The sequence below is a fragment of the Myotis myotis genome, unplaced genomic scaffold, assembly GCF_014108235.1.
Source record: "Myotis myotis isolate mMyoMyo1 unplaced genomic scaffold, mMyoMyo1.p scaffold_m19_p_5, whole genome shotgun sequence".
Taxonomy (NCBI): Eukaryota; Metazoa; Chordata; class Mammalia; order Chiroptera; family Vespertilionidae; genus Myotis; species Myotis myotis.
Genome location: NW_023416357.1, coordinates 74,786,799 through 74,930,977, shown reverse-complemented (window position 1 = coordinate 74,930,977; position 144,179 = coordinate 74,786,799). Strand labels below are relative to the sequence as shown.

At 38.5% G+C, this 144,179-nt stretch overlaps 1 protein-coding gene and 2 pseudogenes across 17 annotated transcripts; 1 reads left to right on the top strand and 2 right to left on the bottom strand.

The window, feature by feature from the left end:
- Positions 1-8,891: 8,891 nt before the first annotated feature.
- On the bottom strand, positions 8,892-10,271 carry LOC118656526 (annotated as a pseudogene).
- A 13,231-nt stretch (positions 10,272-23,502) lies between these two features.
- CSNK1G3 (casein kinase 1 gamma 3) lies at positions 23,503-140,648 on the bottom strand. Of its 17 annotated transcripts, none has more exons than XM_036308118.1 (14): positions 140,218-140,648; positions 99,947-100,372; positions 85,926-85,966; positions 82,853-82,922; positions 65,325-65,473; positions 63,527-63,761; positions 53,799-53,884; positions 53,592-53,676; positions 51,719-51,867; positions 50,187-50,282; positions 46,487-46,582; positions 37,774-37,880; positions 37,246-37,269; positions 23,503-26,106 (listed from the first exon to the last, which is right to left on the bottom strand). In XM_036308118.1, exons 2-14 carry the CDS (start codon positions 100,122-100,124, stop codon positions 26,052-26,054), a joined length of 1,371 nt encoding a protein of 456 aa, XP_036164011.1. In that variant the 5' UTR covers positions 100,125-100,372; positions 140,218-140,648; the 3' UTR covers positions 23,503-26,051. The 17 variants fall into 17 exon arrangements, 14 of the variants coding, with proteins under 14 accessions (XP_036164011.1, XP_036164012.1, XP_036164010.1 ...); XM_036308119.1 differs by lacking the exon at positions 140,218-140,648 and adding an exon at positions 104,636-105,526; XM_036308117.1 differs by lacking the exon at positions 140,218-140,648 and adding an exon at positions 100,891-100,933.
- Positions 77,186-77,523, top strand: LOC118655787 (annotated as a pseudogene).
- Positions 140,649-144,179: the final 3,531 nt, after the last annotated feature.

Sequence of the window (144,179 nt, the reverse complement as noted above, 5' to 3'; positions counted from 1 at the left end):
ATCACAGTAAGTGGGATACACCAAGACAAAACAAATGACTCTTCATTTGAATGGCCAATTGGGTTTCATGCAGAAGTTGTGGAACCCTCACTAAACTTTACTTTATACCACAGTGTCAGGTATTGCCAAGTGACATAAGGAAACATATAGACATGCCATCTGTTCCAGAGAGCTGCTGCAGATGGAACAGGGTGGCAAAGGAATTATCAGCAGCAAAGAGAAGCCAGGAAAATCACTATAGAAGGAAGGAAGGAAGGAAGGAAGGAAGGAAGGAAGGAAGGAAGGAAGGAAGGAAGGAAGGAAGGAAGGAAGGAAGGGAAGGAGGGAGGGAGGGTAGAGAGGGAGGAGAATGCTTGCACACACACACACACACACACACACACACATTCACAAACATATTTGTGACTTCAACCCAGAGTTGATTTATGTGTCTATTAGTAGAATATTAGTGAGAATAAGTTCAAAAGCCATGGTCTAAAATGCAAACTCCCTGCTGCACTCTACTTAACCCTCCTCTAGATGATCATCATCAAACAGCTAATATGGGTGTGTATTATCCTATCTAATAAAAGAGAAACATGGTAATTAGCCGTATGTCCGCTACCCTTCCCATTGGCTAATCAGGGCGATATGCAAATTAACTGCCAGCCAAGATGGTGGCCGGCAGCCAGGCAGCTTGAAGCAAACATGAGGCTTGCTTGCATCAGTGATGGAGGACTCCAACGTTCCCCGCCTGCCGCTGCCGGCCTCTGAGCTTGCAGTTTGAAACATTATTACAAATATAGAACCTAAACAAAGCCCCAGAAACCTGCTTTCAGCCAGCCGGGATCTCAGAGCTGGAGTTGAAACAGTGTTTCGATTATAGAACCCAAACAAACCAGATACCTGCTTTCAGCAGCCGAGGCCTAAGAGCTGGAGCCAAGCCTCAGAGCTAAAGCTGGCCCAGAATTAAAAAAAAAGAAAAGAAAAGAAAAAAAGGAGCGGTTGGGAGCTTCAGTCACCCGCCAGCCTGAAAACAGCCCTCAGCCCCTCACCCAGACTGGCCAGGCACCCCAGTGGGGACCCCCACCCTGAAGGGGGTGTGACCTGATGCAAACAGCCATTATCTCCTCACCCAGGCTGGCCAGGCACCCAAGCGGGACCCCCACCCTGATCCAGGACACCCTCAGGGCAAACCAGCCAGTCCCCACCCATGCACCAGGCCTCTATTCTATATAGTAAAAGGGTAATATGCCTCCCAGCACCGGGATCAGCGGAGCCTCGAGGCCTCCTGGCACTGGGATCAGCGTGACAGGGGGCAGCACCCAAACCCCCTGATCGCCCTGCGGCTCTGTGTGTGACAGGGGGCGAGGCCACAACCTCACTATCCGCCCTGCTCTGTTTGTGACAGGGGAATGCGCCCCAACCCCCTGATTGCCCTGCGGCTCTGTGTATGACAGGGTGCGGCACCCCAACCCCCTGATCAGCCCTGCTCTGTGTGTGACAGGGTGCGGCACCCCAACCCCCTGATCGGCCCTGCTCTGTGGATGATAGATGGTGGCGCCCCAACACCCCCCCCCCCCACGGGCCCTGCTCTGTGTGTGACGAGGTAGAGCCATAACCTCCCCATCAGCCCTGCCCTGAGTGTGACAGGGTGCAGCGCCCCAACCCCCTGATCCGCCCTGCTCTGTATGTGACAGGAGGCGGTGCCCCAACTCCCCTATAAGCCCTACTCTGTGACAGGGGGGAGCTCCTCAAACCCCTGATCAACCCTGCTCTATGCGTGACAGGGTATGGAGCCCCAACCCCCCTGATGGGCCCTGCTCTGTGAGTGACAGGAGGCAGTGCCCCAACCCCCTGATTGGCCCTGTGCATGACAGGGGGTGGCGCCCCAACCTCCCCATCGACCCTGCCTTGAGTGTGACAGGGGGCGGTGCCCCAACCCCCCAATCGGCCCTACCCTGAGTGTGACTGAGGGTGGCATCTCAACATCCCGATCCGCCCTGCTCTGTGCATGACAGGGGGCGGCGCCCCAACTCCCCCATCGGCCCTGCTCTGAGCCCGACCAGGGGCTGCACCTAGGGATTGGGCCTGCCCTCTGCCACCCAGGAGCAGGCCTAAGCCAGCAGGTCGTTATCTCCCGAGGGGTCCCAGGCTGTGAGAGGGCACAAGTGGGGCTGAGGGACACCCCCTCCCCCCCGAGTGCACTAATTTTTGTGCACCGGGCCTCTAGTCTATATATATAAAAGCCTAAGTGACTAAACGACCAAACAACCGGTTGACCAGTTGCTATGATGTGCACTGACCACATGGGGGAGATGCTCAATGCAAGAGCTGCCTACTGGTGGTTAGTGTGCTCCCACAGCGGGAGCACCACTCAGCTGACCAACAGGCGCCAGATGTAGGACTCACAGCTGGCAAGCACTGCTGCAGTGAGAGCCTCTTCTAATCAGGTCTGACTAGACACGAGTCTGCAGCAGGCGCAGTAGGGCTGGGATGAACAGGAATGGCAGACAGGAGCAGCAGGCAGCATTGGACTGCCAGTTTCAGCCCAATCTCCACAGGCCACGCCAGGGACCCCACCAGTGCACGACCAACCTCCCACAGCCAGCCAACCTCCACAGCCAACCTCCCATGGGCGACCAACCTCCCGCAGTCCTTCCCCGCGGCCAGCCAGCCCCAATCAGCCCCAATCACCAGCCATTCAAAGGACCCCACCTATGCACAAATTCATGCATTAGGCCTCTAGTAGCTGAAAAATAATCAGGGGAAAAAAATCAGCTGAGGTATATAAAGAAGATAGTTCCAAAAACCTAAAGAAAAGAATAGGGCGAGTAGAGGGAAGATTTAAAAAAAAAAATTCACAAGTCTACAATATAAATCAGACCAAAAAAATAAAATAAAATACTATTTAAATAAAAGGAATTTTAAAAATTACAACCCTTGAAAACAAGAGTTCAGACAAGACATAGTAAGACACAAGGAAAAAAATCAAAAAATAAACATAATAAAAAATGATGTATCAGAGTTAAAGGATAGAAGAGAAAAATGAAACTATTATATAAATGAAGGTTACATTAGAGCCATCAATGGGGGGAAGGGAGGAGGGGAAGCAAGCCATTTCTGAAAAGAAAGAAAAAAAAAACAGAAGTATAGAAGAACAAAGATTTTTAAAGTAGTTGAAAGAAAATTACTGTTATGAAGCCAAAGGACATCCAACATTTGTATAATTGACATTGCTAAATAAGAAATATAACAATATTCAAAGATGGAATAAAAGAAATTTTCCCTGAAATAAAGGAAGAATCACATGTACAGATAAAATGAGTACAATGCAGAGCAGGAAAAAGTTGTTATAGAATGATCAGCATATAACCTGAGAAACTCACTGGAGATTAATGATAGAGTACTCAGTGTGGGACAAGAAAGAATCAATTCCCCTACAACAAAGAATAAAATTTGGCTGACCTCAGACTTTTATAAAAAGCACTGTAGAAAGCAATAAAGCAATATCTACCAAGTCTTCAGGGAAGAAAAATATAAACCAAGGATGTTCAATCTGAACAAGTTATCATCTTATCTAATAAAAGAGAAACATGCAAATTGACCATACCTCTGCTACACTCACAAGCCACACAAACCAGCCAATCAGAGTGACTATATACAAATTAATCAAACCAAGATGGCGGCCGGCAGCCATGGAGCTGGAGCAAGCAGGAGGCTTGGTTGCCCCGGCGATGGAGGAAGCCAAGCTTCCCACCTGCCCTGGCTTGCTGTGGCCTCCACTCAAGGCAACAAAGTTTCAATTATAGAAGATAAATAAATCCCAGATGCCTGCTTCCAGCCAGCCTCCACTGGGAGCTTGAGTAGCTGGGGGCTGTGGCCAGCCTGCAAACAGCCATCAGCCACTCACCCAGGCTGGCCAGGCACCCCAGTGGGGACCCCCACCCAGAAGGGGCTGTGACCAGCCTGAAAACAGCCATCAGGCCCTCATCCTGGCTGGCCTGGCACCCCAGCAGGACGCCCCACCCTGAAGGGGGTGTGGCCAGCCTGAAAACGGCCCTCAGCCCCTCACCAGGCTGGCCAGGCACTCCAGCGGGGTTCCCCACCATGATCCAGGACACCCTTCAGGGCAAACCAGCCGGCCCCCACCTGTGCACCAGGCCTCTATCCTATATAGTAAAATGGTAATATGAAAACTGACCCTAACAGCAGAAAGACTGGGAATGACTGGTCACTATGACACACACTGACCACCAGGGGGCAGACTTTCAATGCAGGAGCTGGCCTCTGGTGGTCAGGTTGCTCTCACATGGGAGGAGCTCTGCTCAGCCACAAGCCAGGCTGATGGCTGCCAGTACAGCGGTGGTGGTGGGAGCCTCTCCTGCATCCTCAGAAGTGCTAAGGACGTCCGACTGCAGTTTAGGCCTGCTTCCCGCTGGCAGGTGGACATCCCCCGAGGACTGCCGGGCTGCCAGAGGGATGTCTGATTGCCATCTTAGGCCCAATCCCCTGGGGAGCAGGCCTAAGCCAGCAGGTGGTCATCCCCTGAGGGGTCCCAGACTGCAAGAGGGCACAGGCCGGGCTGAGGGATTCCCCCCCCCCCAGTGCACAAATTTTTGTGCACAGGTCCTCTAGTTGCAAGTATAAAAGTAATTGATGGATAATATAAAACTTGCTACATAATATGAAACACTAGAGACCTGGTGCACGAAATACATGCACTCAGTGGGGGGGGGTCCCTCATCCTGGCTTGCACCCTCTTGCTGTCCAAGAGCCCTTGGGGGGATGGCTGACATCCTTAGTGCTGCTAAGGAGGCGAGAGACTCTCCCACCACCGCCTCTGCACTCGCCAGCTATGAACCCAGCTTCTGGCTGAGTGTGAGCCTCCTGTGGGAACACACTGACCACCAGGGGGAAGCTTCTGCATCAAGCATCTGCCCCCTAGTGGTCAGTGCACATCATAGCAACCAGTCATTCCACTGTTCCATTGATTTGCATATTAGTCTTATATTATACTAGGGGCCCAGTGCACAAATTTGTGCACCTTAAAAGGAACTGTGGGCTTCCAGGCTGTGGTGGGCACAGGAGCGGGTCTCGGCCCATGCTCTGCACCTCTGCCTGGCCCCTCCTGCCACAGCCCAGTCCCCTGTCTGCTGGCAGCCCGCTCTTGCCACCGCCGCCACAGCTTCCACACACTGATGGTGCCGGCCCTGTCGTGCAGAGCAATTGGGGCCGGTGCTGGGCCCCGGTAGCGGGTGTGAGCAGCGGCTCCAGCGCCAGCAGCGGCTCCAGCGCCAGCAGCGGCTCCAGCGCCAGCAGCGGGTGCAAGCGGGCCATCACCGGCAGCGGGTACAAGAGGCAGCTGCCGGCACTGATTGTCCCTTAGGAGCAGGGGGAGGTGGAAAAACCCTGAGGGGCAATCGAGGCCAGCAGCTGCCACTCACACCCACTGACAGTGCCAAGCAATCGGGGCCTGTGCCAGGCGCCAGCAGTGGATGTGAGTGGGATTGGCACTGGCAGCAGGTGTAAGCACCCAGTGGGACCACGGTGCATGGGAGCAAAGAATTTTCAGTAACCACCAGAGGCTCACCCTGATGACAGCAACCATCGCCCTGCCTTGGCCTGGTGCCTCCACTCACCTGCTCCACCATCCCACCATGGCAGATGCCTACCATGTTCCATGCTCTGCCACCTCCAGCCAACGTCCACCATGTTCCGCACGCACCCCCTGGTGGTCAGTGCACATCATAGCGACCAGTTGTTCGGTTGTTCCACCACTCGGTCTATTTGCATATTAGGGTTTTATATAGATAGATAGGATAGTTCCTTTGAGCTCTTCTTTGAAACAACTATTGTGGTAGGATATCCCATACACTTAGAGATGAATGGAAAAATCACTGTAAAGACACTGCTCAATTGTGGCATTATAAGTAGAACAGTGCACAAATGTTGTAGATCACAGCAATTTAGAAATAATAATATAATCTGCCTCTGGTGATGAGAGGAAGTAGGATAAAAAAAAAGTATTTCTCTCTACTGCTCTTTTTTTTTTTTTTTTTTTTTTTACAGAGAGGAAAGGAGAGAGATAGAGAGTTAGAAACATCGATCAGCTGTCTCCTGCACACCTCCTACTGGGGATGTGCCTGCAATCAAGGTACATGCCCTTGACCAGAATCGAACCTAGGACCCTTCAGCCTGCAGGCCGATGCTCTATCCACTGAGCCAAACCGGTTAGGGCTCTCTACCTCTCTTAGAAAAAAAGTCAAATAGACATTGAGCATTAAAGTGATAATTCATTAAATCATGATTTAAATATATAAATACATGGAAAAATATAAACATCTCAGGCCACATAGCAAATAAAAATGACTAAAAACTAAAAGCATATTATAAAAAATGGCAATTTTAAAATTAAAAAATGCTTGTTAAAACACTAAATGCAAATGAGCAAAAAATAGTCCCTATATTTTTACATTTAATCTCCTCAAATTAGATCAAAAAGAGAAAATCATCTGTTTTATAAGTATGATTCCAAAAGGCTTACAGAAAAAAGATAAGCCAGTAAACAAACAGACCTGAAACTGCTGATCGAGGAAGAGCCGGAAACTCAACAAATGTCCCTGTGGAGATGGGAGACTGCTCTGTTCTTTCCTCATCCGCGGTGAGGGTGATGAAGCCCAAGTCTGCCTGTAGGAGGTACACTTTCTAAAACAGGAAACCAAAATTCAACAAATAGTTATAATAAATCATAGCCCAATTTCAACACCTCTCACTGCCTCATTCACCATTTATTCAACAGCACCAGAAATTTTTTAAAATAAATTTTCATGGTGTTTCTATTAATAAGTCATTTGAAACTGAGAATGAGCCTATTCTGAATTTTTTTGAAGATTACTTCTTTCAATAGCAGTGCTTCAGGGCTGCTTTTGGAAAAACATTACTTCCCTCTTTTTCATTTTTTAGAAGCTATCTTTCACATGACTGGCTCAAGGGTAAAGAGAGGAAAGGGGAGTTCACCTAAGAAATGATGGCAACCCATTGAGTTTGATATGCTTCCTTTCACGTTTGCATAACTTCTATAATATGCTTCAATGCTTCTTCAAAAGTGATTTGATGACCCCCAAAAGCTGTACTATAGTCCTCTAGGAAAAAGTACTCCATTTTATTCCAAGAGGCTTAGAAGAACTGTGAGACTCCTGGAAACTATGAGCTGTTCCTAACATTAAGAGAATCAAAAGACAATCAGAGACAACATTTTCCACTAACTTGGGTGTGACAGGTCTTCCTATTGAGGAGGTGATGACTAGAGGGGACAATCTAGGTCCTAACTTAGAGTGAAAACAGGAAGCCACCATGAAACAGGCCGGGAAACTTTTCACAGAGATGGCAAGTTCAAGAGAGACCCTGAATGTCACAAAACTGGACAAAGAAAAAAAACCTTGGCAGAATATGCCAATATGGCCCTGACTGGTTTGGCTCAGTGGATAGAGCGTCAGCCTGCGGACTGAAGGGTCCCAGGTTCAATTCCTGTCAAGGGCATGTACCCTGGTTGTGGGCACATCCCCAGTGGGGGGTGTGCAGGAGGCAGCTGATCAATGTTTCTCTCTCATCGATGTTTCTAATTCTCTCTCCCTTCCTCTCTGTAAAAAATCAATAAAATATGTTTAAAAAAAAAAAAAAGAATATGCCAATATGCACAGTGCTCAAAGAGAGGAACAAGTGATCTTGGTCGATTTACCTAAATAAATAGGTAAGTATTAAAGTTACCTAAATAAATAGGTGAGTATTAAAGTTATAGATACTTAATCATGAGTTCTGAAAATTACCATTTGAAAATAAATTCACTTTTAACCTTTCCACTAAAGTAGGTCCACCAGATTTGGGGGGAGTGCTTGAGCCAATAAAATAAGGATAAATCACCAAGAAAAGCTGTTATTTTAAGTCTCTCTAATAAAGTGGTTACACGATATTCACACCATTATGAGTTGATTGATCATATCTAAAAGAACTTTCAAAATGCGTATGTTGGCTGTTCCCATGGGTGAGATTAGCTGAGAACACTAGCTCCCTTTTTCCTCTAGAACAACTGACACGAATGGTGTATGTGGAGGAGGAGGTGGCTACTGAAAGGGTAGGACAGAGATGTCCCAGCACAAAAAGCTGAACACTGCATTTACAATACACTTTTCCTTATGGTCTAGATGTGAACGGGGCCAACAATTCAACCTTTATTGAACACTTAGTATATAAAGGCACTCTAATTAATCCTGTGAGGAGTAGGAATTATTATTTCCCCTATCTTCACCTTGGGAAATGGGTACAGAGAGCCTTAGTATCTTGTCCAATGTCACCAAGTGAAGGTAGCCATGATTCATATTCAAGTAATTTGGTGCTACAGTCTGTGCATTTAATTTTTATATCCACACCTTTGAATGTGAATTAAATTGCTTGAATATGTTTAATCTGAAAAATTCCTAGTAACTTTAACACATTTTTATGTGTTCACTTAGGTAATCTAATAGGTTCATCATAAAACTGAACATACATCCGCTACCTACTTACCTTTAAGCAAATTAAGGTTTTTATCTAGACAACTACTACTGAAGAATACCTATTTGATCATTTGATTTCTTCTTTAAAAAAAAATTGGAAATGTTTTCAGTTAACTAATTGAGGAAAACCAAACCAGCGATTATTCTGGGTCCTTTGAAGATGTTTTACTTCACATAAAGCTGCTCTGAAGGAAAACTTTTCAATAAATAGAAAAGTTTACTATATTTTGATGCATTCACATTATTTCATTTTTAAATACATTTAAATTCTAGGTATGCTTCTTCCTTCTGTTGATTTGTTAGCACTGACATATCAATTTCAAATAGTTAGAGAGAACCGACCAGGTCTCCGTTGGTTCACTCTTCCTTTGGAGCACAGCCTCCTGGTGTTTGGGTCTCTGACACATGACCATCAACTTCACACACTTTTCTCTTCTTTGTAATTAAGTGCAAGCCCAGCAGAGTGACATCTCCCCAATATGTGTGTGTGTGTGTGTATATATATAAATATATATAACCAAATTTCTCATGCTTCTCATTATATCTAGTTACTGTGACAAGCAAGTTCTGTTTTCTTTCAGTATTAGACTTTCTGATAAATAACTTTTCCTAGTAATTCCTGCTCTGGATGCACTAAATATAATGTCCGTCAGGGCAATCTGAGAAGGTGTGTAGCAAAGGTAAGCATCCGTCAACCGCAACTCTATTAAGAAAGTCATCAGCTGTTTTCCTCCAACTCTCTGGATTCCCCAAAATGCGATAGCAGGTCTTTAAATCGACGAGAAAGCCCTCAAAAGATCAATAAGGATTGTGAGCAAAAAGGAGGAAATTAAGTTGCTGCGTACAAATCAGTTCATATTCCCAAACCTGTCCAAGAGGACTCTCCCAAAGGTTTCCAACAGTTTGTGGACTGGGTACATGGCATTCATCTACTTTGCAGGCCACAAATGTTTTATTTTCCAGGGGTGATGTTCCATTACTGAGTTAGTCAGATAAACACGCTTGGAATGCATGCAAGCTGGGCCCTCAACAAACCTTGGCATCGCTGGCTTAAACACTGAACAAAGTTCCAATCATCTTTCCTCAGGGAACCTGCAGAGGGTCCTTCTTCATGAGGCTCAAGAAAGACTGGATTGCCCTCCCGTGGTCGGCAAAACGCAGCTTGTGAGCCACATGCGGCAGTTTGGCCCCTTGAATGTGGCTCTTCCACAAAATACCACGTGCAGGCGCGCACATACAGTGCAACTGAAACTTTGTGGCCCATGTGCAGAAGTCGGTATTTTGTGGAAGAGCTGGTATTTTGTGAAAAAGCCACACTCAAGGGGCCAAAGAGCCTCATGTGGCTCACGAGCTGCGGTTTGCCGAGCCACAGTTTGCCGACCACTGCCCTACCCGGTTTGGCTCAATGGACAGAGCATCGGCCTGCAGACTCAAGGGTCCCGGGTTCGATTCCAGTCAAGGGCATGTACCTTGGTTGCGGGCACATACCCAGTGGGGAGTGTGCAGGAGGCAGCTGATCGATGTTTCTCTCTCATCAAAGTTTCTAACTCTCTAAACCTCTCCCTTCCTCTCTGTAAGAAATCAATAAAATATATTAAAAAGAAAGACTGGATCATTTGGAAGAAGCTTCCTGTGCCCCACTGCTCTGCAACTGAATTTGCCGTTGGCCGGAGGTGGTGCCAGCTGATACTCACTGGCCAAAGCCCAGGGCCGCTTCTGGCTATTGTTGTGGTACATTCTTAAGTCCAAGACAAGGAAGCCTGGAGAAAAATACCTCAAAAGCCACAACACCGAGGTGTAAAGCAGCCAAGGTAGGGCAGCTGCGGGCATCAGGTTGGCCTAAATGGATTGAGTGGAATCAGCTGGTCGCTCACCACCTCAGCATTCCCATAGGACTCTGAATTGTAACTGGTCTGCCGGCTTGTTCCCCAGGTCCACCCTCTCTAAACAGCCCGGAAGGCAGTAACTATGCTTCATTTATCTCTACATCTCTAGAAGTGTGGCTGGCATATAGTTTGGGTTCAATAAATATTTATTAATGTAAGGATTAAGTAAATACAAAATTCCGCAAAGGGTGAGAGTTACTTGATGGCTGGTCCACCAGCCCAGATGTGATTTTAGAAATCTTCTGGTCCTGGTACAGGTTCTCATGGCCCCAGCCAGTCTTCTCACTGAGCAACAAAAGCCTAGATAATATACCTCAAAATTCAAGAATGAGGCAGGAGAGTAAAAAAAGAAAAAAAATAAGTCTCTGATTCTTATCACCACCAGTTGTTTTTAGCTAATACTGTGGTTTAAAATTATATAAATTTGTCCTAAACTATCCCATAAAATCCTTGGTGTTTATCTAAGGGAAAATATAACCATTTCTAGATAAAGTACGTATGCTATTTTTTTTTTTTTACAACCTACCTTGTTGATAATGTTTCTAGTCATTAATTTCAGATTCAGGAAGAGGGAATTCAGTCATTTTTCATAGTCCTGCAGAAGTCAGGCACACTTCTGCCAAATCAAGCACAAGATGATGCTACAAGACCCGCTCAGCAGAAACACATCACATCAGCCGCAGTACGGTACTATTAAAACAAAATGGGAATCCGTTTCCATCCCAATAGTTTACCTAAAAGTCTCTCTTCGGCAGGTTTGACCTTCACATTATGAATTTCATTTCGCTGTAAGCACTTAATTTGTATTACTGCTTAACATGCACTCTTCATAGAAATCTTCCCTAACAATTTCTAACTGCATTTATTCAAGCTGAGCATTCACTTAACTACTTGCCTAAAATGCAGTACAGTTACCAGAGAAATATTTCCTGTTATTTCAGAACTGTGAAAGTCAGACCAGTTTTATGCAAAGGGAAATGAAATGTTTTGTGTCTTTAGGCTGCGTAGTATAATTTCTATAATTTTCTTGCTGTTTATGTTGGGGCCTTCGACTCTTCCTCATTTTGCTGCGTTCCCCATTGTTCTCTCCTGCCTTCTCTCTCATGCCTTTTTAACTGAGCAAGGTGATTGCTAATGCTCTACCACCTATAGGAATTATACATCATGCACAGCATTGAAAATTTAAGGTAAAAACAGCCTTTGTTACTAGAAAGCAAGAATTATATTCATGAAGTAGTTCTACAAAACTGTTTAGTCAAGTAGTTAATACCTTGGATAAAATGATTTTTCATTCTCTATACTATTTTGAAGAGTCAGTTGGTCTCACAGAGATTGCCTACTGTTAGGTTCCTATTAAAGTTGCGCACAGTGGTGACATAAGCCCATCCTTGGTGTAAGTGGCTCTTTTCCAATGAAGCCTTATAGCATAGTGGCTAAATGCATGGGCTCTGAAGTCAGAAAGACCTGGACCTAAAACTTAGCTCCTACCAGTTATTTGCTGTGTGAACCAAGGCAGGTTGTATAACCTCCTTTGTTCTATATTCAACAAACTTAGTGCATATTGTCCTATTATTATTATTCCTTGCTTATGGAACTGCAGCAACATGAGCCTAGATACAATTGCAGAAATTGCAGATCTTTTCTTCACTGAAAACGCAGTGTGATGGAAATCACCCCCATGAAATGGCTGAGAGTGGGAGGGGAAGTTCTACAAGAACAGGCAGTGTGTTAAGAATTTGTGCCACACAGGGTCAGCAAAATGAACTGCAAAAAGAACAAAGTGAACTTAGAAGGGGTTGGGACAAGTGAGCCCAATCTTATGGGTGAGGCACAGCAACAGATAAAATCATGGCTGCATTCAAAGACAGCCATTAAGTGGCCTTAAAACCATCCATTGGTATTTTTCAACCACCACTGCATTGGTTCATTGTTATGTTGAAGATCAGTGGGCAAGAAGGAGGTGAAGTTGTAGTTAATTCCTCAAAAATGTTATACAAGTCCCAGCTTATGACCTTCCTGTATATCACCTTATTAATGATGGATGTGTATGTGTTTCCTACATGAGAATGTTCTCTAATATGTGTTTTGCAAGTATAGTGGGTTGAATGGTGGCCCCCAAAATATGCAGGGTGTCCCCAAAAATGTATATACATCTGAATAATGATTAACTCCAACAGGTTAAATCTGAAAAGAAAGAAACATCAATTGAGCTATCAGCTATCAAAGTATGTATTTTTTGAGACACCCTATATATCCACCCAGAACCTATGAATGTGACCTTATTTGAATAAAGGGTATTTCCAGATATAATTAAGGCTCTCAAGATGACATCATCCTGATTAAGCTGAACATGAGCCTAGATACAATTGCAGAATTGGTACCAGGTAGGTCCTAAATCCAGTGGCAGTGTCCTTGTTACAGACAGAAGACAGAGGCAGAGTGGAGACCACATGAGGACAGGGCACAATGACAGGGGCCAGATATGTAGTCAGATTTGAAGCCCGGCTCTAGTACTAGAAGGGAACTAAAGCATTCATTCATTCATTATTTTATGAAGGGCCAGGATTTGATGGGTATGGTCCCATAACATAAGGAAGGTGGGTAGTAGGAAGGCATTTCTGTGATTTGTCACCTAACTACCTTGGGGTTACCCTTGATCTGACAGCACTGCTAATTCCAGGTCTTTACCAACCAATGGACCGGGACTGTTCACATCTTCCCTTGTCCAGGATGGTCTCAGAAACCAAGGAAGTTCAGTCATTCAGAAAAAAAACACCAATGGCCATCTCTGTGAAAATCAGTGTCTGGGGCAACATGGCAATACTTCTTCCCCCTTCAGCTTTTCCCCCCTGTAGGCAGCCCCTGCCGCTCATGCTTCCCTGGCACTATTCCATCGCCTTCAAAATGTGATAGAGATAAATTCAGATTCCAGTGTTTCTGACTTAAGTGTAATCATATCATTGACTCAGTATCTCCAGACTAAAAGGTGACTGACAGTGAGGGAGCAATGCTTAGTCTGAAGGAATGGCCTTCTCACACAATCATCACGCAACAGTCTAGCTCTATGGCAGGGCTTAGAATACCTTATTTGAAACCAACACAAAACTATGAGGTGAAGAGAAATCAGAGATAGGAAATATGAATGTATTTGTGTATGCAGCCACAATGATGAACCACACTTTAAGAAGTTTGCCAAGGACAGTGAGTACTAGATCTCACTGACGGAGAAAGCTGAGCGCAGCCACAGGATGATGCAGATCTCCAGCCTGACAGACAAGTGAACAGATGAGCAGTGAAGTCAACAACTCCTTACTTGCAAAGTCTAGATTCCTGGCAGAGCACTTGAGGGTCCTCATACCTATTTTACAATCTACTATGGCAAAGGTGATAGAGCTAAGTAGTGAAAAACTGACAAGTTGAAAGAAAAATTACCCTTTGGGGTGAGAGAGGAGAGGTGGAGGACAGTAACCTGTTATTAACATCAGAAGTAAATTCTGTGACATAGAAATTTTCAATGTGACCCAGAAAGTTCTATAAGACTAGAGACTTGGTGCTTGAAATTCATGCACTCGGGGGGAGGGAGGGGTCCCTCAGCCTGACCTGCACCCTCTCGCAGTTCGGGAGTCCTCAGGGGAGGTCCGAATGACAGCAGTTGGACATCCTTAGTGCTGCCGTGGAGGGGGGAGAGGCTCCCAATACCGCCACTGGACTCACCAGCCATGAGTCTGGCTCAGGGCTTCTGGCTGAGCGGAGCTCCCCCTGTGGGAGCGTACTGACCACCGGGGGCAGCACCTGTGTTGAGCATCTACCCCCTGGTGGTCAGTGCGCATCATAGCAACCAGTCACCTGCTGTTCAGTTGATTTGCATATTAGCCTTTTATTATCTACATATATAAAAGCCTAAGCAACCATTATGACTGGTCTGTCAAATGACCAATTGACCAGTCACTATGATGTACACTGACCACCAAGGGGCAGACATTCAACTCAGGAGCTGCCCCTTGGTGGTCAGTGCACTCCCACAGCCAATCTCCTACAGCCAGCCAACCTCCCACAGTCCCTCCCCAGGCTGGCCGGCCCAAATGACCACGATAGAGACAGGGCTAGACAGCCCTGATTAGCCCAATTGCCGGTCAGGCCAAGGGACCCCATCTGTGCACGAATTTGTGCACCGGGCCTCTAGTATAGGATAATAGCAGACTCCAACCCACAAATGAGGTTTTTCTTTAATTTGTAATACCTGCAGACATTTAATTAATCCAGTTCAGTCTTACAGCCCTTCCACTATACTTTATCTTCAAAAAATAACTGTCCCACTAAAAGATGGTGCCCAAGCCTGTTCTATTCACAAATTCTGTTTTCATGCAGTCTATTCTATTCTTTAAAGCATCCAATGTATTGACTTTGACTTAGGGCAGTGATTCTCAACCTTGGCTGCACATTAGAATCACCTGGGAATCTTTTTAAAATCCTGATTTCTGGGCCTCATCCTCCAGAAATTCTGTTTCTTTGTTATGGGGTGGGGCCACAACATTAGTAACAAAGAAACAGAATTTCCAGAGGATGAGGCCCAGAAATCAGGATTTTAAAAAGATTCCCAGGTGATTCTAATGTACAGTCAAGGTTGAGAACCACTGCCTTAGGGTTTTATTTTTCTCTCCATTTCTTTTTGAGCTCCACCAGTTCACTATTTATCTCGTTCAGCTGTTTCATCATTTGCCCTTTGTGCTTTCTTTGTCTCTTCTCAATGCTCTAATTTCAAAGCTTTCCCTCCCCTTTTTTCAAAAGCCTTAGTTCTACAATGAGTAACAACTAGAAATGAACCAGCATGAAATATGTAAAGAGATACTCCAAGAAAAATAAAACCACCAAAATATATAAAGGAATACTTTAAGAAAAAAGTTTAAAGGACATCCAAATACTACACCAGAGAAACCATGCCACAAAGCAAATAAAGACAGATGAAGGTCATAGAGAGATTTTATATAAAATTAATAAGATAAAATAAGCAGAAAAAAATAAAGTGATTTCAATGTATGAAACGTTAGAAGCAAGTCATGATTAGGGAGTACCACAATGATAAAACTGAGCAAAATAAAATGAAAACGAGAATTCTTCACAAATAATAGATAAAAAATGAAACAATTTGACAAACACACAAGAGTTCTAAAATAGCTATAACTGATGCTGCTGAAAAAGGAAACCCTGAAATACAAGATTCAAAAGGTACATTTTGTACCTCCAAGACTGATATAAAACAATCAACCCCAAGGTTTCAAAGATGGACTTCAAAATACTATGAACATCCAGACAAAAACAAACAAAACAAACAAAAAAACACAAGAAATCTCAAGTCACTGATGGGGGCAGTGTGCATAAAGAACTAAGTTCACTTCCCATGAGAACTTTATTTGCCAACAGATAGTGAAGTGGGTCTAGCAGGTCCAGGAGACAAAAGGGTGATGCAGAGATTTTATTTCCAGCCAAGCTATTTTATAAAAATAAAGGCAAATAACATATTCTCAACATGAGGGGACTCAAGAATAATTGAAAAAATAATAGTTAAATGGCTGGTGAAGTAAATTGATTTCACTCGGATATAAAAACTCTCATAAATATGTTGAAAAACAATCTAATTAATAAATATTGACAGGAAGAATTAAGGAAAGATTATGGTATCAGAAATGTAAACACATTGATTTTTCTAATTTTGTAAGCAGATATTGTTTAAGTTAATAAACAAAACAAGAGATCATCTTATTTTATAATATAAAGGGAAAATCTTAAAAGATATACAAATAATAACACAATCAGGTAAATTAAAATAATATGCATGTTCTGTTATTACATAAGAATACTCTTTACTGATTTTAATTCTCCATAAATCAATCCATAGATGGAGTCCAGAAAAATGTTTTTGTACACTAAAAAACATGAATTTTAAAAATTAGGTAAAGAAGTAAATAGACAAAAATAGGTGAGTAGCCTAATCTTATATTAAAAGATATTACAAAGCTATGGTAATTAAAAAGCTGAATAGATTAGCTGACTGGACAGAAGTAACTATATAGAGGATTTAATACATATGGGATTTATATGTGGAATATGCACATCGAGTTTAGTATAAGATATATACTATTGGGACAGTGAAGAGAAAATTCCCCAACAAAGAGTGCTGGGGAAAACCATCAGTCAACTGGAAATGGATCAAGCTAAACTTCTACCTCACTATTATCAAAATAAATTCCAAGTAAATAAAAAGTTTTTAAAAGTTGTAAATACATGTACTCTTTGACTCAGCAATTCCAATTTTAGGAATATACCCAATTGATATATTTCCTAATAAGTAATACTTGTGTCAATATTGAATAATTTCTACATCCATTTTTAAACAAAAAAGCAAGGTACAAAACAGTATGTGCAGTATGTTTGTAACGTCTATGTGTATTTGTGTATAACACATACATATAATACACATATATATACACACAAAGTTTACTCATCATAAAACATTTCTAGACAGGATTTGCAGGAAATTTAACAAAGGTTGCCTCTGAGGAGGAGGTCTGGTCAACTGCATACCTGGCATCAGAAGGAGACTTTCCTCTTGCCTTGTACAACCACCTGCACTATTTGGATTTCTATCATTGGCATAAATTATTCCTTGGATTAATGAAAAGGTACTTAAAAGCTCCAGTTAGCAGAGGTAACAACAACTGGGTGCTGGGCTGCACTTCCTGGGACTCTGGGACCCCAATAATGATGGACTTACTGCACAGGCAACAGGCGATGTCAATGAAGCTTCTAAAATACTTGATTAATTAAAAGCATGAACTCAAAAGATACATGGAGTTATAGAGATACTAGAGGCCTGGTACATGGAAAGTCATACACTGGGGGGGGGGGGGGGGGGGGGGGCGGGGAGGCAGTCCCTCAACCCGGCCTGCCCCCTCTCACAGTCCGGGAGCCCTCGGGGGTGGGAGGTGATACGGCAATCAGGGGAAGGTAACACCCCCATCACATCTCTGCTGCTGCCACTGCTGGCAGTGCAAGCCTCAGCCAGCCCTGGTCACCTGAGCCTCGGGCAGCCCTGGGTGGCTGGGGGGCTAAGGGGACTGGGGGACTCTGGAAGCAGGTGTGCAGAGCAGCCACGCCTACCTGGGGGCAGGCCCAGCCTTGCCGCATGCCTGCCACCCTGGTGGGGCTGAGGGGACTGGGCACCATCGTCTTGTGGCTGTGGGTGCTGCCATCTTTGAGGGTGTGGCAGTAAATGAGCATATTCCCTCCTTATTGGCTGTGGGCACCGCCATCTTTGCAATGGTGTGAGGGTCAATTAGCATATTCCCTTTTTATTAGATAGGATTACACTGCTGTAATATATTTATGCAAAAAGTGAGTTCTAGAGTCACAGGCCTAATACCTTAATACCAGGATGTGAAGATAGAAGAATTATACTCATTATATATATTCTAAAACACACACACACACACACACACAAAATATGGTTTAGGAAATTATGGACTTTACTTCAGCATCAAATATAGTCTCTTTTCCTTGAGGGCAGATGCTTTGATTTCAACGCACAATTAGAATAAACTGTGAAAACTATCTGGTGATGTCTGAGGCTCCCAAATACAAGGATCACAGTGAAAATCATTTCACCAAGTTTAAGTGAGAGCCAGACTCATTTGCTTTACTTCTAACTCCCCTATGTGCTGTGGTAAACATTTATCTATGGTAAGTAGTATTCTTTTTAATACTGTCACAGTTGAATATGAAAATTTTATTTTCCTCATCAATTTACAGATACTTCATGGAACTAGATCTCAGTTACAGGACAGAGCCTGGTCATATTCTTGGTGATGATTCCTTGTTTCAGCACTCCAAGAGTGACTGGAAGCCATAATTGCACATGAACTTTAGTTAAGCCAGAAAGAAATTAAGGCTTACAGTGTAGTTCACATGAAAATGACATGCCCACTCACTCATGCCTTTTTGTTCTGAAAACATTTTGCAGCTGAAGGGCACATTTTTAAGACATATGATGATAGCATATTCAACTTGGTGAGAGATAATTAAATAGGAGTTTGGGGCATCACTGTAATTTAGTTGTAGTTTAGCCATCAGGAAGGCTCTTGAAAACCTCACAAGTTAAAGACCTGTCATTTTCTAACTGGACTACAGGTTTCCTTTTCTATCCTTATAAAATAGAAGAGTCACTAGTTTCAGAAACATATTTAGTGTAGAGATTCTAGGGGTTAGAGGCTATAAAAATCTACAGAAATTTTAAAGCATTTCACTAAATAGTACTAGGTCTGCTATTGATGTTATTTAAAATGTTTACAATATATATATATTTTAGTTACAGATATAATACAGAATATAGGTTCATTAAATTATAAGAGGAACATATTAGAGTCTAATTTAGCATCTGCTTTTTATTAGCCCAGCTCAACCTTATTATTAATACAAAAATCTTATTTCCTGTTTAACAGCCTTATGTCAATCAATGCTTTTCTTCCTCCCATATCCTGACAAAATAACTTGTCTCAGTTCTCACAAGTTAAGGAGTTAAGAACCAAATAAGTTTGTCTGATCCCCCCATTCATGCTCTCTCCAAGATCATCATGCATTGCTTCAGCATCGAAGTTTAAGTGAGAGCCAGACTCATTCACTTTACTTCTAACTCCCCTATGTGCTGTGATACATTTTCTTTTACCATTGTCACAATTCTTGATGCTATTTCAAAACAGCCCTTCCATTTATAAAAGGAAGAAAGGTTATCTATGGTAAGTAGTGTTCATTCGGTACAAAATAATAATAATAATTTACCTCAAACATCCAAATCTTTCCAATGTCCAGAACAAAGTTTGGCAAACTATGGTCTGCAAGCAAATCTAGCTCACTTCCTATTTTTATTTGACTTACAAGCTAAGAATGATATTTATATTTATAAAATGTTTTTAAAAAAACTTAAGTATTTCATGATACATAAAAATGATATGAAATTCAAATTCCAGTGTCCATAAATAAAATTTCATTGGGACACGGCCATGCCCATTCATTTACATACTATCTCTGGCTGCTTTCATGCTACAAGGGCAGCGTGGAAGAGCTGTGACAGAGACCATCTGCAGTACACTCATCTTCACACTGCTGTGCAACATACTACAAGGCTCAGTGATGCAGGCATAATTCAACAGCATTTCAAGTGGCACACATATTGCCATACATTTTATTATTCTATTACTGATGCATACTGACCTTGTAAAAACAAGAAAAGTGATTTTTGAGTGTTGCGCTTATAAGGCACAGTGGCCTATGGGTTATTTTGTTATACAATTGTATGGCAAAGTATCGTGTTTACTAGGCAACCACACGTTAGCTGTGCTAGTACAGTTTTGACACTGCCACACTCAACACTCATCGCAATATCTCCAACACACAGGAAAGCACCCTGGAACAATTAGAAAACTTAACACGGAATATCTCATTGGAGTAGAATTTATTCACACACAAACAGGGTGCAACCAACTACTTGCCAACTGGCTCGTTTGTTAGACAAGCAAAGACAGCTATTTATTGATGGAGAGTTGACGTTAATTGTGTGTCCAGAGAAAATAAATTTGTTTAAGCCTACTAGCTTTTTTAACAAGGGCAGTTACTTGAAGACACCAATAGTCAACTAAATAGCAAGGCAAATGACTTCAAGTAGTTTCCCTTGCCTTTTGATGAGTCAGTAAATGCAGATATAAACAACAAAACAAACGGAGCCACTTTAAAGTAGAGCAGGAGCTGCCATGCCAGAGGAACTGCTTCGCAGTCCTTTGCCTTAAATCTTTGGAATGTTAAAACAGGGCAAAATAACTTTTGGACTAAGTAAGCTTGCGTCCCAAAAACTGTTTGCAAAGGTAACAAGAAAGAGGTTATTAGGACTACTGGACTAATTACCATTGAACTTAAATTTAAAAACATTGTTTAGAATTATCAGTAGGTTGCCTGCACCAATAGAAATGCCTTCCTTCTGTTGATATACTGTTTCCCTTCCCTTTCTCATAAATACCCATTTTTGCTTTCGTCTCCTAATCAGAACATTATTTGGGCTTCTGCATGAATTAATGATACCTGAATAGCTATTCTTATTGATCTCAATAAAAATGTGTTGCTTCTTACTTTTTAGAAGGCCTTTTATTTTTAGGTTAACATTGCCAATACTGCCCTGTTATTTTACTAGAGAAGTCAATGCTGAGTTTGAAGGGACTCATGAGTTACCTCTGTGAATAGTCTTCATGCAACACTACAAAGAAGAGTGCTTTTAAAGAACTTGAGAAAACACCAATTCAGTGCAAACTGAAGTGGAATCTGCTACGATGTGAGGGTGGTAAAAATGTGTGTGAGCAGGAAAAGGTTTACTGGGAAAATTTACAAAACTTCTGAAAATGTAAGATGATTAAAGTCAATATTTATATTTTATATCATTCAACAGCAGCTATTTTGTGTAAAATGCTTAAATCTGTCATGTTATTGAACTGGTAAATTTCATTTACTCTTTTAGGCTTACCCATCATCACTTCCATTAAGCTTTATCAGAAATAGAAACTAAATGTGCTGACTTGTCCAACTACACAGCAGTTTGATGGCAGCAAGACTAAAATTTTTCTGAATGAGGGATCACACACACCTTTTATTAACAAAAAGGTGAATAGAATAGCTTTGGAAATTAGCTTCTGCTACAGATTTGATGTTTCTTAATAAATTCAACTTAAAATTGTAAGGCAAAACAACACTTATATGTGAAACTTATTCTGCACTGGTCAATATGGTGACAACTAATGCTTTTTTACCTACTTCCCATGCCGGCAAGTTAAAATGAGCAGCAAGATCTCCATTTTCCACATGAATTTGCAGTGGATATATTTTCCAAACACAACTACATTTTTAGTTGTATTTTTGGATTTCAATTCAAGTGCAAAAGAAATTTCCTTATTTCAAAATCTAATCGTACAATGGTGGAGCATGTAACTATCCTTTAATAGGAAGTGATTAATCTGCAATGGGATGATTTGCCAAAAGGCAAATACCTAATAGAATTCTCTAACTACCTTCCAAATTATGAATATGCTCAATTAAAATCATACCCTAAGGATTGCTAACAGTATTTAGTAGTATCCATCTATCTGAAGACATTTTCAAGGATATGTAAAATTACATCACAGACCAGCAAAACAGACACATTTGCAATTGATTTTGAAACCCAATTAAGTGAAATATTATCCCCTCAAAAATAATTCAATTCTTATCAGTAGATTGCATTACAAAAAACTTGTATTCAAGGATTAATATATATTTTAAATTTTGTCCATTCAAAATTAATGGAAATTTGTTTTCTTTCTCATTACACAAGTATATAAAAGCCTCAATTTTGCCTTTGGCCCAGTCTAAACTTTACCAAAAAAAGTTTGCCAACTCCAAGTCTAGAGCACTGTGATAGTGTTTTTCTATTTAAGTAAAATCACAGTATGATAAACATCCCTATAATCACTCTAACAAAACCTTTTTCATATCCCAGAAATATTACCTGGTAATTTTTCTATATATAGTCCTTTCTTTGGTTATGATCCATGTAGTCTTAGAAGTACATTTCCTAAGAAAATAACATGTGGCCCTGTATTAGAGCTGGGCAGAGAAAAAACTAGTTATCCTGAACATCAGCAAAGCTTTATCATTCAATTTATTTCTACTCTAGAAAAGTTAGCTTTAATTTAACTCTACTAATCCAATCCTACCATAAAATCCTTAAAAACTAAACAAGAGCAAAAATACATCAAATAAGGTACTTATGACCTCCATTTTTACCTGATTCCAAAATATTTTTCAAATGTACTGATTATAAGTGTACGGATTATATAATATATTCAGATTAATAAAAGCCTCAATAATAAGGTTTGCTAATTCAAAACAATTAGGTATGGCTCTATGCTATATTTTTTTTTTCTCATGATAGCAGATATCTATTGATTTTGCCTGTGCAGTATCCATTCACTCACTTTCTGATAATACTGTTCTCATTTCCTTTTGGGTAACACTCCTTCTAAGCATTTCTCAGTCCAATGTGTCCTCTGAAAGTGGGAGAACAGCTTTCCTTTGGCCATAGTAACTGGCTCGGGGATGGGCATGTGCACCAATGAAGGAATAAATGTTAGTCTTAGGATTTTGTTGGAACTGATGAGAGAAACTGCCCCATATTTTAGCTACAGGGGTCTGAAGCTGCTGGGGGGGCTACTTTACATCACACATGAAAAATCCCCCTGACAATGAAAACAGTAAAACTGAGATGAACAGATTCCTGACTACACGGGGATTAAGCATGTCTGAAGCCAATTCTACCACTTGACTGTTCAGCTAACTGTGCTATTGCATCAGCCACGTCAGGTTTTTATCACTTGCAATCCAAAGGGTGCTCACTAATGCAACTATGCAATCATTCAGATTTAACCCCCATCTTAAGTCAGATTCTCCTACACAGGGCCTTTTATCTCCAGATCTTCTCATTGTTCCTGAACGCTGGTGCTCAGTGTTGCTTTGCCTTGTCTTGACCTGTAGCATCTTTCAGTAAATAGAGCACCATTAAACCCACTTTGTGAAACTCCTTAAAGCACACAGAACACTGATAAGCTGTTAGATATATGCCCCCCACCCATGATGGCAAAGTTTTTCACCTAAAGTTGGAGTAATAATTTCACTTATGTGGACATAATAGAACTTCATTCTTAAAAAGGAATAAAATGATTCAGTTTATTTTCCTTGGTTTACTAGTGGCATTCACTTTAATTGATGGCTCCATTAAGTAGTTCATAGAAGTGTAAAAAAATTGTTTAAACTTTCATTAAAGAAAGCTTAGATACTTCCTGGTATGTGCTCCCTTGCAGGGGGTTCAAACAAAGCAAAACCAAACCAAAAGCATATTCCTATAGCTCTGTTTCTCCTATATACTAAACTCAGTGAGCTGTATTTTAAAAATTTCTATTTCAAATTAGTGAGTGGCATCATCTTACCCATGATGAGAGGAAAGGGTTAAGAGCAAGTTTAAAAAAACTACCTTTATTTTTTATTTCGTTTTCAGTTACATACTTTTAAACAGGGATGTGTTTCATTATTCAGACATTCAGGCAATGTTGACTCATTAGTGTTGACAGAAAAGAAGCATAAAAATGCAAAACGTTATTGGCTTAACCTGAACATACCTGCATTACCTATTACTGACCAGTCTGTGTTGCCAAAAGATTTATTCCTTGGCATTAAAATGGAGCAATTAAAAATATTGCTAAAAAGCAAATGTGTACACACTGGTCTTTGCAGCAAATAAGGGTATTTATACTTTAAAATATTTTAAGTCCATAATTGGATTAATATACACACCTTCTTATGTATAAGGAGTTCAGATCATATAAACACTGTACAGTCCAAAAACCCTACTAAGAATAAAACTAAATAGGCTTATGATAAGAAATACAGATATCGCATGTATTTACAAATATCAGAGACACACATATTTGGTCAAATACTGTAAAGAAAGAAGTGGTTTCACATTATAATGGCCAAAACATCCATCTACCTTGCTCAAAGCAAACAACAATAACAACTTAATATGTGACTCCTGCAGTTTAAGACAACATGACAGTATACAAATAGATAGGATGGAAACTGATGACCAAATTATACAGCAAATATTTCCTAGGCTGAGTGTAGGTCTTTAAAATCAACAACTTAAAAAGATCTTCATAGGATTCAGAGCAACAATAAACAACATCCAGATTTGCAGTATTCGTATGGGTGCCTAATTCATCAAAAACAATGCATTGAACTTTTGGCTAATGAGAAAAATAAATTACAAAGTACAATTAAATCCCTGTAAATGCAATAATGAAGTCAAAAATGTAGATTTATTTACTTTAATTACACATTTTAAATGTTACCTTGAGACAATAAAAATAAATAAGCGTGCCTGGAGGCTCGAACTTAAAGACGAAGAAGGGGCTGCAAGGAAGGAGGAAGTAACAATTTGATAAACAAAAAATGAGTATGAGATTTGAACAACGTAATTCTTCCTAGCCAGTCTTTTTGTTTTAACTCTTCTTGAAAATCCTGGCTGGAAAGATGTGACAAAAGAATACCTGCCTTTATGGCTTAAAACAAAGCATACTTGAAAAATGGAATGGGTTTCCTTTTTTACAGAACCGTAACTTTTGTTCATATGCAGGCACTTTAACAGACTATGGAGGCAAAGCACCTGACCCATCCTCTCCAAACTAGTTTTCAATCATCAAAATTAGATTAAAACGTCGGAAAACTCCAGAGAGCCAGCAAAGTGGAATACAAGAGACTAATGTGCACAGAGGGCAATAAAGTGACCCAGTTTTTATTGCTGGGGATCTTTTTTATCAAAAAGCAAATAATTAACAAACAGACACCATCGAGTGGCACATCCAAAGTTTTCTGCTCAAGGAAGAATGTAATCATTCAGCAGTGGGTTTCAATGGGATCCCCTTTGACTTCAATCTTATACATTGCAATAAGATTCACATTTATTTCTTCTCCTTAGTGTATTTTTTTTAAAAAAAAAACTCCCACATTTCTCATTTCTCAAAGTATTCATCTCTTGCTGTCTAACACACATTATCTGGAAGCATAAAGTTACATTATACAAATGTTGCATTTTTTTTAAATAAGTGCTTTTGCCACTTCAGCAACACTGTACTTCACATAGTGGTGCCACGAAAGCTGAGCTTAACCCTGGCCGGGTAGCTCAGCTGGTTAGAGCATTGTCACGATATGCCAAGGTTGCAGGTTCGATCCCCGGTCAGGGCACAAACAAGAATCAACCAATGAATGCACAAATAAGTGGAACAAGTCAATGTTTCTTTCTCTCTCTCTCTCAAAGCAATAAATAATTTTAAAAATTTTAAAAAAGCAGAACTCATAATTACCACATTACTTGTTATTCATTTTACCACTACCATCTGCCAAACACATAGAGCTTTTTCCTCAGTACCTCTGGGCAGTGACTGTACCATGATTTCAGAGAGAATTTTAGTATGACTCACAAATAGCAGTACCATCAGTAACACTGGTATCAATGCAGATGTCACACCAAAAATGAACTTCTCAAGAATTACCTTCTTCAAATATTTGGGCAACTCTGTTTCCTTTGTTGTGTTACCACTGGGGAGAAAATTCCTGTTTGATTATGCTCTTACAGGAGTTATAAAAGACCAGATCAGGTATATTAACTGGTTGACATTTAAGATACTGTACTGCTTTCCGTGGCAGGAGGAGAGCTTCTGAAAATGTTCTCTAGGACTATTTTGACCAGTCCTACCTCATTGGTCCATTCCATTCACTGATGGGCAAAGCACTCATGTTTTGACAAAACGTTAAAGCTTCCATAATAGTTAAATTAGAAAAAAAAATGTGAATGTAAGACAACCACACAATGAAGTATGAAAGTATGACATTTTTGTTTCTAAGAGTGAGTCCTTGAAAACATATGTGGTCACTACAGAGATGATTTTCATCACAAGACAGAAGATGAACACGCAAGTAACTCCCCATGATCTGCCTGTCTCCAGAGTCACTTGTGGCGCTGTATGGTTTTCCTTTTTCTTCGTTTGAAAAAACAGCAGCACCTGCAGATGGAAGGAAACACTTTTTAATTATAAAAGTGCTAAAATGTCACAAAGTAAGGCTGACTCTAATCATATTACTTTAAATGGTCATAAAAAGCAATAGGCTAGTGCAAGATGAACAGTGAACATGCCAGTGAAGCATAGATATTAGTGAACTATAGCAGAATTATTGCTGTTGTTTTATCAACGTGTCTTTTAGAAAGAGCAAGACAATTCTAAGCAACAGTAAAAGGAGTCACTAAACTGAAAAGGCTTTGTACAAAGCTAAGGGGATCTGAATCCTAACTGCCCCACCGTATTATTATTTGGGATACTCGTTAATCTCTGGCTATGGCATGCTTTTATAAAATTCATCTTGTGGATTCTCTCCCATTCTTCCATTTATACATGCTTGTTGAAACCATTGTTAGAAAAGCAATAATGATCCTCATATTGGGGATTTTGTTTTCACTAAGAATTCGTTTCAATTGCAAAAAAGAAAAAGAAAAATCTAAAATACACTCTTCAGCAAACATTTCCCATCACACAAACTGGAAGAGAGAAAACATACAAAACAGAGTAAGAATGTCACTGGCACTTTTTAATTCTTTAAGGGTTAAAGGTCAAGTGTATCGTGTTATTTTAATTAAGGTAAGACTTATAGTTAACATTTAAAATAGCACAATCAATGTGATTCAGTTCTGTATTTGAAAACTGATTGTTTTGCAGTCTATGAAGGAAATATTGTACTGTTTTTTATTCCTAGGCAAAAAAATCTAGAGATGATCCCTGAGAGAACTACCTTTTCTGAGGGTAAATTTTCCTAGTCATGAGAAGATAAAACACATGCAACCCATGTAGGGCAACACTAGGCTGGTAGAAACTGAAGGTCCATGAGAATGAGAATCACTGGTCAGCAATCAATAAAACAATATATATATACATGAATATATGTATACATATATATATATACAGTGTCTCCAAAAATGTATACACAATCTTTGAGTAATTATAAAAACAGTGTTTTTATTAAAATACATTTCATTTTCAAAATTGAGCTAACAGCTGGCAAAGTGTGTACACACACACACACACACACACACACACTCATATCCCCCAAAAGTCTGGCATTTCTTTCAAATAAAGGTCTAGTTTTCCTCTCCCACACTTAAAAGAAATTCAACCTATCCAATCTATGGGAATATAAAGATGACAGGCACTACATAAAAAAGGGCTCCTTTTGTTTCCCCACTGAAGGTATATGTGTGTGTGTAAATCACATTTTGTAATAAAAGTAAGACACTGGTATATATACATGGTGATTCCATCAGCAAAATGCTGCCAATTCAAAGCTACATTATGGTGACTTTACAGAGATATTCCTGTAATTCTTACCAGCCCACCTTCCTAAAGAGATATTAACTCAATATTTTCAAGCAACACATAACAGAGACCATGTAGCTTTATCTATTCTACCTGGCAAAAGATTATGAAAGATGAAATAATTGCTAGATATTTTTCATATTTTTTGGTGAAATAAATGTAAATAGAAATCTACCCTATCCAGTTAAATTATACAATATCTCTACCCACATCATAAAAATTAATTTCAGAAGAGCGGGCATGGGAGGTCATGGTTTGCTTCCTGGTCAGGTCACATGGCCCAGTTGTGGGCTTGATCCCCAGTAGGCAGTGTGCAGGAGACAGCCAATTAATGATTCGCATTACTGATGTTTCTATCTCTCTCCCCCTCTCCCTTCCTCTCTGAAATCAATTAAAAAATCCTATCTAATAAAAGAGAAACATGGTAATTAGCGTACGTCCGCTACCCTTCCCATTGGCTAATCAGCGAGATATGCAAATTAACTGCCAGCCAAGATGGCGGCCAGCAGCCAGGCAGCTTGAAGCTAACATGAGACTCGCTTGCTTCAGTGACGAAGGACTCCAACGTTCCCCGCCTGCCTTGCGGGCCTCTGAGCTTGCAGTTTTAGAAACATTGTTACAAATATAGAAGCTAAACAAAACCCCAGAAACCTGCTTTCAGCCCTCTGGGATCTCAGAGCTGGAGTCGATACAGTGTTTCTATTATAGAACCCAAACAAACCAGATACCTGCTTTCAGCAGCAGAGGCCTCAGAGCTGGAGCCAGAACTAAAGCTGGCCCAGAATAAAAAAAAAAAAAAAAAAGAAAAGAAAACAAGGAGCAGTTGGGAGCTTCAGTCACCTGCCAGCCTGAAAATAGCCCTCAGCCCCTCACCCAGACTGGCCAGGCACCCCAGTGGGGACCCCCACCCTGAAGGGTGTGTGACCAGCTGCAAACAGCCATCATCCCCTCACCCAGGCTGGCCAGGCACCCCAGTGGGGACCCCTACCCTGATCCAGGACACCCTTCAGGGCAAACCAGCCGGCCCTCACCCGTGCACCAGGCCTCTATCCTATATAGTAAAAGGGTAATATGCCTCCCAGCACCAGGATCAGCAGAGCCGCGAGGCCTCCCAGCACCGGGATCAGCGGAACTGAGAGGCCTCCCGGCACCGGGATCAGTGTGACAGGGGGCAGCGCTCAAACCTCCTGATCACCCTGCGGCTGTGTGTGTGACAGGGGGCGGGGCCACAACCTCCCTATCCGCCCTGCTCTGTTTGTGACAGGGGAAGGCGCCCCAACCCCCTGATCAGCCCAGCTCTGTGCCTGATAGGGGGGAGCTCCCCAACCTCCTGATCGCCCTGCAGCTCTGTGTGTGACAGGGTGCGGCGCCCCAACCCCTCCCCCGCCACAGGCCCTGCTCTGTGGGTGATAGAGGGCGGCGCCCCAACACCCCCCCCCCCTCCACGGGCCCTGCTCTGTGTGTGATGGGGTAGAGCCATAACCTCCCCATCGGCCCTGCCCTGAGTGTGACAGTGGCGGCACCCCAACCCCCTGATCGGCCCTGCTCTGTGGGTGACAGAGGGCGGCGCCCCAACCCCCTGATCTGCCCTGCTCTGTGCGTGACAGGGGGGAGCTCCCCAACCCCCTGATGGGCCCTGCTCTGTGCATGACAGGGTACGGAGCCCCAACCCCCCTGATGGGCCCTGCTCTGTGTGTGACAGGGGGCAGCGCCCCAACCCCTTGATTGGCCCTGCTCTGTGCGTGACAGGTTACGGAGCCCCAACCCCCCCGATGGGCCCTGCTCTGTGCGTGACAGGGGGCAGCGCCCCAACCCCCTGATTGGCCCTGCTCTGTGCGTGACAGGGGGTGGTGCCGCAACCTCCCCATCGACCCTGCCTTGAGTGTGACAGGGGGCGGTGCCCCAACCCCCCAATCGGCCCTACCCTGAGCGTGACTGAGGGTGGCATCGCAACCTCCCAATCTGCCCTGCTCTGTGCAGAACAGGGGGCGGCGCCCCAACTCCCCAATCGGCCCTGCTCTGAGCCTGACCAGGGGCTGCACCTAGGGATTGGGCCTGCCCTCTGCCACCCAGGAGCAGGCCTAAGCCAGCAGGTCGTTATCTCCCCAGGGGTCCCAGACTGCGAGAGGGCACAGGCCGGGCTGAGGGACGCCCCCTCCCCACCGAGTGCACGAATTTTTGTGCACCAGGCCTCTAGTATATTATAAAAAGTGTTTAAAAAATTAATTTCAGACCCTTTATTGTGATTTATGCCATGATTATGAAATCACTATGGGGCACAATCACACAATTGCATTTTTTAAGTATACTCAAACAGCACATAATGACTAGACCATAAAATGTGAATAATTCAAAATTGTATGTATCACCTGGTAAAGATTCAACTAGAAATATGTGCAGTCAATAATCTTTATGATTTTTACTTTTATTGAAGTGAAATAAATTACCCAATCAAGGGCCTTAAAAAGAGCTACCACCATAAAAAAAGAATATGGGTACATCAGATTTTTCATGGACTTAGAAAAATAAGTCAAATTTATTTGTAACTGTTAGCTACCTAATACCTTTTCAAATTGGTTATATAAATTTTCAAAAATAAAAAGCAGAACAAAAAATCATTCAAGTCAAATTACTCTCTATAAAATAAAAATCATTATTCCAAAAAGAACCTTTCAATTAAAAACTTAAGAGTCAGAACATGTCCATACTTTAAAAAACAAAATATTAAAAAATTGAGAGTTAGAAGAAACAAACTAAATATTTAGGATATTAAAGAATATGGTCATATTTCAATGGAAATTTATTCATTGTTTAATATAAAGTCTACTAATAATGTTCACTGTTTCTAAATACTGTCACTGGCTACTGAAATTCAAAAATACATTCTTTTAAAAAATTTCCACTAAAAGGTGTCTTAAGCCTTTTGGAATGGGGAACTTAATGTAATACATGTTTTAATGAATAAGTCCAAGTCATAGATTTTCATGCTTGTATTAGCAATTCACCTTGCTTGCTTTATTTTTCCAGTACCATTAATCACCTTTCAGTTCTGAGAGTTGAGTTCTTCCTACCTCTTAGGTATCCTTTCCTTCAACTGTGTAAGAATTATTGATCAAAAAAAAAATACCCAAATTTATTTCAGATTAAATAAGATTTTCAAATGAATTGTAATTTTACAAAAACTTTAAATTCAAAAGCAATCTAAAGATGACATCTATTTTTCAGGAAGAAATCCCATTAAATAGAGTACTGTAAATCCTTGAAATAGATTTGCAAAAATAAAGCTGGAATGCCATTAAACTTACTACCACCAGAGGGCAGCATTGCTTTATATAATATGAATACATTCCAAATAGAAACAAAACAGAAGAAATTGCTATTTAACTTGTGGCTGATTTCTTAAAGTCATTACCAAAACAGCTGATTTATAGTCTTTGTGATTAAGAAATTAGGTATCATCTCAATTATCTCCTGTCCCTGAGCACTGAACCTAAAACACAGTGCCCATACCATCACTCTATCACATGACTGTTTTATTTTCCTGTCAGTACTTAGTACTAATAATCTACATGTATTTCATGTCTTTATTATCTGCCTCCACATCAGATAAAAGCTTCGTAAGATCTTGCTCACAGGTACATCTCACAAATGGGCACAAAACTGTTACTCATTAAATATTACTGAATAAATAAAGGATATGCCTCATAAATGCAACTCCTAGAGTAAGAATCTGGTCAATTATGGCATCTTCTAAAGCTAGAGTTTTTACCCATGGGCTGCGTACCCCAGTGAGAACTCATACAATGCAGATTTTAGTGCCTGTGGAAGTTTTTCTGGGAAAAGAATGGCTTGCACCATATTCTTAAAGGAGTCTGAATCTCAAGAAGCACTGTTCTCTAGATGCAACTGCCCAGACCCCACTCCTGCTTCTCCATTTCCAATGAGGCCTTGGCCTGGGTGCTCAGGGCTGACCACTGGAGATACTGAGTGGACACCATGCCATCAGTTTATGAGTGCAGGCAAAGGAGTAAAAAGAGACAATGTTATTTTAACACTTGGTACAGCGGAAAGGGGGGGAAAAAGCTATTGGTAATAACAACTGTAAATAATAGCAGATTCTAGGATTTAGCACATACATTAGTTCTCACAGACGATGTGAGCAAGTTATTTTTATCAATAAATTCAATTATCTGTTCTTAGAAAATTATTTACATCTTTAAAATGTTAAAATATCTTTTCTGTCCTTGCTGCTCAGTGGCTACAATTTCTTATACATTAGTTTATACCTCACTTGGAGTCTCTTCTGATCTAGACTACGGACAACACCTAGGGGAAGCTGATTAAGCTAACCAGACATTTAAATCATGTTTTGTCAATGCTTCCCTTTTTCTTGGCTCTTTCTTGATTATTCCTTATGCAATTCCAGTAAGACGATATAGTCTCACAAGTCAGATCCGTGCTTCGGACACGATAATTTGGTAGCCAATCTAAAAGCTTTGCAGTCACATCTCCACTCTTAAATCCTTTGCAGATAAATGTTAAGTCCTGCTCCTAATGAATTCAAAGGTTGTTGTTTTAAATACTGTTTGGGTAGGAAACAGGGGACTATCATGACTCAAAGTCCTAAAATATGTAGAAAACATACTGGTAAGGGCCAAGGCTTTGCTACTAACATTACACCACCACTTCCTCTTTAGTCACTGCCTTTTCCTTCATCTAGAATTGGGCTTGTTTTCTTAGATTATGTCATACATATACTTCTTTCTCACAGATATACCAGAAACTGAAGCATGTTTCTCTGTTTGTATAAGTTCTTATTGGTCCCTTCTACAGTGACTCACTGGCTCATCCTTTGGCTGAGAGACTGCTGGCAACCTACCATACAGTTAGGACTCTGGAACCTGACCTCTGCTCATCGGGCGGAGCTGAGGAGACTACAGAAAATACCTTTTATAGCATAATTCTTTGACAAAGGATTTTCCCCCTAAAATGTATACCTGATACATTTTAGTACCTGTGGATCTCTTGATTTTTAAATTATAAACTGTTTAGTTAGCCAAGAGGAGTTTAGATCAGAGAGCAAGACCATCCACAAACTATTCTAACTAGGAACCTGTACACCTATCCTCATCTTTAATTTCTTCCTCTCCATCTACATGCAATTAGTCCCTCAAGTCTGAAATGACTTTCAAAAACGTCCCATTCTCTTATGCTGGCTTAGTTTGGAACGCTGTGTTTCCATCATTGCTAAGAGCCTTTTAACTGACTTCCCAGTCTAAGTCTCCCTCTCTCCAGTATGCCATCGTAGGTTTATAGTTGTGAGTACTCAAAACAGAGTTTGTTCTTGTATTATTATTTATTAATTACTGTATTATTTTCCATACGAACAGCTGTAAGCCTACTTTTGCCCACCATGTATGGCACCCTTTCCTTTGAAATCTCAGCAGTGTCTCTACACAATCTATGGCATTAAGTCCGCACAGCTCTTAAGTTTGGTTCCAACCTATTTCCACTCTCCTCTCAGTCTCATCATCCATCAGGCTTCCTTTCCAGGCAGCCTACACTGTGCAAGGAAGGAAGGTTTTCTACAATCTTATGAATCCCAGGAAGTGACATAAGCCTCAAAACTGTTGCCAAAAATTATTTCCTAAGGTTCAATCTGATTATACCATTTCTTGGCTTAAAACACACAGCTTTCATTGCTGTGCTGAGAAAGATAATGTTCAATTTTATTTTAACCTAGCCACTAAGTCCCTTTGAGACTGGACACTTAGCCTATCCATCCCAGTTCCCATTAAAGCACTCACGCATTATATAGCCTCGTGGGTTGCTCCTTGCTCAACCTCTTCTCTCTGACAACCACCCATCAACTTTGCCAAACCATACTTATCTTTGAGAACCAGTGCAAGTATATCTTTACCGCTGAAGACTTCTACATCTTCCCAGCTAGAAGTGAGTACCCAGTCTCTGAACTCCAACAACACTGTATCCTACATAGTGCTAATCCTCTAACACCTGTACTAGACCAATGATTCTCAATGCTGGCTGTTCCTTAGAATCAGTTTAGAAGCTTTTTAAAAATACTGGTAACCAGACCCCACCACAGGGCAATTAAATCAGAAATGCTGACAGTGCAGCCTAAGTATTATCTTATTGTCAAAACTCCCCAGAAGATTGTGAAATGAAGCCAGAGTATGGAACCACCATGTAAAAGTAACTGGGATAGTCTATCTTCTCTAATAGAATGTAAAGGCCTTGATTTCTCCTCATAATCATATTACCAAACCACAGTAACTGCTAAGCAAATGTTAGAAAGGGGAAAGAAAGAGGAACAAAGGAATAGGTGATTTCATACTACTTAAAAATTTGATAACTAAACTATTGGAAGCCTTGTTTTAATTCCTGGAAGGAATGATGAGAGTGCTATTCTTTATTTCACCTGCCTTGAAAAAAAATTCTCAGCTACAGTAAAAAAGGCAAAACCTTGTTACTAATGAAGGAGTCACTTTATATTGGGGGAATAGAATACTTTCCATCATTCAGAAATCATATATTTATCCCATGAGGTACTATTCTAGGAAACTTGAGACTCTAAAATGTCCAACGTAAAATACATTCTAGTGGGATGCAATGAGAGGGATCTCTATCAATCACAGGTAAGAAGAAAGAGAGGAAGTCAGAAACAAATTCTGAAAAAGAATTTTAAGTAAGTTCCTAGCTACCTACACAATGGTGGAAGAAGCGTAAGATGCAATTTAGAAAAAAAAAATCATGCTTACATTTCTGAATCACAAACTAAAAATATGAGGAATGCAACAGTAAACTTGTAGAAATGTAAGAATAATCCTGATGAAAGGAAAGGCAAAGTTTTATGTGTTTAGTTTTCAACTAGTGAAGGGTTAGGAAAGTTCTAAAGCTTTCTGAAACCTATCCGGAAAAAAGCTTAACTGAAATGATGGATTGATATTCATTTTTAAAAATAACTGATTAAGATATAATTCACATATTATAAAATTCACCCTTTTAAAGTGTACGATTCAGTGGTTTTTATAGTACAGCAATAATCACCACTATCTAACTTCAAAACATTTTCATCACCCTAAAGGAAACCACACTGCCTATTAGCAGCCACTCCTCAACTCCTCTTCCCTGCCCTAGGCAACCACTGTCTGCTTCATGTCTCTATGTATCTGCCTATTCTGGAAATTTCATCTAAAAGGAATTATATAATATGTGGTCTTTGTGTCTACTTCTTTCACTTATCATGTTTCCAATTTTAGTTTTTATACTGTTAACTAATAGTCCATTGTATGGATATACCACATTATTTATAGTCAGTTGTCCTATATAATAAAAGCCCAGAGACTGAATGGCCGAATGACCAGAACAACCGGTCAACCGGTTGCTATGATGCGCACTGACCACCAGGGGGGCAGACACTCAACACAGGAGCTGCCCCCTGGTGGTCAGTGTGCTCCCACAGTGGGCCAATCCCCAAGGCCACACCCTCCACCTGTGCACGAATCCTGTGCACGGGGCCTCTAGTTTAGTAATAATTTATTAAGGCATACTGTTTTAGACATTGGAATCTAAAGATGAAAAAATCCTTGTTTATAAGAAATTCAAGAAGTTTCAAGAAGTGGGAAATGGATAAAGAGAATAGTATATTGATGGCAGAATGGAACCAATAGAATATAGGCTTCAGAATGGAAAATGGAGCTGGGAAAGCCAGGCAGGGGCCAGACTATGAAAGGTGTGACGGGCCTTGGCGCCATGAAGTTCCAAGCACCAGACAACCTTTCCTTTAGGAATAACCTTCCCACCATTTACTTCCTTTTTCTCTCATCTTCCAACACCTACATAAAGAAACCCAAACCCATAAACATCCACACCATCTCAACTAATTCAATTACAATGTCATTCTTCAAAGCCCCTTCCATAAAGCATTCTCTGATCATCCTGTCAGTAAGTAATCTTTCTCTTTATACCTTTTCCATAGCACTTAGTCATATACTGATGTATGCTAATACAACTGCAATCTTCCTGACTGGTGTGTACTCTACTTAAGGGTAAAGGTGGTACCAGATATTTCTGAAATCCAAGCAGTGTAATTGTTGAAGGAATAAATGAAAAAATATATATAATAGCTTTGGTTGATAGCAGGTATCTAGGAAGATGTGAACACAGAAAGAGCCAGTTTCAGTGAAGAGATGTGAGTATGGAAGTAAAAATATGGGACAAGGAGGACAGAAGAAGCACAGCCTGGAAAAAGTACAGACGAGAAAGGTCACAGGCAACTGGAAGAGAAGAGATAAACCGGGGTGATAATAACTACTAAGTGCCTGCCATCTGCCAGACAAAATACCAGTGTTTTATCACATTTAACTTTCTCAATCCTATGAGGTAGGTATTATTAGCCTCATTTGACAGAAAAAGAAATAAGCCTGAAGAAGGTAACAAAGAGGCAGAAGTAGGATTCTACAACCTAATTGCAAAGGACTTGTGCATTCTAATCGGCCACACTACCACCCTACTTCTATAACTGTATTTAGGATTGCACACATGAGCAAAACTGTTGTTTTTATTTCTGACATAAAAATGCACAAGGATGTAGTTGACTAATTATATCCCGCAATCCACTAAACCAAGTCATACCATCAATAAACCCCATAGCCCAAAGTGATTAAAATTGGATACTTAATCATTTTTCTTTAAAAAGAAGTATCTACAGCCACGGCCAGTGTGGCTCAGTTGGTTGGGCGTTGTTCCCAGCACCAAACGATGCCAATTTGATTCCCAGTCAGGGCACATGCCCGGGTTGCAGATTTGTTCCCTGGGGGCGGGGGGGGGGGAGGAGGGGGCAGGGCATGCTGGAGGCAGCCAATCAATGTTGTGCTCTAACTACATTTCTCTCCCTTCCTCTCTCTAAAAATTAATAAACATTCTTTAAAAAAAAAAAGAAATATCCACATAAATTTCCTCATCTTGTGGCCGGCAAAGGAGAATTATTTTGGAAATTATGTAAGGTTCGCTTTGGATATGAATAGAACTTTCCAAAATTTATTAATCTAAGAAGCAACTTTCTTTATTCACTCCAAGGCTGACTCAAAAATTGTCCTGAAACTGAGAGGGGCATTTTAACACAGCATAACAACTAAAGGCAAAGGTCAGCAACAGTTAAATTCAACATGACCTCAACTGATAAAAACATTACCTTTTATAATATCTGAAATTAGTAGAAAATATTTATATGAGGATTTTTCGTAACACTCTATCAACTATAGTTTATCATGAAATTTATCAATGCATACCATATGTTACCAATAGCAATATTATTAGTTAGTAAGTGAAATACTGTTTTAGTAATAGCATTGTGGTTGGGGTAGGGGGTTTACTATTTGTATTTAATAATCACAAACAGGAAAAAAGAAAGCGTATCTCAAAAGCCTGTCTTTCTATCTAAAATAGCAAATGAAGCCTCTGTGTTGTAAAACAAATACACAAGCACAAGCAGGGTTGGTATATCTACTCAATTAAAAAGTGCACCCAAATCTATGTTACTTGAAGCAAAAGTTGCAGCAGGCAAAAGAGCTCCTCAAACAATGGTTTCTTGCTTTTCAGAGCTAATGTAAATGATATCAAATACTTTTGAACAACTTTTACAAATTATAATGTCTATGTTGAAAGGTATGTTTTTAAAAAACAAACATGGTGCTAAAAATCTTTGAAATTACAGACAACGGAGCTATTTCTGCCTGCCTACACTTGGGAACTCACCACATGTTCAACACTTTCTGGCAGCTATACACACACATAAAAAAAAAAAATACAAGGAAAAAAGAGAGAGAAAGATCATCAGAAACAGCCCACATTGAAATTATCACATTGTTTTTCATGCTTAATTTTTTCCCCAAGCAGCATTATAATTTAAACTCACAAAAAAATAAATTAAAACTAATATCAATGCATGCAGCATACTATAAAATTTTAAAATTTTTATTCTTATGCTTAAATAAAAATGAGAATCTATAATATAGCAATAATTTTCATGCATCAGCACTCGTAAAAATATGCTATTGATTATAAATAAGAATTTGAGCATAGTTCTTAAATAACTATTTTGTATTATTAAAATACTTACTGAAATAGTACAATTCTAAAGTGATTAAAATAAACATATCACTTATTTTATAGGCACCTATTCCTTGAAAAAATATTCCTGAAATAATTGTACATGACTATCAATGTCAGACATGCATAGTTTTAGAACAAAAAGTTACTTAAACAAGCAAAACAAACACATACTTGGTTTCATCCATCACTTCTACTTCCGTAGGGGCTGTGATGGGTGCATTTGAACGTCCTGCAGTAGGGTCATCTGTGTTTAACTCTCCATTTGTAGAACTTACAACCTGCAAAAACAAACAAAACAAAATTATATATGCGCAAAGTAATAGGTTATACAATGATAAATATAATTATGCTTAAAATACTCAAATTAGAAAGTTAATATGAGGAACATAAAACAATATGTAGTTGTTCATAACTGAACACAGTAATAGGCCTAGTATTTTTTAAAGGTCAAGGTTTTCCAATATTTGCCTTTCAACTTCTTTTTTATCTTGAAATTTCTGTCTTCTGTCTCCTTCCTTCTGAATCCTACATTTATCTCTTCCTTCTTGTATGCTCACTCTTTGGTACCTTGCTTCATCATGAATTATTTCCCTTGCAAACTTCAATATTGCTTCTTTCAATAACTCCTTCATTTCAATGTAATCATGCAGGAAACATTATGATTCCTCTCTTTAACTGAAAGGCGTATCTAATTCATCAGAAAGTCTTATTGTATCCTCCCCAGAAACACATTCAAAATCTATTCAGTTCTCCCCCCTTTATTACTAAGACTTCAGTCCAAGCCACAATATCTCTTGTGTGAATAAGGGCAGAAACCTATTAGCCAGTCTTCTGCTTTTACTTCTATCCCCTCCCCCATTAATGTATTTTCCACACAAAAGCCAAAATGTACCTTTTAAGATGTAAATTAGGTCATGTACAATTACCTGCTTAATATTCTTTAAGCACCTGACATCCCACTTCATTTAGAATAAAGATCCATATTCTTTACATCAATTTACATAGCCCTATAATAAAAGATATGAACCATGCCTACCTCTGATAGCATACCACTTTCCCCTTTGCTCAATAGCCTCCATCTAATATTGTCAAGCTTATTCCTACTTTAAGGCCTGGGCATTATCTGTTCTCACTGCCTAAATTCCCTCCCTGGTTACTGGCTATCTTATCTTTTAGATCCTCAGATAATGGCTCTAAAACAGGTCTTTCTATCATACAATCTAAAACTTCCATGCAGACACTCTCTTACATATTATATTCTATTTTTAACTCTCTGTATAACATTTATACATGTTGATGTTTTTCTGATTGATTTTGTTTCTTGACAACCACATCCACCTCCATAAAAATTAAACTCTGTAACAGCAAGAAACCAGTGTTACTTCCTATTATATCTCTTTAATCTACCTGGCATAGAGGAGGCACTCAATAAATATTTGTTGAAATAAATGCAAATCCTAAAATAAGATAAAAACTGTAACAAAACTCCCAAATTTACTTGGTCCTACAAATTCACCATACTGTACTACTTTTTGCCTTCCCCCAAATTTCTTGAAAACAAGTCTTAAATTTCCATTTCCATTTTTAGAAAATTTTCCCTTTCACTCATTCCTTAACTCCTTGCAATATGGATTCCGCCCCTACACCAGAACTCTTAAGAGTTTTCTTGCACAACGATTCCTAGAAAATATATTCAGTGGTCTTTGCTCAATCCTCATTTTCCTGTACATTTTTATCACTTGGCACTAGCTAGACTTTGGAATAAGATGGGTCTAGATTCAAAACCTAGCTCTACCACTTACCAGCTACGTGACCCCTGGGGAAGATATCCTATCTTGCTAAACCTCAGTGTCCTCAACTATGAAATTAGAAACAGTAGTATCTATTTAGCAAGGCAAACTGAGGATGAAATGAAATCAGTATATAAAGTACAGTGACTGGCATGTAGTAGAGCTCAATAATTGGTGGCCATCATAAGTACTGTCAGTTTCACCTATAATGATGGTTTCAACTATCACCTCTATATGAAGGATTCCCTGAGCCTAAAAAAGCTTGCCACTTCAAATTCAGTATTTCCAAAACCAAATTTATCATAATCTCTTGAATTTGCTACTCTTCCTATGTTTCCATCTTCCCAAACCTCCAGGCTCAAAATCTAAGAATCAGCTTTGATGCTTCCCTTACCTGATCTCTTTACGAGAAAAAAAATGTGAACATATCAAAGGCCTGGGTGCCAGAGTTGCAGCTGATGACTAGACTTAAAGTACTTTTTACAGAACCCCATATTTCTGAAATCTAATTCAAAAGTTCTCACTCAGAGGCTACAACATGCCGGCACTGTTCTAAGAAATTGGAATAACATAGTTAACAAAACAGACAAACACCCCAGCTCTTGTGGAACTCATTTTCTAGTGTAAAGAACAGGTCCCTCTCTCCCCAACTTTAAATAACTAGAAATCAACCAATATACCTGGATTAATTCAGGAATTATGGAAGTTCAATTTCCTGTATCCTATGTGGAACATGTACTTAGAAATGAACTCTGCAGCAGCAGTCGCCAACTGGTGGTCCGTGAGGTCCAAAAGGCTGGCGACCGCTGTTTTGCAGCATTTGCATCTACAGCTGCAAACACACAAAACTTGCTTAGTCATCTTTAGAGGCAGCCCAAGGATGGAAAGCCCTATGGGAAAGTCTGCCTGTCTGCTTCTGGGCACCTGCTTCCTCCTTTCTGTCATTCTACTGAGTTCTGTGTTGATTTTTTTTCTCTTTATTTTTCCCTCCTTCTGAAAATATTTTAAAATAATTACTTGCTCTAATTCTCGAGCACAATTTGCTTCTTTATTCTTAATTTTTAGATGTCAGAGCCCCTACACTGAATTGGAAAGGAGCTAGAAAATAGAATTCTTATACTTTTTGGATTCCCTGTATCTTTAACTAGCAGAGTGCCTTGCATGCACTAGATAATCAAGACAGTTCACTAAACAATTTCCATTGCTCTTCCCCTCAACATAATACTCAACAGGTTTATTTTCTTCCTTTCGCTCATGGCCCCACCCCATAACAAAGAAACAGAATTTCTGGAGGATGAGGCCCAGAAATCAGGATTTTAAAAAGATTCCCAGGTGATTCTAATGTGAAGCCAAGGTTGAGAACCACTGCCTTAGAGGGACCCGACCTCAAATTATAAATAGCTCTTCTAACATGCCTTCCCTTACTTTACCAGTAAGCAGCATAATTGAACACTTAAAACTCAGGTGTTCTAAATTTCCAGCAAACAGCAACTACATATGTACTATCTATATATATAAAAGCGAAGTGACCGGAACAGCAGAACGACCAGAACAACAGAAGAGCTGGTCACTATGATGCACACTGCAGTGGCCAACCAGCCTGATGGGGGCCCTGATTGGCTCCCCCAACCTCCCACAGCTCCTCCACCCAGCCAACCCCACCCCTGATCGCCCCCCCACCCCACCCAGGGGCAGGGCCGGCTGGACAACTGCCCACAGCCCCTCCCCCTGGCTGGCCCTGCCCCTGATTGCCCCCCCACCCTGAGCAGGGGCGCAGCTGGCCGGCCAATTGCCTGCGGCCCCTCCCCCAGGCAAGCCCTGCCTCCAATCGGCCCCCCAACCCTGATTAGGGGCAGGACCGGCAAGCCAACCTCCTGTGTCCCCTCCCCTCACCTGTCCGGCCCAAATAGGCCCCCATCGGGGCGGGCTGGCTGGGGCCCACCTGTGCATGAATTCATGCACCAGGCCTCTAGTAATTATATAATCTGATTTGCTTCAGTTCACACAAAGTCATGCCTAACTTTAATAAACTATATTTTACTGAAATGTTTCAAATCCCATTTTACCCGACTAATCAGAACCAGACATAAAGGAAGTAACATCTTCCTTTATGTAATTTTTTAATGTAAATATTCTTGGGCTTCCCAGATACCTTAACCCCCTGAATGAAGGCCACTATCCCAGGGTCAGAACAGAATCAATGTGGTAACAAAGTCCTATAAAATAACACCAGTGACTTGTGAGTGTATCATAGCATCAAAATTGTTTTCACTTAAGAAAACTAGTGATCTTTTGGCAAATGGATTTATGAAAAAGAAACAAAGACAATATTATAAACTAGATACCCAGTGCACAAAATTCGTGCACTCAGAGTGGGGGGTCGCTCAGTCTGGCCTGCACCCTCTTGCAGTCTGGGAGCCCTTAGAGAATGTCTGACTGATGGCTTAGGCCTGCTCCTCCCGCCACTGCCACTGATGAGCCCAGCTTCTGGCTGAGTGGTGCTCCCCATGTGGGAGTGCACTGAACACCAGGGGGAAGCTCCTGCGTTGAGCGTCTGTATGCGTCATAGCAACCGATCATTCCACCGGTCGTTGTGCCATTCGGTCGATTTGCATATTAGGGTTTTATTATATCAGATATAAATTTATTATATCAGATTTATTATATCAGATAATAAAACCCTAATATGCAAATCGACCAAATGGCAAATGACCAGTCACTATGACAAGCACCGAACACCAGGGAACAGGCGCTCAACGCAAGAGCTGCCCCCAGCCCACAGACCCCAGGCCAGCCAAGGCAGGTGCCAGCAGGGGGACCCCCATCACCCTGCCGGTTGCCCCACAGATCAGCCCTGATCGCCCGCCAGACCTAGGGACCCTACCCGTGCTTGAATTTTGTGCACTGGGCCTCTAGTATAGGATAATGTATCATCATATTCCTAGAAACCTAAATAAAACAAGCAATCAAACAAATATATACAAATTATTTTTATAAGCCAAATTCAAAAATATGATTCCAGTTAAGTGACATTTCTAGAATTTTAACTCAAACTAGAACATAAGTCTCTAAAATATTAGTGTTCATCAGGCTGATTTCCTTAATGAAAGTTTGTATAAAAATGACAGAAGCTTTGAGGTTTGACATTTGAAAAAATGATTCAGGTATTTTACAGGGTTTTTTGTTCTTGTTCTCAAATTTTCTCTGATATTCCCACTCTGATAAGAAACTTAGTGCAGTTCTTATTTTAAGAGATTTTTAAAAAAAAAAAGGCAACCAGACTTCCCTTAAACTCTGATGCTACTATTAGAACATCAGAGTTTAAGGGAAGGGGGTGGGGAAACAGCCTGCAGCTAAGTGTGGGCGATAAATGATGATTCACTTAAATGGCTGTCTGCCCAATCAATCTATTTCCAAAAGAACTCATTCTCACAGACTGTGATATAATCAAAGATAACACATGGTATCTTTGTAGTCAATGAATGGAAAAGGCCAACTAATATACTTTCCAAATATAATAAATTCATACAAATTATTATAGTATCTTCCTAATTCTATTTGAGTTCTTGTAAGCATGTTATTACCAAGTGATCAGAAGATTTGATAGAGAAAACTGAAAATGTTTATTTGAAGTTTATTTAGAAAGCTCACTATTAACAATTAGCATAATAAAGAACTGAGATAAAACATCTAGTACTCCTCTGACTTTTAACTACATATGTTTTCTTACCATTTCAAGATACATTTTGCTCTTACCATCACCTGTTTTTGTTTCTGAAGATATACTGATTAAAATATCAAACTGCTTATTCATGTTATTCTTTTCTTTTCATCAACAGTGCCTGGCTGCCCAACACACTGGCACCATTATCTCAGTTTTTCCCCTAATGCTCAGAGTCACACTACCTTAAATGCAAATCAAAGGCTGTACAACTACAGAGTTCCAAACAATCAGGAAGTATATCATACCATGTAAAGGAGGTAGTGTCCTTAATATTTGTCTTCTTCCCTCTGCTTGCAATTACCTCTCAGCTTTATAGGATCAGGTTTTCAGTTAGCTTTGAGCTCAGTGGAGTTGTGCTACAGTGGAATTAGAGATTAGCAATATCTGCTGCCAGCTGTACCCTTTTCAAACCTAATTTTGGAGATCCTGATTTGCCAGGTAGAAACATATCAAAAAGGGATAACTGAGCCCTTCCTCTCCCCCAGCCTCCATATCCAACTGCATGCTATCTTCTAATTATCTTTCATGTGCTTTTATTTCTTCTCATCTCCACCACCCTTTGTTTTCCCTCAGCTACAGACTTGATAGCTGTGTCCCTGCCTTACATGTGTGTCCCTTCAATCTAGTAAAAGAAATCTTTAGAGAACACTATATAATCAAGTTAGTTCCCTAATTCTCCTATGGCTACTCAATATCCTCAGAATAAAGTCCAAATTAAATAACAAGACCTGTTAGGAGCCTTCATGACTTGTCTCCTGCCTACTTCTCAGTCTCCTTTCTCAATATACACCAGCTTCACTGAATTTTATTTAGTTCTTCAATTTCTCTCTCTCCCCCCCGGCAAGTTTTCTCCACTTATCACAATGCTTATTTATTAGCCTCCCCCACTGACTAAAAGTTCCAGGGACAGGCACTACATATCTGTCATTCCTCCTTTTATTCAAAGAATCTAGCACAGTGCCTAGCCCCTAGTAGACATTTATATGTAGATATTTGTTAAATAATGAATGGACAGAAACTGAAAGTGGCAGGTCTAATTTTTCAGCCATATTAATTACCCATGATTCTAAGGAGAGCAGAGAGGGACACATTTGATTCCTCTAGGAGCTTCTCCATAACACATACAAGCCAAGAACAGATTCATACATATTAAAGTTTTTAGATATCTGAATAGTATTCTTAGTCTCTTGAGTGGAAAAAATTATTAGATATATAGCTGTATCCCTGGTCAGTGAATTAGCATGGTCTCACTGAAGAGACAGCATTTGACAATGCTTTCTTTTGGCTGTACCTCTACATTTTGCTTCCCAGAGATGAATAAAAATACTAGTCAAGTTTCTAAATTTGTAAAAGCAATAGATTATTCTACTCTTTAGCACTGCCTAAGCCCCTGCCTCTATGCTAAATACTTTTTAAAAATAATCTAAGGCACAGAATTTGAACTCAAATCTGACTCCAGAACTTGTGCTCTGAACCACAATGAGATCAACTTGGTAAGCTATGTCTGATCCATACTACACAGGGTGTAGCAAAGGTAGGTTTACAGTTGTGAGTATGCAGTTTATTCTTGTTTTATTACTTATTAATTATTGTACTATTTTCCATAGGAACAACTGTAAACCTATTTTTACCCCACCCTTTATATGATAATTCTGGAAAGACAAGGAGCTCAAATTTAGACTCCATGATTCAGTTTCTATGAAAAGCACATCTGTAATAAAGAATATCTGAGGATCTTTCTGTAGGTCAAAATAACAAGAGGTTTAATCTTGCATGTCAACTGGAACCACCTTAGTGGTGCCACATTGAGAGCAACTCAATACATTGAGGAAGTTAATGAAAACAGTGTAAAATTTATGGTTTTACCTATATGTTACTAAAATTCCTGCAAGTAAAACTGATCACTTATTCAATATTAGAATGAAGCCAGATGTAGGCTCTACAGGCAGAACAGTTTTAAAGAGATGATGAGAAATGAGCAGAGTTCAAATATGTCTTTGAAAACATGTGAAAAAATAGAACATAAGTTACTGAAGAGATGAGCCAATATAATCAAACTCATTCACCCTCTGTGGCAGACTTCCCTGAGCATTCAGCAAGACACTTACTATAACATACAACACTTAGAGACATGCAAATGTATACAGGTACATACACAACCTAGCTTGTGTTATGCAAATTAAATATAAATTTTTCAATAACTTTTCCAATTATATGAATTGATCATTAAAAATTTTACAATTCAGGCATCCTTGCCTCTGAGTCCCTCTTTCTAAAGTTTTATAGAACTACTCAAATACTTCTATTACACGTAACTAAAAATTCCATAGATTATAAAGTCCTATAAAAATACTGATTATATAATTTAAATTACCTCTAAAATTTAATGATGAGAAAAACATGAGAACTTATACGATTTAATCAAGAACTAAATTTTAAATTCAAATCAAGAAAGAATAGTCCATCACATAAATTCAGTAGGATGTGTGTGTGTGTGTGTGTGTGTGTGTGTGTGTGTGTATTTCAAATGGAAGTATGTAGAGGAAAAAATTCAAAAAATTTTAAAAGGTTCTATATTAAAATAGATTGAAATAACATTTATGATCTCAATTACTTTCAACCAGCAGTTAGATTAGCTTAAGCCAACATTTTAAAAGAACTAAGAGACTCAGTAATCTTTCCCCATTTCTATAATACACATAAAAGACTAAAACTTGGGGGGCATGAGAGGACAGAACATAGTAGCTATCTCTAAGTTTATAGAAAAGGGAAAGGAAACACATTAAAAAAAATGAGACTGCTTTAAATTTTCATAAATATCCAGAAAATTGAGGAGAATATCTAATAAATACTTGTCCTTGAAATTATTTTCTCCATCTGATATTTTCTACAAGCACAAACAAAATATACCATTATAAAAAAAATTAGGGGCATGTTTATTTGACTAATTAATCAGCAAGTACATTCTGAATATTAGGATGAAAAAAATTAGAAATCTAGTTAACTAGATTTTGAAGGAGGTATGTCAATAAAAGGAAAAAGATAAAAAATGTTCTATTACTTAAAGCTACTTAAAAAGACTGAGCTTATTGTTGAAAACTCAAGTTTAGCACATATTTCAAGTAATGCAGTTTGTTTTTTTAACCTGTAGTATGTACTTACAAAAAAAAACAAAGGCAAAATCTCAGTATCTCTGTTGGTCTTCCTAGATCATGTTAATTTTGCTTTTTGGTTAAATACAAAGGAATAGAATTATGGAGAGTTCAGCAACAAGTTTTTCATTAGGATATGAAATCATGCCACGAGCTCCAAAAAAGGGTTAGTGGTATAAATTTGGGAAATAATCACTCATGCAAAAATCAGAAAATACCTGTACCGAGCCACCATGTCTGTCTGCTGCAAGGTGAGCTCTCAAATGGTGGGGATTTGCCTGCTGGGAGTCCCAAGCTGCCCTGTGGTCTGCCGACTGCCATTTATTTAATGCATGTGGCATGGATGGAAGAAGAAAAACCCAATATGTTAAACATCTCATCCTTATAATATGAAAAACAAACGTATAAAAGGAAATTTTAAAATACCCTTACTATTCTGAGTCACAGATGCAATGATACTGCATGTGGAGAGATTTTAATTAAATTGCTACAATTATGTCATGATCAACCATAAAAATAAAATACAACCATAGAATTTTAGAAGTGAAAAGAATTTAGATGTCACAGACTCCACCCTCTAACTTTATAAATGAAATTAACAAAGAACAGGGAGGTAAAAATGATGTGCCCAAGAAAGCACACCGAATTAAGCATGAGCGACCTAAAAAACCATTCACTATATTTTCTATAGTAGCGGTTCTCATTAGTTTTCTGATGAGGAACAACTTCTAGCAAGGTAAGAAAAAAATAGTACTTAAATAGTTGTTCCTAATATTCTAGAAAACTTTTCTCTCCTGTTTCTGATTGTGTAGATAATATGAGAAAACAGAGAAGTTCTTTGAAAAGTAAAAAGGGCTATATAGAAGACTATGAGAATATGACAATTTTTTAAAGTAATAATCCTACATAAGCTTCCTTAATCTTCTTTTATCTGGTTCAAATTAAGGAACACATTTCCCTGAAATAGACTGATAATTCTTGATGCTTTTAGATGATTTTGACAAATTTGCATGGCAATAACTTACAGACTAATAATCTACTAGCAGAATTAGAAGGGTTCGAGTCTATGTGTTCAGGAAAATGTGGACAGCACTAATAAAAAAAAAAGGGGGAGAAATAAATACAATATTTTAAGTTTCTATGACATGTTGGTTCTGCATGAGGTGCTTTATATATGTTATCTCAGTTTGAGATAAATAGTATTATCCTTATTTTACTGATGAAGACGCTGAGATGTGAAACACTTCCCTAAATCACAGAGGTAGCAAGGAGTACAGCAAGATTCAAACTCAGAGCCTACTGCTTCTCCAATAACCCTACCTAGCTCCTTAACACAATTAGGTCACGTTCTAAAGCCTTTGGTGCTCTTTACTTTCTTTTTCAAAGTCAAGAAAATCTTGCCATAGAGGGCCAAGCACTTTAGTTTATAGGGAGCTGAAGAATATCAGTGGTGAGAGAAACCCTTTGGGAGGAGAAGAGATATTAAAATTCAAGTAGACACAATGAATAAAAGTTCAGGCACTAAGTTCCCTAAATTAAATTGCACAGTTCAAAATTACATACTTTGTGGCATGAAGTATATAATCATAAAATAATGATGATAATTTTATAATATCTTTTCATTAAACCCTCCAAACTCATCAGCAGAATTTAGCAGATGTGTAGCTTAATTAAATAAATTAGATGAGATAAAAATCTGAACAGAATGGGAGAATGAAAATGATGTTAAAGTTGAGACAAATATCTAAACGTTGCCTCGGGACAAAAGGCAACATTTGGGGGTCACGGACCTCTTTAAGAAGATAGTAGAATAAACATTTACATGCACCCAACACTTTCTATAAAATATAGGATCCGCTAAACTTCAAACATTGACTCTAGGTTACAAATTGTTTACCTTGGGACATAGCAAAGGTTTTAGCCATTTAAAGAATGAATTTTTCTTCTTTTGGGATTGTGAACTATGTGTTTCTCATACAACTTAAAACTATTTACTGCTTCACAGATATCTAAGAATTTTTTTCTAGATAAACAACTTCTATTATAATGACAGTCTGCATATCCAGGTTTCAAGTTCAATATGTAAGCTATATTAAAGGATTTCCAGGAAAGAAAAAAATCACTGACTCCCTACATTTAGCTGAACAAGGACAACATGAATAACATCTGGTTCCCACCCTCAGTGAGCTAACAATCTAGCTAGTAAGACATGTCTGAAAGTCAACCTCTAAAATATTTAAATTAAAATTTAATTCAACAAAAGAAGAGCCTCACTTACTATAATACCTAACAGCTCAAGTGGAAATATTCAGAGAATATGAATTATTAATTTTCTTCCAAAGTACATTTTAGAAATTAACTGATTTATTAAATACAAACTCTGAGTCTTGACTTCTGAGCCATTTCTTTCTATACACAGCATCTACCAGAGCACTTAAGCTATCAACAAGCTGTAATTTATATTTTGAATTAATTCACATGCAAGACCCTTTATTGTCCCAATTTTTCTAAGGCTAAAACTGAACTTTTTAAATTGGCTATACTTTAAAGAATACTGTTAAATATCCCCTAAAAATAGCATTTTATTTTGTGATGATTCTTAACAAGTTGTGTTTTTTCCTTTGATTTTTCATCTCTTGTTTAACCCTCACTAGAACTCTGATGGGATGAAAGATGTAAAGGATAAACCATTATCCTTCTCTAAAAACGGTTACAATCGAAAATACTAAACACACTTTTTAACTCAGAGAAATAACAAAATTTCTTATGCTAAAGGTGGCTCCAATAAAACTTTTTACAAAAAAGAGAAAGTGAAAACATTGCTCAAAAATTTCAACAGCTCTCAATCACCTTAACTCAGAAAATCCATCTTCTATGCATTATCTTGAACCTACTCCCTGCTCCAAGCAAACTGAACTGCTTGCTGTTCCTCAAAGTCTACATTTGTAAACTTTTGCTTCATATTTTATACTGCTCACTCTCTCTAGAGTGTTTTTATTCCTTTATCTGCCTTTGAAAATGTCATTCATTCTTGAAGTTCATCTCAAAAACCACATTCTCCTAAAATCTTTATAGTTCTTACATAGTTCCTTTATATTTCCTAATGATCTTCCATGGCACTTCATTAATATACTTAATGCGATGGAACTTATTCTGCTTTATAATGTAGTTATTTGTGAATTTATTGTAATAATCATGCTAACAATAACACCAAGCATGAGAGTTGAAATTTATTGAAGGCTTACTATATGCTAGGAATTAACATGCATTATTTCTCTTTTATCGATGACAGAACTGAGGTTTTGAGAGATTAAGTAATTTACCCAGGGTTAAACCATATCCAGGTATGAATGATTCCAGAGACTGAGTGAAATCTTAGCCACTCATTACAAAATATTTCTTATAGGTTATATTGTTTTACTTACTTCTGCATTTCTGCAACATGTAAAATAGTAACTTTCAAATACTAGAAACTTAGTAAATAATTTATTACACTAGACTATAGACAGAAAGATCAACTGCTATTACAATTCATTCCAATAAGATGCCCAAATACTTCTATTCTAACAGAATGTCAAATGTTGCTCAAAATTATATTGATTTATACCACTAAATTATAAATTTATAATTAAATTAACAGTGAATATTAGGGGAAATATATATTTTTAATTCTTAGCATGTGTGTATATAATATTTTATCTGTTGAAGAAGAAACATGCATTTCATTCTTTCAATATGTATATACATGTGTATATATACACTCACACACACATGTAAATACACACACACACACACACACACACACACACACACACACAGCAGTCACCTGGACATGATAAAACACCAAATGCATTTATAAACTGTCAGAAGGTAATACAGAAGCAAACTAAGACATTTTTATCTAAAGGGGAAGCAAACCTGATTTTTGGATTGTTGCATCTTATCTCTGTGTTGATGTGCTTCTCTGTTTGATGATAGAGCAGGATCTTGCTGAACTGCCCCCACTGGAGTAGGCTACAACACAATAGCAATTAGCATCAAAATACAACCTACTTCAGAAGTTTTACTTAATATCATTCAGCTGTTTAAAAGACTCAAGGAAGAAAGTAAGGCCTTAAAAGACATCATTCTCAAAATATATTAAAGCTAACGAAGACAACAGCTACTCTTTAAAATGTTTTGAGAATATTTAAATGCTTTATCAAGTATTTATTTTTACTGGTATAACAACAAAAGATCTTCTAATGCTGTCATTTCTTTTAAATTACTTTTTCATATAAAAAAATATAGTTCTAACTGGTTTGGCTCAGAGGATAGAGCGTCAGCCTGCGGACTGAAAGGTCCCAGGTTTGATTCCGGTAAAGGGCATGTACCTTGGTTGCGGGCACATCCCCACTAGGGGGTGTGCAGGAGGCAGCTGATTGATGTTTCTCTCTCATCAATGTTTCTAACTCTCTATCACTCTCCCTTCCTCTCTGTAAAAATCAATAAAATATATATTTTAAAAAATATGAAAGTATATCTGTTCATTGTTTCTCATTTTCAAAGCTAATGTATAAACAGAATAAATTATTTTTAAGGGAATAAAAAAATTAAGGGAACAACTTTTTAAATAAACTAATAAAAATGCATACTGTCACTCAGAAGAGGCTTATAAAAAATTTTCAAGTACAATTCAAAATATAAATCTTTAATCAAAGTTTATTTAGATTTCCACCATAGATAACATGTATATTCAAATCACTTTGCATTTAAGAAAAATATACATTAAACACTTAGTAAGTCAACTGTTCAAAAATACTTGAACTTGAAAGGTCAGTGGTTCCAAATATGGATAAAAACTTGCTAACAGTGAGCCACAAATAAAGAAAATTTTGTAGAACATTCTTACTTATTAAAAAAAGATTAGTGAGAATAAATATTTGATCTTTCAGAAATCGCCTCTTCAAAGAAAGAATATAACGACATCTCTTTAAGTGCTAAGCACCAATCCTACAGTTAAAATAATTTTTTTTAAGTTATGAAAACTTAGGTACAGTTTTAAAAACTTACTCCAAGTATCAATCTATTCCAAGAGATAACTTAGAACTGCTAGAATAATTAAAGCATTTTTAAATTACAAAGATTTTAAAAGATGGCTAAAGTAAACAGAAAACAAAACTAGCTAGCTGATCATTTAAAGTAATCACTAGAATATTAGACCAAAAATAGGATATCTGACACTAAGAATTAAATCAGGGATGAAAAGTTTGAAAAATCACTCAAAAAAGCAGAGTCCAAATGTAGGGTATTTATAAAATTCAAAGGATAATATATTAGTATTTTGTTACCTAAACTATCCCTAAAAAGGAAATAAAATGAACCCTTTTTCAAACGTATTTGTTTTCAACTCTTTTCACTTGAAGGAAAAAAAACAATAAAATATTTTATTATATAGTGGAGAAACTCACCAACTGTTTACCCATCCAGTCATATTCATAATCAAACAGATATCCCTTTCGATCAAACAAGTCAGTAAAAAGCTTTCTTAGGTAGTCATAGTCTGGTTTTTCAAAAAAATCTAGCCTTCTTACATAACGAAGATATGTTGCCATTTCTTCTAGAAAGGAAATAAAAATTATTTTGAATATACTTATCTACATACTCGTTAATAAAATTATTTAAGTGTGTAAAAAGCATACAGTATTACAAAAACAAAAAATAAAATTCTATATTCAATTTAAATTTTTATAAATTTAATTACAATGACTTTTTTTTTAAAGGGAGAAAATTCCTAACCTTGTTTATAAGCAGTATTTGAACCAACTGACCTAGCAAAATAATCCTCAAAATATAACACAGAAGCTGCTTAATTCTTCTTTTAATTTCTGGTCATATAATTAACAATCATGCATTCCGTTAAAATTCTAAAATGTATTAGAGATTTGTACATTTTTAAAAGGTCATGCTCTTCAGGATGAAAAAGACATAAAAATCAATAGGCAAAATGGTAAGCAAAACCATGTTTCACCATGGAAGCACAAAAAAATCACTGTAGTAAGAGATAGTAGGTTGCACCTAGTTGCTTTTCTGATTTAATTCATTCCTGGTAGCCAATAAGAACAGGATCACGCTAAGCTCAATGGGCAGTGAAAGTGGCACCCAGAGACCTTGATCACATGGTGAAGCTCACTAGTCCACTTTCTAGCTAATTATCTGGTTAATTTACTTTGGCACCACCATTTCATTTTTCTTGCAGAAATTTATATAGGCTTCTTAACTTACAGTCAATCTGCCTACACCTAAACTGCTAGTACTAGCAACGAATATTTTTTTTAACCCTCTAGTTTTAGATTTAAAAAGAAAAACATATAAAGTTTGCTGACAATGAATAAAATAGCAAACTTGGGAAAGAGCTACCAGAGATTATACTGCTGATATTATTAGAATAATAATGTCAGCATTGTACAGGCAAAGTTGTGAATATCAAAGTGAGATTGAATTCAGCCTTCTATCTTCAAGTTTGGTTCTGTTTTCTCAATGTTATTGCACATATCTCAGCAGGTATTTGAATACATTAGCAACACATTATTCTTATTTCTTTTTTATTCTTATTTCTTAATTGATTTAGAAATCTTAAGTAAGTTTCTGTTGGTTTGAGTTGCCATAAATCTACATGAAAGCTAAACTATTTTCATAAAGCTCCTTAATATAAAATTAGCCTAAAGGTAATAAAGGTAGTAAGGTTTTACTGTACTTTGAAAAATGGACTAAATCAGAAAACATATACCTACGTTGAGTTGAACAATGAGACTCAAATGACTAACATTACACTGAAACTTTATAGTTGGTATTTCTTAGCAAATATTTTTTAATTCTTTATTGTTTAAAGTATTACATATGAATCCTTTTTCCTTCATTGACCTCCCCCTACTCGCCTTCCCCCGCCCCCCACACATGCCCTCACCGCCCCTACTGACTGTGTCCATGGGTTATGCTTATATGCATGCATACAAGTCCTTTGGTTTCTCTCTCTCCACGCTTCCCCCAACCCCCCTTCCAAATATTTTAACTTCTTAAAAGTATTTTATTTAAGAAAATATTACTTCAGCTGGTATTGGTCAGCATTACTAAAGATGGGATTTTCTTCTTCTAATACCATCCTAACAAAGCAAATATGGAAACTGACCCTGTGGTCTGTGCATCAAATGCTGACATCTTTTAAATAATATTTTTAGTTCATTTTTTTAAAACATGAAAAAAGGTATTTATACACTTAAACAATGATTAACAGTCTGGTCTTCTGTGTATGAGTATATGGTTCAATGTGGCATTATTCATTACCTGGAAAATTTTCACATAACACTTCTATGGGTGTGGCTCGTTTTGTATCTCCAATTTTCTGATACCTCTCTTTTAATGTGTCAGCCTAAAACAGGGGAAGAAAAAAATCTTGAGAAAGTGGTAATTTTAAAATTAAATACTTGGAAGACTGGATTGTAATATATTAACAATTTCTAAAATTCAATAAGGAAACATAAAAATGTTTACCTTTAAACCTTGCCAAGGAAGACTGCCTCTAAGAAAATACATGAACATATGACCTAAAGCTTCTAAGTCATCTCTTCTACTTTGTTCTGAAATATAAGAAGAACATAAATTACACTTGCCTCTTCCAGTTAAGAATGCAAGAATGAAGAACTAATTCTTCTGTTATATACCAATTAATTGCTAAAAGTTTAGTATATAAATACATAATAAAGATCTAGTGCTTTATATATGACAAGGTCTTATTTAGTTAAACAATAATGTTTTTACATTAAATTTATTATACATATTTAAAATATGCTATACTTCCTGAGAATCTATTGATGATTTTTTTCTCTCCTGAGATATCTATTCATAGAAACATAAGGCAAGGGGGGAAAGGTTTCATGGTCAAATAGAATCACTGTATACTAAAGCTCTGTCTTAAAGATTCAGAATGTAATATATGAAAGATTCTGGAAAAAGAACTAGAGTTTTTCCCTAAAAGATTAATCCTAATATTAACCTTAAACGTTACACCGTAAGAGTGTCTAACCCTGTATTTCCTAAATTTATAAGCACAAACTTCCATCCCACAAACATCATTGATTTTAAAAACAATTAGTATTCTCTGTAATGTGTTTTTTAAAAAACACTTGTGTTTGACACATTCCAACATGCATAACCCCTCCAAAAATATTCTGCTAAAAGAAACTGTCATTTTCAAATTGCTATTATTGTTTTAGTAATAAATTGTTGTATAGCACATAACCGAGTGACAATCACAGACTAAGGGAGGTATCTACAAATATTTGCTGAGTGCATTTTTTTCAATTTTTTTTATCACTGAAGTTAAATGCTTAATATAAAAAATGCTGACTAACAAAAGAAAAAAATAATAATAAAAAGATGTTCATGTGCAAGATGTTTTATAAAAATGAATGAGCAGTACTAAATGCTTTTGAAAAGGCAAGTGAGCATTAAAGCTTCAGAAAAGGTTTTAATTTTTGCTATATAATTTCATAACATTCTATAATTGTCTCCTGTAACATGTGCTACAGTTTAAAAATAAATGTTTGTGTTATTTTTTAATCAATATCTATGCTCCCACCAAATAGCAAGTCCCAGGAGGCCAGATGTCTGTCTCTTTGGCTCATTATTCTCAGATCTGGTATAATGGCTGCCACAGAGCAGGCACTCAACACAAACTATTTAAATACATAAATGAATATTTGGAAATATATACTACCAGATATATGTCCCTTTTCTATAAGTACAGGAAAATATCTAAAAGAATATGCTTTAAATCATTAGTAATCAGGGGTATGAGACTGGAGAACGAGACAAGACATTTCAATTTCTCATTTCATATACTAAAAAATGTGGTATAATAGGAAATTTTTCTTCTATTTTGTATTATAATAATGTAAGCATATGCTATTGAAAACAGCAAACTTTCAAAATAAGTAAAATAGATTTAAAGTTCTTTGCAAAGCCATTAATGAATGTGGGATGTGAGTAACATGAAAAAAATCATGCCTTTTATTAATAAAATTATATTTTATTAGGTACTGGAAGTATTAAGAATAAAAAGTCATGCCAAAAAAATTCTGAAGTCTTGCTGAGAATCGGAATCAACTCCGGAATCTTTTAAAAACCTTAAGTAAGCAGGCCTAATGCCAGAGATTGATTCATTGGGTACAACATGGAGTAGAAGAATGTACATTTTACATATATTTTTTAAATTAATTTCAGAGAGGAAGGGAGAGAGAGTTAGAAACATCAATGAGAGAAAATCATTGATCAGCTGCCTCCTGCACACCCCCCACTGCGGATCGAGCCCACAAGCCAGGCATGTGCCCTTGACCAGAACTGAGCCAGGGACCCTTCAATCCGCAGGCCGATGCTCTATCCACTGAACCAAACCAGCTAGAATGTACATTTTAAAAGTTTAGCAGATAATTCTAAAGTAGACTCGGATTTGATAAGCTCTAAAAAGGAAACTTCTTTCATTGAAGTATTTAATTATTTAACATATAATAAAATACATACATTATAGGGGTACAGTTTGATAAACTTTAACAACACACACACCTAAGTACCATCTATTAAAGGACCTTTGTGTAACTTCCAGTTTGAGGCCATTGTGAATAAAACTGTTATGAACATTCTTATACAAGTCTTTTTGTGACATATGCTTTCATTTCTCTTGGGTAAATATCTAGGAGTGGATTTCTGTGTCATATGGAAAGTATAGGTTTAACATTATAAGAAACTTCTACACTATTCTCCAAAGGGGTTGTGCCATCTTGTATTTCCACCAGCGATGTAGGAGAGTTCCAGTTGCTCCAGAGCTTGTTCAACATTCGCTAGTAGTATAGCCAATCTTTTAAATTTTAGCCATGCTAGTGGCCATGAAGTATGTGCTCACTGTGATTAAATTTGAATTTCACTAGTAACCAGTATTTTTTAACATCATTTCATGTGTTACTGGTCATTCACACATCCTTTTGTTAAGTGTCTGTTCAAATATTTAACACATTTTTTAAGTTTTATTTTTTGTCTTATTCTAAAGTTGTAAGAATTGTTTGTATATTATTGATATGTCATTTTCAGATATAAATTTTACAAATACTTTCTCCCTCATCGATGTTTCTATCTCTCTATCCCTCTCCCTTCATCTATCTAAAATAAATTTTTTAAAAACCCACAAAACAAGAGAATTTCTTGAAGAAAAATTAGGAGAAAAGTCTTTGTGATCTTAGGGTAGTCAAAGATTTCCTAATAAATTGGGCTTTTTTTCAAAGAACAGAAGTGTGCATTTTGACACTGACCTCACTCCTTCAAAAAATTAACCAAAATGGATCACATACCTAAGTGTAAAACACAAAATTATAAAATTCCTAGAAAATAACACAAGATGGCCTTGGTTTTGGCAAAGATTTTTTACATATAATAACGTAAGTATAATCCATGAAAGAAATAATAATGAGCTATACTTCATTAAAATTAATAACTTTAGCTCTGCAAAGACACCATCGAAAGAATGAAAAGATAAGCCACAGACTGGGAGAAGATATTTGCAGAAGATACATCTCATAAAGGACTGTTATCCACAATACTAAAGAACTCTTAAAATTCAAAAATAAGAAAATAACCTGATTACGACTGGGCCAAGACCTTAACAGATACCTCAAAAAAGAAGATATACAGTTGACAAATAAGTATATGAAAATCCCACATCATGTAATCAAAAAGTGCAAATTTCCATCTCTTACAATGGTGTCTACAACACTGACAACAGCTAATGCTGCCAAGAATGTGGAACAGAAACTCTCATTCATGGTTGGTGGAATTGCAAAATGGTACACCCACATTGGAAGACAGTTTGAGGGTTTCTTACAAAACTAAATATATTCTTACCATACAATCCAGCATTAAGATCCTTGGTATTTGGAGGAAACCAAGATGGCGGCATAGGTAAACACCTGAAATTGCTGCCTCACACAACCACTTCAAAAATACAACTAAAAGACAAAACAGACATCATCCAGAACCACAGGAAGGCTGGCTGAGTGGAAATTCTACAACTAGAAGGAAAGAGAAAAGCACACTGAGACTCAGAGGAGGTGCAGAAGTAAAGTGCAGAGGTATGTAGGCGCCTGCGGAAAGGGCTGGTAACTGAGGACACGGCTGTCTTTTTCAATCGGGAAGGAGTCTCAAGCTCCCAGCTGATCTGAACTCCAGTTCCAGGCAAGTCTCTGGGGACCCAGACTCCTATGGGGAGAAACTGGACTGTCTGGCATCAGTCGGAACTCGAGGTCGGCTTTCTCTCAGAGATGCTTGCAGCGATTACCACGGGACACTGAGACCCAGGGCCACTTAGGGCAGGACTGAGGATCAGCCATAGCTGTTTGCTCCGCCCTGTTGATTCCCTGAGACGCCGCCCCACCCAAGCTGTGTGCAGAGGCTTTTGCATATGAATGGCCTGGCCCTTTGCAATCTAAAATTACCTAACAAACTGCAGCTGGGTCAGAGAGACCCAGAACATCCAAAACAAGGCCCAAGGCCCCACAGCAGCTTGCACTGCTACACAGCTGGGCCTCATCTGGGCACCTCAAACCCCAAACAAAGAAGAGGAATCTGCAGATCTCTCCGTAGCTCCTGCTGGGTAGCCTCAGGAAGAAGCTACATTAGCACCTCCTTAGAGATCCAAGTGCCAGTGTACCCAGTGGTCAGAGTCGGACCATCCAGATTACAACTCCTCAGATCCATAAGGGACACACTCAGGGGGCAGAAGCAGTGAGCACCAAAGCCCCACTGAAGCAAGTCTTGCCCCAGAAGGGTGTCTCCAGCACAGAAGTTCTCCCACTGCAGACACAGCTGATTCTCACAGCCAATTGGCCTGGAGGTCAATCCCTCCCAGTGATACCTACAACAATCAAGGCTTAACTACAACAAGACTGTGCACAAAGCCCACAAAGGGGTGCACCAAGAGTGTCCTCCTCAGGTAATTGGGGAGGCTGAGCCACTGGGCCCTATAGGACACCTAGCACACAAAGCCACTCTATCAACACAGGGAAGCAGGCAAAATGTGGAGACAAAGAAACAGGTCACAAATGACAGAAATGGAGGAAAGCAAACTACTGGATATAGAGTTCAAAACCACACTTTTAAGGTTTTTCAAGAATTTTCTAGAAACCGCCAATAAATTTAGTGAAACCCTCGATAAATCTAGTGAGACCCTCGAGGATATGAAAAAGAACCAACTAGAAATAAAGCTTACACTGACTGAAATAAAGAATATTATATAGACTCCCAACAGCAGACCAGAGGAGCGCAAGAATCAAGTCAAAGATTTGAAATACGAAGAAGCAAAAAACACCCAACCGGAAAAGCAAAATGAAAAAGAATCCAAAAATACGAAGATAGTGTAACGAGCCTCTGGGACAACTTCAAGCATACCAACATCCAAATTATGGGGGTGCAAGAAGAAGAGAGAGAGCAAAATATTGAAAACCTATTTGAAGAAATAATGACAGAAAACTTCCCCTACCTGGTGAAAGAAATAGACTTACAAGTCCAGGAAGCGCAGAGAACCCCAAACAAAAGGAATCCAAAGAGGACCACACCAAGACACATCATAATTAAAATGCCAAGAACAAAAGACAGAGAGAATCTTAAAAGCAGCAAGAGAAAAACAATTGTATGGGAATACCCAAACAATTGTCAGCTGATTTCTCAATAGAAACTATGCAGGCCAGAAGGGAGTGGCAAGAAATATTCAAAGTGATGAATACCAAGAACCTACAACCAAGATTACTTTACCCAGCAAAGCTATCATTCAGAATTGAAGGTCAGATAAAGAGCTTCACAGATAAGAAAAAGCTAAAGGAGTTCATCACCACCAAACCAGGATTATATGAAATGCTGAAAGGTATCCTTTAAGAAGAGGAAGAAGAAGAAAAAGTCATGGATAGTAATGATGACCCCGATGAAGACAATCTTACAAGTTATGATATTCAGCTCAGTATTCAAGAATCCATTGAAGCCAGCAAGACAGAATTTTATCCTGAAAGGTAACAATCAACTTGACTGTCCTCAACAAAATTTCTTTATGACAATCATTTGGTTGTAAGATGAAATAAATGCTGTTTCCTAACTCTTAGAAAAAAATTTAAAAATCCTTAGTATTTACCCAAAAGAGTTGAAAACTTATGCCCACACAAAAACACACACATGGATGTTTGCTGGGAGCCGGTCCATCCTTGCTGTTTCAAAGGACCTGGCATATATGGTATACTGTTCTTAATATGTTTGCTCACCTTCTTGGCACTATGTGTTTTAACCAAGGTCTCCTCTCTGAGAAAGGTTGTTTCCCCAGGTAGGGATTTTCCCCCGAAGTTAGGGAGGGAATAAAACCTCTTAACTAAGTGCCAGGCGGGTAATTAATCACTTTAACTACGAACAATCGTGCTTAAGCTACATAATCTTTACTCCCTGGAATGAAGATAAGAAATGCCCTAACCTTTGTAATAGAGATTGATAGGATTGAATCAACTGGTATAAATACAGATGCAACAAGACAGCAAAACCCAGAACTTAGAAGACAGAACTTAGAAGACAGAACCAAGAGAGACAGAACCTAGGCACAGAACCTACACAGAACGTTCTCTAGAGACAGAAGAACTTCGCTGGAGAGAACATGGCAAAAGATCCTGGACTGAACCTGACTATAGAACATGGCAAGAGAACCTGACTAGAACCTGGTGACTGAACCTGGCTGGAGAACCTAGCGAGGGAACATGGCTACAGAACCTGGCTGGAGAACCTGGAGAACCTAGCAAGAGAACATGGACACAGACCCTGGCAGGAGATCCTAAGGAGAACCTCTCTGGAGATCCAGACCAGAACTTGGCTGGAGATCCTGGCTGGAGATCCTGGCTAGGCTGCTGATCAACTGAACACTGTCTCCGTGTCATTCCTTCTTCGCCGACTCCGTCTACGCTTTTGGGGACCCCTGGACCTGCTGGCGCTGGACCCCATCATATGGCGCCCGAACAGGGACCCCTAGGTAAGCGCCCCGCACTCGGGACGGATAGGACTCCACCATAGGAAGAGGGTGGATAGTCTTCGCCGACTCCATCCACACCTCTGGGGACCCCTGGACCCGCTGGGGTTGGACTCTGGCAGATGTTTACAGCAGCATTAGTCCTAATTGCCAAAACTTGGAAGCAATGAAGCTGTCCACCAGTAGGTGGATAAATAACCTACAGTACTTCCAGACAATAGAATATTATTCAGCACTAAAAAGAAATGAGCTATCAAGCCATGAAAAAACATGGAGTCTTAAATGCTTATTACTACGTGAACTATACCAGTCTAAAAAGGCTACATACTGTATAATTCCAACTATATGTCATCTGAAAAAGGAAAAACTATGGAAATAGTAAAAAGACCAGTGGTTACCAGGCATTGAAGGGAGAGAGGATTAGGTAGAGCATAGAGCAGTGATGGCAAAATTGTCCAAAACCACAGAATATACAACACCAAGAATAAACCCTAAAGTAAACTATAAACTCTAGGTGACAATGATGTATCAATGTATGTACTAGTATATGTACTAGTATATTATAACAATTGTTCCTTTCTGGTAGGGAATGTAGCTAATGCATGTTTGGGGACATGGGGTATAAGAAAAATCTCTGTACCTTCCACCTAATTTTGCTGTGAATTTAAAACTGCTCTAAAAAAAAAAGTCTATCTTAAAAAATACAATTTAAATTCATTTTCTCTAAACTTACTTAGATAAAGTTATACATCCTAGCACTCTCCAACTGAAGTGTCACTATATAAAATAGTAACCATACAAAAATTATGACCCTGGCCTGGCCAGTGTGGCTCAGTTTGTCAACCCATGCATCAAGAGGTCGCCCGTCCGATTCCGGGTCAGGGCACATGTCCCAGTTGCAGGTTCTATCCCCATTGGGAGCATGCAGGAGGCAGCGGACCAATACTTTTGCTCTCAGATCAATGTTTCTCTCTCTCTCTCTCTCTCTCTCTCTGTCTCTCTCTCTCCCTCCCTCCCTCCCTCCCTCCCTCCCTTAAAATTAATTTAAAAAACCATCTTTAAAAAAACTAACACTGAGCCATTGGGAAGTTGTGAGTTCATGTCTCACAATAAAATGGTGATGAATCTCTGTTGGTTGTTATAAAGCAGCCTGTTATGGAAATGGAAATTTCTCACAGACACTAAATATAGGTGTGCTGGGTTTTAATAGAAGACACAGTCTTGAAAGTTGAATATCTATCCAATCATATTTTAAATCTATTGAGAAAATGTGCTACTGAAAGGCACTCCACGCAAGCACTACCTAAACCCAACTTGTGCTTTATAATTTCAGGTGTTTGAAACTTACTTTTCTTAAAGAAGGGCAAATTTACATTTTTCAGGTATTTTCAGACATCTGTAAAGAAAAATACCATGAGCCTACTCTCAGGCCAGCTGTCAGGGAAGATGCCAAGTGCTATTTTGTTCTGAATGAGCAGAAGCAGAGACATGTAGTATAGAGCTTGTAAGTCTGAGGAGAACAGTTAAACTTGGGCTACACTAGGAGTTAGAAGTTGGATTAGATGACTTATAAGGTCCTGTACAAATTATGGTCATACATTGTAGGTACATTTGAGCAGTGGTGATGGATAACATATGTTCCTGTCTATTCTCCCTTAAGAAGATAGAATCTAAAAGCAGAAATTTAAGTTTGGCTTCCTCTGATATGAAAACCAACCACAGCTTAACAATAATCTATTGTAAATACAATAGATTAGAACTGAATGTTTTTAGAAAGTCACAAATGTAATTCAATGGGAAAGAATATATTATAAAAAGAACCTCGCCCAGCCAGTGTGGCTCAGTGGTTGAACTTGGACCCATGCACCAAGAGGTCGCTGGTTCGATTCCATGAATCCATACTGATAGAAATCAATAAATGGGGGAAGAGAAAGCTTTTGCTTACATCAGAATATCAACTAACTATATAATTGATGGAGTTAGAAAATCAACAATGGATGCTAAATCTAGTGGATAAAAATGTGATGAGGAACAACATGTATACAAAATCTCAAAGATCTACTTACAAAACATTTTTTAGTAACAAAGGGAAAATAAGAAACTGTTAAGTGGAGAAAATTAGTAGACACTACCCTAAACAAATGATCAAGACACTTGGAACCAAGTGACATCATGCACCTCTTGACATTTTGCAGTGAGAACATATCACTTCTATATTTGTGCTAAGAATGCATACCAAAATATAATCATGAAGAAATATCAGATTGACGTAAATGGAGAGCATTCTACAAAACAGTCCATACTTCACCAAAATATTAAGGTCATGAACCATAAAGAGAGGGGAAGAACTGTTCCAGATGAAAAGAAACTAAAGAAATATGACAAATAAATGATAATGTGTGGTCCTGGACTAGAAAAAAAATAAAAGCTGTAAGAAATCCTGTGAGGTTGATATTATTTTATTCTTTTTACAAATAAGGAAACCAAAGTCGTATAGCTAGTAAACAGTACTGCTAAGGTATGTCCTCTTAGCATTAAATATATTAGGCATTTGTTATTTCCTGGCTAATTGTATCAAAGTACCATATTCTCAATCAAAAATATCTGCACAAACTAAATTCAGTTAGAATTAAGTATTCTCTCATATCCTTTTAACAGAAATAATCAAATGCATCACCCTCACCAAATCAAAGTTGAACATTTCAAATTATATTAAAAAAAGATATAGTGAATGCAAGGATATCTGTCATTCATTTACTCTAGAACAACTTATTTTAAAAATGTTTTATTAAGCCTGGCCAATGTGGCTCAGTGGTTGAGCGTCAACCTATAAACCAGGAGGTCACAGTTCAATTCCTGGTTGGGGCACAAGCCCCGGTTGTAGATCAATACCCAGTATGGGGTGTGCAGGAGGCAGCCGATCAATGATTCTCTCTCATCATTGATATTTCTATCTCTTTCTCCCTCTCCTTCCTCTCTGAAATAAACAAAAACTTATTTTTAAAAATAAAATAAATAAAAATGTTTTATTAAATATAAATAAAAGTAAACTCTAGCTAGATGTGATAAATAAAAATTGTAATAAAAGCAATTGTAACCTGCAAAAACTGAACCATAGTAACAAATATTAAAACTCACACCGTTAGCATAGTTACTGAATTCAAACAAAAGGTACACATACCTTTTCCTAAATGTGTATTTATGCTCATATATCTAGCTGTTCCTGTAAGGCTTTTGTGCTCTCTGTATGGTATGTGTTTCTTTGTCTCTGGATCAATATATTCCTTCGCCAAACCAAAATCTATAATATGAATAACTTGCTGGGTTTTATTTCCTGGTCGTCCTATTAAGAAGTTCTCAGGTTTTACATCTCTGTATATCAAGTTCTTTGAATGAACATATTCCATACGAGAAATCTTGATTTTAAAAAGAGAAGGAAGATAAATTTTATTTTAAGCTTTGACTAGCATAAAAAAGCATGATAGAGGCAAGACAACTTTCATAATAAAAACATAAAAAAATCAGAACTTATTTCAACCCTTTAAAAGTAACATATCAAAAGTAACATATAGTTTCTCAAATATATATCTGATTATGATTAAAATTCTTTGCTTTTACTATTAATGTCACTTATAAATGAACATATTTGAATTTTATGAATTCCTTTCAAATCAGTAAGCCTGATTTAATCAACACTTTCAGATAATGCTATATCATAAAATCGAAAAGCTTTACCAATACTAAATCTTGAACTCAAAAATATAAAGACATATTCACAAAGTTGCAGTTTATTCTTCCTCATCAGTTAATTAATCAAGCAACTTTTACAATTATATTTTAAAAACTTAAAACGTCTAAACTGTTAAATAAAAACAATTAACATAGTACCGTTTAGTAAGTCTTTTTGTAACTTGTTTTCTTTACATTTTCCTTAGGTATGAAACGTTTTAAAAGATCTTAAAACTTTAAAATTTTCAAATATACTCTAATAATGATACAGTACATTTTTATTGTTTTACACATTCTCAAATAATGTTCAGTGTACAAACTGTCACAAAATAGAACATTACAAATAAAATAAAATTGCATCATTTAGTGGTAATCATGATTGACAATGCAATATAAAGATACTGTAAACATATTGTAAACTCAGGCCATTTTAGTTGGTCAACAAATTTTGGATCATATAATATAATATATAATGTTCTATAGCCTATACTTTTAGTTAATGATATATTATGAGCATTTTCCAGGTCATGAAACTTTCTTTTAATACACACTTTGCATTAAAAGTATGTATTATTTTAAATGTATACTTTACTAGTATACGGCTATTAACAAACTATTCAACTAATCCTGTTATTTCTGTACATTTGGGTTGTTTCCACTTTATTATAAATATTCTTGCACAAAAACCTTTAAGTACAGCTGAATACTTCCATAGAACAAATTTATAGAAGTGGAATTAATGAGTCAATTGAAAAAAACAATTTTAAGACTTCTGCAGCATACTTCTATTGACATTTATTTCAAAATTGCTTTAAAATCATCCTCTAAATTTGTTTTCCCATAGGTTCACTAAAATTTAAATAATTTAGAAAACTTCCCATTAGTTTGTTTCCTCTATTTTTCAGCCATCAGAATTTATTACCAAGATTAATAATCCATGTTTTTGAGGGTTTTCTTTTCTAAGTATTCATCTTCTAAATGAAAAGTGCTGGAAACAACTTAATTCTCAAACTGAGTATTCTGATCTTAAAGCAATAAAATATTCTTTCATAAAAATAATATACTACACTTGATTCAGTTTTTTAAGTTATATGCATCCTAAAAAGACAATAATATGAAAGCAGAAACATTTGTACTAAGTTGAATGATCTGCAAGATAATGTAGCAAAACCTGAAACTTTTAATATAAATTTGTGACTAGAGAACCACACAATTGTTCAAATGACTTCAAAGCACCCTGCTTTACTTACCAGTTGGATAGCTATCATGAGAACTGTTTTAAGAGAAAATGTTCTATCACACAAATCAAACAAATCTTCCAAACTAGGTCCCAGCAGTTCCAGCACCATAGCGTTGTATTTACCACAAGGGCCAAAATAGTAAACTTGAGGTATACCATCTGGGGGGGGTAGAAGAAGAAAGGATTTTAATAATTTCCTCATCTTCAATATCAAACTTTTCTTCCTAGAAAATTCACTTAACAATTAATTTTGCAGTTTCAAGAACTACAGCAGTAGTTTTACATTTCCCATGGATACAATAAACTTCTCCTGACCCAGCCTTCTCTTGCTAGAGTGTAGCTGGTTACACTCCTACAGCAGCTGCATGACTGAACTACATTACAAACAGAGCTTCATTGTTGGTCTCTACCATCTCATCAAAGACAGGAACTGGGCATTTTAGTCTTATATTTCCATGACCTAGAGAAATGCTTGGCACCTAGGAAAGATTTGATTTTCACTGAACAAAAGAGTCACTGTTCGCTTAAATAACACTGTGGTAGGCATAATGCTAAGATCAGCCTCCAAGAGTCCCATCCTCTGGTGTATACACCCTGCACAATCTCCTCCCTCTAAGTGTGGGCAAAATTCCCAGATTTCACTTGTGATCAGGTTATATTATATGGCAAAGGCGATACAATTAATATCCCTATCAGTGGACTTTAAATTAATCAAAAGTATTCTGGTGGGTCTGACCTTCAGATTCAAAGTACAGAAAAGCTTTCCTGTTGACCTTAAAGAAGCAAGCTACCATGTTGTGGAGAAAAATCATATGCCAGGAAATGATGGGAAGGCTCTAGGAACTGAAGGGCTTGGTCCCACAGCCATGAAAAACTGAATTCTGGGAATAGCCTGTGAGCTAGGAAGAGGACTGAGCCTCAGGTAAGATTGCAGTCTGGGTTTACATCTTGATTTCAGCCAGACAAGACCCTCAAATGAGGACCCAGCTAAGCCATGCCTGAACTCCTGACCCCTGGAAATTGGCAGATAATAAAATCTACTGTTCTATGCCACCAGTTACTGAATAATTCATTATTCAACAATACAAACTAATCAAACTCCAAATATAAAGTCTAAATGCACAGAAATCATCTCTATCTTTAGAACTAGAAGACTCCCAAGTAACAAATATAAATAGGTAACCAATTTATTTTAACACTGCATTTATCTATCCATCATGAGTAAATGAACTTCTCCATCTTAAATGTCTCAGTTTTACTGACAAGTAGTATAGGATTTTTTAGAAGGGAAAAAAACTTTTGAATAAATCCCTTTTTTTTTTTAAGTAAAGAGCTTGGGAAACAAAACTTTATTCTCTGTTTCCTCTATCATTGTGAATATTTATTGCAGGGGCATAACAGAAAACATTCAATTGGAAGCCAGGACTAGTTTCGTAGTTTATCCCAATATTAACCATTTAACCTCTCAAGGAGGCTTGCATTGGCTTATCTATAGTATTACTAGTTTGGATAAGACCAGTGTTTCTCAAATGTGAATCTGAGTGAGGTAGCAGAACATCTGAAGATAAGGAGGTAAGATAATATAATCGGGGCAGGGATGAGGGGAAGGTGACAAGTTCAAATTGCATACATGGCCTCTTCCCCAGAAAGAGAAATTCCTATACATGCCCCTGTGTATAGGTCAGCACCCCCATCTCTCTCTCTCTCTCTCTCTCTCTCTCTCTCTCTCTCTCTCTCTCTCTCTCTCTCACACACACACACACACACACACACACACACACACACACACACACAGAACTGACACTGGGAATCACTACCATAGTATATATGAACCACTCTTACCAAAGCCACTCTTATATGTGTGTCACCAACCCCTCACATGTATAAAAGTGGATGAGAGGCTCACTAAAGTTTATTCCAACTCTGAAATACTGCTTTTACAAAGCTATATACATTAACAGCCTAGAGTGGCAATTAAGACTTATCAACAGCCCTCATCTACTAAGCTTTTAAAATTATTTCTACAATGACATTTTCCCCTCTATACCATGGGAATTTTTTAATTTTAGCAATCTCTAATAACTCATTTCCACCCTTTAGTTTGTTGCTTCTGATCAGGGTGCAAGGAAACCAGATCATCAAGCTTGTCAGAACTATATTTAGAATATAAAAATAAACAGGTCTGAAGTTCTTCAATGGAAGGACTGTCAAAGGCTTTTCTACTTCCTCCTGAGTCACCATCTATATTTCTATAGTTAAAGTTGTTGCGTAATGATCACTGAATAAGGTAGCAACTTATTTTGGTTTATTCACTGACTAACTTTTTTCAAAGGTTTTCAAAAACGGAAAACCACTTAAGAATTTTGTCTTAATTCAACAAATGCTTTTTGAGCATCTGCTATATCTTTTCGGGACTCAGTTAGACATTAGAGATTATGTGTGAACAAGATGCCATGATCAAGGATGATTCAACCCAGGAAAGCAAGTTTAAGTTACTATTTAGAAATCCATCATTGTCACTCACCATAATGACAAATTAAATGTGAAAAAGCACTAGATCACCTTAATAGATGCTGAAAAAGCATCTGACATAGCTCTAAGCAGATCTGGAATAGAAGGTCCTCAACCTGGTAAAGGCATCTAAAAAAACGACCAGCTAACATCAGACCTGAAGGTGAAAGACTAGGAACAAGAGAAGGATGTCTGTCCACTGTCACCTCTTCTATTCAACAATGCAATGAAGCAAAAAGAAAAAGAAATAAAAGGCATTTCGAAAATGAACAGTCTGTTAATTTAAGAAAACCTAAAATACTTGTTCCTATTTGATACCAACAATAAAGTTCACGCTTTCAAGTAAAACTTAGAATTTTGCAAAATTTATATCTGCCAGGATGAACCTGAAAGCTTCTGCAATACTTAAAGAAACAAACAAACCCTTTCTGATAAAACTGTGATGATACTATTATAATTTAAATTTCGTAATGAAATGTGTCATTATTTGAAATAACTTAGTGAACCAGTATTTTCCAAATCACCAATGTATATATTTACAAAATCATGCACAAGTAATTGATTAAAAGTATGAACAGGAAACAGAAAAATTTTAGTTCTGAATGAGCAAAACAGGAAAAAATTTTTTTATATGGTTTCTAACTCTACATTGCAACTGACCTTTAAGAAACAATCCCCTGCCCTAACAATTTGTACAGTGGTTAGAACAGCAGCCCAAGGACAGAAGGGTCATGGGTTTGATTCCCAGGCTAGAGCATGTGCCTCAGCTGCATGCTCCATCCCACACAGGGCACATGTGGGAAGCAACCAATCCATGTGTCTCTCTCACACCTCTCTCTTCTCTCTTCTCTCTCCTCTCTCTCTCTCTCTCTCTCTCTCTCTCCCTCCCTCCCTCCCTCCCTCCCCTCTCCTTCCTCCTTTCCACTCTGTATAAAAAATCAATGGAAGCCCAGCCGATGTGGCTCAGTGATTGAGCGTGAACCCATGAACCAGGAGGTCATGGTTTGACTCCCCATCAAGGCACAAGCCTGGGTTGCAGGCTCAATTGCCAGTAGGGGGCATACAGGAGGCAGCTGGTTGATGAAATTTATCATTGATGTTTCTATCTCTCTCTCCCTCTTCCTTTCCCTCTCTGAAATCAATAAAAAACATATTTTTAAAAAATAAATAAAAGCCAATGAAAAAACATTCTCAGGTGATTAAAACAAGAAAAACAATCACCTGTGAAGTTTTGGTAGAGTATCAAAAGGATATTAATAATTTAAAAGTTAATGTATTAATCAAGGTTTACAAAGTTTTGAGTTAAAACCTTGTTGACAAGAATATGAACTGGTATATTTTTGGAGGAACTTGCCTTTCCCTTTTCAAAATAAGCAAAAGCATGCATACAGTGATGTTGAAGCTGCACTGCTTGTAACAGTAAAAAACAACAACAGGAAACTACCTAAACATCCACCAACCCTGGACTAATTAGGCAAAATATGTCATACCCATTTTGGAAGCAAAAGTGATTTCTACTTTCTCTTTTATATTTCTTAAACTTTTCCAAATTGTTCTGAAACACATGCACTACCTTTATAATCAGGAATAAAATGCACATTTTAAAAATTCTTTTGGGCCGAAACCGGTTTGGCTCAGTGGATAGAGCGTCGGCCTGCGGACTCAAAAGTCCCAGGTCCGATTCCGGTCAAGGGCATGTACCTGGGTTGCGGGCACATCCCCAGTAGGAGATGTGCAGAAGGCAGCTGATCGATGTTTCTCTCTCATCGATGTTTCTAACTCTCTATCTCTCTCCCTTCCTCTCTGTAATAAATATATTAAAAAAAAAATTCTTTTGGGACCACAAAGAAAAACTTGAATTGGAAGAAGATTTAGACCACATTTATTTAATCCATACATTAACTGTAACTGAACTAGTATTTCTCAAATACTCTCCCTAATATTCAAAGTTATATAGTCTTACCTCTACTCTGAACTATTAACTTCATTTTGGAGTTCTAAGGAATAAAGCAAAGTATACTATTCAGACTATAATGTAAATCTAGCTTCTTCTCCCTTCCCACCATAACTTCCTAATAGGAGGAATAAATAGATCCATGCTAAGGCCCACATTTACTCTGCCTCACTTGGTTTGAACACTTCTACGGTTGCATTTCAAAAAATTTCTACCCTAGTTCTGCCATCTAAGTTGTTAAACTTTGGTTTTTATCCAACCATAAGTCTCCTCTTTTCAAACTATCTCTGAAGCATGACCCAAATTCATAATTATTCCCACAGAATTTCTCATAGCCAAGGGAAGGTACGCATAAGTAAGTCTTTTCTGCTATACTTCAAGTAAGCCAGCTCACTGCTGGGAGGAGAATGTGTACCTAACATGTACATTCAAACAAGTGATATGCATACCATACCTTTGAGTTTCTAAAATAACACCATGAAAAAGGTCAGCAAAGGGAGAAAAATGAGCTACTTCAATTTTCTCCAAAATTTTCTTTCTTTAATGGTTTCAAAGTGTCTCAGAATTACGTATCGCTACATTATCCAAAATGACTAAGTCCCATAAATAGCATTATATTTCAGTGAGTAAATTTAAACAGACATTGAGACTCCAATATGAATGAAAATACCTCAGCTTTATCATGCAATGTGATTTTACCTTAAAATATGACTCAGTACAAATCATTGGTGAAAAAAAAAGATGACCTAGCTCTGAATGACTCCTTGAGATACATACTGTTCTGTGAGTCAATGAATATATAAACTTTATAGATAACTATTGATAATGTATTTCAACACAAATTTTATGTCATTGAAATATAAAATCAAGAGTTATACATTTTTTTTTAAATGACAAATATAAAGCAAGCACTGTAAAGATCAAATTAGAATTTCATTTCCAAGGACAGGTCTGGATTGTTTTCTCACAAACGGGCTAGGGAGTATGCTAAGCAAAAACAAAACAAAATAATCACAACAATACAAATATGGTAGTCAAGACCACAAGTGAGTGTTTTTGGAAGTGGGAGAGGTAAGGGAAAAGAGGGTAACAGAGAAGAGAAAGGCTCAGAAAGAAGGCTTAGCAGGAAGAGTAATGAAGGTGTTAAGTTACTAGCTGTCTCTTGATCAAAGTATTTGGCTACTGAATTGCATGGATGCATTCCAACTCATGGGCAAAAGCAAGCTTTTGTATTTGTTCTTATATTTAGTGAAATTTCAACTATAAACTTTTACTCCACCCAATTCCTATTATTCTAAAATTATTTTCTGAAACTACTATAAAAAGCCACCCATTGTGAATTCATCAAAGTTCTGATAATGTCCACCATCAGTATTTTTCAGGGATGCTTATTAGCATCTCCACTTTTCAAGACAAGTGTATTTTATTTTTCCCAAGCAAAGCTCAACAATGGGCAAGAACGCAAAAATCACATATTATTTTAAAATACAATCTTACACTTACTCTACCCAAATTAATTTTACTAAACATTTCATTTTATATTTCAGCATTCCATTTAAGCGACGAATAACCTTAATTTATGTCACAAAACAACATAAGGAGGTCTAATACTCTTAAAGAGTACTTAGTACTGTGAGCAATGTATTAAAGTACTTCAGTTCCTTATAAGTGAGAGTTAAGCATATCATTAAAAGAAATAATACCAGGATGTTTCTTTCCATTTTCAGGTTCAGTAGTATTCATATTGGAGGAAAAAAAACAAAAAATTAATATTCTTGTTTGAAAATTTAAAATTTACAGATCTATTTAAGAAAACTTAGAATCTGATTACAAATACTAAGTACAGAATTATCACACAGGCTATGTTCTTTTCCAAAGCAGTTTTACTTTAAGGCATTCTTAACCTTTAGCATAAATGTTTATACTCCTAGCTCAGCAGTTCTCAACATATGGTCTGGAAATACTTGGGGACAGATGTAGATGGTCCATGAGACCCTTTCAGGAGGTCACTGACATCAAATTACTTTTATAGTAACACTAAGATGTTATTTACCTTTTTAACTCTGTTCTTTCACAAGTGAATAGTCAGTTTTCCAGAGGCTATATGACATAATTTGGCAATGGACTAAATGAATGAAGAAGATATGAGAACCTGGCTGTTTTCTATTAAGCCAGATATTAAAGAGATGTCCAAAATATGTAAAACAAGGCCACTTTTCTCACTTTTTCTTATTTGGAATATATAGTCAGTTTTGATTTTAAAATACTGTTATTTTAAAATGAATTAATGTGGCAATATTTTTATATTTCTATTTTAATTTCTCAAATGGTAACTATCAACAGCTATAACCCACAACAGGAAAAGTTCTCTGGGATCCTCAAAAAGTTTTAGGAGTATAAAAGGACCCAAAAATTTTAAGCGCTGTTATGAACAAACAGGTGCAATGAGTTCCAAACTTGGTAAAAGTTACTCCATTAAAATACCACAGCACCCACATTTAGTAGTAAAAGTCTACCACTTAACCTCAAATAAAAGGAATAAAGCCACCCAAACTGTAAAAAAGAAGAAATAGTTCTTTCTGTGATAATTCTATTTATACATTAGATATTACTCTAAATTTCAAAGAACATTAAAAAATAACATCACAAGAATTATTTATTATATTAAGTATTCAATAAATATATGAATATGATATATTATTCATTATTCAGTTATTATACTCTTTGGGCCTAAATAATTAAAAAAATGGATTGTATCATTTTTACCCCAAGTTTTAAGATTACAAACTTTTTCTTCTAACAATGTGCTACTTTATATTTAAATCTAAAATAAAACATGAAATATAAAATCAACATATTGTTTTACATGGCTTTTTGCTTCCTTTCTTTTTACTATTAAATAGGAAATAACAAAAATGCTGCTGTATTTTAGAAAATTAAATCTTTTATCTCCATGTAGTCATATCCTATTCAAAAAGTATGGTTTCTTTTTTAAGATTCTTATGTGATTAATTAATCTCTAAAAATACAGTAATTACCACATAATATACAACAATCCTAATACCTATACCATACAAACCAAACATATTTCAAGAATTCATAGCATAGCATTCTTTAAATGTGCACATTCTCCATAAACTATAACAAAAAAACTTCGTACACTTCCATCTACTAGTACCAATGCACACATATATTCACATATAAATTAGTGAAAGTTTAGCAATGCATAACTTACAGAAATTCTCATACAGAAGAGTCCTCTATAAAGAATTAGAATTATTGCCCTAACCAGTTTGGCTCAGTGGATAGAGCGTCAGCCTGCGGACTGAAGGGTCCCAGGTTCGATTCCGGTCAAGGGCATGTACCTTGATTGTGGGCACATCCCCAGTAGGGGGTGTGCAGGAGGCAGCTGATCCATGTTTCTCTCTCATCAATGTTTCTAACTCTATCCCTCTCCCTTCCTCTCTGTAAAAAATCAATAAAATATATTTTTTAAAAGAATTAAAATTATTACATATACTTAAGATGTCTTCTAAAAGCCATTAATCTAAGATAGAAAAAAGAACTCTAAGAATCTGCTACATAAACTGTTGGTTATCTGAGCTGAGATTAAGTCTGCACTAACCACCTATTCACATAGTATTCTTCATTATTTTTGTTGATACCAAAATACTGTAGGTAATATTCTAATTAGTTTATTCACTTAACTTTCCTGGTTTTTACAGTATTTTCTCTCAGTTTTCTCAAACAGACACTTCTATATAAAAATAGCAGAACTTCTTAAATTTAAGACATGATCAGAGGAAAATCTAATCTGGCAACTCAGTGAATAGAAGGAATTTTAGATATTACTGAATGTGTACACTCATGTTTAAAAGACTAAAACTATTACACACAATGTTTCTCAACAGTGAGTAGTATGATAAAATTTCCATCCAATATGGAATTACCAACACTCATTTAGCTAGCAGACAGAGCTAAATAATATTGAAAAAATGTGAAAATGTATCTATAAACCAGAGCAAAACACACAGGAAACACATCAATCCTGACTTTTAACAAGGCACAAACTGAGAAGGCAAAGGAGTCAGTATAAAGAAAGAAGAGAAGTTCTTTTAACAGTTCTAAGAAGGCAATACTACACAGAAGTATAATTTTAGAAACAGCTACTGCTGCTATTATCAAACTGCATATTGTTTAGAACATCATAGCTCAGGAAACATAGTATCAAGCCACTCGCTTGAGAAACAATGATATAAAAAATGCATGGTTTCAAACCGTATGTTTAATGTCATTTCTATAGTTAGCGATTTGCCATGAACAAGTAATTTATGACAGAAAAGATTATTTTACTTACTTTGATAAGTAACAATTTATGACAGAAAAAAAGTTATTTTACTTTCTGTGATAAAGATATCAGCTTGATAAAGAAATTTCATCAAATAATTTAATTGCAAAGTTTCCCCAGTATTGGCTATTGAAAATCATCTGATGTCAAAGAAGTAATTTAACATAAAAAAGCATTACTCATAATCACAGGTTCTCAAAAAAAAATTCCCTATAAATTTCAAAATATGTTCCAAGCATTTTCATAAAGTTTCAACAATTCAACTAAACTTTTTCAAAGTATATAAAAAAATAAACCTAATCATTAAAACCAATCCTACTCTGAAAAGTGACTTATTTCTGATGACTGAGATGTATAATTCAGTTCATTAAATAAGCATTTGCATATCTCCTTGCTTTATCATTTCCATTAATTTAAAAAATATTACTGATTTTTCCTTTAGATATTACTGAATGTGTACAATCATATTTCTAGATCTCTAAAATGAAAAATTAAATTTACCTAATCACTAGATAATAAAATAATTAAATAAAAAAATTTGAAATTATATGGCTGTCAGAAATAAAATAAAACTCAAAATTTAAGAATAATAATTTTACCTCAGGAGACTAAAAATGGAACTCCCATTTGACCCAGTGATCCCACTACTAGGAATATATCCCAAGAAACCAGAAATGCCAATCAGAAAGGATATATGCACCCCTATGTTCATAGCAGCAGAATTCACCATAGCTAAGATTTGGAAACAGCCTAAGTGCCCATCAGCAGATGAGTGGATTAGAAAACTGTGGTACATATACACAATGGAATACTATGCTGCGGTACAAAAAAAGGAACTCTTGCCTTTTGCAACAGCATGGATGGAACTGGAGAGCATTATGCTAAGTGAAATAAGCCAGTCAGAGAAAGATAAATACCACATGATCTCACTCATTTGTGGATTATAGAGAACAACATAGACTGATGAAAAGGGACAGACCCAAAGACTGAGAAACAGCGATCAGGCTATCAATCCCCAGAAGGAAAGTAGGGGAGGGCGGGGGTAAGGGGAAGAGATCAACCGAAGGACTTGTATACATGTATATAAGCCAAACCAATGGACATGGACAACAGGGGGATGGGAGCATGAGTTTGTGTGGGGGGGGGAGGTTGGGGGTTAATGGGGGGGATGAGGACACATTTGTAATACCTTAACTAATAATAAAAAAAGAAAAAAAAGAATAATAATTTTGTAAAATATTAAAATACCAAACTTTAAACATATAATCACAGAACTTAAAGAGGAAATTTTGGAGATTTTGTATCACAACTTTATATCTAATAAAACTGTCTATTATTCTCATTTAAGAATTTATCACTTCAGTCATTTATCAAGGACCTACTTTATTGATCATTCTCAGTTTCAAGGATAAAAAGATGAATATATTATTTCCCTGCCCTCAAAGAGTTCAAATTTTAGTGGAAGAGACAGACATAAGGAAATAATAATATAATATAATATGATATGGTAAAAGAAAAATAAAGATACATTCACAAAAATTTCAGGTCCAAGAAAAAGTGTTTTGGGAGAGAACAAACAGATGTAAGAAAATGCACTGCAAAAGAGGTGACATTTAGGTGGGCTTGAAGAAAGAAGGAATTCATTGAAAAAGAAAGACATTCCCAAAAATAAAAAATACAGACATATGAAAATAGTAAGATCTATTCAAGGAATAGTAAGTTTAGGGCAACTAAAAAGTGAGTTAGTAGAAAGAGAAAGCAATGTGGACTTTATGCTAAATAATAACCCTCTAGGAGGAATAGAAAGTAAGAAGGAGGTGAGATGCACAACAGGAGGCCCAATTCAAAGAAAAGTGACAAGGAGACTGGGAGAAGAGACAGAACTGACAGAATTTTCTGATTATGCTAAGAGGCCAAAATCAAAGGTGACTAACATTTTCAGCTTTAATGTGTGTACCACTAACGGAACAAGATAATTCAGAAAAGAAAACAGGTTTTTTGGAAGAGAGAAAAAAATCATTGGAAAAGTAAGCAGAAAAGAAGGTAAGGAGCATAAGTCTAGGTATATTAGAATTCTGATTCCAGTAAGGACATATGTGTATATCTAGATTTTAAGAATGGAGACAGGAGATAAAGAATTGGAAGTTATCTCTATATAGATCAGGGGTGGGGAACATACGGCCAGAGGGCTGTATAACACCCACAAAATCATTTGGTCTGACCTTGCCAAAGCAACTGCAGGTGGGTCTCAAAATTCAATAAATCTAGGCTCTTTTCTCATAGCAACATAAATTTATTTCAAGTGGATTATATTAAGTGAACGATGTTATAAATATCCAAATGGACCTTGAGAGGAAAGAGGTTCCCCAACCCTGATAGAGATAGTAATTTCATCTTTTCCTCCCCTCCCTCCTGGTATAAACTATCCAGGATCATAAAGATGAAAGCCACATACTAAAAATAGGAGCAGGAAGTTAGAGAGTGCCTGATTCCTTACTTTTGAGTAGCTATCTCAACTTTACATTGTCCGCTTCAGAACTCCTTGTTTATTTTTCCTCACATAACATCCCCTCACTTATTTAAGATACTGTTGCATGACTTTGGTTACTGACAAATTCATTCCTATCCAACGCAGTAGTCAGCATAGTTCTGCCGATACCTCTTCCCTCATCATTCTCTGTATTTCCCCTGGTAGATCTCATCCATTCCCTTGGCTTGAAAACCACCTATGTACTGATTACTCCCAAATCTAGATCTTTAGTTTACTCAATAAAGGTTGGGTGGATGTGACAAGACTAATCAATACATTAAATTTTTGCATCATAGAAAGTGACAGTGGTATAAAACAATATTCCAATCCTCATACAAAGGGCCAGACCCTCATAATCACACTGCAGTAAAATTGGACAATTCTACTGTATGTATATAACAGTTTCAGTGAACAAAATAAGAAAGACATTGTCAGGGAAGTTAAAGAGAGAGATATGCGGACTTTATAGGAGGATCAAAACCCACACAGGCAGGCTTCCTCTTGGCGTCCAACCTAGTTCACGGTGACATGGCTAAACGCACCAAGAAGGTCGGAATCGTCGGTAAATACGGACCCGTTATGGCACCTCCCTCAGAAAAATGGTGAAGAAAATTGAAATCAGCCAGCACGCCAAGTACACCTGCTCCTTCTGTGGCAAAACCAAGATGAAGAGGCAAGCCATGGGGATCTGGCACTGTGGTTCCTGCATGAAAACCGTCGCTGGTGGTGCCTGGACCTACAACACCACTTCTGCCGTCACAGTAAAGTCAGCCATCAGAAGACTGAAGGAATTGAAAGACCAGTAGAAGCTCCACAATTTGAAACATTGCGAGCTTATAATAAATGGGTTAATTTATATAACAAAATTTTAAAAAAAAAAACCACACAGGCAGAACTAGATAAATCATATATTTTTTCAAAAATATCTCATTAAATAATTGAAAATAAATCTTTTTAATTTATGTTTTTATTGTGGTAAATATACATTAAATAAAATTATCATTTTAATCATTTTTAAGTCTACAGTTCAATGACATTAGGTATATTCATACTGTTGCACAACCACCACCACTACCCATCCCATCCTATATAATAAAAGCCTAATACGCAAATTGTCAGGCGGTCGTTCTACCAGAAATTCGACCGCTCGCTATGATGTGTGCTGACCACCAGGGGGCAGCGCGGAACATGGCAGGTGTTGGGAATGCACTGTGACCTCTCGCCAGCTACCTTGGGGAGGGGGTGACGGGGATGGAGGTGTGGTGAGAATGCAGGGTGTCCACCAAGCTCGCTCTCACTCCCCCTATTATCCTCCCCCAGGATGCCAGGGCTTGCAGTAGGGGAAGCCCCCACACACTCAGGTGCCGGGTCCCCGTGAGGAGCCCGACCTGCACCCATGCGGCATCTTCTAGGTGTGCTGGGCCGCAGCTGCCGGGACTGCAGGGGCCGGTCGGGCTCCCCGTGGGTTCGTGCAGGAGCCAGTCTGCAAGGCCAGCAGGGAGAGAATGCGCTTCCCGCCTAGCTTTCATGTGGCACCATAGGGTGGCCCAGAGGCCCACACTGTGCCCCGGCCCACGGCGTCCAGCCGCACTTACCGCATCTTCACGTGGGGACTCAGGCGTAAGGGAGCACATGGGGGCCCGGGGGCCCAGAGGTCAGCTGGGACCTGCCCTTCCACACCAGACACTCGCACTTCAATCACTGGCCAGGCCTAGAAACCGTGCCCGTGCACAAATTTCATGCACCGGGCCCCTTTTATATTATATATAAAAGCCTAATATGCAAAGTGTCCCCTCAAACGACCGGGAGTTCTATCACTCGCTATGATGTGCGCTGACCACCAGGGGGCAGCGCGGAATGAAGGAAGGCCCCAGCCAGCAGCTGGCAGCCACTAGGGACCCTACCTTTGCAAGAAATTCATGAACTGGGCCTCTAGTTAAACAATATTTTCCATTCACCTCTCCCCTTAACCCAGCGGTTCTCAACCTGTGGGTCACCAACCTGTGGGTCGCAACCCCTTTGGGGGTCAAACGACCCTTTCACAGGGGTCGCCTAAGGCCATTGGAAAACACATATATAATTACATATTGTTTTTGTGATTAATCACTATGCTTTAATTATGTTCAATTTTTAACAATGAAAATATATCCTGCATATCAGATATTTACATTACGATTCATAACAGTAGCTAAATTACAGGTATGAAGTAGCAACGAAAATAATTTTATGGTTGGGGGTCACCACAACATGAGGAACTGTATGAAAGAGTCGCGGCATTAGAAAGGTTGAGAACCACTGCCTTAACCCATGGCAAATAGCATCCTGCTTTCTATCTCTATGAATCTATTTGGGTACCTGAAATAAGTGGAATCACAGAGTATTTGTCCTTTTGCGATTAGCTTATTTCATTTAGCATAATGTCCTCAAGGTTCACGTATATCGTACTATGTGTAAGAATTTCCTTCCTTTTTAAGGCTCAATAATATTAAATTGTGTATGTACCACATTCTGTTTATTCATTCAGCCATCAATAGACACTGGTGGGTTTTGATCTTTTGGCTATTGCAAATAATGCAGCTATGAACAGATGTACAAATATCTGCTTGTACATGTGTGTATGACCAGAAGTGAAACTGCTGGATCAAATAATAACTCTATGTTTAAATTTCTGAGGAACAGTCACACTGCTTTCTTTTCCCAGCTGTTATGCCATTTTACATTCCCACCAGCAATGCACAAAAATCCCAACTTTTACACATTCACACCAACACCTATTAACTGGTTTCTGGTTTGTTTTTTGTTTGATAATAGAGATTTTAATTGCTGTGAAGTGGTATGTTTTTGTGGCTTCTATTTACATTTCAATAATGCTTAGTGATATTGAGCATCTTTCCATGTGCTTATTGACCATTTGTATATCTTCCTTGGAAAAATGTCTATGCAAGTTCCTCTGCCCATTTTTGGATTGAATTATTTGTATTTTTGCTGTTGAGTTTTAGGAATTCTTTATATATTCTGGATATTGATTAAGTTGCTACTTAAATTGATACCTAAAATACAATAAGTGAATTATAGGTTAAATTATCTTAGTGGCCCATTTAATACTAAAAGCAGTCTGAAAATAAAATCCTTTCAAATATCAATTCCAAAATCAAATTATTTTAAAATCAGCAGTCTTTCCTCAAAGTTCACATGGATAATAAAAAATGTTTTAAAAATTAATTATTGATAACAACACTAACAAGTAACCAAAATTCACATGATGCATATGGAATATTTGACAATATCTACACTTGTCAGTGTTTCAGAGTCATCACAATGCACACTTTTGGGCAATACCATTCATATCCAATCTACATAAATGCTATGCCATGGAGCACAGGGGAACACCCTTGTACATATAGACTACCCTATAAGTGGTGGTCCCTGGAGTTGTGCAATACTGAAACCTTATGGCATTCAAGCAGTAAAAGATGTATGTTTAATTTTTAAAGTTAAAAATGGCAAAGAAAATAATAAAAGTGAGTGCACCTTTGGAATTCAATTCAATGACTCCATAAGTTCTCAATTGACTTACTCATTCTTATCTAATTAAAGTATTCATTGCAATTCTTCTACAGTAGTTTTCCTACTTAAGTAGATAGAACTACTGTCATTATCTCCCAGCATCCAATCTTCCTTCTTCTGATAACACCTCAGTTTCTCATTGGGCAACTACCACTCCCCATTCACAGTGCCTGAGTTTCAGGTAGTTCTTGGGATAAGCACAGGAACTGAATCTGGCAATCAAATTCATAGTGATTAAGTCAAGGAAAGACATGGAGCACAAAATAAGATAGTAAGATTCAGTTCAACAATTTTTGCTGGTTTTTTTAGGAAAGAGGTGTTTTTATAATTGCTAAGCTACTGGTAACCACCTCTGCCATCTCTCATAAGAAGAGCTAATCAAAGAATGAAGCTTACACACACACACACACACACACACACACACACACACAGCAGAGCACAGAGACAAATTTAAGGCTGCCCTGTGACAGCATTTGAAGTCCTGGATACAATGTCTTAAACATAGGTACTCTCCAAATTTCTCGTGCATGAGCCAATAAACTTTATTTTTCACTTAGCTTTTTTGGGCTTTCTGTCATTCATGGCTTCACATACAATTAGTTTTATCCCCCTATACTTTAAAAATAATAAAACCCACAAAATTTTCTCACAATTCTGGAGGCCATAAATCTGAAATCAGTTGCACTAGGTTGAATCAAGGTGTGGGCACAGTCACAGTCCCTCTGGAGGTTCTAATAGATAATCTAGATGAAGCTACTGGTGGTTGCCAGCATTCCGTGGCTTAGGGCTATGTCACTCCTATTTCTGCCTCAGTAGCCACTTTGCCTTCTCTTCTCCTGTAAATATAAAATGTCCCTCTGCCTCTCTTTACAAGGATGTTTGTGATTACATTTAGGGGCTACCCAATAAGCTACACTAATAAAAGACAAACATGCAAACTGGCCATACCTATGCTATGCCTTAAGCCACGCCCACCAGCCAATCAGAGTGACTATATGCAAATTAACCCAACCAAGATGGCGGCTGGCGGCCACAGAGCTGGAGCAAGCAGGAGACTTGGTTGCCCCAATGATGGAGGAAGCCAAGCTTCCCGCCTGCTGCGGCTGGCTCTGAGCTCCACTCAAAGCAACAAAGTTTCAGTTATAGAAGATAAATAAACCCCAGATACCTGATTTCAGCCAGCCGTGGCCACGGAGCTGGAGCGAGCAGGAGGCGTGGGTTGCCCCTGGCGATGGAGGAAGCCAAGCTTCCCTCCCGCCCGCCCTGGCTGGCTCTGAGCTCCTCACAAGGCTACAAAGTTTCAATTATAGAAGGTAAATAAATCCCAGAATAAACAAAGAAAAAAGAAAAGGAGAGGTTGGGAGCTTCTATCGCTGGGGGGCTTGGCAAGCCTGAAAATGGCCCTCAGCCCCTCACCCAGACTGGCCAGACACCCCAGTGGGGACCCCCCCACCCCAAAAGGGGTGTGGCCAGCCTGCAAACAGCCATCAGCCCCTCACCCAGGCTGGCCAGGCACCCCTGTGAGGACCCCCACCCTGAAGGGGGTGTGACCAGCTGCAAATAGCCATCAGCCTCTCACCCAAGCTGACCAGGCACCCCAGTGGGGACCCCCACCCTGAAGGGGGTGTGGCCAGTCTGAAAACGACCCTCAACCCCTCACCCAGGCTGGCCAGGCACCCCAGCGGGACCCCCACCCTGATCCGGGACACCCTTCAGGGCAAACCACCCGGCCCGCACCCATGCACCAGGCCTCTATCCTATATAGTAAAAGGGTAATATGCAAATTGACCCTAACAGCAGAACGACTGGGAATCACTGGTCACTATACACACAATGACCACCAGGGGGCAGACGCTCAATGCAGGAGCTGCCCCCTGGTGGTCAGTGCACTCCCACAGGGGGAGCTCTGCTCAGCCACAAGCCAGGCTGATGGCTGCCAGTACAGCGGTGGTGGTGGGAGCCGCTCCCGCCTCCTCAGCAGCACTAAGGATGTCAGACTGCAGCTTAGGCCTGCTCCCCGCTGGCAAGTGGACATCCCCCAAGGGCTGCCAGGGTGCCAGAGGGATGTCTAACTGCCAGCTTGGGCCCGATCCCCCCAGGGAGCAGGCCTAAGCAAGGTGGTGGCCATCCTCTGAGGTTTCCCAGCCTGCAAGAGGGCATAGGCCGGGCTGAGGAACTCCCCCGAGTGCACAAATTTTTGTACACTGGGCCTCTAGTATATAATAAAAGCCTAATATGCGAATCAACCAAATGGCAGAACAACCGGTTGCTATGACGCATACTGACCACCAGGGGGAAGACACTCGACGCAGGAGCTGCCCCCAGCCCACAGGCCCCAGGCCAGCCAAGTCAGGTGCCAGTCCGCCCCCCCCATCACCCCACCGGTCGCCCCACAGATTGGTCCTGATCCCCTGCCAGGCCTAGGGACCCTACCCATGCATGAATTTCATGTATGGGGCCTTTAGTTTAAAATAAAGAAGGGAATGTTAAGACTACAGCAAGAAAATGTCTGGTAAGTAACTCCTTAAGAAGTGATTCACTTTAACTCAATTTAAATAGTATTCTTTGAAACCGAAGAGTTATCATGACAATCCATTTCATTACAAATGTTAAAATATAAAATTTTACCTCCAGATCCTAACTGCTTGTAAAATCTATATTCCAAATGTAGCTGTGGTGCTCTGGATTTCATGGGTTCCTAATTAAAAAACAAACAACAACAAGTTATTAAAAGATCATTAGGCCCCAATTCCAAATGTTATTAATCTTGGTGTCAACTCTTAGATAATTAATATTTTAGTAGGCATCTTTGTCTCTCTAAGGTTAGATCAACTGTACATGTATTTCAATGTAAAATTAATGTCAAAAACGTACATAAGATTACGTGGCTACTAGTTCAATCACTAGGGAAATTTATGTTTGACTCTTTGACCCTGAAGAAAAGTATATACCAAACATTCATGACTAGGGGAATGGTGACCCTTACTCTATTTCAGCGGTTCTCAACCTGTGGGTCACGACCCCTTTGGGGATCAAACGACCCTTTCACAGGGGTTGCCTAAGACCATCAGAAAACACATATATAATTACATACTGTTTTTATGATTAATCACTATGCTTTAATTATGTTCAATTTGTAACAATGAAATTGGGAGTCACCACAACATGAGGAACTGTATTAAAGGGTCACGGCATTAGGAAGGTTGAGAACCACTGCTCTATTTCTTTTGTTTCTAGGAATTCATCTTGAACTGTGTATTTCTTATGTAAAAGTTCTAGGTTAAAGTGAAATCACAGAAAATAGGAAAGAACAAATATGAAGATAAATTTTTGACAGTAACAACAATGTATTTTTTAAATTTTTTACTTGGGATAAAGCTTAAATAAAACACACAGTCATAAGCATTAGGTCCATGAGCTTTATTAACTGCATATACCCCAGCAACTAGCACCTCAAAAAATCTTTAGAACATTTTATCATCCTTCCCTCCAAGTAATCACTTTTTGACTTCTATCACCTTTGGGTTGGTTTTGTCTGTTATTGTATTAATATTAAAGATAGTACACAGTATATGTTTTACATGTGTTTAGTAAACTAAATACCAAACTATGATGTGGTATTTGCAGATTTTTAATATTTCCTACAACTTTTGTGATATTATACTATGTTAATACAGTTTTGGTAATATTATTATATTTAAAATCTTTTTTCTTGAAATATTGTTTATTGCATGTAACATTAAAATTGTTTTTTTTTTGAACTATTTTTTAAAAGAGATTAAAAAAAATTTCTATCCTGTCAATATATTTTTGAATTTGAGGTGAACATGTCTCCATACTATACTTCAACCTCAGAATACCAAACATAGCTACAAAAATATTCCCAGTTCCTCTAAAGAACACTGCATAACCAAAATTATTATATGTCATACTCTGATCACTGTTTAAAAAGGTAAACAGAAGAAGAATGTAAAAGAAAAAGTAAGAAAAATAATTAAGGGGATAGTAACATAGTAGGAAGATTCACTAAAAAGATGACATGTGTGTATATATAAAGAAGGACAAAAGATGACATAATAAATGTTTACTAATAAATCAATGGTGTCAAGAGGGTAAAAAGGTCCCAAATCTGAAATAACAGGACCTAACGGATACCACTTTATGACTAAAATAGACTAGGAAACGTCAGCCTAGTGCAGTGGCTCCTGTTTTGACACAATGGTTTATTTCCCTTAGCATATCAGTTAAATATCATTCACAAGCTTCCTTGAGTGGACCTGCTCACTACAGGCTGCTGCATCATTAACACAGCATATGGATGTTACCACACTTCTATTCTTGTGCACCACCCCCACTCCCAACACCATACAATGTTTACACCCTAGACCACTGGAATAGAACATGGAAAAAGAATCCCAAAGAAACAAAAGTCAGCAATGCCGATTCAAACACTGTCCAGTCCCTGCATCCTGTATCTCCTTATTGTGATTCATACACACTAACTCCTCCTGTACAGATTTCATGATCAGGAGGGAAGCTTGTCATTTTAACTTGGCTTTCTATGCAATCGGTCTATAGAAAGTAAACATTATTTATACTGATTTGGGCATTCTGAACCTGTAATAGTAAAATACTTCATTATAAAATTAGAAATTAACTCTTCTTAAATATTTCTGAGAGCTTGATTGATTGCATGAATTTATTAAATCTACCTCTGATTAACAGTGACGATGGTAAAGAGATGACCTAACCAGATTTTCCAACATAAAGCCAAGGACCAGACCTTAAAACCAAGGTGAACCCCTCCAGGTAAATGCCAGTCCAAACTCACAAGTCAGCCAGCCAGTCTTAGAAGTACCACACCCTACCATACATCTTATTTCCCAGTGAAAATAAACATTTGTTGCAATGAAACTTGGCCTATACTCACAAACACACTTTAAGTACAGTTTTCTAGCTCATCCCAAAAGATTTTCTATTTCCCCCCACTTACCTCTTCTCTAATCATCATCTTACATTACCTTAATACAGTGGTTATATTGGCAAGCACAAGATTGAGAATGGCAGGCAGACTGGAAAAACCCAGGCATGGAAACATGGCTGGCAAACCAGATAGAATAGCTGTGCCAAAGAAAAGTTATGTCTTATAAAAACTCCCAGATCCCAACTCTTCCAAAAAAAAGAGATGCCTTACAGCTGTCAAACTGGGCACATTTAGGAATTCAGAACAGTTCCATGGGAGTTTGCTTTCCTTGCTGTTTTCCACCCACATCAAGAATTTCTGAATCCCCAAAAGTCAAGCAATAGCCAGCTTTACCATATATAAAATATCAATAGAAGAAGAGATTTTAAAGCTACCTGGAAATACTTTCATAGATTATAATCCTAAATATTAAGAAAACTTTTGTTCAAATACTTGAATCAGAAAGAGAAATCTTGCTTTCTAATTTTGATCTAAATAAAATGTCAATATGCCAGCTTCCTTAACTGAAAAATAGTGCCGAAATTCAAAAATTCAATTCTGTGATGTTACCAAAGTAGAGGGATTGAGTTTCCATGGCACAGAAAGATAGAGACATCCTATACATTGCTATATACTTAAACACTCAAGTTATAAATATGAAAATAAAAAAGTAACTAAAATATTAAGTTAATCATTAAAGAAATAGGAATTAAGGAAAAATAAGACACATGAACTTACCAGTTTAATTGCCACATATTCATTTGTATATAAATTTTTCCCTTAAAAAAGAAGGAAAAAAAATGTCAAATTCTACCGGTAATTAATTCTTAAAGCTATTATTATATAAACCTGTATTGGGGGGGTGGGGGGGAGCACAAATATATTTAGAGGAACCACAGGTTTCTTCCAACTACTTAGGAAAAACCTCAATGATGATTAAATACTACAATTCAATGACACATTTACAATTTCATATGAATTCAGAGTAGAAAGTGATACTAATAAATACTTCAGCCCACTTACAAAAATGAAGTTACAATGGTTGTAATATTGTACACAACTCATAAGGTAATCAATAGTCAAACACATGCTAAACTAATTTTCAAAACCAGAACTCCTATATAAAAACAGGAATACAAAATCCCTCTCCTAATCACCACCTCATTTTAAATCCATTATTATCTAATGTAATCTTATTGGGGTTTATATGTAATACAAGTAAACAGAATACCTGGAAAAAAATCTGTAATATATTAAAAATAGAATAAAAAAGTATTATCCAATAATTAGCTCCAATAAATTAGCTAACTACTTTGAGTGAAAAAAGTTATTAGGACCTTACTGTACAACCAAATTAAATTCCAATATTTTAAGAGTTAGATATAAGGCACAAAACAAGAAAAAATATTTTTTATTTTTTAAATTTTTCAATTACAGTTGACATACAATATTGTTTCAATTGTACAACATAGTGATTATACACTTACATACCTTAGGAAGTGATCCCTCCCTAAGTCTAGTACCCATCTGAGACCATACATAGGTATTATATTATTAACTATATTCCCTTTGCTGTACTTTTATCCCCATTAATTGGCAGTTACTATTTTTATAACTGCCAATTAATACTTCCTAATCCCTTCACCTTTTTTCACCCATCACCCAACTCCCTAATCTGGCAACCATCAATTTGTTCTCTGTATCTATGAGTTTGTTTCTGTTTTGTTTGTTTATTTTGTTTTTTCCCACATGTTACTGAAATCATATGGTATTTGTCTTAATTTGACTTCTTTCACTTAGCATAATGCTTGGTCCATCCATGTTGTTGCAAATGGCAAAATTTCATTCTTTTTTATGGCTGAGTAATAATTCATAGAATATATATGTTCCATATCTTCTTTATCCATTCTTCTATCAATGGACACTGAGGTTGTTTCCATATCTTGGCTATTGTAAATAATGCTGTAATGAACACAGGGGTGCATATATCTAAAATAATGTTTATTAGCCCAATATATGGAAGTTTCCAAAGTACTAAAAAATGAAAAAAAGTAAAAGGTCTGAAGATTTTTATACAGATTTGATTACGTAAAATATTTCACATTTCTGAATGTTAAAAAAAAAACTACCATATACAAAGAACAGGTAAGTAACAAGCCACAATAAAGACTTAATATTATTATTATTATTATGTAAAGAATTCAAATAAATTATAGTAATCTTTGCAATGGTGTACTGAAAATAATCTAAAAAGGCCCAATGGGTAAGCATCCGTAGCCCAAGTAAAATACTACGGAGAATTTTAAAAACAATAAGTACATGAAGACAATTTGGTATATAAATTAATGTTTCTTTGCAAGTACAGAAAAAATAAGAAAAAGAATATGTGATTTCTGAATTTCTAGTATTTTTTTCAATAAGCATGTAATATTAAATTTATGGCAAAAAAATGTTATTTTCCTTATATTATTTTTAAAGGACAGTGTTGGGTTTTTTTACAACTGTTACAGTAAATAGCCCTGATCACATTGGCTACAGAACACAGAACAAGCAAGCATCAACTTTCACATGTGATTTTCCAGCATTAACACACCTAACTACTTTTTATAAAGCAGCTGACAAATGGCAGTAAACTTCTAAGCAAAGTTTCAGTCTCAGATATATTGCTGCTATTGTACAGTGGTGTTTGTTCATACAAATAGTATAATACTTTTCTGAGTTTTTATACCGATTTTATAAAAATATATCATAAAAAAAATTCAAACTAAGTAATATGCCTCATAAACCCATTACAGTTTGCAGAAAGATGGAACTTAATAGGAATACCAAAAGTGGCGAACATTAAGCTGTATTCAGATACTTATTGAGCCCATAAGTATTTAAAACATATACTAGAAAGCATGTTTTTAGTCAATACATTTAGCATTTATAAGCTGTGACTTCATATACATTTTCAAGAATATATTATATGCATACAATTGTAGGCTTCCCCTAGTAAGTGTCCAGTGAATAATTTAATGGTACACTAACTTAATCTTGAGGAACTGATGTCTATCAAAGGAACAATTCTATTTTAAGTTCAAAGATGGAATTTGTATTTTCTCAGAACATTATAATCTTTTCATAACTATTTTATATATAATATTTATTCACATATACATGAAAGGTAAATATTCATAAGAAATTAGATTAAATACAGATTCCATAGAACTTAACTTTACCAAAAACTTCTAGAAGTAGTTTGTGTTGCATTTACATAGTCAACTGTCTTTTATATCACAGCAAAAAGGACTAAATCCTAAAAACATCGTCTTTTCTAGAACATTAGAGACTTTGCTGAATTTTGAGGGTTATATTTATAAACATCAACAATAATTAAACAATACTACCAATGCATTTTTGTCACCTAGCATAGACATAGGTCTCACATATTTAGCTTTTAATCAGTATTTGTTATATGCATTAACAAATGATGCACAAATTGTGTGTTTGTGTGTACAGTATGAGTAACAGAGAAGTGTGTATATGTAGAGGGAATACCCTTAAGAGAAGGCTCCAAGTAGCAGATTGGTTCCAGCTAACTGGTTTTAGTCCAATTTTAAAAGATATTCCCAATAGAACTTTGTGCCATATTAAACTTGAAAAGGTGCTGTTACCAATTTTATGGTTTGTAAGTGGTAATTATAAAAAATTATGTTCTACAAAAACAATGTATATGTTTGTACCAGAAACTACTAGTTACCCACCAATATCCATGTGCCCTCTTCTATAATAGAATGCCCTCATTTTAAAATGGTTGTCCAGGCACAGTACTGGAAGTATTAGCCATTGCGATTAGACAAGAAGAAATAAAAGGCATCCAAATTGGAAAAGAAACTGTCCTTATTCGCAGATGACATGATACTGTACATAAAAAACCCTAAACACTCCATAAAAAAACTATTAGACTTAAATGAATTTGGCAATGTAGCAGGATAAAAAATTAATGCCAAGAAATCTATGGCATTTCTATACAACAATAGTGAACTTACAGAAAGAGAGACTAAAAAAGCAATCCCATTTACCATCACACCAAAAAAATTAAGCTACCTAGGAATAAATTTAACTAAAGAGGTAAAAGACCTCTACTCAGAAAACTACAGGACATTGAAAAAAGAGATAGAGGAAGACACAAACAGATGGAAGAACATACCATGTTCATGGATTGGTAGAATCAACATCATTAAAATGTCCATACTACCCAAAGCAATCTATATATTCAACGCACTCCCCATTAAATTACCAACGGCATATTTTACAGACCTAGAATGAACTCTCCAAAAATTCATCTGGACTAATAAAAGACCCGAATAGCTGCAGCAATCCTGAGAAAGAAGAACAAAGTAGGTGGGATCTCAATACCAGATATCAAGCTGTATTACAAAGCCACGGTTCTCAAAACTGCCTGGTACTGGCACAAGAACAGACATATAGATCAATGGAATAGAATAGAAAACCCAGAAATCGACCTGAACCAATATGCTCAATTAGTATTTGACAAAAGAGGCAAGAACATACAATGGAGTCAAGACAGTCTCTTCAATAAATGATGTTGGAAAAATTGGACAGATACATGCAAAAAAATGAAACCAGACCACCAACTTACACCATACACAAAAATAAACTCAAAATGGATAAAGGACTTAAATGTAAGATGGGAAACCATAAAAATACTAAAGAAATCCAAAGGCAACAAAATCTCAGACATATGCCAAAGCAATTTCTTCACTGATACAGCTCCTAGGGCATTGGAAACTAAAGAGAAAATAAACAAACAGGACTACATCAAAATAAAAAGTTTCTGCACAGCAAAAGAAACCACCAACAACAAGAAAGCCCACTGCATGGGAGAACATTTTTGCCAATGTTATCACTGATAAGGGTTTAATCTCCAACATTTATAAGGAACTCATACAACTTAACAAAAGGAAGATAAACAATCCAATCAAAAAATGGGCAAAGGACCTAAATAGACACTTTTCAAAAGAGGACATTCAGAAAGCCAAGAGACATATGAAAACATGCTCAAAGTCACTAATCATCCGAGAGATGCCAAGCAAAACGACAATGAGGTACCTTCTCACACCCATCAGAATAGCTATCATCAACAAATCAACAAACGACAAGTGCTGGAGAGGATGTGGAGAAAAAGGAACACTCATGCACTGCTGGTGGGAATGCAGACTGGTGCAGCCACTTTGGAAGACAGTATGGAGTTTCCTCAAAAAACTACAAATGGAACTCCCATTTGACCCAGTGATCCCACTTCTAGGAATATACCCCAAGAAAACAGAAACACCAATCAGAAAGGATACATGCACCCCTATGTTCATAGCAGCACAATTTACCATAGCAAAGATCTGGAAACAGCCTAAGTGCCCATCAGCAGATGAATGGATTAGAAAACTGTGGTACATCTACACGATAGAATACTATGCTGCTGTAAAAAAGAAGGAATTCTTACCATTTCAGCAGCATGGATGGAATTGGAGAGCATTATGCTAAGTGAAATAAGCCAGTCAATGAAAGAAAAATACCACATGATCTCACTCATTTCTGGATAATTAAGACCATTATAAACTGATGAACAAAAATAGATACAGAGGCAGAGCAGCATAGAATAGACTGTCAAACTACAACGGGAAGGCCAGGGAGGGTTTGGGGGGAGGCGGGTAAGAGATCAACCAAAGGACTTGTATGCATGCATATAAGCACAACCAATGGACACAAGACACTGGGGGGGATGGGAGGCCAGAGGAAGGTCAAGGACAGAAAAAAAAAGGAGACATATATAATACTTTTTGTAATACTTTAAGCAATAAAACAACATTTAAAAAGTAAATAAAAAATAAAATGGCTGACCAGCTAGAGACTACATTTTCAGCCTCTCTTTCACCTTGTATGGCCAAGTGATAAAGTTCTGGATATGAGGTTTATCACTCCCCACTACCAAGAATAAATGTGTGCTCTCCTGGTCCTTTTTCTTCTTCATGCCTGTTGGGAGGTGGCAACAACTAGAGCAATCACAATTCCACAGATACTGAAGCCATATATTGAGGCAGAGGTACCCAGACAGCCCTGGGTGCTCTCCCTCTGGTTTGTGTTACTGAAAGAAAAAGAAACTATTTTGCTTAACACCATTTTGCTATAGCATCATAGTCTATTCCTTATTATTACATTTTTTTCAGATAAGTTTTATAATACACTTCATTTAAGAGCAGTAGAAAAATCAATAAACATAAAAATGATGAACCTGAATGTTTATTTGATATATAATATTAGAGGAATGGTGCATGGATTCGTGCACTGGTGAGGTCCCTCGGCCTGGCCTGCGCCCTCTCACAATCTGGGACCCCTCAGGGGATGTCAGAGGCCCAGTGCACAGATTACGCCCAATCCCCGCAGGCCAGGCCAAGGGACCTCACTGGTGCACAAATCCATGCACCGGACCTCTAATATGCATATAAAATCTGTGGTTAATCTCTTCCCGCCCTCCCCTCTCCCCACTTCCCCGAGATTCATTAGTCTGTTCCATGTTTCCATGCCTGTGCGTTCAGCGTCTGCCCTGATGGTCAGTGCATGTCATAGCTCATGGTCAAACAGTCAAATGGTCGCTTAGGCTTTTATATATATAGATATATAGATATGGATATGGATATGGATATGGATATGGATATGGATATGGAAATGGATATAGAATAGATATATAGATATATAGATATAGAAGATAATTTTCAACAGTTCTTAAATATGAACACAATACGTTATGAGATATATATGTGTGTGTGTGTGTGTGTGTGTGTGTGTGTGTGTGTATATATATATATATGCCTAAGTGACCGTCCGACCGGTAGCTATGACACGCAGTGACTACCAGGGAGCAGACGCTCAACGCAGGAGCTGCCGAGCTGCAGTGACTTGGCAGCTGTAGTTCTCAGGTGACGCACCCGGAACCAGAGAGGAGGAAGCCCAATTCTGGGGGCGTCACCCAAGAACCACCCTCTCACAATCTGGGATCCCTCAGGGGATGTCAATGAACCAGTTTCAGCCCGATCACCGCAGGCCAGGCCGAGGGACCCCACCAGTGCATGAATTGGTGCACCAGGTCTCTAGTAGAGAAATAAGAGAAAAAACAAAAAAAAGAAGTTATGAAAACTCCAGTGGCATACTTAATTATGTCAAAAGTTATAATACAGACAGTCCTCGGGTTATGTCGGACTCGACGTACGATGTTTCGTGGTTACGTCGCCATCTCCCATTTATTTATTAAAAAAAAAAATTCCATCATTTTGACGTATGTACATGTGCTTTATGTTTATTATTTATTTACTACAAGGTCAGGAATTGTTATCTTTCTTTTAAATTTTTTTACTCTTGACTTCATTTCTGCTGTGTATGTGCTCCATGTGAGTGACGTAGGTGCTTATGTAGGTGGGTTCCGACTTTTGGCAAAAATTGCGTTACATCAGGCCGGAGGAATGAATCTCCGACGTAACCCGAGGACCTACTGTATCTTTTAGATATGGTAATTCATAAACCAATATATATAACGCCCATGTGCTGTGTTCTTTTATGTTATGGCTAGTCAGGTGTAGCCACAAGAGAGGACAAAGAAGAGGCTCAGAAAAATAAAGTTTATTATGCTCAAGGGTCCTAGTACATAAGGGTTATGGGAGGCATCATGGTTTGGTCAGGAGGAAAAAGACAGGAGCAGGGCGAGAGCTTAGGCCTTTCGTTTCCAAGGGAAAGGCAAGGCAAGGCAGGATAAATAGTTTAGAATTGGCTAATTTAAATAATCATGCCAAAAAATTCCGGTGGCCTCTGGGCTATATAGGTGGTCTCCAGTTGTCTTGTACCTGGCCATGGAATGATTAAGAAAGAAGATTGCTTCCTGAAGTATATAAGCCAAATAGAGAAGGTATGGCTCTGGACTGCTTAGTTTGCAGGTCAAAGACTTGCTCCCAACTGAAAATTGACTAGCCCCAGGAAAAGCAATCCCTCCCCAGCCAGAAAGGTTTGGCAAGATGTCAAAACATCTTAAATCATATACAGAATGTATAAAACGAATGCAGAATATATAAAATATATACAAAAAATAACAAACAAGCCCAGAAATCGGCCCGAACCAATATGCTCAATTAATATTTGACAAAGGAGGCAAGAACATACAATGGAGCCAAGATAGTCTCTTCAATAAATGGTGCTGGGAAAATTGGACAGATATATGCAAGAAAATGAAACTAGACCACCAACTTACACCATACACAAAAATAAACTCAAAATGGATAAAGGACTTAAATGTACGACAGGAAACTATAAAAATTCTAGAAGAATCCAAAGGCAACAAAATCTCAGACATATGCCGAAGCAATTTCTTCACTGATACAGCTCCTAGGGCACTTGAAACTAAAGAGAAAATGAACAAATGGGACTACATCAAAATAAAAAGCTTCTGCACAGCAAAAGAAACCATCAACAAAACAACGAGAAAACCCACTGTGTGGGAAAACATATTTGCCAATGTCATATCCGATAAGGGCCTAATCTCCAAAATTTATAGGGAACTCATACAACTTAACAAAAGGAAGATAAACAATCCAATCAAAAAATGGGCAAAGGACCTAAATAGACACCTTTCAAAAGAGGACATTCAGAAAGCCAAGAGACATATGAAAACATGCTCAAAGTCACTAATCATCCGAGAGATGCAAATCAAAACAACAATGAGGTACCATCTCACACCTGTCAGACTGGCTATCATCAACAAATCAACAAACGACAAGTGCTGGAGAGGATGTGGAGAAAAAGGAACACTTGTGCACTGCTGGTGGGAATGCAGACTGGTGCAGCCACTATGGAAGACAGTATGGAGTTTCCTTAAAAAACTGAAAATGGAACTCCCATTTGACCCTGTGATCCCACTTCTAGGAATATATCCCAAGAAACCAGAAACACCAATCAGAAAGGATATATGCACCCCTATGTTCATAGCAGCACAATTCACCATAGCTAAGATCTGGAAACAGCCTAAGTGCCCATCAGTAGATGAATGGATTAGAAAACTGTGGTACATCTACACGATGGAATACTATGCTGCTCTAAAAAGGAAGGAACTCTTACCATTTGCAACGTCATGGATGGAACTGGAGAGCATTATGCTAAGTGAAATAAGCCAGTCAATGAAGGAAAAATACCACATGATCTCACTCATTCACGGATAATAGAGACCATTATAAACTTTTGAACAATAATAGATACAGAGGCAGAGCTGCCTCAAACAGATTGTCAAACTGCAGCAGGAAGGCCGGGGAGGGTTGCGGGGCAGGAGGTAGGGGGGTAAGAGATCAACTAAAGGACTTGTATGCATGCATAGAAGCATAACCAGTGGACATAAGACATGGGGGGATAGGGGAGGCTAGGGGACTGTCTAGGGCGGGGGGATAAAATGGACACATATGTAATACCCTTTGTAATACTTTAAGCAATAAAAAAAAAAAAAAAAAAAAAAAAAAAAAAAAAAAAAAAAAAAAAAATAACAAACATATGTCCAATACAACCCCATATTTTGGCTAGCTATATTTCGTTTCATTCAATGCCTGTTAAAAACACTTCTAAGGGTTTTAGTTAACTGCCTAAGCGAGAAATACATCTACACAGAATGCAAGCCTTACCACCAATACATATAAATAAAAAATAAAACCAAAATATATTAATTCATCATTTTACAATAAAAAATAGATTAAAATGACAGTAAAAACATCTAAAATTAATATTTAGAGTATTCTTTAAAATATTTACCTGGTTTTATTTTAAAACTAGTAGCCCTGAGCACGAATCCGTGCGCCAGTAGCTCTCTATGGGGCCTGGCCGCTCTGCGCCCGCTGCCCAGAGGCTCTTCACAGCCCAGAGGCCCATCTGCAGCCGGGTGCGAACGCTTGCGTTGTTGCCATGGCAACAAAGCAAGCATTCGGCCAGGCCGCTCACGCTTTCAGTGGCCACCCCTCCGGGACTGGGGGACTCCGGCAGGGCTGAGCGGACTGGGCGCTGCCATCTTGTGGCTATGGACGCCACCATCTTTGTGACAGAGTAACAGTTAATGTGAATATTACCCTTTTATTAGATAGGATGTCAAGGCCAATTTTTTTATGTTCAACCTTTTTTTAAAAAATAATTACCAAGAAGAGTAGTTTCAACAGTGAGTAATACTGTTTCTTCTTAGAGTTCTTAGGGCTGTGCAGGTGCAACTCCTAGTTAGTGCCCAACAGTTTGAACACCAGGAAGTGTGTGGAATAGTCGTCACAAAAAAAAAACAACAAAAAAAAAAACCTGTCCAGCCCCAAATGCAAACGGCACCTTTGTTGAAAGCCACTTACCTAAAATATGTATACCTTATACATTTTCTTACCCAATATTAATCACAAAAGTTTTAGTGCCAGTAATCAGATGTGTGAGATGTCTCTATTAATGTGGTTTTTATTTTTTATTTATCTTTATTGTTGACTACAGGCCCAGTGCACAGATTTGTGCACCCGTGGGGCCCCTCAGCCTGGCCTACAGGGATCGGGCCAAAATCAGCTCTCCAACATCCCCTGAGGGGTCCAAGATTGTGAGAGGGCAGTTCTCGGGTGATGCAACCCAGAATCGGGCTCCCTCCTCTCATGCCTGGTCAGCCCACTCATGCCTCTGCACTTCCTACTAGTCCCTATGTGGTTTCCACTTTATGTCCTTAGTTACAAGGGTTCTCTCCAGCTAGTCTTCAGTTGATTTTCCAGATGGTATTTCTATATTTTAATTCCAGTTTGGGAGAGTGTCAGTGTAGCTTCCACTTAATCCACCACAATTATGGAAAAAACTAATGTGGTTTTTTAAAAAGCACTTTATAAACCAGCCCCTGCCAGTGCTTCTCATTGGTCAGAATGTCAGCCAGCTCACCAAAGAGTCGTGGGCTCAATTCCAATCAAGGGCATGTACCTAGCTTGCAGATTCAAATCCCCAAGACAACCAATCAATTTGTCTCTCTCACATTGATATTTTTCTCTCTGTCTCTTTCCTCTCCCCCACCCAAAGAAAAATCAATAGAAAAATATCCCTGGGTGAAGATTAACAAAACAAAACTAAACTAGCTTTTAACATTAGCACGTTATTCCAGGTACAGAAAGAATTATACTAATAATAATTTTTTCTGTACCAAGAACTCTTTTGGGGCCTTCAAATATGGAATAAAATGTTCCTTTATTTAATAGTTGTTCAAGGGTCAACTGAATATTATAAATATATATAAAACACAGGTACATATAAAGATATAGATAATATATTAAAATAAACATATACAAATTTTCAATAAACATCCACAGGAAGAATAGATACAGATAAAAAAATAGATAAGTAGATAATAGATGAATGGATAGATGGTTGAATTAATAAATCATCTGATTCCTCTGCCTGCTTATAGACTGCAAAAGAAAGGGGTATTTAACAACTTTTTCATTTTATAGCATATATAGATTCAGTATATGGTACATATAGTTTCTCATATTGCCCTGGTTAAAATGGTTCACTAGATATTTTCTGTGTATATGTATACACACACACATATACATACACACACATATATACATACTACAGATATGTATATACATGTAGTTATTTAGAAATGAATTCTATGAAACCAGTTTTGAATAAAAATGGCCAAGGTGCTATAGTATTATAGTCATATACACAATAAATAGATATAATATAAATATATATAACAACATACATCTGTATAGCTAATTTATATAAGTTTAAATATACATATAACATGCCATAATTTTAATTTTTAAAAAGAACAAATATCTTGAAATCGCCTTTTAAAGGAGCAGAATCACTGCTTTCCTAAAATATGCAGGCAAAATGCTGGTCCCTTCATATTGTCATCTAAATTTAATCTTCACAATAACCTAGAAAGTGGAAATAATCCCATTTTAAAGTTAAGGAATTTGATGCCTCAAATGGTTAAATGACTTATGTGTTCCATAATGGCAAGGACAATTTTTATATTTTTCCAGTGTATTATCAGTGCCTTATCATGTCTCATACATGATAAACATGCAATGAATTTTGAATGGATGGATGACGATGCTCAAAGGTAGACAAGTAAATAAACTGATTTTCCAAGTCCAAAGTCAGAAACAGTTTAAGAACTTCAAAATATCTAATTCAATAACCTTTTTAAAAAAAGTCAAACATGCACCCTTTAAAACATCTGAGTACCTACTAAAATGCAAGAGTCCACCAGTCACATCATATTACAGCTATGTACAAAGTATGTCATTACCTTTTACTAGCTTGCCTAATTTAAGATTTAAAGTACATTAACAACAAAACACACTAATAAAATGAAAAGGTACGTACGAATTAGGGTATTTTACAAGATGAAAAGGAAAAGTAGTTGAGAAACACACAACTGAACTTATTTCTAACAAGTAGGGTTGGATCTAAAAAAATTTATGAACAAGTTTTTGTTATTGTTGTTGTTTTTCCTAAAATTTCCACTATTTGTGGTCCACTGACCAGACCCCCTCAAGGAACCTCAATACTGACTCCCATATAACCATGTTGCCCTCCTCCTTGTTACTCTTGTTTAGTAAACACAGCCACATCTCCAATATGAGTTAAAAACCTACGTTTTGGTCCTGAGTTTGTCCTGAAATTGCTGTGTTACATCTGGCAGATAAACTTCCCTGACTTTCAATTTCCTTAAATGTACATAGGAAATTTAAATATACCAATGTTTCTCAAACATGCCTGATTATAAGAATACCAGAGGCCCAGAGCACAAAAATTTGTGCACTCGGGGGGGGGGGGGGGGTCCCCTCAGTCCAGCCTGTGCCCTCTGGCAGTCTAGGACCCTTCGGGGGATGTCCACCTGCTGGCTTAGGCCCGCTCCCTGGGGGAATTGGGCCTAAGCTGGCAGTCAGACATCCCTCTGGCAGCCCAGGAGCCCTCAGGGGATGTCCACTTGCCAGCGGGGAGCAGGCCTAAGCTGCAGTCAGACATCCTTAGCACTGCTGAGGAGGCGGGAGGGGCTCCCACCACAAACCGCTGTGCTGGCAGCTGGCAGCCTGGCTTGTGGCTGAGCAGACCTCCCTCTGTGGGAGTGCACTGACCACTAGGGGGCAGCTCCTGCATTGAGCGTCTGCCCCCTGGTGGTCAGTGTGTGTCAGAGTGACCAGTGATTCCCAGTCATTCTGCTGTTAGGGTCAATTTGCATATTACCCTTTTATTATATAGGATAGAGACCTGGTGCATGGGTGGGGGCCGGGTGGTTTGCCCTGAAGGGTGTCCCGGATCAGGGTGGGGGTCCCGCTGGGGTGCCTGGCCAGCCTGGGTGAGGGGCTGAGGGCTGTTTTCAGGCTGGCCACACCCCCTTTAGGGAGGGGAGTCCTGCTGGGGTGCCTTGCCAGCCTGGGTGAGTGGCTGATGGCGGTTTGCAGGCTGGCCACAGACCCTTCAGGGTGGAGGGTCCTGCTGGGGTCCCTGGCCAATCTGGGTGAGGGGCTGATGGCTGTTTGTAGGCTGGCCAAGCCTCCCAGCCACCCAAGCTCCCAGTGGAGGCTGGCTGGAAGCAGGTATCTGGGATTTATTTAGCTTCTATAATTGAAACTTTGTTGCCTTTTTCGGAGGCCACAGCTGGCCAGAGCAGGTGGGAAGCTTGGCTTCCTCGACGCTGGGGCAACCAAGCCTCCTGCTTGCTCCAGCTCAGTGACTGCCAGCCGCCATCTTGGTTGGGTTAATTTGCATATAGTCACTATGATTGGCTGATGGGCGTGGCTTGGGCATAGCAAAGTTACGGTCAATTAGCATCTTTGTCTTTTAATTAGTGTAGATAGAGGCCTGATGCACAGGTGGGGGCTGGCTGGTTTTCCCTGAAGGGTGTCCTGGATCAGGATGGGGGTCCCGCTGGGGTGCCTGGCCAGCCTGGGTGAGGAGATGATGGCCCAGGCTGGCCATGCCCGCGGGCTGGAAGCAGGTATCTGGGGTTTATTCACTGTCTATAATTGAAACTTTGTAGCCTTGAGCAGAGCTCAGGGCCAGCCAGGGCAGGCGGGAAGCTTGGCTTCCTCCATCTCCAGGGCAACAACCCAAGCCTCCTGCTCGCTCCCCGTGGCCGCCGCCATCTTTGTGACGGTGTGAGGGAGTGACAGTTAATTTGCATATTACTCTTTTATTAGATAGGATACTGCAAACAGTATTTTGTGTCCCCCACCCTGAGCCCCACCCTGGATATACTTGGGGGAGTGAAAGTGAATAAATTACCATGTAAATTTTACTGATTTTTATAGTGTCGATATAGTACCTTGACTTCAAGCCATACATATCCCTCCCAAAGTGATCAGTTACTAAATGTTTTCAAATCTGAAAAAGTAGCCTAAATATCATTCCTAAGGAATACACTGAAACGGTTATCCTGGCACCTATTTCAGCCTGCTGGGACTTTATCATTTACTTCCTTTTCTTCTCCTATGTTGAATGGCAAATCTTAAGTAAATTAATATTCATACATTAGGGAATTCCTTACAAATAAATATTCAAGTACATAAAAAATGTACAATATTCATATTCTTTAAAATTATTGCAATAAATTAAACAATTAAATAACTAAATCATTTTCATTAGAAAGTGTCTTTCATTTTTTAAAAAATGCTTGCAACAGAAAGGAATAAACAAAAGTGTCTTACCTAATCGTAATTCTCCAAAATTGCCACATCCAATTTTTTTTCCAACTCTAAAGTTAGGTCCAACCATTAAAACTCCAGAGGAGGAAGACCCAGGTCCTCGAGTGTTATGTCCCGACCGACCACTAGGTCGTGCCATTCTATCATCTGATTTGTCCTTGTCTTTCTTTTTATTATCCATATCAAGTTTGCGGTACTCCACTTTGAATTCTTTAATCAAGACAAGCACACTGAAGTAGGGTATTGTGAGAATAGGTACATCACTAGGTAACTGTACCAGGCAGGTAATGTTAACATTCAAATTGCAGTAGGTAGTCAATTAACTGGTGCGTGTTCATCCCATTCGTAAGATGTTTCTCAGTTTTCTTTTCAGCAAAACATGTCTTCAAAATTTTCTTTTCAATGATGTGCACTGATCTTGATAGAGAACTAAAATAATTAGAAAAGAAAATTAGTCAACTTATAGAATTAAAAAATATATGTTTGGGAAGTTAACACAAGTTCAGGCAATGGATTATTGCTATTTACTGATGCCCACTATAAACCAAGCCACAGTTGACTCTTAAATTAACCATTATTCTTTAGTTCTATAAAGGATATACAGAGAGTTCACAAAAACAAAACAAAGGAATTAGGGATCCAGTTACTTCTTAAAATTAAAAAAGTAACAAAAATTGTATTGAGTGTTTCATAAGCCAATATACATTCACTAACCTAGACTTTCCAACTTAAAATCACTTCAATTAAAAAACAAAAAAAACACTATAAAAATTCCAATAAGTTACTATAAGATTTTCAATTTAAAAGCAGAAAAAGAGAATACTTTGCAAATTGGTGAAAGGTCTTAATAAAAATATCTTTCGCATGTTCAGACACTTAATTTCCAAAGTCTTCATCAAATACACATTCTCATTTGATCTTCATTTATCCAAATATTTATTACCCACCAGGTGTACAAGGAAATGGTATTCAGAATTGACAATTCAAAGATCACTCTTGCTACCTATCAAGAAAAAGAATTAATTCTTATGTAACATCTGAACTAGGCCTTAAAAAAATAAGTATAATTTGGCAAGGTTAAGAATTGTTGGCAGTCATCAACCTAATGAGGTAGAGAAGGAAGGTTTTTAATTTTCTAATATACTGATGGAAACACTAAAGCTCAAAAAAAATTTCAAAGCTTTTAGGGACTTCTGCCCTATTCATGTTCTCTAGGAATTTCACCCATCAACCATATCTCAATTCTGCAGTAAATCTGCAAGCTTAAATGTGCCTATTTTTGCTTGAACAATTTGATTCCTATTATTTGAAATTAAAGACACTTTGACTTCAATAGATACTCACTAATATAGAAACTAGGATCAATAGCAAGGCCTTTTTATTCCTATTTATTCCTATTTTGTTATATAATGCAATTGTTAACAAGGGTTTAAACAAAAAATATTTTCTGATTTTTAGCAACCCCCACCCAAATATGCAATTAGTCCTAACATCCAATCTATTAAAAAAAAGTTATTATATTTACCATACTCTATTTTTCAGGTGAAACTGTAAGCATCTGTTTGGTATATATAAAACAGAATTGAGTTTTACATATATATACTGTTTATTTTGTTTTCTGCTATAATGGAGTAACTGGATACTGAACTTCCCTTCCTGCTATAATTATAAAACTGGACAAAAACATATGAAGCACTTGGTTTCAAGCATTGGATTCTAGGAAGAGAAGACTGGTCTTTGAAAAAAGAGAAATAGGAAAGGTGGGTCTCACCTTCGCCCAAGCTCTCTGTCTAAGGCAGTGGTTCTCAACCTTCCTAATGCCATGACCCTTTAATACAGTTCCTCACGTTGTGGTGACCCCCAATTTGATTGTTACAAATTGAACATAATTAAAGCATAGTGATTAATCACAAAAACAATATGTAATTATATATGTGTTTTCCAATGGTCTTAGGCGACCCCTGTGAAAGGGTCGTTCGACCCCCAAAGGGGTCGCGACCCACAGGTTGAGAACCGCTGGTCTAAGGACAATTATCTGACTACAGCCCAGGCAGGTGAAGCTCAGGCAGCAAACAGTGATCACAGATCAGTGTTTGGGGATGTTGAAGTAAGTGGAATTTGTAGGACATGATGCTGAAGATGAGGCAGTTGTGCAGTTTCAGGGCTAGGGAATGGTAAGGCAGACGGATAGGCTACATATGTGAGGGACAATATTCTGAAATACCTAGCAGGCAATGGCTACTAAAGGGACAAATGAATAACAGAGACACTAACGGCTGCACAGTGCTGGAAGACCTTAAAGTTCCTGTCTAGTCATGGAGGAACCTCATTAATATCCCAGGAATTCAGATGAGACACCACAAAGACCAGGTCTTAAGAGTAAAGACCATAACCCAGAGGAGTGATTTTCACCCTTTTTATCCCATGGCACACATAAACTTAATTACTAAAATTCTGCGGCACACCAAAAAATATGTTTTTTGCCGATCTGACCAAAAAAAGGGTATAATTTTGATTTTCATTCACACCAGATGGTTACTGTTGTGTTGGCTATTGTCATTTTTTTATTTGACAATCTAAGGGAAAAGAGGTCAGTGCCCCTGACTAAACAGTCAAGTATTAAATGTTTTAAAAATTCTTGTGCACACTGGCTGAAAATTGCTGACCTAGAGAAAGAACTACTATAGACTGTTCCAACAGAAGCCTAAAAGCAAGCCTAGACAAGATTAAGAATAGCTCCAATTAAATTAACTGCATTCAGAACATAATTCAACATACTTTTTTAAAATGTTATTTTCCTTTTTATTGAACTTAATATAGTTCTATTAGTTAACAAAATTATATAGGTTTCTGGTACACAATTCCACAACACATCATCTGTATACTGTATTGTGTGTTCACCACCCCAAGTCAAGTCTCCTTCCATCTCATTCATCCCCTTATATACACTCCTCTTCCTCCACCTCCCTCTATTTCCTTCCACCCCCTTCCCCTGCCTCCAGCAATCACCACACTGTTATTTGTGCCCAAGAGCTTTTCCTTTTTTTCCTTTTTTTCTGAATTCCTCCACCCCACAACCCACCCCACCCCTCAGAGTTGTCAGCCTGCTATCTGTGAGTCTGTCTTTATTTGGCTTGTTAGTTCATTTTGTGCATCAGAATCAGAACATACTTCAACATACTTGAAAAGACAAAAAATCAAGACTCTAAACCATGTTGAATTCATAATGTCCACATACAGTTAAAAAGTACCAGACATGCAAATAAGCAGTGAGTAGTACTCACAACTGGGAAACAAAGAAAACAGATTCCAAGATGACTCTGATACTAAAAATAGAAAACAGGATTTTAAAACTATTAAACAGTTGTTAAAGTCCTATTAAATTGAAAAAATGGAATGGGGCAGAACTCATCAGGATATCACCTATGAGTGAAGAAGAATAATCAAAGTATATACAGTTGTCCCTTGAAGAACATGAGCGGTTGGGGGTGCCAAATATCTCTGAATAACTACTGTCAGCCCTCCACCTGTGCAGAGAAATTGAACTACAAGGGTCAATTGAAAAAAAACCCACCTGCATTATTCAAGGGGTCAACTGTACTAATTAGTGAGAAATGAAGCTGTTTCCTACTTCACTCCATCTAGTTCACCACATTCAGGAAACTGTCCATAAACTTTAATAAAAGATTTTTCGTTTTTTAAATATTTTTAACAAATTATATTTTTATTAAAATATTTTCTTAAGAATCTCAAATAATGCTAATACTTTCCTTATGATAGTACCTTCAAATAATATTAGAATTGCCTAGACCTGGAGAGCATTATGCTAAGCAAAATAAGCCAATCAGAGAAAGATAAGTATCACATGATCTCACTCAAATGTGGAATCTAATGAAAAAAATAAACTAATTATCAAAAATAGACCCAGTGTCACAGAAGCATGAAAAGACTGTTGAACCTCAGAGGGAAGGCAGGGTAAGGTGGGTGGGAAGAGATCAACTAATGAACTTGTATGCATATATGCATAACCCGCAGACACAGACAATGGCGTGGTGAGGGCCTGGGGGAGGGGAGAGCAGGCTAGAAGAGGTTAATGGAGGAAAAAGGAGAACCTATGCAATACTTTCAACAATAAAGATTTAAAAAAAAAAAAAAAAAACACAGAATTGCCTTCAAGTTTGTCTACAGCCATGGTCAGCAAACTCCAGCCAAACTTCAGGCTAAATCCAGCCTGTTGCCTATTTTGTACAAGCTGCAAACTAAGAATGGTTTTTGCATTTTCATATGGTTGGGGAAATAAAAGGATTATAACATTTTGCGACACATGAAAATTATATAAAATTCAAAATTTTAATGTTCATAGATAAATTTTTATGAAGATGAATCCATGCTAATTTGTTTATGTATTGTAATGGCTGCATTATGCTATAAGAGAAGAGTTGAGTAGTTGCGAGAGATCCTATGTGGCACTCATCATTTCACACTGCTGCCCAGCATACCACAAACTGCAATGACTATCATGCTTTTAAATGGAGTGATTATGTATTTCAAATTAGATGGCAAAGTGTTGTGTTTATTATATAATGACACTACACTAAAAAATACAATATACTTGGACTCAAAAGTATTAGTATTCTATTGTTGCATAACAAATTATAAAAACTTAGCAGCAATACACATTTATTAGCTCACAGTTTCCATGGATCAGAAGTCTGGATAGGGCTCAGCTGAGTCATTTGCTTGAGTTTTCACAGGCTTCATTCATGGTATCAGCTAGGCTAGGCTGCATTCTCATCTGGGGGCTAAAGTTGGAAAGAATCCTCTTGCATGTTCCTTCAGATTGTGGGCAGAATTCCTAACCTTGCTGTGTAAGACTGAGGGGCTCAGCTTTTTGCTAGCTCTCCAGATGGAAGCCACCCTCAGGTCCTACAGGGTACCTACAGTTGCTAGCAGCTGCCTACAGTTCCTTGCCACAAGGGTTTCTCTGACATGGACACTTACTTCTTCAAGCCCCCAAGAAGAAACTCTGGCTCCAATCTTCTAAGAGTAACTCTTATATAAGGTAACATAACCTTCCCTCATACCTAAGTCCCAATCTTTGAACCCTTCTCCCAGATCTTGGGATCTTTGCTATCCAGACCTCTTTAATGCTGCCTAATACTAGAAAGAGCACAGGATTAGGAAAAAAGGAGTCTTGGAATCCCAAATAGTTATAAAACTTTAGACAAGGTTTAATCTGTCTAATCTTATTTTAGTGGTTGTAAAACAGGAGGATTAGACCAGGAGATTTCTAAAGATATTCTTATATTATGCACAGTATGATAATTACTTATAGTATCTAATGACAAGGGCTCTTATTTTATGTAACTGTGATCTTTAACCTAGCACACTGCTGGGCACTTAGGTCAGTCAACAGCTATTGTAGATTCATAAATGAGTTATTTCCATATCTAAACATTTCTAGGCTTCAGCTGCATGATTTCTATCTAAAACCCTCCCGGTTACATATCATCAGACCCCATAACAGGCTCTTCATTCACCTGAAGCACATCACCAAACCTCACATATGCCAACCAAAGTGCTACAAGCGTTCCTAAGTCACCTTCTGGATGAGATGGCACACCCTTGCCTGAATTATTCTTCTAATACTGTCTGTATTTCTGCCTTCTGTATTGATTCATCCTAATGCCAAAGAAAACCCAGTTCTAAAAACTAGATATTCTTTTAGCTATAGCTGAAACCAGTAACCTCAGAGTCACAAATCCAAATGCAAAGCAGATAATATAAATGAATGAAACAAGCAAAGTGTAAGACAATAAGGAATATTGGACCCTAGCCAGTTTTGCTCAGTGGATAGAGCTACGGCCTGCAGACCGAAGAGTCCCAGGTTCTATTCTGGTCAAGGGCACATGCCCAGGTTGTGGGCTCTATCCCCAATGGGGGGGGGGGGGGGCGCCGGCGTATAGGAGGCAGCCAATCAATGATTCTCTCACATCATTGATGTTTCTATCACTTTCTCTCTCTCCCTTCCTCTCTAAAATCAATAAAAATATATTTTTAAGAATAAAAAGGAATATTGGGAGCTATGGCAAGCTGGAAAGCAATTACCCCATTTTAAAAGGGGCAGACACTACTCAGCCGTAAACAACTGTTACCATTCAAGAATACTAGATATTCTAATTTTTCAATAAAATCCAGTAACCTAGATTTTTTATTTAAATTCTCTTCAGCTGCCCTTTGCTGCGCACTTACTCTGCTAAGTACTTAAACAAATTAGCTCATCAATTCTCACAATCATAAGATACTATTACAATCCCTAATTTTACCAATAAAAATCCTAAAATTTAGAGAAATTACACTATTTGACCAGCATCATAAAATTAGGAAGTGCTGTAAAAAGAATATAACTACAAAGAATTGTATTCCTGAGGTCATATTCTTATCCACTTTACCTCTATTATTTTTCTTGCTAATTCTGTGACCTCCCAAAGTCTGGTCTGTGCTTGTCTATCTAGATCTGCAGTGTAGGTTAGCTCGCCCTTGCCAGCCTATACTGTAAGTATATACAACACCTCAATGATGCCAGCCTATACTGTAAGTGTATACAATACCTCAATGCTGCCTAATTTGAACCAACCTGAGGGTGGAGTGGGGGGACCCCCCAGTCAATAACCCCCATTCATGTACACAGGTTTCAAGACATGTATGGACAGAAAGACTATATATAGACACAGCAAAAAAAGACAAATCATTAATCTACAAAATTGCAAGGTGTTCTTACTATGATATACTCTTCTGTGGCAATATTCGATTTTTATCAGTAACTTGGTATATCTATTATCAAAAGGAGACTTAGAGGGAGATAAGAAATATTAACAAACTGTAGGAAGATGGAAGAAAAGAAGCATGTACTGACAGATAAAACAATGAAGGAAATTAATGCCCAAACTAAGTGCCAGAGAAGACCCCAGCTGAGTAAGCCAGACAGAAGTCCAGAAAGGCTTCCTAAGAAAATAGATGAAATGGTAAGCAGCAGTGAAAAGTGGAAGGGAAGCTATGTAAAAGAAAAAAACAAAAACAAATCTCTAAAGAAACCAAAGGAAGTTCCAAAGGGAAATGGGGAGGAGGGGAGGAGTGGGGAAAGAGAATATATTGGCATCAGAAAGTAAAACCTGTCCCGATCTGGGATTTTGAAAAACTCCTTGCTTAAAGACTGGTTCCCTGAGTGCTCACCCTATGGACTGACTGGTCAATAAGCACCATCATGTACACAGGGTTCCAAGAGATTAATAAAAAAAAGATAGCAAGAAAATCAAAACCACTTACCCAGAAATATTAACCTAATCCATCATTCACAAACATGAACTGACAATCAAGAATCCATTCACAAACATGAACTGACAATCAAGAATCACTACATGAGTGAAAAAAGCTAATAATGAAAGAAAAATAACCAAAAAAAGTAAAAAAGAATCTGAAGGAAGCAGGTCATTCAAAAATCAGAAGAGAACAAAAATGAAAACCATTAGATCTTCAGAGGCTTTGCAGAAGAATAATAAATACATAGGCTAAAAAAGATAATGCCTTAAGCGATAACCAAAAATAAAATGGGGCAACAATCCTAATACATAAAGTAAAAATACAAGAAAAAAAAAATAAAGGAAAAAAGACAGAAAGAAGACATTCAATACCTCCAACTTTCAACTAATAATAGAAATTAATAGAGAGGACAAAGAAAATTTAGGTCAAAAATTTTCCTGAGCTAGAGAAAAAGGGGCCCAGAGAGTGCTAATCAAGAAAGAAGAGTAACACGAGAACCAAGATGGCGGCATAGGTTAACGCTGGAGTTTGCTGCCTTGAACAACTACTTCAAAAGTGAAACTAAAAAACTGAACGGACATCACCCAGAACCACAGGAACGCTGGCTGAGTGGAAGTCCTACAACTAGGAGGAAAGAGAAACGCATACGGACACTCAGAGGAGGCGCAGTGCTGAAGTCAAATTCGGAGGTGCGGAGTGCGCGGAGCGGGCTGGCGGCGGAGGGCGCGGTTGGCGTTTTCAATCGGGAGGGAGTCGCAGACTCTGAGCTCCAGATACAGGCGAATCTTTAGGGACCCAGACTCAAACGGGAGAAGCGGGACTGTCTGGCTTCAGTCAGAGCGAGTGCAGCTTTCTCTCCGAGGTTTGCAGCGGGTGCTGGGACTCAGAGAGGCAGAGCCCTTGGGGACAGGACTGAGAGCTGCCATAACTGCTCTCTCCGGCCCACCCTGTTGATCCTGTGCGACCCGCCCCGCCCAAGCCCTGCACAGAGGCATTTGCCGGATAGCCTCAGGCAAACGCCAGATTAGCACCTCCCTAGAGGACAGAAGTTCTCTCACTGCAGACACAGCTGATTCTCATAGCCACTTGGCCTGGAGGTCAAACCCTCCCTGGTATTAGCTACAACAATCAAGGTTTAACTATAAGACTGCGCACAAAGACCACTAGGGGGTGCACCAAGGAAGCATCACAAAATGCGGAGACAAAGAAACAGGACAAAATTGTCAATGGAAGATATAGAGTTCAGAACCACACTTTTAAGGTCTCTCAAGAACTGTTTAGAAGCCGCCGATAAACTTAATGAGATCTACAAGAAAACTAATGAGACCCTCGATGTTATATTGGGGAACCAACTAGAAATTAAGCATATACGGACTGAAATAACGAATATTATACAGACTCCCGACAGCAGACCAGAGGAGTACAAGAATCAAGTCAATGATTTGAAATGCGAGGAAGCAAAAAACACCCAACCGGAAAAGCAAAATGAGAAAAGAATCCAAAAATGCGAGGATAGTGTAAGGAGCCTCTGGGACAGCTTCAAGCGTACCAACATCAGAATTATAGGGGTGCCAGAAGATGAGAGAGAGCAAGATATTGAAAACCTATTTGAAGAAATAATGACAGAAAACTTCCCCCACCTGGTGAAAGAAATGGACTTACAGGTCCAAGAAGCTCGGAGACCCCAAACAAAAGGAATCCAAAGAGGACCACACCAAGACACATCATAATTAAAATGCCAAGAGCAAAAGATAAAGAGAGAATCTTAAAAACAGCAAGAGAAAGAAACTCAGTTACCTACAAGGGAATACCCATACGACTGTCAGCTGATTTCTCAACAGAAACTTTGCAGGCCAGAAGGGAGTGGCAAGAAATATTCAAAGTGATGAATACCAAGAACCTACAACCAAGATTACTTTATCCAGGAAAGCTATCATTCAGAATTGAAGGTCAGATAAAGAGCTTCACAGATAAGGAAAAGCTAAAGGAGTTCATCACCACCAAACCAGGATTATATGAAATGCTGAAAGGTATCCTTTAAGAAGAGGAAGAAGAAGAAAAAGGTAAAGATACAAATTATGAACAACAAATATGCATCTATCAACAAGTGAATCTAAGAATCAAGTGAATAAATAATCTGATGAACAGAATGAACTGGTGATTATAATAGAATCAGGGACATAGAAAGGGAATGGACTGACTATTCTTGGGGGGGAAAGGGGTGTGGGAGATGCGGGAAGAGGCTGGACAAAAATCGTGTACCTATGGATGAGGACAGTGGGTGGGGAGTGAGGGCGGAGGGTGGGGCGGGAACTGGGAGGAGGGGAGTTATGGGGGGGAAAAAAGAGGAACAAATGTAATAATCTGAACAATAAAGATTTAATTAAAAAAAAGAATAAAAAAATTTCTTGTGAAAAAACAAAAGAAAAGAAAAAAAAAAAGAAAGAAGAGTAACACAAAAATACTACTTAATTCTACTACAAATCCTAATAGTGAAAGAATGGTTAATTGATTTTCAGCTTTTAGAATCCTTATTACACCCCACAAATGCAAGATATATGTGATTGAAGAGAACATAATTTTTTTCAACCTTGACAGTGTTAAAGTAACACTACAATTGACAGACACTCAGCTGATAAGGGGGAATAGAAGAGGTAGAAGGAAGAATAGAGAGGGATAAGAATATCTGTACCTTACAAAGTGCAAAGTAAAGAAATAACATAAAATTTGCTAGAATGAAAAATAGAGATGTAAGAACATTATTTAAAGTGTCAAAACTAAGCAACAGATGAAGTGAACATAACTACCCAAACATTTAAAGACTGAAGGGGAAGTGGGAGTGAGTTAAAATCTCAGTACTCTTACGTATAGAATTAAAATATAATGCATCTGCAAACAAAGAAAATTTTACTTCTCCCTTTCCAATTTGGACACCTTTTATTTCTTTTTCTTGCCTAACTGAACTGGCTAGAACTCCAGTACTGTGATGAAAGTGGTGAGAGTGGGAATCCTTGTCTTATTCCTGATTTTAGAGGAAAAGCTTTCAATTTTTTCCATTGAGTATGATGTTAGCTGTGGGCTTGTCATAGATGGCCTTTATTTTGTTGAGATACATTACTTCCATAGTTAATATGTTGAGAGTTTTATCATGAAAAGATGTTTTTATCTTTCAAAAAATACAAAGACTGGAGATATGAAAGAAGAGGCTATTACTTATATATATTTCAGTATTATTTTAATATTTTTACTTTATATAGGCATTAATTTAATAAAATTACTAATTTTATTAACAAACTAATTTTTATCCTAAAATAAATTTAAATAAGCAAGTTCAAGCCTTGGTAAGAATATTTCAAATGGTTAAAAAATAAAATAAGTGACTCTACAAATCACAGTTTTTGTTTTGGTTTGCTTTGTTTTGCTTTGCATTGCTTTGCTTTGCTTGGAATGAAAATAAAGAGTCACCAATATTGGAGACAGTTGTGGAGTTCTTAAGCTGAAATCCATCGATCTCCTGAGCATTTTTCTTAAGAGAAAATCCAACTCCTACCAGGTAGCTCAAGTAGCTCAGTTGGTTAGAGCATCTTAAATTGTGGGTTCAATCACTGTTCAGGGCATATACAAGAAAACCAATGAATGCATAAATAAGTGGAACAACAAATCGATGTTTCTGTTCTCTCTCTCTCTCTCTCTCCTCTTTCTCTTTCTCTTTCTCTCTCTCCCCTCTCCATCCCATCTCTTTTTAAAGATTAATAAACTACAAAAAAAATTTTAAGAGAAAATCCATAGCTTTCAACCAATTACCAAAATATGACCCTAAAAAAGTTAATAACTACTGAAATGCATATTGTTATTTTATTTTCTCACTGAATTACTTTGAAACAATCTAAGTACACGATCTATTCTAAAAATTAAATAATAGCTGTACTTTACTTAAAAGCCAACGTTATAGAAAAGTATTTAGGGCAGCTTATAATAGGCGTGGGCGCGCGCGCACACACACACATACACACACACACACACTACAAAAAAACTGAGGAATCAGAAAGTAAAATGTTAGAAATAAACTATGTAATACTAACTTACAAAATGCAGTTCAATACCTATACTTAATAAATTTATTTTTCTGCTTTCTAATAGTCAAGCAAAAAAACAGCCAGAAATATAAGTAGATACAAGATTTAGTGTCTATTAAAATACCAGTTGCTAAAAAGCTCACAAATAATCCTAGTATTTATTGTATTATACCTACAGATGCATTCAATAGAAATTATTACAAATTTTTCAGAAGCTTTAAATTCAAAACTTAAAAAAAAGAAAATGACAAAATACAGCTTTAAAACTTAAAAATCAGGCATCCATAGAAATAAAAACTATTGAGAGAATAAAGTTTCATAGAAATATGCGAGGCTTATAATTGCTTATAACACAAAAAAATTACTTATATGGCTTAAAGAAACGACTTTTACAAAACATACTACAAGTTAACTGAAATTTTAGGCCTTCTACAATAAAAAAAAAAAAAAAAGAATGGCTATGCAATTAGTTAATGTGCATAAAGCTACATGAACATGCATAAATAAATGTTAACAAAACATTTATAAATTGTTTGATTCAATAATTATTCTCAGCATATTGACTTACTCAAGTATATATTAGACTAAATTTATCAAATAGATGCATTTTCAAATTGTCCTCGAGAATAGATGAATATAAATAATTGCTTTGCTTTCATAAACAATTACAATTTTGCTGTAGTAACATCCACTAATAAAGATAAAAATGAGCTGCTAAATACAAAAAACATTAGATATAATCTGATTATATGAGTAGAAATGTAGGCCACTGGCATACTTCTAATTTGATGATCACTAATGAATCTTCAAAACATACAATCACATTTTCTAATCTGCATGGCCCAATAATTTAGGATATTACAGAGCCAAATGACCTCCTTTAGGTTGCAGCTACATCAAACAGAATAAGTAGTGTGAGAACATATCAGTATAGTATGTTCTGCCTCTTGTAAAACCACCCAGAGCTAGCTAAATGAGCTAGTTCTACCTAGCTTCTAAACTAATTTTGCAGTAAATATAGAATTGTCCTATGTACCTGTAACATGTAGTAAAAGTTTCTGTAGGTATCTTTTCATATTCAGCATGTTATTCAATGTTCTTTAAAACACAAAATTATAACGAATGAACATTTTAAAAATTAATTTCTTCACGTTACTTGTCAAGGTATTGATTTCTCACTGCTTTATCGTAAATGAAAAAAATCCATATTTATTATATGAAATGACCCATTCACTGTTTCAAATGCCTTATTCAGTCTTTATAAAAATTACAATACATGTCCCTAGGATTCTCCTAAATCTAAATAAGTAAGGATATTTGTGATGTGAGGGCTAGCTGTTACATCATATGCTTCTATTAGCAGCAAGTGTCCCAGATACTGGTTTCTGGCATGAGCTCAACTGTGGTTGTCTTAGAAAAGACTAAACACTTATTTTTAAAAGCTAAATCATTAACTGTAATGTCAAAAATGGAGATCGACATATAGAAGCAGAGAGGTAGGCTCAACTCTCTCCTTAAGAGCCAAACATAGCGCCCAAAAGCCAGCTAACCCCAAAGAGCCAAGCCAAGGCAAGCCCAGAAGGGCCAAGCCGAGCCCTAAGAGCTGAAGCTAGTAAAAAAAAAGGGGGGGAGGGGGGCGGGGGGGGGGGAGAGATCAATTTTAATTACATACTACAGAAACTTATTTTGTCTCAGATATATTTAGTAACTATCATCTACAACACTTTACATTTTTGAAACCTGATTTGAATGATGTCCCTTGTATATTCCTATTAAAAGCAAGGATATTCTCTCCTTTAAAAATCACCAGTTCAATTAGAGCAGTGTTTTCCAAACTGTGGATCATGAACCTTTAGTGGGTTGTTAAACCAATTTAATAGGTTCTAAGCAGCAGTTTTTTTTTTTTCAGAAATAATTTCAAATACAAAAGAAAATGGAGTGCACATATGTAATACGAACACTTGTGTTTAATGAAATTTCTTTGTTTTTTTTTATATGAATATATATGTATCACTGGGTCACAAGGTAAAATAAATTTCTATAGGTTGTGGCGAATTTATTTCCATGAGTTGTAGTCTAAGTTTGAAAGCAACTTAACAGAAAAGTATCAAAACATACTATATTATAATCGGTTATAAATAAATCAAATTTTAAATGAGAACTTTTATTAAAATATAAGTTTTCTTAATATGCATAAATATTACTGAAAGTCTAATTAAATAAATTTTCTAATTATCCAGGTCTGACTGTTCTTCAGTAATTAGGATGATTATTTCATAGGTCTTCAAAATGTCTTTTGTGCCTCATCTTTTCAATTTCACAGGTGAATTTATATTCCCATTGACATACCCCTTATCATAGCTAATGAGTCTCAATAGTTGAAAGAACGCTTAATTTGAAAATGTCCAGCCAGGTAAGCCTTTATTATAACATATACACCCAAAAAATCATGGATCACCCTCACCTCCTATCCCTTTAAGCATGATGGGAATCAAAAATCATGTAGAGGTCATACTAAATTTATATTACTGAAATATTCACCATCTCAATCACTACTAATAAATATAAACTTGATTACAAGCCCCAATCACGGTAATGCTATTAAATTTTAAAATCCAAGCCACAAAGGGAAGTCATGTTCTTTTGCAGGGCACTTACTTTCATTCAACAAATACTGAGTATTTACCTTGTACCAGACACAGTCTAAGGTGCTGGGAATAGAGCAATAAACTTGCCCTAGAAAAAGTCTCACCAACCCTCTTAATGACTATCTACTTCCATGAATGCCAACTTTCTACAGCATATTTTAATATCAATTTTTAAAAAAGGATATTCTTCTGTCCTTAGCAAAACTAAAATTAGTTGATGCATTGTAGTTAGGTTCCATAACGTTATTGCAAACACTGAAACAGCCAACACTGAGCCGTTGCTCCTAGGCAAAATACAGGCTTAGGGTCCTGCAAGCCTCTAGTCACATTTTCATAAGCTAATCAATACGTAACCTTGTTTTAATGTGTGTTTCTGTTTAAAGATACCTTATTTTTGCTGAGTCATTAACATTGAACTCACATCCAACAGCACTATAACCAATGCCTGTACTAAGCTCATCTAACACATGTTATAAAGCACATCATAGCTTCTTTGAACTTAGGAACTCTAACCAGTATTTCGGCACTATGCTAGTGGGCCATTATAAAAAGCAAAATCACCCCCCAAAAAAGCACTAAATAAGCCCCCATAGTAAAACAATAAGGTAGAACTTCATCACCTTGTTCAACTTTATCTGGAAATGTGCACATGAAGTAACTCAAATTTTTTGCTATTCTGTGTATGCACATCTCTATGAATGATTGGTAAAGCGTCCGGAACATAAATTTTAGCAAGTAGAAAGTATGTAAATATGGAATTTGGGAATAATGAAGATCAATTCTATTAAGGGGAATTTTCTCTTTAAAAGTATTCCATCTAATAAGTAAGAAATTATAGAATTCAAAGATAATCATTCTGCAACTCCTAATGAATTACTGGAACAAGGCAAGGATCCTCAATTGCTGCTAACATCACACAAAGAGAGGCAAACTTTGATCTTCCTGATGGTAGAAAAAAAAATTGAAACTGCATCTGATCAAATATCTACATCTCACTACCAATTTGTAACAAAGATAGGGGACAATATTTTAATTCTTTAACTTTAAAATAGCCCATATGTTAATCTGATATCCTCAAGGTCAGAAAGCATATTTTATTCAATTCTGTGCCCCCATTATCTATTATAATCCATAGTACACAACAGACATTGGTTAAAAGTTTGCTGAATCAATGAGCAAATGAATGAACAAATGAACTACCTCTTGTAAATTTAGGAATGTTTATTTACATGATCATCCCTTTTTCAAATAGAGGAAAGAAAAAGGTATGGGCAGGCAGCCAATTCATAGCTCTAAGAGATACTACTATAAGAATTGGAGCAAGAGACATAAATAGACACTTTTCAAAAGAGGACATTCAGAAAGCCAAGAGACATATGAAAACATGCTCAAAGTCACTAATCATCTAAGAGATGCAAATCAAAACGACAATGAGGTACCATCTCACACCTGTCAGAATGGCTATCATCAACAAATCAACAAACGACAAGTGCTGGAGAGGATGCGGAGAAAAAGGAACCCTCCTTCACTGCTGGTGGGAATGCAGGCTGGTGCAGCCACTATGGAAGACAGTATGGAGTTTCCTCAAGAAGTTAAAAATGGAATTCCCATTTGACCCAGTGATCCCACTTCTAGGAACATACCCCAAGAAAACAGAAACACCAATCAGAAAGGATACATGCACCCTTATGTTCATAGCAGCACAATTTACCATAGCGAAGATCTGGAAACAGCCTAAGTGCCCATCAGCAGATGAATGGATTAGAAAACTGTGGTACATCTACACAATGGAATACTATGCTGCTGTAAAAAAAGAAGGAATTCTTATCATTTCCAACAGCATGGATGGAACTGGAGAGCATTATGATTATGCTAAGTGAAATAAGCCAGTCAATGAAAGAAAAATACCACATGATCTCACTCATTTCTGGATAATTAAGACCATTATAAACTGATGAACAAAAAATAGATACAGAGGCAGAGCAACATCTGACTGTCAAACTACAGCGGGAAGGCCGGGGAGGGTTGGAGAGGAGGGGAGTTAAGAGATTACAAAAAAAAAAAAAAAAAGAATTGGAATAACACCTCACAAGTCAAAGTCAAAGGCATTTATTCTATAACTAGTAGCCCGGTGCACAAAAATTTGTGCACTCGGGGAGGGGGGGGAGGGGAGCCCTCAGTTATTAAACATTTATCGGCACAACACTGACCACATTGGTGGTGGTGGAGGTCTTGTCAGAATGTGTTATATTATGCAGATGAAACTCTATTTAAACAGATTTGATGTAGATATTTTCAAAGATGGAAGAATTGTCCCTGTCAACTATTTTAGTTGATTCATATCTTCACTAATTGTCATCATTGCCAAGTTTTCAGTCCCCATATGGATTGCTGGATATAATAGGTCATGCGCTGTCCCTGTCCTTTGTAGCCTTTGTTACGTTAAGGACTCTAGTTTTCCATTTATGTGTTTAAGTACCAACCTTACCGGCTTACAAATGTAAGCTTTTAACACTGCTCTCTCTGTTCCGTATCCTTCCAATGAAAAGTGGAGTTGGGTTGCAGCACAGGAGATAAATTCAGAAGGGGAATATTGAAGTAATGACTGCAGTAGGAGAAGAGGGAACCTATTTCCCTGGCCACAGGCACTGGCACCCTGGACCAAAGGGCTGGCAGCTTCTCCGGGTGGCTGCAGCCTGGGACCTCTGGCGGGTGGCTTGTCCGTCTCCTGGGCTGCAGCCAGCCGCAGGCACTGGCGCCTGGACCAAAGGTGGGCAGCTTCTTCTTCTGGCGGCTACTTCTTCTGTGCTTCCAGGGAGGGCAGTCAGTTATGTGTATATGTGTGTGCATGCAAACATGGGCGTGTACACGTGTGTACGTGGAAATCTGCTGGGCAAGTCAAAACCATAGAAGAGTTGCCCCTATCTCTTGAATCTTCCAGAGATATCCCCCACTTTTTATTCTATCACTACTGGAGAGTCAGAATTTGCAGCCAGGCAGCCAGTAATTCTCTCAGTGTCTATTTCTGACTTCTTCTTTCCCTGTCTGTCTTCCAACCCCTAATCATATTTCCACCTGGATGCATCATTTTTACTCCCAATATGCTATATAGAGAAGGAGTCAGGATGCTGTCTTCCCATGAATAGTACTCAGTAACAAACCAATTGCATTTTAGCTGGGCAATGCCCCTACCCACCCTTCAAATCGCTTCCACCATGCATTTCTATTTCCCTTTTTGTTTGTTGGATTGTTCTGCTCCTTCTCCTCACCCCACCACCTTTGGATCATAATGTAAAATTCTTTTACCATGTCAAGAAATTATTAAAAATACAGGTATTTTGAAAAAAAAAAAATAGAGGTAAAAGTACTTCTCCAAACACCGGCCGGGGGTGCGGGGGGGGGGGGGGGGGAGGGAAGAGGCGGCTGCTGCCAGAGGCAGCCGGGGGGGGGGCAAAGGCAGCCCCGGTTCTCCAAACACGGGCTGGGGGGGCAGGGCAAAGGCGGCACCCAAGGCCGCCTTTGCCCTGCCACCCAGCTCTTGCCTGCCGCCGGGGTTTCCCATCACCGTCAGCGGCAGGCAGCTTCTTCCATCCTTCTCCTTTCGCCTCCCAGCATTGCGCCTACATATGCAAATTAACCACCATCTTTGTTGACGGGTAATCTCCATCTTTGTTGGCAGCCAATTTGCATATCGCCCTGATTAGTCAATGGGAAGCATAGCGAAGGTACGGTCAATTACCATGTTTGTCTATTATTAGGTAGGATTTCAACTCTCCAAAACATAGCTATGAACCAGAAGAAAAGAATTTACTAAAGAAGGACAAAAAGTGCATATTCTGTTCACTAAACAATAAGAGCCCCTAAATCCCACTTTAATTTTGAAATAACTCTAATAAGTTTATACTAGAAATCAAACTTAAAATGGAAAAATTGAGGTCAATATTAAAAATGACAGAGAACAAGGAAGACAACCTTACATACCTCAATAAATTCAGACATCTATGCAGAACAGTGCTTTATCACTGTTGTTCAGAATGAGAGCCCTGCATCAGCAAGAAAAGACCAGAATGTGCTGGTCTTTTCAGAGAAAATAATACAAACTTATGAAGTTTATCAGTTAAAAAATATTTCAGTATAAATTCAATCTTCTAATTTATCTGGTAGGCCATTCCCCGATAATGCCAGATTAAATGAGAAAGTATCTCTCTCAGAAGTCAATACTGTTTCACACATGGTTCTTATTTTTAAAAGTTACATTTTTTCCCTCCTAACTACAGTGCTAATTTCCTAATTTAAAAATAAATAATTATAAGTAATAGTGTAGTGTATGCAAAGGTCACAAATGTAAAAGGTTCATGAAGGTTATTAACATTTTGGAATTATACATATGTTAATACTGTCAAATCTCATCATAAAAGGACTAAATAGTATAACTGAGAGTAAATCATAAGTAACCAAGATGCCTTCTACAAATATTCTAAAATGAAACATGAAACAAGAAGTGACAGAAACAAGTTGAAAGTACAACCATTTCTCCAGAGGAAGGATTTCCTTCTGCCCAGTATAAACCAAGAGAATCCTTTCCCAAATTAAGTGCTGTAGCTTGAAGACAGAGACACAGAATTTGTCCAAAGGCACCCTAATCCCCAAAATTAGCACCAGGGTTAAAGGCTTAGTCTGTGTTTTTTTATATATAGCAATTAAATTAGGGTTGCATTACCCAAGCAAGAAAGAATACTTTCAAAGCATTCTGAAGTCTGCATACCCTGTAAAGTGAGGCTCCCCTAAATCACCACCTCCATCTAATAGACCTCCAGCAACAAAAGCATCATGTTCAGAATTGATGTTACTGTCATGATATTCTGGTGTGCAATCAAACTAACAAACTAATTACTAAAAAGTCATTCCATATAGCCAATTTAAATTTTAGGAATGGCTTATTACTGGAACTCTTCAACATTGCTGGTAGAAGTGCAAAATGGCACAGCTGCTTTGGAAAACAGTTTAGCAGTTTCTTATAAAGTTAAACATACATCTGCCGTATGACCCGATAATTCCAATACTCATATGAACACTTAGATTCAACAAACAAATAACAAAACAAAAAAATTGTTTTCTGACAGCTTTATTCAAAATCACCAAAAACTGGAAAAAAAGCTTCAAACTTGTGAATGGATAAACATGCTGAGGTACATCCATATACCAGAATACTGCTCAGCAGCAAAAAAAAAAAACCACACACACATACACACACACACAAAAAAAACCTGATATACACTACAACATGAATAAATCTCACACGCATTCTGCAAAGTGGAATAAGCTAGATTCAAAAGGCTACATACCACACGATTCAAGTTATATGCTATTCTGGCAAGGGCAAAATTATAGGACAAAGAACAGATCAGTGATTGCTAAGGACTGGGAGTAGGAGAAGGGGTTGACTACAAAGGAGCAGCATGGGGAAATATTTTGGAGTGATGGACTTGCTTGTATCTTGATTGTAGAGGGAGTAATTTTTAGTGTGTGAAAATTTTTAAAGAGAAAAACTTTAAGTTCATAAACTATCAACTTCTACATTAAAAAAAACTTTCTATAATTGTATCTTTACTAGAGGCCCATTGCACGAGATTCATGCAATAGGCCTTCCTTCCCCTGGCTGCTGGCACCAGTTTTCCTCCTGCACCCGGGACCCAGGCCTTCGCTCCGAACGCAGCAGAGAAGGCAAGCCTCGAGGTTTCTCCAGCGGAGAAGCCAAGCCTCTTCAGTCTTCAGTCATCTTCAATCTTCGATCCACACCAGCATATGCAAATTAACCGCCATCTTTGTTGGGTTAATTTGCATACTCATCCTGATTGGCTGGTGGGTATAGCGGACTGACACCAATTTGATGTTTCTCTTTTATTAGTGTAGATTGTTAAGCCTAGGTAACTATGTCAGATGCTTGTGTTTATTATTTTATTTAAATTAGCACCAATTTATTTGTTTGAAATTTATCTCATACAACTGTGATGATACAAACTCAACTGGTTTAGGTGAGCATGGTGCTCAGAGGAATTTAATCAAGATTGCTCCATGTCAAAGTTTTCCCTGATAAAATATGATTAATCCATGCATTCAGCAAACAAATAATCAGTAGTGGCCTATTATGTGCCAATCACAGGAAATATAAATGGCAAAGAAGACAATCACAATCCCTGATATCACATAGCCTAAACAATAATATAAAGTGTGACTAGAGGCCCAGTGCATGAAATTCATGCACGGGTAGGGTCTCTAGGCCTGGCCAACAATCAGGGCCGATATGTGGGGCTACTGGCGGGGCGATCGGGGGGTCCCTGCCGGCACCCACCTTCACTGGCCTGGAACCTGAGGGCAGGGGGCAGCTCCTGAGTTGAGCATCTGGCCCCTGATGATCAGTACACGTCATAGCAACCGGTCTTTCCACCATTCGGTCGATTTGCATATTAGGCTTTTATTATACTAGCGGCCCGATGCACAAAACTTTGTGCACTCAGGGGAGGCGGGGGGTGTCCCTCAGCCCAGCCTGTCCCCTCTCGCAGTCTGGGTCCCCTCGGGGAATGACCACCTGCTGGCTTAAGTCCGCTCCCCGGGGGAATGGGCCTAAGCTGGCAATGAGACATCCCTCTGGCAGCCGGGGAGCCCTTGGGGGATGTCCACTTGCCAGCGGGGAGCAGGCCTAAGCTGCAGTCTGACATCCTTAGTGCTGCTGCGGAGGCGGGAGAGGCTCCCACCACCACCACTGTACTGGCAGCCGTCAGCCTGGCTTGTGGCTGAGCAGAGCTCCCCTGAGGGAGCACACTGACCACCAGGGGGCAGCTCCTGCATTGAGCACCTGCCCCCTGGTGATCAGTGTATGTCATAGTGACCAGGCATTCCCAGTTGTTCTGCTGTTAGGGTCAATTTGCATACTACCCTTTTATTATATAAGATAGAGGCCTGGTGCATGGGTGGGGGCCGGCTGGTTTGCCCTGAAGGGTGTCCCGGATCAGGGTGGGGGTCCCCGCTGGGGTGCCTGGCCAGTCTGGGTGAGGGGCTGATGGGTGTTTGCAGGCTGGTCAGACCCCTTTCAGGGTGGGGGTCCCCACTGGGGTGCCTGGGCAGCCTGGGTTAGGGGCTGATGACTGTTTTCAGGCAGGCCACACCCCCTTTAGGGTGTGGGGGTCCCCACTGGGGTGCCTGGCCAGTCTGGGTGAAGGGCTGAGGGCCGTTTTCAGGCTGGCCAAGCTCCCCAGCGACGGATGCTCCCGGCCTCTCCTTTTTTTTTTTTTCATTCTGGGATTTACCTTCTATAATTGAAACTTTGTTGCCTTCAGTGGAGATCAGAGCCAGCCGGGAAGCTTGGCTTCTTCCATCACTGGAGCAACCAAGCCTCCTGCTAGCTCCATCTCCGTGGCTGCCAGCCACCATGGTTGGGTTAATTTGCATATAGTTGCTCTGGTTGGCTGGTGGGCGTGGCTTAAGGCGTAGCAAAGGTACGGTCAATTTGCGTGTTTGTCTTTTATTAGATTAGATTAGATAGGATATGTACTACAAGAGAATGACAGTGCTTTCAGAGCACATAGCAAGTGTACATAAACAATTTAAGTTCTATTATTTCCATTACGATTTATACCTTGTAGTGCCTGGTATCTTGGTGAACTCAAAGATAGTTTAAAGTCAACAAAGAAACATCAATCCTAAATGACTCACTAGATCAAATGGACTTAATTGACATCTTCAGAACATTTCACCCCAAAGCTACAGAATATACATTCTTCTAAAGTGCACATGAAACATTTTCAAAGATAGACCACATACTGGATCACAGGCAAAGTCTCTTCAAATTCAAGAAGACTGAAATTATATCAAGCATCTTCTCAGATCACAATGGCATAATATTAGAAATCAACTACAATCAAAACAATCAAAAAAATTCAAACAAAAATACAACTTAAAATCTGTGCATGCACCACAGTACTCACCACCCCCATTACCTTCAGTGTTTAAGGATGGAAAGAAAGCAAAGACCACATATATGGAACACTACATGAATAAGCAGAACAATGATCACTCCCCTATAGGGAGGTCATCTTTAGGAAAATACCTATGCAGATTTATTTCTATCGCCTTTTCAACAAGCAACACTTTTTAACAATATAGAATACTGTAGTTATGAACTTCTGTCTTTGAGGAATATTATTTTAAAGGAGGGGAAACAAGAAAGAAAAGAAGAAAAAACAAAACAAAACACAGACAGAGGATGGGGGGAGGAAAACCAAAGTAGGTATAAAGATTTTTGCAGTAAAGTCTTAAAAACAAATTAAGGAAGTTTAAGGAAACTAAAACAGAAGCACTGAACCACACCCCTACTTCTTTCTGTTATGAAAAAGGAAGCCAAGATATGTAAAAAGAGGGCGGCCTGCAGGTGCTTTGGCATGAAGTTATCACGTACAGAGGTAAGCTTACATAACCCCAAGGACTAAAGTGTGTGTGATGAATACTCAGCTATGCCAAAGTTACCCAAAACATTTTCCATCTCAAGCATCCTAATTACACAATGCTCCTGGGACCCCAATGGGGCTCACAAGTACCAGGCTTAATACTTGATGTCAAAAAAACAGAAAAGCTTTCAATAGCTATTAAAGACACAAACACAGATTAAAATCAATTGCTTCTTGGTATGTATATATTTACAAGGGAAAAAAGCAAGAAATTTACCAGCATTTTACTGAAACTCCATCTTGGAGGAGTAAGATGCTGAGTAGTTTCCATCAAGAAACAAGGGATAGAAGCAAAATAATGTGTTCCACAATTCCTTTTTCAAAGTTCTTGCAGTCAAACATGTTTTGGAATTCAGATTTTTAGGGGTTTTGACAAATAATACAATGTGCATACACCAGATATTTTGTAACACCCCTAAAAGAAGGCAGAACGGCACACAGAAATCTGGGACAACACACTATAATCAAACATTTACTATTTCTGCAGAGAAATCTACAAATATATTAAATACACATTTCACACAGGTTTTGTGAAAAAAATCAATCTGTGCCAAACATAAAAGTAAAATTTGCTTTTCAGAGCATTTTCAATGTTAGAATTGTTGGTAAGAAATTAGGGTCCTGTAAAACTGTACCCATTACTCCATTACTAATTGTATGTGCCAAATGCTTCTGGTAACCTTTTTTTTAAAAATTTTATCTTTATCATTGAGAGTATTACAGATGTCCTCCCTTTTCCCCCTTGCTACCCACCCCCAGGTTCCCACCCCACCCCAGGCCTTCACTACCCTATTGTCTGTGTCATGGGCAATGCATTTATGCATATAAATTCTTTGGTTAATCTCTTCCCACCCCATTCTTCCCTCTGAGGTATGCTAGTCTTATCATGATACTAACATTATTGTAGTATCGAAGTATTTTGGTAAATTCAAAATACTTCTAAGTCTTCCATAGATTCACACACAACATGTCCTCTAAACTCTAACCCAGTGGTTCTCAACCTTCCTAATGCCACGACCCTGGCTATTGATGGGGAAGCCTAAGGGAAGAAATTTCAATACAACTTTTAGATTTCAGCTTTTTACTGTGCCTGTTTTCCTTCTACTTTCTTACTATGCTTTAAAAATAAAGGCAGGTTGTATAAAATATCAAACTGAATTTAAATTTCTATTGTTAAATTTTTAAAAATCACGCAACAAATATATTATTTGTCTGAAATATGTGAACTCCAGCTTTTCACTGTGACAATGAATTTCAGGGCCCAAAATAAACAATTGTCTTTAATTAAAAGTGCAAAGCATCCTCAGACTTCAACAATAACGTAAAAGTTAAAACATTTTTTAAGTAGAAAAATAGTCATTCCCAATGCAACATAATGTAAAAATACATTGTAATTTGAAGATTAAATTAGGAAAGGCAAGGGTGGGTGGGTAGGAAGAGATAACCCACTTGTTTGCATTTATGCATAACCCATGGACACAGACAACAGGGTGGTGGAGGGTGGGGCAGGTTAGGAGTCAATGGGGTGAAAAGGGGGACATATGTAATACTTTCAACAATAAAGCTTAAAAAAAATTCTGAATTTAAAATTGTCAGGCTAAACAGAGGAGAGGGAAATATTCACCAGTCTGAGTAAATATTGCAGTACTATAGCAGCACAGATTCTTAACTTTGTGAGGGTATAATGGGTACCAGAAAGCTAGAGAGCAAACTAGGATACAGTTCCCACAGGTCATCAAAGATCAGAGAAAAAATGATATGAAAAGATAAGGTTATAACTAGTGAGAATAAAAAGCAAAGCTAAGATCAATTTTGCAAAATGCATTACCCTTGTGCTGCTATAAAAGGCACACTTTCACTGTAAGTTTGACACCAACACTGTTCACCATTAGAACCTAAAAAGCGAGTTTTTTCTCAAGATAAGATGTTTGAAAGCTGGATTCTAGCAATTCCCAGAAGTAAATCTTTACTCATTTTATCCTTGTGCCATAATTCAATCAGCAATGGAATCCTGAGGAAGAGAGACATATGTATTCATACCTATCAGCTCTGAACAAAGTCTTTTTTGGACTAAAATCTTTGAATTTCCTTACTGTAGTCAAAGATTACAGTGTTTGTTACTGGAATGTAAATACTCAGTTCCATACATAACAACCAGAATATTCAATTACATCTTCTATGCAATAAAGAAACTCTTTATACCAGTGGTTCTCAATCTTCCTAATGCCGCAATCCTTTAATACAGTTCCTCATGTTGTGGTGACTCCCAATTTCATTGTTACAAATTGAACATAATTAAAGGATAGCGATTAATCACAAAAACAATATGTAATTATATATGTATTCTCCGATGGTTTTAGGCGACCCCCAAAGGGGTCGCGACCCACAGGTTGAGAACCGCTGCTCTAACCACTCTTAAAATTTGCAGAAATATGACCCTTGAAATTTATAGAATTGCCCAATCTAATTTTGCCACTATGCAAAAACTGTTCATTGAATAAATTTAACATAGTGAACTCATAAAATGACTTGGTCTCATTTTATCACAAGAAAAATGCTTTAAGTAGTAAAGGTGTTCTTGATTTATGAAGCAAAATCAAGTGAGTCACAAAAAGGACCCTGACTTGTCATACGTGACAAGATACAATAACCATAAAACCCTAGTATCAATGTTTACATGGGTAAACATTCACTGACTATGTACAATATACACAATATACTATGTATGCAATACACTATAAGTAAACTATTTTCGCTGAGGGGAAAAACAGATGTAGTTATTTGTTAAGAATGGTACAAAGAGCCCTGACTGGTTTGGCTCAGTGGATGGAGCGTCGGCCTGCGGACTGAAAGGTCCCAGGTTCGATTCCAGTCAAGGCCATGTACCTTGGTTGCGGGCACATCCCCAGTAGGGTATGTAGGAGGCAGCTGATCGATGTTTCTCTCTCATCGATGTTTCTGACTCTCTACCTCTCTCCCTTCCTCTCTGTAACAAATCAATAAAAATATATTTTAAAAAAAGAATGGTACAAAGAATAAAGCAGAAGTGCAGTTAAACTAAAAAACCATTAAGGTCCCTTCAGTCCTTATGTTACATGAAAATTACAACTCAACAATACTGTAAATATGATAAATATAACCTAAACTAAAAACTTTTGAAGAGCAACAATTCTTCTTGCCTTTTTATAACTTAAACTTTAAAGATATATTTTTTACCACTGAAGTTTTTTAAGATTTCCAGGGTAATCCAAATTGAGGCCTTAATTTATTCTTGATACATATTTCCCTTTAACAAATTTTCCAAATGTCAAAAAATTCTCTAATTGTGGTGCTATGCTTATCAAAAATTACTAACGAGCACCCTAGCTGGTTTGGCTCAGTGGATAGAGCGTCGGCCTGAGGATTGTAAGGGTGCAGGTTCGATTACAGTCAAGGGCACATGTCTGGGTTGTGGGCTCAATCCCCAGCAGGGGGCATTCAGGAGGCAACCAATCAATGATTCTCTCTCATCATTGATGTTTCTATCTCACTCTTCCTAGCCCTTCCTCTCTGAAATCAATAAAGATGTATTTTTTAAAATAAATTGCTAATGAGCAATGAATAGAGTGGCCTCACTAAGGATTCTTAGTATGGAACTATAAAAAGAAATCACTTCATGAACCTGATCCTCTTGCAAATATTTTTTAGGCATTTCTTATTTATCTTCATACCTCCATTCCCGAATAAAAAAAGGACATGAAAGTAAAAAGAAGTCATTTTTCAAAAAAGAGCTAACAGATATGTATAAAGAGAAGGATAAATCAGTCATTTTCAATGCTGGAATCACCTGTGAAAATCCTAAAATATATCACTAGTGTCCTGGCCCCATCCTCAGACTCAAATATAAATTAACATGGGTAGCATCCCAATATCTATAATTTTTTTTTAAGTTCCCCAGAAAAATTGTTAATGTGATGTCAGGATTGAGAATCCTTGGTACAAACTGCCTTCTCCATAAACCCATTTCTCTTACTTTTAGTAAGTGGTAGCACTCTCACCTCCACAACAAGGACTATAAGGAATATATTTAAAATTTGTCCATTTTTCTTCTCTCATTTACTTTGTGTGTGTGTGTGTGTCTCTCTCTCTCTCTCTCTCTCTCTCTCTCACACACACACACACACACACACACACACACACATACATCCTATATCCTACATAATAAAAAGGTAATATGCAAATTGACCATCACACGCTTGCACAAGATGGCCACCAGAAGATGGCTGGCAGGGGAGGGCAGTTGTGGGCGATCAGGCCAGCAGGGGAGGGCAGTTAGGGGTGACCAGTCCAGCAGGGGAGGACAGTTGGGGGCAATCGGGCCAGCAGGGGAGCAGTTAGGCATCAATCAGGCTGGCAAGGGAGTGGTTAGGGGGTGATCAGGCTGGCAGGCAGAAGCAGTTAGGGGCAATCAGGCAGGCAGGCAGGCGAGCATTTGGGAGCCAGCAGTCCCAGGTTGTGAGAAGGATGTCCGACTGCCAGTTTAGGCCGGATCCTTGTGGGATCAGGCCTAAACCGGCAGTCGGACATCCCCCAAAGGGTCCCAGATTGGAAAGGGTGCAGGCTGGGCTGAGGGACCACGCCCCCTCCCCCCAGTGCACTAATTTCATGCACCAGGCCTCTAGTATATATAAAAACTCAAAACACTACCCTGGCCAGGTGGCTCAGTTGGTTGGAGCATTGTCCCATATACCAAAAGGTTGCAGGTTCAATTCCCACTTAGAGCACATACTTAGGCTGGGGATTCAATTCCAGGAAGGACACATACAGGAGGCAACCAATGGATGTTTCTCTCTCACATCGAAGTTTCCTCCCTCTCTCTCTCCACCCCCCCATCTCTAAAATCAATAAACATATTCTCTGGTAAGGATCAAAAAAAATTAATTTTCAGTTGGAAAATTTTAAACAAGTGCATATAGTAAAATTTATTTTAGCTTATTTAATTATTTCATTCTCAAAGTTCAAGATTTTATATTTCAGTTTTCAAAAGACAACCTTCATCTGTAGGGTATTTAGATAAACAGCAGAGCATATAATAAGCACACAATATGCATTCCAGTTATCAACTTTCACAGATTGTCAGAAAATACTCAAAAGAATGATTTTAAAAGGCTGATTATATTTTGATATTTTATTAACTACAAGTGTTTTCAGAATCTCAAATATGTTAAAAAAAATTAGCCACAATATGCCTTGACACTCATATAACAGGAAAAAAGACTCAGTGAATAATGTTCCATATTTAAATGACAATTGGCATAAGATTCCATGTCTTTATAATTTACACTTCTTCATAATTTACACTGTTCATATTGTTTTCAGGTCCCTGGAACAAAAGGAAAAAATAAAATAACATCTTATAAAAATATGCATCTACAGCACTGGCCAGTTATAGTGTCGTATTCCAAAAGGTGGTAGTGGGTTCAATTCTCGGTCAGGGCACATACCAGGTTTCGGGTTGGATCCCTGGTCAGGGAGTGTGCAGGAGGCAACCCATCAATGTTTCTCTCTCACATAGATGATTCTCTCTTTCTTTTTCTCTCTCTCTCCCTCTCCCTCTCTCTCTTTCTCTCTCTCTATCTCCCTCCCTCCCTTCCTCTAAGATCAATTTTAAAAAATGCATCTACAAACACCAATTGTTTTTTAACGTCACCAACAACTGATACCTACTAGTTTCACTTCCAACACAACACTAGGCTATTTTTGCATGCCAAATTAGAATTTTATTAAATGGCCTTGTAGCCATGTATCTGTACACAATAAGACTAGTGTAATAACGGGAATTTTCTCTCTTCTCTCCCTGTTCATTACCTTCTATATTTGCCTGTCAACTGAAAGTATTCAAAACTAGAATATAAAATAAGTATTTCACAGAAATAGAAAATAAACATGACACAGACTGAGTGTAAGGGAAAAACCATTTTTTACTTCCTTTTTTACTAAAGGAAACTCTGACTATAACTTTGACTCTAATATACTGTACTCTAATATACTGCCAAGTCAAAACCAAACAAGTTTAAAAAATAGATCATTAATAATTACAAAATATTCAGAACTCCAACACTTTTATAAAGTACACTTGGATCAAAAGGTATCATACGGCCAATTTCAACCTTAAATTTTAAAGTAAATAATTTTAATAAGCCTAATTTTAAAAATAATGACAATTATTAAAGTATGAGTGTATTTGAGGCACACTTTACTCAAGGTAATATATGACAGCAGAATTATATGTTAAAAAAAAATAAACTGGAAGAAAACATCCTACATCCCAGGATTCCACTTTCTATACTCAAAATAAAAAAACATTTCCTATTTTTTCTGATGGTAAAAATAATACATAATCATATCTGAAAATTCCAACAATACAGAGAAGTATAAAAAGTATAAAAGCAAAAATCATCCCAAATAACTGTCATTAACATAAATATCCTTCCCAAGGGTGGATGGATTTATTCTGTATATTTACAACAATAATTGCAACCATTACAAAAATTATAACAATTAAGTCTATATATTTATTCAGTTTAAATATATATATATGTAAGTATATATACAAACACATATACTCTTTTACATACACTGAAAGCAGAGAAATCTTTAAGATGGCAACTTTCATGAATATAAATAAATTCCAAGCACTCACACTGCTTCTGCATTTTCATTTAAGCAAGCCATGTTTCAGGTTATTTTGTGTGTATGGTGGGGGGAGGGGAGGTGTTGATGTTGATGATGTTGACTGTTTAGGACAGTGATGGCCAACCTATGACACGCGTGTCAGAGGTGACACGCGAACTCATTTTTTTGGTTGATTTTTCTTTGTTAAATGGCATTTAAATATATAAAATAAATAACAAAAATATAAGTGTTTTACTATGGTTGTAAATATCAAAAAATTTCTATATGTGACACGGCACCCGAGTTAAGTTAGGGTTTTTCAAAATGCTGACACTCTGAACTCAAAAGGTTCGCCATCACTGGTTTAGGAGATTAAAAGATTTGTCTGTTGTTTTACTTTTAAAGAAATTATAATTATGGGGAAAAACTAAGATGGCGGCATAGGTAAACACCGGGAAATTGTCGCCTCACACAACAATTGAAAATTACCGCAAAGGACTGAGCAAATATCATCCAAAACAACAGGAAGGCTGGCTGAGTGTAAATTCTACAACTAGAAGGAAAGAAAAGCACGCTGAGAGCCAGAGGCGCTGCGGAGGTGAAGTGCAGAGGTACGGCGGCTCGCGCGCGAGGAAAGGGGGTGGCGCCTGAGGACGCGGCTGTCTTTTTGAATCACAAGCTCCCGATTGCTCTGAACTCCGGTTCCGGGAAGTCTCTGGGGACACAGGACTCATACGGGGAGAGGCTGGTCTGTCCGGCAGCGGGCGAACTTGAGGGCGGCTTTCCCTCAGAGGTGCTTGCAGCCGTTACCGGGACACTGAGACGCGCGACTCCGGGCGGAGAATCGGCCATAGCTGCTTTCTCCGCCCTTTGACTCCCTGAGACCCCGCCCCACCCAGGCTGCGGCAGAGGCTTTTGCATGTGAATGTACCTAACTGCAGCCGAGCCAGGCAGACCCGGAACTTCCAAGAGAAGGCCCAAGGCCCCGCAGCGGCTTGCATTGCTTCACAGCTGAGCCTCTTCGTGGCTGTGTGGCCTCAGGCAGAGGCTGAATTAGCACCTCCTTAGATCCAGGAGCCACTGTACCCAGTGGTCAGAGGGGGACCACCCAGATTGCAACTCCTCAGATCCATAAGGGACACACTCAGGGAGCAGACTCAGTGAGCACCAAAGCCCCACTGAAGCAAGTCTTGCCCCAGAAGGGTGTCTTCAGCACAGAAGTTCTCCCACTTTAGACACAGCTGATTCTCACAGCCAATTGGCCTGGAGGGCAATTCCTCCCAGTGATTCTACAACAACCAAGGCACCAAGAGTGCACCAAGAGTGTCCACCCCAGGTAACTGGGGAGGCTGAGCTACTGGGCCCTACAGGACACCTGGCGCACAGGGCCACTCTATCAACACAGGGAAGCTGCCAAAATGCGGAGACAAAGAAACAGGTCACAAATGGCAGAAATGGAGGAAAGCAAACGATTGGATATAGAGTTCAAGGCCACGTTTATAAGGTTTTTCAAGAATTTTATGGAAACCGCCGATAAATTTAATGAATCCCTCAATAAGTATAGTGAGACCATGGAAGACATGAAAAAGGACCAACTAGAAATTAAGCATACACTGACTGAAATAAAGAATAATTTACAGAGATCCAGCAGCAGACAAGAGGATCCCAAGAATCAAGTCAAAGATTTGAAATACAAAGAAACAAAAAATACCCAACCGAAAAAGAAAAAAGAAAAGAGATTCCAAAAATATGAAGATAGTGTAAGGAACCTCTGGGACAACTTCAAGCGTACCAACATCAGAATTATAGGGGTACCAGAAGGAGAGAGAGGGCAAGACATTGAAAACCTTTTTGAAGAAATAATGACAGAAAACTTCCCCTACCTGGTGAAAGAAATGGACTTACAAGTCCAGGAAGCGCAGAGAACCCCAAACAAAAGGAATCCAAGGAGGACCACACCAAGACACATCATAATTAAAATGCCAAGAGCAAAAGATAAAGAGAGAATCTTAAAAGCAGCAAGAGAAAGACAGTCAGTTACCTACAAGGGAGTACCCATACGACTGTCAGCTGATTTCTCAACAGAAACCATGCAGGCCAGAAGAGACTGGCAAGAAATATTCAAAGTAATGAATAGCAAGAACCTGCAACCAAGATTACTTTATCCAGCAAAGCTATCATTCAGAATAGAAGGTCAGAGAAAGAGCTTCACGGATAAGAAAAAGCTAAAGGAGTTCATCACCACCAAACCAGCATTATATGAAATGCTGAAAGGTATTCTTTAAGAAGAGGAAGAAGAAAAAGGAACTCTTACCATTTGCCACAGCATGGATGGAACTGGAGAGCGGATAAATACCACATGATCTCACTCATTTGTGGAATATAATGAACAACATAAGCTGATGAACAAGGACTGATCCAGAGACGGAGAGGCATTGATTGGACTGTCGGGACTTGGAGGGAAGGTAGGGGAGGGTGGGGGTAAGGGGGAAAGATCAACCAAAGGACTTATATGCAAGCATATAGGCCTAATCAATGGACATGGACAACGGGGGGGTGAGGGCATGAGCGGGGGGGGTGGGGGGGGTAGAGGGTAACGTGGGGACAAGGACACATATGTAATATCTTAATAAAAATATATTAAAAAAAAAAAAGAAATTATAAACCACCTAGCTACAATTTTACATAGCCTGAGAACACAGATATCTGCACTAAAGGTAACCAGTTGACTGGTTAAATACAACTAGCCCACAATCCTAAGCAAAAGAGCAAAGTAAACAGTAAGTTTTCAAGGCCTCCCACCTCTTGGTCAGAAAGAGCACTGCTCTAGCACTTAAGACATGAGAGGTCTACCTTCCTATTATTAATTCTAAATTCTAAAATTCTGTGATGCCTGCCTCCCCATTCTCCCACCATTCATTCATTCATTCATTTTGCTGCTTTCAAGATATTTAAAAAGTTTACTTTCCCTCCTATTTCACTGGGATTCCACAATTCAAAATAAACCCTTCCTCTGATTGACAACTCCCATTTCCTCATGCACTTATTCTGCTCTAAGGATGAATAAAGAAATTTGATAAGACCAAAGGTGTGTGCAATTTTTGGTGAGAAGGGCCGCAACTCAGAAAAAATATATATAAATAAATTTATCGATAGAAAATTTTAATTTTAAGTTATAACAGCTTTATGAGTTCCATGAAAAACATACATAATCTCACAACTCAGATAATGGATTTTATTGATTCAAAGTTAGTCATTAAGAAAATTAGTGTTTTTAGCTCCTAAAATATTCATACCTGAGCATATTTAAGATGGTAATATAGAAGCAGCTTTCTAATCTTTCATCTGTTACATTTGTACAATGCTTTAAAGTTCAAAGTGCACTTATATGCATTATTTATTTTCATTCTAAAACAAACAGATGTAGTAGTCACTATTGATTTGTCTCTCAAACATCCATTTCTCCCACATTTTTCTTTACCATTATGTTTTAAATATCCTCTGTCTACCATGTAATTCAGGGAAATGTAAAGCCACCCCCAATTGCAGGGATATATCCTGATTAGTGAAAACCAACCATGATAGCCCCTTTCCCCTTGTCATACCTGATTAGGAAGTAAATGTATGTGACTTAATTCTGGTCAATAAAACATGAAGAGAAAAGTATGCAGGTAGGCTTGTGCAAAAGATTTCCTGGCCAATGCATGTCTAGATGTGATCTTGCTACTAGTCTGGGGATGAATCCAACACACAGGGAAGAGGTGAGCCAAGAAAATCATAGAGAGGCAGACCAAAGCTCTGAAAAACTAGCCCTATCTCCATACTTCAGTGTTCCATTGAAGTAGCTACTGCATGTCAGGCATTGTAATGTGGTGACATCAAGATAAATAGTATATCCCATCCATCTTTCCTTTCCCAACCTGGACCTCCTTCTCTCCCTAAAAGTTCTCTTTTGTACTTAGGCCGAGCTAGGTAGGCAAGAAAAGGAGGGTAGCTACTATAATAGTGACGGTGAACCTTTTGAGCTCGGCGTGTCAGCATTTTGAAAAACCCTAACTTAACTCTGGTGCAGTGTCACATATAGAAATTTTTTTGATATTTGCAACCATAGTAAAACAAAGACTTATATTTTTGATATTTATTTTATACTACAGGCCTGTTGCACGAAAAGATTCATGCAATAGGCCTTCCCTTCCCATGGCCGCCAGCACCGGTTTTCCTCCGGCACCCGGGACCCAGGCCTTCGCTCCAGCTGGAGCTGCCTTCAGTTTTCGCTCCACCGCTTCATGCCTATTTATGCAAATTAACCGCCATCCTTGTTGGCGGTAATTTGCATATCTCACTGATTAGCCAGTGGGAGGCGTAGCAAAGGTACAGTCAATTACCATGTTTGTCTATTATTAGATAGGATATTTAAATGCCATTTAACAAAGAAAAATCAACCAAAACAATGAGTTTGCGTGTCACCTCTGACACGTGTGTCATAGGTTCGCCATCACTGTACTATAACCTGCTAGATCAACATGCTTTGCAACAAGCACAAGTGCTCCTGGCACACATCAGGGTATAGCATTTCCTCTTCCAAGGGACCATTTTCTCTTACCAATTCATTCCAGTAGTTCCTACACAGGTTGAGGAGACACTGGAATTATAAAACAACTTCTCTCAAACCCTGATGCTGTATAAAAGCTGAATAAGTAGCTTATGAAATCCGATGAGGGACCATATCAAGAAGTATGTGAGAACCACAGAATGATTATATGACTAGATAACTAAGCAATTCACCCTAAAGTATGAATGACTATAGGTTCAAGAATAGCAATATTTCTTTTTTAAAGAGAATGCTATTAAATAAATCTCCAAGAGAGAGTATAAAGTAGGTGATATTTTAGAAACAGATAGTCTCTTTAATATATTTTTTTAAATATATTTTATTGATTTTTTACAGAGAGGAAGGGAGAGAGATAGAGAGTTAGAAACATCGATGAGAGAGAAACATTGATCAGCCGCCTCCTGCACATCTCCCACTGGGGATATGCCCGCAACCCAGGTACATGCCCTTGACCGGAATCGAACCTGGGACCTTTCAGTCCGCAGGCCGACGCTCTATCCACTGAGCCAAACCGGTTTCGGCTAATATATTTTTATTAACCAACAGCTCTTAAGTTAGTTCAAAAAGGGTATCATTCAAAAATCTACATACCTTAACATTTTTATTGCAACTAAAATATTAAAATGTACATTCTCAAGACAATCTTTTAATGCAAGACTATCATCTTTTAAGTAAGGGTCTATGAATTGTAGTGCTATTTTACCTTTTTCTAAAAACCATGTCCACAGTACATCACCTGTGATTTCCAATTTCTATTTCTTAAACATGGAAAGACATCTCACAAATGCTTAAAAGCAAGCAGAAGCTTTTTAGATTTTTATAATTTTTTTCCCTAACCGTTTAAACTTATTTCACCCACACTTATTTCAACTGTTAATTAATTTTAGCTACTCACCTATTTTCAAAGTGCCCACTGGTTCTCATACAAGCACCTTTTTTGCCTTCACAGTTCACTGAATAATGTTTCATTAAACTATGTAATTACAACATCAGGTACAACTGCCATTAACAATTTGTTGGGTATAAACACAAATAATTCTTGGTAAGTATACAGTAACTGGTTGGAGTAAAAGTTCAAGAACAAACTAGAGTCTACTGCCATTAGGTGATGTAGCAAGAGCATCAAGCAGTAAATGAAGTGTACCACTTAATCTTTTGAGGGAGTTAAGCAGAAATGAGTTAAAAGAGATTCATCTATAAAAGGCTGCTCCTAAAGATCTTTGCTTATTCTATCTACCAATCAACCCTGTAACTACTCATATATATCAGCAACTTCTGAATCTGCTTCTAAGAATCATACAGTGCCAGGCATCACACCCGGGCACTTTATATGAATGTTCTCAATCTCTTTTTAAAGAATTTTTGATTTTTAGAGAGAGAAAGGGAGAGGGAGTAAAAACACCAATGTGAGAGCTAAACATCTATCCGCTGCCTCCTGCACGCCCGCTACCGGAAATTGAGTTTGCAACAGGGCATGTGACCTGACTGGGAATAGAACTGGCAACCTTTTGGTGCACTGGACAATGCCCAACCAACTGAGCCACAATGGCCAGGGGCAATTTTCTCAATCTGAATGAAGAACATAATCACAGAATAACCTCTCCCTTTATTTAATTTTAAAATTTTGTTGGGAGTTTTTTTGTGTGTGCATATGTGTTGATTTTTTTAAAATATATTTTTATTGATTTCAGAGAGGAAAGGAGAAGGAGAGACAGAAACATCAATGATGAGAGAGAATAATTGATCAGCTGCCTAACCCGGTCATGTGCCCTGTGTGGGAATCCAACTGTGACCTCCTGGTTCATAGGTAGAAGCTCAACCACTGAGCCATGCTGGCTGGGCTGATTTGTTTTTGAAATGGCTACACACCACACAGAACAGTATCCTCATAACTAAAGAAAGTAGTTCAACACAAATCAGCTAAATAAATGTAATAATTTTGAATACAGCTAAAATCTGACATTACTTCACTAACGAAAAAAGCAATAGAAGTTTAAGAAAAAGATTATCTATCATGAGATTTTACCTAATACCAATAAATGCTATAAAAAATGTGGATGTGACTTAGCCAGATGTGGACATAACTTAGCTAGAGATTTTCGTTAAATTAAACTACAACTGTGATATAACATTGTAAAGAAAATGACCAAACTGGGTAGAGTCGTATCTATCAAATACATATACTTCAAGTTCACTGCAAAGAATTCTTTCTGACAAAGATGATGACCATGAAATGGCATGAAAGAATATAACCAAGCACTTACTATGGTTTAAGAACAAATCATACATATCTTCCGAAGGTCCCACAATAGGAGGAAACATATTTCTAAATTCTAAATCTTAGCTTTGAGAAAGGAGCTGGAGAAAACACGGCTACACAGCAGCCTCCACTGTGTCTCTAAAACTTATCTGTCCCCATATATCTCTCATTCCATTTTTTCTCAGTAGTTCAGAGACTCGCTGAAGTCACTCTATAACAGCGGTTCTCGACCTTCCTAATGCCGCGACCCTTTAATACAGTTCCTCATGTTGTGGTGACCCCAATTTGATTGTTACAAATTGAACATAATTAAAGCATAGTGATTAATCACAAAAACAATATGTAACTATATATGTGTTTTCCGATGGTCTTAGGCGACCCCTGTGAAAGGGTCGCTGCTCTATATGAATGGATAATACACACTTGATTTCTATACATTAAGAATCCCAAGTATAGTTCTATCCTGCAGATCAACACAAAAGTGATACTCTGAAGTAGCTTAAGTTACTAAAACCATACTGTCTGCTCCTACAGAATCTCTATAGTTAGAGAACTTCAGATACCCCCAAACTGCTATTTCCAAAGAAATTACATTTTGACAAACCAACACCCAGACACATATTGATAACACCAATCAATGCCACTAAGTGTTAACTGCTTGAGAAAAGAAAAAGAGAAAAAGAAATAAAGAAAAAAGAAAGGGAGGGTGGGAGGGAGGGAGGGAGGGAGGGAGGGAGGGAGGGAGGGAGAGACAGGGAAGACAGAAGATTAGAAAAAACAGATCACTTCGTGGTTTTAGACTTTGAAGCCAGAAATAAATTTTTTTTAATTTAAATATGTACTGTGCTACTTTCAAGATATAAAACAGATTGCTTAAACTCTAGAAGATTATTTCCTACAGTCAAAGTGAGGGTTTATGCCACTTAACTCATAGAGTTGTCTGAAGAGTAGTATTTACTGTATGGTCCCTATACAAAACAGGCACTTAAATTGTAACAGATATTGTTATTGGGAGGTTCAAAATAACACAATTTCAGTTATAATGTAATTCCTTTTTGAAGATTAAAAGGGAAATAGCAAAAAACTATCAAACAATCTTCCCTATAACATGATTCAACATGAACTTAAACACTGGTGTTGAGAGAGTGATATTTTTCTAAACACTCCTATGACAATAACTTAAATAATTTTAGGGACATCTGATATTTAAGATGACTAAAAACCTTATACATAATTTATCTGGAACTGTGAGTTTCTCATTTTATCATCTCAGTATTAAGTCAATTCTCTTTGGATGTAGACTCCTTACATTTTATTTTAACCATAGTAAATCTCACCTTCAAACGTGTAACAATAATGTAACTATCCAATGAACTGTATTTTGTTTTGTTACTTAACATTTCAGCATGCCCTCTATTTCGTTTGATACATCCTTTTGGCAAGCCCTTTGAAACTAAACAACTACCTGTTCCATTTTTTAAAAAATCTGAACCAGTAACTAACCAGAATGGCCCAGTCCCAGCATGGAGGGGATTACAGAGGGGACACAGAGAAGTAAATGGACTGCTGCTTTCCATTTATTCCTGAGTCACATTTTTACAGTCTGGATTTATTTCATGTAAAACCAATTACCAGATTACCAGACACACCCATATTCAAATGCAAGTAAAGAAATATGGTAAGCCATGTATAAACTGCTTTAAGTTTTATACTTTTCTATTTTCCTCCATTAGCATAAATGACAAGAAGTTGACTATTCTGTTACATTTTATTTCCTTCAATATACTGTCCCTTATTTGCCTTACCTATTTCCTATCAGCAAAGACTCTATACACTTGGACCTTCATACCTCAAAATGACTCATTTTTAAATACAAGGAAGGCATGCTGGATTTGCCTGGCCTGATCTCCACCTACTTTCATGGCTTCCTCTCCCACAGAGACCTCCGGGCACAGCAGCCTTTTATGTCCAGCTCAACAGGCCCCGTAACATCCAACCCACATACCTGTGCTCATGTCGTTCCCTTCACCTGGAAAACTGCCCCATACACACACAGCCCTCAATTTGCCCATTAAAATATTTTAAGGCCCAAATGGAGTTTACCAGCTGTAAACTCATTCATAATTCCCCAGTCAAAAATTAGTAACACACACACACACACACACACACACACACACACACACACACACACACAATGTTTCCATGCACCTAATAAAGCCCACAGGAGTTTTGTGTTGCAATCATATCTGTGCAAGTCTGCTTCTCCCTTGAAGGCAGCTACTGGATTTCATTCATCTTCATATTCTACCCACTCTTCCATCCTCACCACACAGTAAAATGCCCTTGCACATATTAAAGGTCCAGGCTGAACTATACTATCCTTGATTCTAGTCCCAGTCCTTTCATTTGAGGGAATAAATGACTTTCATGTGTTGAAGATTTTATTAATAGTTAATATCTACAAATACAATAATGAAAACATTAATAACTACAGAATGCATTGACTTTTTCAAGTTTGTTATTGCAACAGAGGTCAATGAGCACAATAAATCATCCGTAAAGATAATCATTTCCCAAGAGCTCCCCAAAAGTCTCATACATATCAACATTAAAATTAACTTTTCTGTCCCCCATTTTAAAAAAACTACTTATACCTGATACATACCCAGAAATGCAAACTCCCTGAAAACAAAATTGTCTATACACGCTGCTAAGAATCCATATCAAAGTCATGTAATTTATTTGATAACATCTTTCTTCCAGTGCCCATAAATACAGTTTTCATCTTTTGTGCAACTATAAAGGCTAATGTATACAATGGGGGCAAAGTTTGGGAATAATTGTAAAATACACTAAGTACATCTCTCTCCCCCTTCCTCCAAACAGCTACTAAGAATGCCACAAACCAGATCTAATTTTTGGTGGAAAATGTTTTCTTAAAAGTGGCCTCAGATCTCATTTTAAATCATTCTTATTATAATTGTTGTGATCTTTTTCTCACCCAACTTATTTATAGGAAAAGAAAGGATTCCTCAAAAATATATACAGCGCTTTAAAAATTAGGAATTTATACTGTAAAAAGTATTCCAACTTAGATATAGTTCAACTTATTTTACTACCTGTGGGCAAACGTCATTCCTATCACAAGAACTGCAAAAGCAAAAGGAATAAATACTGACTTATTTTCTTAGCTTATTAAAAATCAGCTGATCTTAAATTTTCCAAGTCGATGTTCTAAAACAATAGGTTAAAAGGGGGCCACTTGCTGACCAGCCTCCGTAGTCCCGACACCAGAGTAAAAACATTCGCACAGTGTAGCAACAGTAGCCATCTCCCACACAGACTCTCTCCCACCCATTCACTTTTCCTCCTTCCCGGGAGGACCAGGACGACCATACACCGACCTCACTCCCCCCACCCCACCACCACGCACATCGCCATCACCGCCCGCCCGCGGAACAGAGATGTGGGGGCTGCGGACCATGAGAGCCGGCGTTTCTGCGTGTCGCTTCCCCTGCATGTGGGATAAACAAACCCGCACCGAAACAGTAGCCAGCAGAGTAATTCTGTGACTCCGACTAAAGCCTCGCTTAAGTTTCCAGCTAAGTCCGGAGCTCAATCCAAGAGGTAAATCCCTGCCCCCCTGCCCGCACACAAATGCCCGGACGGGAAGTTTACCCTGAAATGAATGCGGGCTGGCCCCTGACACCTCCTTCCATCAGACCCATGCCGTCCTCCCTCCGGCCCAAACCCCCGCTCCCCCAAACCCCCACTCGGAAGGGAATGGTCTGGACACAGTCGAGGAGTGCTGGGAACTGCGCTCCCGACCTCCAAACCCGCCCCAAAGGAGCCCTGCCTGCCCCCAGCTCGCCCACCTCCCCCCAGACCCCGCTCGCGCCGCACCGCTCCGGCAACTTGTGCAGCCAGCCCGGCCCGCCGCCCGCGGCCCCCTCCCGGCGCCCCGAGCCCTGCGCGCCCTCGCCCCGGCCGCGGCGCCCACCCCCTCCCCCCGCCCCGCGCCACCGCGCCTCCCGCCCGGGGCCTCGCCCACCCCGCTCCGAGGCCCCCGCCCCCTCCGCACCCCACCCCACTCAGCCCGGGACCCCAGCCCACCCAGCCCCACCCGGGAAGAAGGGAGCCGCGGCGCCGAGAGGCTGCCGCCGAGCCACACGGCCCGGCCCGACGCGGAGGGGGCTTTACCTCAGAGGCGCGGCCGCGAGCGGCGGGGTCGGCCCGGGCGCGGGCGGCGCCCCCGGTCCGTCCGTCAGCAGCAGCGGCGGCGGGGGCAGCGGCGGCGGCACATCACACCCGCCGGCGGCCGGAGGAGGAAAGCGAGCCACGCAGGGAGGGCGCGAGCGAGGTAGGGGGGAAGGACCGAGCAAGGGAGGAAACGCAGCTCGGCGCGGACGGGGTGCCTGCACTCCTGCCGGTGCCTCCTACCGCCGCCTCCGGCTGGAGAGTCGCCGCCCGGGCCGCTGCTGCCGCCACCGATGCAGCCGGGAATGAATGCACAGCAGCGCCTCGCTTATCCGGAGGTCAAACATCCTTCTGCCTCGGGCATCCGGATCGGCGCCGGACCCGGAAGTGAACACGCGGAAAAAAAATAAAAAAAGGAAAGCGTCTCTCTGGCGGCGGCGGCGGCCCCCACGCTGCCCGCAACAGCGAAAAGAGCCGAGTGGAGCCGAAGATTACACGGGCTTGCTCGGATTGGTCGACTCGCCGACCGGAAGAGAGGCAGCACGCTGATTGGCTGGCCAGGCGTATAAAGACCAGACCACTCCTTCCTTCCCACTTCCTTACGTGCGATGCATAGGGGAGACCCTGGAGGAATTGTGTCCCTCTAGTTGAGAGGCTTGGCTGAGTTTGTGGAGAGGACTGGAAGGAAAACACCCAGGGTTTAGAAGAGCTACTAAAATTTCCGAGGCTTGAGTGAGCATAGAGTCTGAGGGCGCCATTGTGCCAACTCAGGGTGCCAAGGCTTCCCCGAGGGTGCCCAGCACAGCCCTCCAGGTGCCAAAGAGTTTTAGGACCTGCTCTAAGGGAGTGACATTACTGGCAGGCACGCCCACAGTTTTTGTGACCCAGTGATACACCAGGGATTCAGCCGCTCAGTTTGTGAGTTCAGGTAATCCTCTGAACTATATAATGTGGTGGTTATCACCTCAGTTTTCAAATGAACCTCCTGAAGTTCCGAGAGGCCAAACCACTCAAGTCATCAGGTTGTAAAACACTAACTGGAATCCATGTTTCCTGACTCCACTTTCTAGTCCTTTCTGACCACAAAGAAATGGCAGATTACGTTCTTCCTCTCTCTGATAGTTGGTTAACTGGGATGAAGATGGGTCTCTTTGGAAGACCTCTGTGGACATAGATCCACCATGAGGACATTGTAGAGGACCCTGAAACTTTAATTTTTGAAAAATTGTTACTTTTTTAAATATATTTTATTGATTTTTTTACAGAGAGGAAGGGAGAGAGAGAGAGAGAGAGTTAGAAACATCGATGAGGGAGAAATATGGATCAGCTGCCTCCTGCACACCCCCCACTGGGGATGTGCCCGCAACCAAGGTACATGCCCTTGACCAGAATCGAACCCGGGACCCCCCCAGTCCGCAGGCCGATGCTCTATCCACTGAGCCAAACTGGGTAGGGCGAAAAATTGTTATTCTTAATAATACTTTTGTCTAAAACCCTTTTAACTTCAGACATTAAGGTGTGCATGAAGAAAAATCATAGCCTGGAGCTATGTTTAAAGATTCGTTTATCAAATATTTTAATGTTTGGATATATTTCACTTTATCTAGAAAGTTGAATCTTTCTTTTACAGAAAAGGGAAAATGGATAGCTTTACTTTTCACAGAATGTATCTATCATTCTCTCTAAAGTAAAGAATTTGTAGGACATGAAAACAAAGCATTTTGTCAAAAGAGAAATTTGCTAAGTGCAAGTTTCCAGTGTACCATTAAAGATTATGAGAGCGATAACATGTAGATTTGTGCTATAATCATTTCTCCCCAGGTTCCTTATTCATAGTATTAAAATACTCTCCTTTGCCAAACTAGTTTTGCACAAATTGATCAAGAAATACGCCCAAAATACAAATAAACACCAAAGATTAATCTTGCACAGTAACTTTCAACTAGTGTGCCACAAGAATTTTTAAAACATGCAATACCTGACTATTTAGTCAGGGGCACTAATCTCTTTTCCCTTAGATTGTCAAATTAAAAAATGCCAAGAGACAAAACAACAATAGCTGATTTGTATGAATGAATCAAGATTATACCTATTTTTTTGTCAGACCAGCAAAAAATAATATATTTTTGGTGTGCCACAGAATTTTAGTAATTAGTTTATGTGTGTCATGAAATTATAAAGGTCAAAAATCACTGATCTAACACTCTGCTTTGATGCAGTGTATTAACAATGTGGCCAATCTGGCTGAGTTAAATACAGGTAGATTTTTCCCAACTAACAATGTAACAACCAATATTTGTATAAGCACTATATTATTACATTTGATTCTGACAACCCTTTAAAATAAATTTCCTGCTATTATTATTTTTCTTCTGTTAGGAATGAGAAATGTTGGCCTCGTAGAGGTTAATTGACTTGCCCAAGATGACGTGATAAGTGAAAACCTGTTAAATATAAAATACAAAATTATGCAATTAAGGTATTTAAAAACTCCACTCTTCGAAACAAAAACAAAGGAAACATTTTCTTCCAAATATTTTGTTTCACCCTAATGGTAAACCTAGCATGGAGACTTACTGGTTGGCATAGGGTACAGCCTGAAGCATTACCAAATGATTTCTTTCTTTCTCAATATTAGCCTTAAGGTAAACTTGATGGAGGAAAAATGTAATTAAGAAAAAGTAAATGGTCAAGTAGAAAGAGAAAGAATGCAGAATGAGACATTGTGATAGTAGACAAAGCCTGGGAGCAGAGCAACGTATTTTACTACAACCAGGAAAATAACTTCTTCCCTAGTCAAGCCTGTAGTCAAGGGGAGGAAAAGGAAGGATCCTGAGAGAAAGCCAGTCAGAATGCAGATACATCAGGTTCAGGGGAAGCTGTCACTTAGCAACCTTTCCTTCACATTGTTACATGACTATAGCTAGAAAAGGTCAAAACACTGGTTTATAAATTTCTGAAAGGATGGTTTTAAGTATTTTGTAGATGGAAAAATGAAAGTACAAGAATCACAAAACTTTTCTGAGAGGCTATTGCACTTTAATAATCTTAAGTAATCTATGCTAATAAAAGGGTAATATGCTAATTAGACCGGACATCTTCCGGGTGACCTTTAGGATGTCCTTCTGGACAAAGCCACGGTGGCAGGGCCAAGGCAGAGGCAGTTAGGGGCAATCAGGCTAGCAAGAAAGAGCAGTTAGGGGGATCAGGCCTGCAGGGGAGAGCAGTTAGGGGGATGAGGTTGGCAGAGGAGAGCAGTTAGGGAATCAGGCCAGCAGGGGAGAGAAGTTAGACAGGTGAGCGGTTAGGAGCCAGCGGTCCTGGATTGCGAGAGGGATCCTGGATTGGAGAGGGCACAGGCTGGGCTAAGGGACATACACACACACCCATGCACAAATTTCATACACCAGGCCTCTAGTGTTTAATAAAATCATATCTTAAAGAATCCTTTTCTTAGCTCTGCTGAAATAACAAAATACCATTGACTGGTTTAAACAATAGAAGTTTATTTTCTCACAGTTCTGGAGGCTGAAAATCTGAGATCAGAGTGGAGGCATGGTCTTCTTTTGGTGAGACCAATCTTCTAGGCTTTCAGGTGGCCTTTACTGGATGCATGCAATCACTCTCTCTTTCTCTTCTTAAAAGGCACTAATTGCATCATGAGGGCCCCACCCTCATTACTTCTTCTAAACCTAATTATATCTGAAAGGCCTCATTTCTAAATACTGTCACATTAGTGGTTAGGATACCATCATATGAATTTGGGGGGACACAATATGGTCCATAGCACTCTTCAAAGGAATATGTTCTATGTAGAGAGTATATCATCTATAAATAAAAGAGCAGGTAAAGGTTAGAGGAGATATCAATAAAGGAAGATAACTGTGGACAACATAATGTTAAAGCCTCATAGCGGAAAAGAATACATTATTAAGATAAAGTACTTCAATAAAGAAAATTGTTTA

Excerpts from the sequence above, each read along its gene's own strand:
- CSNK1G3 (XM_036308118.1), bottom strand. The coding sequence starts at position 100,124 with ATGGATAATAAAAAGAAAGACAAGGACAAATCAGATGATAGAATGGCA. Across the intron at positions 63,762-65,324 it reads TCATGATAGCTATCCAACTG|ATTTCTCGTATGGAATATGT; the intron begins GTAAGTAAAGCA and ends TTTAAAATCAAG. Across the intron at positions 53,677-53,798 it reads TTCCTTGGCAAGGTTTAAAG|GCTGACACATTAAAAGAGAG; the intron begins GTAAACATTTTT and ends CCCCTGTTTTAG.